At 43.9% G+C, this 126,808-nt stretch overlaps 3 protein-coding genes and 1 non-coding gene across 4 annotated transcripts in view; 3 read left to right on the top strand and 1 right to left on the bottom strand.

The window, feature by feature from the left end:
- Nucleotides 1-20,254: 20,254 nt before the first annotated feature.
- On the bottom strand, nt 20,255-49,557 carry Sar1b (secretion associated Ras related GTPase 1B). Its single transcript, XM_059270496.1, has 7 exons — nt 49,426-49,557; nt 34,729-34,803; nt 31,341-31,460; nt 28,364-28,429; nt 24,020-24,123; nt 22,960-23,091; nt 20,255-20,855 (listed from the first exon to the last, which is right to left on the bottom strand). The coding sequence occupies exons 2-7, from the start codon at nt 34,784-34,786 to the stop codon at nt 20,739-20,741; spliced, it is 597 nt and encodes a 198-aa protein (XP_059126479.1). The 5' UTR covers nt 34,787-34,803; nt 49,426-49,557; the 3' UTR covers nt 20,255-20,738.
- Nucleotides 49,558-58,866: 9,309 nt separating this feature from the next.
- Sec24a (SEC24 homolog A, COPII coat complex component) lies at nt 58,867-118,762 on the top strand. The gene is made up of 23 exons (XM_059270495.1): nt 58,867-59,253; nt 73,560-74,012; nt 80,943-81,092; nt 83,602-83,679; nt 84,203-84,363; nt 84,761-84,933; nt 86,421-86,523; nt 88,956-89,082; nt 92,085-92,194; nt 94,226-94,338; nt 96,802-96,920; nt 100,795-100,850; nt 101,917-102,123; nt 103,133-103,253; nt 104,886-105,044; nt 105,744-105,917; nt 108,928-109,038; nt 110,362-110,537; nt 112,276-112,413; nt 115,148-115,252; nt 115,504-115,596; nt 116,708-116,811; nt 118,340-118,762. The coding sequence occupies exons 1-23, from the start codon at nt 59,157-59,159 to the stop codon at nt 118,452-118,454; spliced, it is 3,243 nt and encodes a 1,080-aa protein (XP_059126478.1). The 5' UTR covers nt 58,867-59,156; the 3' UTR covers nt 118,455-118,762.
- On the top strand, nt 64,682-64,788 carry LOC131918202 (U6 spliceosomal RNA). The gene has a single exon (XR_009380927.1). It is a non-coding gene; the product is annotated as a U6 spliceosomal RNA (small nuclear RNA).
- A 5,721-nt stretch (nt 118,763-124,483) lies between the features above and the next one.
- LOC131916019 (trafficking protein particle complex subunit 2-like) overlaps nt 124,484-126,808 on the top strand; it is a 4,063-nt gene continuing 1,738 nt past the window's right edge. Inside the window, exon 1 of the mRNA XM_059269323.1 lies at nt 124,484-124,703. The gene's annotated coding sequence lies outside the window, so the exon portion shown is untranslated. The remainder of the gene's footprint in view (nt 124,704-126,808) is intronic.

The following is a 126,808-nucleotide window of genomic DNA, read 5'->3' as shown; positions in this document are numbered from 1 at the left end:
TGTGCAAGGAAAGTATTTTTGTGTATCATTAAGTGTGTTTTGAAACAAGTAAAGAAAAAAGATAGAATGCTCGTTTACTTTATTAAATGGGCTCTGTAAATGGTATGAGAGTCTTTGCCATGAAAGGGCCACAGGTTTGTTGGAGAAACCAGCCACACCCAGGTTCCTGGGCATCAGTGTTGGACTCTGTGGTGTGTGTGTGTGTGTGTGTGTGTGTGTGTGTGTGTGTGTGTGTGTGTGTGGTGTGTGTGGTGTGTGTGAACAGAGCCGCTGTGCACATATGTGTGCATGCACAGACACCCTATGGGACTTGCTAGGGTTTCTAGAGAGTCAACTGCCTGATTCTACAGGAACGTTGGCAGCAGGTTAGACTTGGGGTTTCTTCGCCAGTGCCACATATGGCCAACCTGTGCCCATGCCGGAAGCTCTGCGGAACAATATGTGATCTCTGTAGTAAGGTCCTTGAGGCTACTGTGCCGTGCCCTTGGCCTAGCTGGCCACATTGGCCGAAGAGCCAGAGGTATTGGAGTCGGGGACATTTGGTTGTTCTTTAAGGCCTTTCCAGCCGCCTTCCCTCGCGGATGCACTCTTGTGCTCCATCCGAATCATTTGGGGGTGGCGGTGGGGAGGGTGATATGAATGTCACAGGAGGAGACACCTTCTGTCTTTGTTTCAAAGAAAGTGATGTGCCATTTGTTAATATACAAGAGAAATATTGAAAATATATTGAAAAGAGCAATTTTAAATTATTTTTGGCTTATGTTGCAATATTTATTTTCTTGTATTAGAGAAGATTCCTTTGTAGAGAAAAATGTATTTTTCATTACCGCAAAGACCTATTTCTCCTTTTTGTACATTGTCCTTGTTCGCAACCCTTAACGAGCAATAGAATGTCCGGTCACTCCCGCGTGGCCAGTGCCCACTGTGCCCTGCATGATTGTGTTGCTGCTGCTGCTGCTGCTGCATAGTTTCCTGCCCTGTCCTGTCCTGCTCACTCACTGGGACTTCTGGGTTGCGGCCCCCGCCAGGGTCTACATCTAAGGAGCCCACTGCACTCCTCGTGTGTTGGCAATTCAGTTAATAAAGCGATGTTTTCTGTGCTGGCTGCTGTGCGGTTCTGTTGCCCTGGGTGGGTCGGAGACCTAGGAGTCCTGTTGCATGCCTACAACACTATGCTCAGCAAGAGTCCTGAGTTCCAGTGTCGCTTGCAGACGTTCAGCACACCATGGACAGTGCCTTAAGGGAGCGTTTTTTGATCATCAGTGTTAGCCCCTGGCATCCAGGGTCAAGGATGAAGGGATAACCCAAAATCACAACTCTGGTAAGAGGTAAAGTACCACATCAAAGGCAGGGTTCCCGTGCTCCGACACTACCTCCAGCTGCCTACTGAAAAGTGTGGGGGGATCTTTTCCAGAATCAGTGGAGAATTCTGCATAGGCTTATGTTTCATTGTTGGCCAGCCCCTACTCCTTGCCGTGTCTAGGAAATGGTTTCTGGTGCTGGCTGAGGACTCCCGGTCCAGTGGAGACAGACACAGCACAGGGAGGGTGCCTCTGAGGAAGTGGCATCATTCCTTCCCTTTGTAGTTGATATGTTGACCACATACTGCTAAGGTGCTGTGCCCACCCAGCCTCCCAGTGGAGACCCAAAGAACCAATAGAAATTAGTGTGGCACGTGCCTGTGACCCCAGCACTTAGGCGGAGGTGGGAGAATGGGAAGTTCAAGTTTATCCTAATAATAGCAAGTTTGGGAGGGATGCTGGGGAGATGTTTGTCATCTGAGATTTTAAAAAGATGGACCTGGTGTGCTTGTAGTCCTGAATACAGTTGTCCACTGACCTCCACATGCACTGTTGGACACACAACTTTTGAAAATTAAAGATCCAGCCGGGAGGTGGTGGCTGTAATCTCAGTACTCGGGAGGCAGAGGCAGGCATCTCTCTGAGTTCGAGACCACCCTGGTCTACAGAGTGAGTTCCAGGACAGCCAGAACTGTTAAACAGAGAAACTCTGTTTTGAAAAACCAAAAAGAAAAAATAAAACCTGGACAGTAAAAAAAAAAACAAAACAGCATCAATTTGATGATTCCACCTTTTTTTTTTTTTTTTTTTTTTGAGACTGGTTCTAACTATTGAACTACCTGATTGTCCTGGTGTTAGAAAAAAAAGTGGGGGGGGGGAAGAAAATTAAAAATCTAAAATTACTGTATCATAGCCATCAGTCTCCTTGAGATGATGTGAGCTGATACAATAGTGAGATGAAGTGAATTGTTTATTTCTAAGATTTCCCATCCAGTATTTTTGGATAATGTTGAACCACAGGTAACATAACAGGTAGCGGAGCTACTGTGGATTGGACCCCATAGCTCTGGGCAGAGTGCGCACAAGATCCTAGCACTGCCTTTACGTCGTGGGATATAGGGAGACAATAGATTGAAACTATGACATCATATAAGTGGTACCATGCAGCAAATGTCTGTCTGGCTCCTCATCACTTAGCGTAGTGTCCTTGAGGCTCATCGTGTGTTAGGATTCCCTTTGTAACTCTTTCTCTCCCTCTGAGGCAGGGGTCTCCTGTAGCCCAGCTGATTGGGAGCTCTATACAGCTGAAGATGACTTTGAACCCAACCCCCCTGCTTCTACCCCCTCAGTGCTGGGATTACAATGTGACCAGGACACCTAGTCCCTGCCATGCTGACTCGTTGCCATCATGTGGCCCTACTGAGAGGTGGTCGGCCTAGGGGAAGAAAATTGGAAGAGAGCATTGAGACCTCAGCTCTGTTTTTCTCTGCTTCCCTGGTCATGACCTGAGGCTTTGCTATGCACTCCCATGATGCCCTGCTTCTTCACAGGCCCAAGAGCAACAGAGCCCTCTGGCCACAGAGGCAAGTAAGTTGTCCATCTCGGGTGTGTCCTCACAGTGAGGGAAGGCTGAATGACATGTGATGCACAATCTTTTCCTCTTTTGAGACAAGGTCTAGCTTGTATCTGGGAATACAGGCACGAGCTGCTATATCCGGATCCTATGAGGGACTTAGAATAGTCAGAATTACAGAGTCAGAAGCAGGATGGGTTGCCAGGGACTGGGAGAAGAAAGCAAGGACATGTTGGGCGGGTGTAGTGGTAGGAAGTAGGTGGGGTCCGGAAGCTGATGCCCATCAACGTGTATTATTGTACTGCACTTGGAAATCCTCAAGTTTCTTTTCTATTATTTTACACATGTTGTTAGAAGACCAAGAAGTGATTGTTTTGTATTATTTGTCTCACAGTTTTGTAAAAACTAATACAATGTAAGGGGCTGGAGAGATGGCTCAGCAGTTACAGAGCACCAACTGTTCTTCCAGAGAACCCTGGCTGATGACCAGCACCCACCTGGGTTCTCACAACCTTCCATAACTTCAGTCCCAGGGGATCCTACGCCCTCTTCTGGCCTGGGTGGGTCCTGCATGCAAATGGTATACAGACCCATGCAGAGAGAACACCCATACACATAAAATAAAAGTGCAAAAATAATAGTAATAATAATGGGGCTTGAGAGATGACTCAGCAGGAGCACTGGCTGCTCTTCCAGAGGACCCGGGTTCAATTCCCAGCACCCACATGACAGTTCACAACTGTCTGTACCTCCAGTTTCACGGGATTTGACACCTTCACATAGACGGACGTACAAGCAAAATACAAACGCACATGAAAATGACATTATCCAGAAGAAGCACTCTGCTCCATACAATGCCACACAACTGCCTCGCTGCAATGACAGGTACATGTTAAACAAAGAAAAACATCCTGAAACATGAAAGGGGTTCAAGCTGGAGACCGAAGTGTAGCTAAAAGGTAGAGGAATCACCTAGCCTGAGGCCCCGGTTCCCCTCCCAGCACCTCAAAGGAATGGGGGAAGGCAATGGGAATACTCAATGGGTTAAGGCCCCTGCTTCCACCCTGACACGTGGTGCAAGTAAGCTGTCCTTTCAACTCCACACAGGTGCACACACCTTGGTGCACACACTGCATGCATGCACACACTAATAAAAAAACATAATACAAATATTTGAAAGGAAACCTGATGACTGGGCTGGAGAGATGGCTCCTCAGTTAAGTGTGTTTGCTGTGCTTGCAGAGGCCCCAAGATCAGTCCCCAGCACCCACATCAGACAGCTCACAACCATCGGTAACTTCGACTTCAAGGGATAGGGACACCCTTCCTCCTCTGGCCTTCACAGGCATGCACACACAGACACACAAATAAAAATCAATCCCTCTCTTCTCTCTCTCTCTCTCTCTCTCTCTCTCTCTCTCTCTCTCTCTCTCTCTCTGTTTGGAGACAGTCTCTCTCCATATAGCCCTAGCTATCCTAAAACTCACTACATAGACCAGGTTGGCCTCAAACTGATTGTCTCTGTCTCTCAAGTCCTGGGATTAAAGGTTTGAGCCACCATGCCCAGCCAAAAAGAAATCTTAAAATCAATCAATAAATAGGGCCTTCCCTAGCATACTGGCAACTCCCTTAAAAGTCTCCCAACACTTCAGCTCAAGGCTCCCTTTTCATTACTAACCCCTGGCTTTTCTGCACAGTGGTTTATGAAAATCCTTCTGACCCAGGAGTGAAAAACTCTCCAAATTCCAGCCCCTGAGGCAGAGCTCATGCTCAGGGAGACCAGGTGTCTTTGTTACTGTTCTATTGCTGTGAAAAGACACCATGACTATGGCAACTTATAAAAGGAAGCATTTAGTCTGTGGCTTGTTTACAGTTTCAAAGGGTCAGTCCATCCATAGTCATCACTAAGTGGACACCAAGCATCCAAATGCATGAACCTATGGGGGCCATTCTCTTTCAAACCACCATACCAGGTGAGAGCTTTCTAGGTTTTTTTTTTAGGGGTGTGTATTTATGTGTGAGTGTGTGGGTGAGTGAGTGTGTGTGTGTGTGTGTGTGTGTGTGTGTGTGTGTGTGTGAATGTTTTGCCTGCATGTAAATATGTGCACATCCCTGGTGCCCACAGAAGCCAGAAGAGGGAGTCAGAGCTCCTGGAACTGGAATTATGGAAAGTTGTGAGCCACCATGTTCTTGAGAGAACAAGTGCTCTTCTAACCTCTGAGTCAGCTCTCTGGGCCTTCTAGAAGGATTTTTAACCTGAGGCCAGCTGAGTGAGGTGGCTGGCTGACAAATGGAGCTAGATGAACCTCCAAACTAGACTTGGGCAGAAAAAAAGACGAGGAAATGTTAATCCATGCAGCCTGGGTCTCTGCCCAATCAGAACACTACATGGATCCTGACTCCATCTGTTGCTAGGTGAAAAGGCCATTGAAAGCATAGGATTAGTTGGGGGGAGTGACTATGTAGTGAAATGCTTGCCCGGTCTGGGGTCTTGCCATGTAAATAAATCAGTCTTAGAGCACTTGCCTAGCATGCATGAGACCCTAGGTTCCATCCTTAAAATCGTTGGGGGTGAGGATGGGGGGAGATGAAGGGAAGTGAAGCCATCTGAGTGGTTGGGGCTATGACTCAGCTGGTACAGTATAGAAAGACCTGGGTTCCAGCCCCAGCACTGGGGTGGGAGTCGGGGAGTGGAGGCAGGAGGATCACAAAAGTTCAAGGTCATCCTCTACTATATGTTGAATTTGAGGCCAGCCTGGACTGCATGCTATTGTTAAAATAATAATAATAATAATAATAATAATAATAATAATAATAATAATAATAATGCCATGTGTGGCTGTCTGGGGGATGAGGAAAAGCAGGGAACAGGCCCCAGGGATGCTGGAAGGCTGACATCCATGAGGCCTGGGCTGCTCAGGCAGGTTTTGAGACGTGTTCTGAGTGGCATCCATTCCAAGGTAGACTGGAGCTGGGTCCACACATTCGTATTTGGTAGTTAGCCTCACTCATGTTTCCCTCCGTCCTTAGCTCCCATCAAACCGTATGTGGCCATCTGAGCATAGAACATGTGTTTGAACGCACTGTGAAAGAAGAATGTAAATTTCTAGTGTGAATGCACTAGAAATAGATTCGTGTGGGCCCCGAGCTCCTGGAGAAACAGCCTGCATTCTGGTCCTTCTGAGCTCTTCTTCATTTGCTAAATGCCTGCCTGGGCCATTTCTGCAGGGTGGTCAAGAGGCCACCCAGATGTGGATTTAAAGACACTGAGATGGACTGCTGGGGGGTCCAAGTTTATTGGAAGAGGTAGTTAATGCCATAGACAGACAGCATGATGGGGCCTCTGAAGACAGGAACCAGGGTCTGCATAGCGGAAGTGGGGTTGAGGGTGGGGGTCTCTTCTCTCACTGTTCTGAGGGTGGGAGCGGTTCCCATTCCGGAGTCAGGGAAGGGGTGGAGAGCAGGATGTGTGGTCAACAACATCCCCTTTAGGTAAACTCACTTCACCAGGTGGGAAATCCGGGTACCTGGAAGTCCATTAGCTAGAGGCGGTATCTGGTGGGGGAGGGGGGGATGGCTGCTGCAGGAATGTGGCCTGAGCTGCGTTCTAACATCAGATTCTTTTTTAAAAATACATATATTTGTTTCATTTTTAACCATAATGTATGTATCTGTGTGGGTATGCACACATATACTCTGGGTTCCCAGGGTTTTAGACCATCTGGAGCTGGAGTTACGCGCAGTTGTAAACTGCCCAAAGTGGATGCTGGGAACCGTCTTGTTCTCCGCAAGAGCAGAGCATGTCCTTAACTGCTGAGCCATCTTTCCAGCCCCTTTCATAGTGCATTCTTACAAAGTAGACGAAAGGATGATGTTCCAAAGGTATCGAGGGAGAGATGAGTGCTGGCAGCTTGGCCACTGCCCAGAGGCGAGGTGGCCAGCTGGGTTTGTTTACTGACTTGCACTTCCTGGAATCCAAGCTGGTGACCAGCTCTGTTAGTTCACGAGTTCTCATGGGCCTCCATAAGCCCGCCGGGACAACTGTGGTCTGGGGTCGGGGCAGGTACTAACTTGGTGCAGTTCCCTGACAGGGGCTTGTTGGCAACAGCTGGTGGGGACCAGAGACGAAGTACAAGGGGTGACAGTCAGCTGCTTGAGCCAAAAAGACACAGCTGTCAGCATTCTGAGTCTCAGGCTCTCCTCAGCTGTGATCACCCAGCACACCTGAAACCTTGTAACCCGAGAGCACCGCTGGCCGGGCGAGGAATCTGGACCTCCTCCTTCTCCCGCCCCCAAGGAATGTTCCATCGCTGTGGATTGAGTGTTGTGATCAACATGAGTCTCAGAAGGTCAGCCAGAGATGCGCAGGGAAAAGCAAGAGAGAAAGCAGCTTGGCAAAAGCCTCCCTTCATCCGTAGGCATAGGCACTGCCTGATGCTATTTCCAGGATCCCAGAAGCTAGTTGGTTCTGTTATCAGTTGTTTGGGATTTTGGACTGCAAAGCTACAGCTCCTGCCTCCACCCGCTCCTAGCCAAAGAAGCATCTTCCTGTCTCCTGGAAGGTTTTGGATGCTGCTGTACAGGCATATCCAAAACGGACTGCCGTCATCTTCAGACGTGCAGATGGGTCTCCTTGCGAAAGATCAGTAAAGAAAAAAGGAAAGGAAAGGAAGGAAGGAAGGAAGGAAGGAAGGAAGGAAGGAAGGAAGGAAGAAATTAAGAAAGAAAGGAAAGAAAGAAAGAAAGAAAGAAAGAAAGAAAGAAAGAAAGAAAGAAAGAAAGAAAGGTGTATGCAAAAAAAAAAAAAATCATCCCAGCTGGGTTTGTTGACTGTTGAGTTCCCCATAGAAGGGAGTGGGGAGGGTCATGGGACCCTCACCTAGGACTATCCAGATACTCCTTTTAGCCAATCATATTGCATTATTTTCTAACTGCGTGAGGCCTCGGGGGCTTGGAAGGTCTGAAAGAAGGGGGCTCCTTCTATGCAACCACAGAAGCCATCGTCCATTCTGGGTAATCACCTTGTAGTGCCGCTGCTAGAGATCACCCACAGTCCTTTGCGACCCCTCACCCTTACTCTGTAAGTAACCTTAGTAAACCCATCAGCTCCCTAGGGTGAACTTTGGTGGAATCAAACTTTGGCTTGTCTATGGGACCGAATGAGGAGCAGGGTAGAGTATTCCTAGTCCCTGCCCCCAATCCCCTGGTGAAAATTCTCTCATAGATATGATACAGGGCACTGAGACAGAGATTGTGGAGGCCAAAAGAGTTACCTAATGCCATAGACAGACAGGGATCTGAGGAAATCGGAGCCCACGTGACCAAAGTGGAGGCTCTTATATAGCTTTCTTCCTTTTTTTTTTTTTTAAGTCAGGGTTTCTCTGTGTATCCTTGGCTGTCCTGGAACTTTCTCTGTAGACCAGCCTGGCCTTAGATCAGGCTGGCCTCGAACTCAGAGATCTGCCTGCCACCTCTAGCCTCCTGAGTGCTGGGATTAAAGGCGCGCGCTACCACACCTGGCTTTCTTTTCGTTTGTTTGTTGTTGTTGTTTTTGAGACAGGGTTTCTCTGTGTAGTTTTGGTGCCTGTCTTAGATCTCACTCTGTAGCCTAGGCTGGCCTCAAACTCAGAGATCCACCTGGCCCTGCCTCCCAAGTGCTGGTATTAATGGTGTGCGCCACCACGCCTGGCTTTCTTTTTTTTTTTTTTTTTTTTTTTTTTTTTTTTTTTTTTTTTTGGTTTTTCGAGACAGGGTTTCTCTGTGTAGCTTTGCGCCTTTCCTGGAACTCACTTGGTAGCCCAGGCTGGCCTCGAACTCACAGAGATCCGCCTGGCTCTGCCTCCCGAGTGCTGGGATTAAAGGCGTGCGCCACCACCGCCCGGCTACGCCTGGCTTTCTTACAACAATCCAGGCTCTCGAATCCTCGGGCAAGAGGAGGGGGGGAGGGGGAGGGTGTGTGGCCACCGATGCATCCTTTTGAGTTAAATTCACCTCCCCAGGTGAGAGACTGTTCGTCCTAACTGGGGACTCAGAGTGTCCTTAGCTGGACACCTGTCAGGATCCGTGAGAGGGCAAGGTATGCGTTGTGGCCTGAGCAGCAGCTGGATTTTGAAACAAGTATTATTTTTATTTTACGTGTTTTGCGTGATTTGCCTGCATGAATGTATGCGCTCCTGTACATTCTTGGTGTTAGGTTATTTAAGGCAGCTGTAGAGAGACTGAAGCGGGGAAGAAAGGCTTGGTCCGACCTTAAGTGTAACCATGTTTATGCACGGCGAGGAGGCACTTTTGTCACCCACCTGTGTGGGCGGCAAAATGCCCACAAAAGATGGAATGCGGTCCCTTATAGGGCGGGAACTAGCACATCGCAGTCCCTCCCTTCCGGAACGGCTTGATCTGGCCGCAAGGGAAGCTGGGAAGTGTAGTCTTTTAGCAGAAACTCTCACTTGGTGCTCATCCTGAGACCCGAAGAGGGTGTTGGATTTCCTGGTGTTGGAGTTACAGTTGGTTATGAGCCCGCCTGGGGTTGCTGGGAACCGAACCTAGGCCCTCCTCAAGAGCAGCAAGTGCTCTTAAGCACTGAGCCTTCTCTCCAGACCCAGCCGCTGAATCATAACATTACATTCTGAAACCCACCCTCCCTTCCGGATAAGGTCTCACTCAGGCTAGTCTTGAACTTGTGGCTGTCGACTCTACTTCCACGGCCAGGAGTGCTGGGATTGTGACTAAAGCTGTTCTGATCAAAGCCTGGCTTTGCCGGGGCTAACCACACAGACTCTGCCATTCCTCCACAATACGGCAATTACCCAGACAATAGTGAAAGCAGAGAAAGGAGATTTAGTCAGTGTGGCCACTCTGGGGAGGGGAACAGATAAAGAGCTTCAGTGACACCCCCCTCCCTGCACCCCAAACCCATCTTCAGGGTCCTGACATGAGGTTTAGGTTTAAACAAGGCAAGAGGCATGCCATCTTGGTCAAGCATGGTCCACCTGTCACTGAGCGTCACTGTCTGTCCTCTAAGCTGGGCTGACCGTTGTCAGAATTAAATCTCTCTCCAGGAGACGAGTCCCTCCTTTAGCTGGCACCAGGGCTTCAGCCTCTTCCTTCTGGGGAATTTCGGGCTTCTTGGGGACCCCTGTTTCAATAGGTCAAATGGAGGGGCAGATGCATCTCTGGACCAACCTCAGTCCTGTAAGGACTGTTACGGGTTACAAGTGTGAGCTGCCAACCTCCCAAATACATCCTGTTCATGGTCCCCTGGGGCCCTCACATCGCAGACATCTGATCTAGTTCAATTTTACTATATGGTCACTGAGCAATTTTCTAGCTGTCAAGGTTTGTTGGCACTGGACTTTCCAAATGCAGTATTTTCTAGGGTGTCCCCTCCTCTGACTCCACTATACCCTGCTCAATGGATGGACTCCACCACCTTGTTCAGGCAAAGCCAGTCCCAGGCCAGAGGTCAGATATGGCCTCAGCTGTCTCAAGGGTCCACCCCTAGGACTCAGCCAGGTGCTTTGTGGGTGAACAGTACTTACTATTTCAGTAACTTCAGCTTGTGTAGTGTTTTTAGTTTTTGTACTGCTGGACCTTATGCATGCTCTCATTCTGCAGCCCAGTGTGTGTTCTAGTTTTACTTTAGACCAGAATCTTCTACAGTGCCTCCACATGTCAGTGTGCAAGCGCTATGGCCAGTGTGCCATTTTTTTTTTTTTTTTTTTTTTTGGTTTTTTTCGAGACAGGGTTTCTCTGTGTAGTTTTGCGCCTTTCCTGGAACTCACTTGGTAGTCTAGGCTGGCCTCGAACTCACAGAGATCCACCTGGCTCTGCCTCCTGAGTGCTGGGATTAAAGGCGTGAGCCACCACTGCCCGGCCAGTGTGCCATTTTAAGAACACATCTCAGGATAATCCTGACTTCAAACAATCTTTCTTGATCCAATGGCCCATGTGCCCATGAGCCCAGGGGGCAAGAAAACAAGCTCAGCCAGGCGGTGGTGGTGTACGCCTTTAGTCCCAGCCCTCAGGAGGCAGAGGCAGGTGGATCTCTGTGAGTTCAAGGCCAGCCTGGTCTACAGAGCGAGATCCAGGACAGGCACCAAAACTACACAGAGGAAACCCTGTCTCGAAAAAGCAAAAAAAACAAAAAAACAAAAAACAAAAATAAAAAAAGAAAGAAAACAGGTCATGAGTCATACAATGTTGGTGTTGGAGTCAGCATTGGGCCTAAAGAACTTATCATAGCGGTTACAAAATGGGCTGGGGCTGGTGGCTCAGTGGGTAAAGGCACACCTGGTGGCCTGAGTTTGACCCCAAAATTCACAAGGGAAAAGAAGAAAACTAACCCCCCCAAAGCTGTCCTCTGCTGGCCACATGTATGCAGCAGCACATGTGTGTACATGCATATGCACATGCACACGCACACATATTCACACACTGTCTTAGTTAGATAGTATTCCTCAGAAGAGACACCATGACCACAGCAACTTTTATAAATGAAAACATTTAATTGAGGGGGCTCCCTTACAGTTTCAGAAGTTCAGTCTATTATCATCATGGCAAGGAGCGTGGTGGCGTGCAGGTAGATGTGGTACTGGAGCTGAGAGTCCTACATCTTGACTCAGAAGCAACAGGAAGTTGACTGACTCACACTGAAGGAAGCTTGAGCAAAAGAGACCTCAAAGCCCACCCCCACAGTGACACACTTCCTCCAACAAGGCCACACCTCCTAATAGTGCCCTCTCTTTGGGGGGCATTTTCTTTTAAACCACCACACACATGCATGAACACTTCAATAGAAAAATACTATAAATGGGTTGAAAGCTGGGAAAGGCCCACCCTAGACTCCTGTCTCCTCCTCTCAACAGGCTAACTTTAAAGGCTAACTTTAAATCCTTGATCCTCCTGCCTCCATCTCTGGGTACTGAGATTATGAGTATCCATCCATTAAGATTTATTTACTTTTTTTTTTCTTTTTCTTTTGGTTTTTCGAGACAGGGTTTCTCTGTAGTTTTGGAGCCTGTCCTGGATCTCACGCTGTAAACCAGGCTGGCCTCAAACTCACAGAGAACCACCTGCCTCTGCCTCCCAAGTGCTGGGATTAAAGGCATGCGCCACCACCACCCGGCTATTTACTTATTTTATGTATATGAGAGCTCTATCTGCATGTATGCCTTCAGCCAGATGAAGGCATCCGATCTCGTTATAGATGGTTGTGAGTCACCATATGGTTGCTGGGAATTGAACTCAGGACCGCCGGCAGAGTGGCCAGTGCTCTTCACCACTGAGCCATCTCTCCAGCCCCAACCATTTATTTTTTTTAAATGAGGATTCACTATATAGCCCAAGCTGGTCTCAAACTGATGGCAATCCTCCTACCTCAGTCTCTTGAATGTTGGGATTACAGGCTTATGCCACCACCTGGCAGGCTATAGGAAATGCCTGCTGAATGACTAACAGGGAAGGAGAAAGAAATGGAGCCCTAGAGCCTAAGCTGGACTCTGGCACTTCCACACACACTTAGTTAAATACCTGGAAACAATTACAGTTTGCCTCCATGTAAGTGTTTGAGAAAGAGAGACTCTGACTGACAGCCCTCCAGTGAGGAGATGCCCTGTCCTCATTTTGTCCAGGGCAATACTGAAGGATGATTACATAAAAGACTGCCCAGCCTCCGGTAATCAAGACTGATGGCCGGCGAATCCAAGGGGGCCTCCATGGCTACCTGACTGCCAGACGATGCATGGGGCCTGTTGATTCTCTGCCTGGCCCCAAATAGAAGCTGGGGTAGGGAGAAACTCCAAGACGGTTCTCTAAATAGCTCCGCACCCTGCCATCTGCTGCCAGGCGGTCGGGGAAGGAAAGGAGCCCCGGCTGGCTCCCCCCAGGAGCTGTTGAGCGTGGTCCCGGAGTCACAGGGTTTTGTCCGCAGGGGAGTGCACTTAGATTCTCTACAGCCAGAATGGGTTAAAGCTCTCCTGCCTTGACTTACTGAGGGTTCCCTCCCCTTCTCAGTATTGAAGGCCCTAAGCAGAGGGAAGTCAGTGTGCTTTTTTCTAGACTGCGACCAACCTTGTCTGGCTTCCTAACCAGGGAATAGAAACCAACTCAAGCTTAAGGTCTGGTTGGGGGCAGTGAAAACCCGAGATCCAGATGAGACCTGGAAGGTGGTGCCAATACTTGGTCGTGTTTACATCCTCTCAGCTTTCTGCAACGTGGCCTGTGCCAGATGAAATAGGACTGCAGTCCCACTGAATTTCATATTAAACTTTCTTTTTGTTTTTTCTTTTTTTTTTCTGTTTCTCTGTGTAGCCCTGGCTGTCTTGGAACTCACTCTGTAGACCAGGCTGGCCTGAACTCATAGAGATCCATCTGCCTCTACCTCCCCAGTCCTGGGATTAAAGGTGTGTGCCACCACTGCCCAGCACATGCAAACTTTTTAAGTCACTTTTTCTTAACATTGTATTTATTATTTTTATGTGTATGGGTGTATGTCTGTGCTTCACATGCATACAATGCCTGTGGAGGCCAGAAGAGGGCGTCAGATCACACTGGGACTGGAGACAGTTGTGAGCTGCCATGGGGGTGCTGGGAATTGAACCTGTGTCCTCTGGAAGAGCAGCCAGGTGCTCTTAACTGCGGAGCCATTTCTCCAGACCATCATGCAAATTCTTTTTTTAAAAAAAAAAAAAAAAAAAAGATTTATTTATTTATTATATATACAGTGAGTGTTTGGCCTGAAGGCCAGAAGAGGGTACCAGATCTCTTTACAGATGGTTGTGAGCCACCATGTGGTTGCTGGGAATTGAACTCAGGACCTCTGGAAGAACAGCCAATGCTCTTAACCTCTGAACCATCTCTCCAGCCCCATGCAAATTCTTTTGAGTAGAAGAAGTCTGTTCTCCATTAACCCAAACCCCAGGAGCCAGTAAGGAAGAAAATTTCATTTTATTTTTGCACAGTTATCTGCCTGTTTGTCATGCCCAGTGGTCATCACTGACACCCTTGTGACATTTGTTGTTTTTTTTTAAATCTTATTGTATGTGTCTAGGTGTTTTATTTGTATGTATGTGTATCACATGTGTGTTTGGTGCCCAGGGTGGTCAGAAGAGGGCATCAGATGATTGTGTACGGCCATGTGGGTGCTGAGAACTGAGCAGGGGACCTCTGCAAGAGCAGCCACTGCTCTTAACCACTGACCATCTCTCTAGTCCTGCCATAGCAACATTGGGGGAGGGGGAGAGGGGAGGGTAACAGAGATACAGTGATAGTTTTAAAATTTAAAATTTCCCCAGGAAATTCTGTACATGCTGGAGAACCTCTATGTAGGTAAAACCATGGGCGGCTGAGGAAATGGGTCAGTTGATAAACTGGTGAAGTGCTAGCTATTCAAGCAGGAGGACCTGAGTTTGAGCCTCAGAGCCCACTTAGAAACCTAAGTGTGGCTAGGCGGCAGTGGCGGCGGTGCAGGCCTTTAATCCCAGCACTCGGAAGGCAGAGGCAGGTGGATCTCTGTGAGTTTGAGGCCAGCCTGGTCTACAGAGTGAGATCCAGGACAGGCACCAAAACTACACAGAGAAACCCTGTCTCGAAAAAAAAAAAAAAAAAATCTAAGTGTGATGGCCTGTGCTTTTAAACCAGGTGGACACAGCTCACTAGCCAGGCATCTAGCCTAATCAGTGAACTTCAGAACGGTGAAAGACATTGATTTAAAAACAAGATGGAAGCCAGACAGTGGTGTAGCTGAAGTTTTCCTGGTCCAACCCTTCCCCCACCATCCCACAGCCACTCAGACCCAAATGAACACACAGAGGCTTGTATTAATTACGAACCGTATGGCCTAATGGCTCAGGCTTCTGGCTAGCTAGCTCTTACATCTTAATTAGCCCATTTCTATAAATCTATACTTTGCCACACGGCTTGTGGCTTACCAGTATCTTTACATCTTGTTTCTCCTGGCAGTGGCTGGAAGCGTCTCCTTGCTCTCATTTCTTCTCTCCTCTCTCTCCAGTTAGAATGTCCCGCCTAACTTTATTCTGCCTCACCATTGGCCAAACAGCTTTATTTATCAACCAATCAGAGCAACACATTTTTATAGCATACAGAATGACATCACCCATCACGGTGGTGGCGAACGCTTTAATTCAGCACTGAAGAGGCAGAGGCAGATGGATCTCTGTGCTTTCGAGGCCAGACTACAGAGTGAGTTCCAGGATAGCCAGGGCTGTTACACAGAGAAACCCTGTCTCAAAAATCAAAACAAAAAAAATAATAAAATAGTAATACGTGATCAATTTAACACAAGAACGTGTAACAGCTAGCTCTTCTTTGTAACTATACAAAGGCAAACAGAAATGTCTTGAGTCACGCTGGATGCTCTGGACACACTGTCCTTAGAATCCACACTGACTTCAGCTCTACAGCACTGGGAGTTCAAATGAGTGTAACACCGAGCCATTTCCCAGCAATTTACCAAGGTGCTCTGCATTCAGCTACACACTTGCTTCATTAAAAAGTACCCTGACTCCATTCCCCGAGTGCTGTGGACTCGGATGGCAGCCGACTGATCACTAGGCCATGAGGAGCAGGGAATGTGGAAACCTGTGTGAGGTTGGCCATTTGGACAGGAATCTTTTCTGTTTGATATTTGATAATGAATTTGGTTCTGAAATCTCAACAGGAACTATACAATTGCCATCCTCATTTACTCCTGAAACTCTTAAAATAATTCAACTAAAATGTAAAACATAACATCCCGTTTTAAAGACTCGCTGGACTGTGCCCGCACTTCCGTGTGGCTTCTCCGAAAAGTCACTGTTGGTATCGATTTCCCCCGGGGTGGGGCACACTGAAACCAAGCTTGCTCTGGAGTACATTGCTTCATCTGATATCTTTGTGTTGTGTAAGAAAGTGTCACCAAAGTCCTGAGCAATCATGGAGGGTCAATGTTTTTTATGGTTCAGAATGGTACCTTCAGCAAACTGTGGACTCCTCCTGTACTGGGGACCTTTTAAATCCCGGCTAGCCTACAATGTCAAGTGAGGACATTGACTGGACTCTGGACTGAGAAGGTCTTAACAGAATCCAAGGACTTCCTCATGGAGGAGTTATCACACATTCCATAGTTGAGCCTGAGGCAGGTAGTAGTGACACTTTCACACGGGCTTGCTGGTTTTGTTTTGTTTTGTTTTTGTTGTTGTTGTTGGTAAAATGTAAAAACCTGATCATGCTTGGAAATGCATGTCTTTAATGCCGCAATTCCTGAGGCAGAGATGTGAAGATCTCTGTGAGATCAAAGCCACCCTGGAGTACCAGGCTATCCAGGGCTGTACAGACACTGTCTGAAACAGACAAAAAGCATTAAGTTGAAATTTAGATTAACAATAACAGATGAGAAGCTTCAATGTGTAGTTTTGATAATTTAGCTCTTGATCAGAACATAACTATTTTTCTTAACTCAGTGCAGAACATTTTTTAAGAGAGGGTCCAGCTCTGTTGTCCACTCTGGCCTTGAACTTTGTGATTCTCCCACCTAATTATAGGAGAACACTACCATGTTTATTTTTGCTTTTGTAGGAGTGGGGTTTATCAACCAGACAGAGCCTTATGCTGTACCTCAGGCTGGGCTCAAATGTTTGGAACAGTTTCTGCCCCAGCTACCCAGAAGCTGGGATTACAGGTGTGAGCTATTATACCCAGTTAGATGGGTATAGAACCTTTTTTATATTAATATAAGTAACCATTTATTTTCTATTTATTTTGTATTAAGGGCTTTATATCTCTTTTGTTTGTTTTGGTTTTTTTGTTTTGTTTTGTTTTGTTTTCTGAGACAGGGTTTCTCTGTGTAACAGTCCTGGCTGTCCTGGAACTCACTTGGTAGACCAGGCTGGTCTCGAACTCACAGAGATCCACCTGCCTCTGCCTCTGCCTCCTGAGTACTGAGATTATAGGCATGTGCCACCACTGCCCAGCTCTGCTTTATATCTCTTAATCTCTATTTTTGTCATGCTTTCTTGAAGTTTTGAAATATCACCAATTTTTTATATGTTTAAACAATACAATACAAACAATACTTAATTTGTTTTTTTTTTTTTGTGTGTGTGTGTGTGTGTGTGCCAGGGATTGAACTCATAGCTTGTACATGCTAGACAAGCATTCTACCACTGAGCTCCATGCTCTATCCACACACCTCCTTTTTTTAAGGTTTACTTTTATTTTACGGATTCGAGTGTCTTGCCTCTGTGTGTGTGTGTGTGTGTGTGTGTGTGTGTGTGTGTGTGTGTGTGTGAAGTGCACCGTGTGCATGCCTCTGGCAGAAGGGTTGCTGCCAGATGCAGCAGCTCCCTTTCTAGACAGGTTAGGAGCATCCTCTATCATCGTCTTTGTTTCTTTGATCCCAGTGTCAGAGTAGGAAAGGAGGTTTAAGAGCAAGCCACATTAGAGTAGGAAGCATTTCCCCCTCTAGAGAACTCTTTGGCTGGGGCATAGAGTGGAGTCTGAGGAGCTCAGAAGTTTTTTGGAACTGCACCCCCCCCCCCCCCCCCCCCGCCCCCAAGATGAGTGGCTTGGTGAAGCTCCATTACTAGTTGGCTTTCAAGAGATATTAGAAGTACAGACCTTAGTTGGGCAGTGGTGGCGCACACCTTTAATCCCAGCATGGGGGAGGCAGAGACCGGTGGACCTCTGTGAGTTCGAGGCCAGCCTGGTCTACAGAGTGAGTTCCAGGTCAGGCTCCAAAGCTACAGAGAAACCCTCTCTAAAAAAAAAAAAAAAAAAAATACAGACCTTCTTGCTGTGGGATGTATGGCAAATGTGTTGCTGATTAATCAATAAAACACTGATTGGCCGTTGGCTAGGCAGGAAGTATAGGCGGGGCAAGGAGGAGAATAAAGCTGGGAAGTGGAAGGCTGAGTCAGAGAGACACTGCCAGCCGCCACCATGACAAGCTGCCTGTGAAGATCCCGGTAAGCCATGAGCCATGTGGCAAGGGATAGATTTATGGAAATGAATTAATTTAAACTGTAAGAACAGTTAGCAAGAAGCCTGCCACGGCCATACAGTTTGTAACCAATGTAAGTCTCTGTGTTTACTTGGTCGGGTCTGAGTGGCTGTGGGACTGGCAGGTGAGAGAGATTTGTCCTGACTGTGGGCCTGGCAGGAAAACTCAAGCTACACCTTCTTTTTGTCTGGCGACATCCAGCAGACCTTTTCATCTTGTTTGGCATCCTCTCGTCTTGTTTGGTACTTCCTTGGGTAGCCAGATGGCTTCTAAGAGTGTCAAGATCTCCTCTTTGTTCTTGATCTTCTGGATGGAGGTGAGGATCCCTCTTTCTCGGTACAGGGCCCCATGTATGTGGGCTGTGGTAAAGGCAGACTGGCTATCAGTATATATAGTGACAGACTTGTCTGTTCCCCAACAGAGTGCCTGAGTTAGTGCTAGGAGCTTAGCTCACTGAGCTGAGGACCCTTAGTTAAGTAATTGCAACCAAACAGTCCCATCCTGGGTTTCCACTGCAGCCCCATTGTACCTGATTCCATTCTGGACAAAACTGCTCCCCTCAGTATACAGTACCTCCTCCACCTTCTGCAACAGGGCATTGGTCAGGTCAGGCCTGACAGCTTGACTCGGGTCCATTACCTCAGGGCAGTCACACAGAGGTTCTGCAGGGATGTCATCTGGTAACAGGCTAGCAGCAGGGTTGAGGGCTGATGTTTTGCAGAACCTGGTATGGGGCTGGTCCAGGAGCAGTGCTTGGTACTGAGTCACCAATGTGTTTGACATCATCTTTCCAGAGTGCCCAATAGGATGGCATCAACCAGTTGTGGGGCAGCCAGGAACACTGCCTGCTTTAGTCAGCTTTCTTAGCCTCCTTCACCAGAAAAAAGCTACTGCCGGGATACACACTGGCCACCCAACCGAGATTGGGTCAAACCTCTTGGATAGATAGGCCATCAGCCGCTTCCAAAGCCCCAAGAATTGAATAAGAATTTGCTTTGCGGTTCCCGGCCCTCATCTACATAGAGGGTTTGTTGATGTCCAGGACCCAGGGCCGGGGCGGACACCAGGGTTTTCTATAGGACTTTAAAAGCCTATGTCCTCTGTCTTGATTATTGTAGACTTTTGGAACTATTTTTAACAGCTGGGACCTAGTCATACCCTAAAGTCCCCCCCCCTTTTTTTTTAATATCTGGGGCCAAATGCAGAACAAAAGCAATCTTTTTTTTTTTTTTTTTTTTTTTTTTTTTTTTTTTTTTAGCAGCCTGGAGAAAATTGTCACGTCTTCTTGGTCAGTGTCAGAAGGTAAAATCCGTCATATCTAGGCTGCACTGTCTGGCATTGATCCTTTGGCCCAGCCTGGGGACAGCTTTTCTACTCTTTTTAGAGAACAATAGGTTTTGATTTTTCCAATTATACACATCATTGGTTGAAAAGGTAACATAAACTTGTGGAAATGAAAAATGACTATACTCGATTATCATGATTGTTTCCAATCTGGGGAAATATAAATAATATGGATTTACAGACAGAAAAAAAAAAAAATAAACAAAATCAGGGAGACCTACGGCAGAGCAACTGGTCCCCATTTTTATTTCTTAGGCACCATCTAAGATGGGCATGCCAGCCTGCTCTCCGCCGCAGGAACAAAGGCTGACTCAAAAACAAAAAAATTGGCACTTTTCATTTTTGTTAATGATGGGAGTAGTTTCAGGCATTAAGAGCGTTTTGGGGAATTAAAACGCTTTCAACAACTGACCGTAGCTGTAGCCGTGAACAGAGCAGTAACATGTGAACGCTCACAGTAGTTATCACATGCAGAAGGCAGGGCTTTGTGCTATGGGAGCTGAGTGCCAGCGAGATAAAGACGGCCCCAAACAAGCTTTCGGCTTCCTCCTCTCAGGCAAGAACGCATGCCCAGTGCAGAGGAGCCACGGGATAGGAGCAGAACCCCACCTTAGAGCCGCTGCTTTCCCTGGGCAACGCAGGTCTCTAAGCTAGGCTGCTCCCTTTGGGAGCCCTGGGAGTGACTCTCAATGTGGACAGCCAGGTCATCTGTCACTAGTTGTGACAAGGAATCACTAAATTCCGAGAGTTGCTAGTGTGGGCTGAAGAGCCTGCAGGACAGGATAGGCCACAGACTGCAGTCGTGGTAGCAATGGCCGGTGGAATGACTGGTAAGGAAAATGGAGGATTTGGAACCCTGGAGTCAGGCACTGGACTCCAGCTGCTGTGTGCTAAGGGCAAGGGCTTCAGCACCACTCTGACATCTGAAGGAACCTCCGTGCCCATCAGCCACCCTCTCCTATGTGTGATAAACCCTCACATTTTCAGAGCACACTAGCCACATATGATACACCCAAATGAAACAGTTGCCCAACAAAGAGCCAAATGTTGGAGTTTGTTTTATTGCATGACGTTTGCATAAGAAAAAGTAGTCTTGAAAACGGTAAGGCATCATGCAATCACTGATAAGCGGATTTTAACTGTACATAAGATAGGCAGACAATCTAAAATTGAAAAACTATTTCCAAAAAGTACATAAAAGTTTCACATGATGAGCTTTTAAATATGGTTTATATTTGTAGTTTCACATCGTTAAAAAGTGCTTCAAATGTACTGCTGGGAAGCTGATCTTTATAAACGGTGATGGGGTTGATGTGGGGCTGTAAACTGTAAAAACTATCTGTATGGAATTAGAAAGCTAACATTGTGATATTCAAACTTGAATCAGTTTGCAATTCCCACTCAGGTAGATATATTAATAATCTAAAAAACACCTATTCTGAAACCAACAAAAGTCTATTGAATTCAAGTTATGCATGTTGGGGGATGATCTCAGAGGCCCGGATGTGAGTAGGCAGGGTGGCTGCTAATCAATGTACTGGGCCATCCAGCGGAAGCCTTCTCCATAGCCTTGCCTTTTCAGCACACTGCACATGAACACTTCCAGAGGCCTGGCGTTCAGCTCCTTCAGCGACACACTGCCCTGGAAGAGAAGAGAGCTGTTAGGTTGGGGTTTCACGGAATAAAAGTTCTTCTCGCAGCATATTGCAGATTCTCCTTCAGAACAAAGGACATCAATGATAAAGCCATGGTTGCTTAGAATCCAAGTCCCTTTACACATGAACTTCTTCTTACTCAGCTGTGACAGTGTGGCCAATGAGTGGGAAAGCCATGAGCTTGGGAGGTACATAGAAATAAACAGCCACCTGAGCATGGAGGCACGCCTGTTTTTCTAGCACTCAGGAACCTGAGGCTGGAGGATCTCAAGCTCCAGGCCAGCCCAGGCTACAAAGTAAGACCCTATCTCAAAAATCAAAAAAGAAAAAAAAAATCCAAATCTTCTTGGCTGACATTTAAGACAACATTCTGCAAGGTGGTGGCATATCCCTGTAATCCCAGCACTCAAGAAGATCTAAGTTCAAGGACAGCCTTGGCTACAGTGAGACCATTGCTTAAAACTGGTGGGGAACAGATCATTACGAAGAAGGCACAGAGGGCTAGGATGAGCGTAGAGTGCTGAATCCCGTCCTCTGCTGCAGTATTTCTTTGCCCTGAAAGAGCATGTGTGAACTGAGGAGGTTCTGTTTATAAACCATGAAGTTCACTCCATGGCTTATCTGGGAATACTTCTTTTCTTTCTTTCTCCTTTTGGTTTTGTTGAGACAGTGTCACTATGCAGCACCCAGGGTAGTCTTAAACTTGTCATCCTCCTGCCTCAGCTTCCCAAGTACTGGGATGTCAGACATGCAGCACCATGTCCTGTGGTTTTCTGGAACTTTTCAGTACTAACATGCCCCACCCCATGCCTCAACAAATCCACTATAAATAAAAATAGCTCTAGCTAGGCCATGGTGGCGCACGCCTTTGGTCCCAGCACTTGGGAGGCAGAGGCAGGAGGATATCTGTTAATTCGAGGGCAGCCTCGTCTACAGAGTGAGTTCCAGGACAGCCAGGACTGTTACACAGAGAAACCCTGTCTAGAAAAAAAAAAAAAAAGAAATAAAGAAAGGAAGGAGCTCTGGTGGAGTGATTGGTTAGTGTGGCTATTTATATTAACAAAAGAATAGTGTGTCCTGGCTGGAGCTGGAGAGACAGCCCAGTGCTTAATAGCAATTGCTGCTGCTCTTCTAGAGGACTTAGGTTGGATTCTTGGCACCCAAGTGGCAGCTCACAACAGTCTGTAACTCCAGTTCCAGGGGATGCCCTCTTGTGGCCTCCTAGTACACCAGGCATGTATGTAGTACAGAGACAGACATGCAGGCAACACACACAGTAAGTCAAAATGGTAAAAAGGAGGAGGAGGGGCTGGAGAGATGACTCAGTGGTTAAGAGCACTGACTGCCCTTCCAGAGAACCTGGGTTCAATTCCCAGCACCCACATGGCAGCTCATACCTGTCTGTAACTCAGTTCCAGGGAATCTGACACCCTCTCACCAGTGCACATAAAATTAAATAAATTATTTTAAAAAATAAAAAAGAGGGGTTGAGGATTTAGCTCAGTGGCCCTGGGTTCGATCCTCAGCTCCAAAAAATAAAAATAAAAATAAATAAAAAAAAGAAAGGGTATTGGAGAGATGCACAGTGGTTAAGAGCATGTGTTCTTGCACAGGAACTGGGTTCAATTCACAAATCAAATTCCAGGTTAGCTAGGGTTATTCTACAGAGAAACCCTGTCTTGAAAAACAAAACAAACAAACAAACAAAAATTACTATAAATCATTATAAAATGTAGGTTCAGAACCAGAACCTAAAATAAGCTAAGAATCTGGCTTAATGGTAGAATATAGGTAGGGTTCTAGGTTAATTTCTGGTAACAACACACTGGAAGTACTTAAAAGAACAAATAAAAAATCCAGGCGTGGTAGCACACACCTTTAATCTCAGCACACAGGAAGCAGAGGCAGCAGCCTGGTCTACAGAAGTGAGTTCCCAGCCAGTCAGGACTTTAAAATGGGAGCTGAGGGCTCATATGTATATAGTCCATCTGGTCTACATAGTGAGTTCCAAGACAGCTAGAGCTACATGGTGACATCCTGTCTCAAAAATAAATAAAGGAATATATGATAAAATTTAAAAAAGGTGTTTACCTTTCCTGTTGTCTGCCCATATAAGCCGAACATCTCTCGTAACCTCTCTTCACTGATGGCTTCGGGTCTGTCGATCTTATTTCCAAGAATTAGTATAGGCACATTGGCAATGGTTTCGTCTGTCATTAGTGACTGAAACAAAGCAAATCACAGGAAAGACAAGTTGATTTCAAGCTTATCTGAGAAGAGCCCAAACGGCCAAGGGCTCACTCTTCACTATATCATGACACCCTGGCCTGCTTAATCACACTTTCCTCACGTTTGAAAGTGAGCATTAAGAAACCCTGGGCTAGATTCTCCTATCTCCCTTTAGCTCTCTCTGGAGATGCACACGATGCAGATCACTAAGGGAGCGTGGACACCTGGGAGGTGGGGCAATCTGGTTTCCCTTCTGGTTCTGCGGCTAGGTTCCTACCTTGGGCAATTAGCTTGAGAGGGATCAGCAGCAACTACTTAGGGCTGACCTGAGTGCTGAGTGAAGCAACAGAGAGCCTGTAGAGGACCAAACACAAGGAAGAGTCAGCAACTAACTGACCCTGTTCCAGGACCACAGAACCTTTCTGATAAAGGAATGGCTGGGGCTAGCCTTCTGTCAGATCATGGACCTCCTTACTCTGTGGTCTCAGATTTAGTTCTGCCTTGCTGGAAACTGCTGAGCCTCTTTACCAAGTATCTGACCTAGAGGGTGCAGAGGGTGTGAACATGCCGGACAATTGGCTGACAGTTGTTGAAGGAATGGACTTCTGAGATGACACGACTCTGGATAACTGGCTTCAGGAATGAGCAGGCATGCACACACATGCAGGGCACACTCTGGAGAGGATGAACTCAGTCTTCAGAAGGGCGTTAGCACTTCTTCACTAAGAAGAGCTACTGCAGTTTACTCCCTCTTTGTTCTAAACAGAGTCATCCCCAGTGAAAACCAGGGCTGAGCCCACGAGAACTAGGAGTTTGCTCAGACCCTGCAGGAAAGCTCCTGCGACAGCTCAGTCGCACCTGTTCCTTCAGGCTGCCCAGAGGGAGTTAGTTCACTGTGTTTAGTTTGAATTGTTCAACTTACATCAAGTTCTTCTTTTGATTCTAACAGCCTTTCATGGTCTGCACAATCCACAAGAAATACGATGCCATTGATAGCAGGAAGGTAGTTTTTCCATACTCTTCGGGCTAACAAAAACAATCAGGAGTTAGGATTTATGTGTTGGTCAAGCCTATCCGACAGCTGATGGAGACGCCAGCCAGGTTTCCAGAGTTCGGAGGCGTGCCTTTGGCTGCTTCACTGTACAACCAACTGCCTGTTTTGTCAAAGATTTTGGTACCAAATATTTTCCAGAACACCAAAACAGGATCCAAAGCTACAGAGAAACCTTGTCTCAAAAAAACAAGAAGAAAAAAAAAAAGAAAGAAAAGAAACAGAAGCAGGAGGGGAAGAGATGGCTCAGTGCTTCAGAGTGTTTCCTGTTCTCCCAGACGACCCCAGTTTGGTTCCCCAAACCCATCAGGTAGCTCACAAGCACTACTAGCAACTCCAGTTATGGGGACCCCACACCTTCTGCTTCCACAGGCACCTGCACACACATGGTGTACCTTCAGACACAGCAACTCTCATTAAGTTCACTAGAGAACCACTGTGAACTCCCATCAACCAAATGTAAGCAGTAAAAACCACATACGTGTGTGTGCACTATTAATATTTGACATTTCTAGTTTTTTAGGTTTTAGCTAATGATAAATATGAAGCCAACGACAAAAGGACTTTAGTACCAGGTATAGACTTGGCTAAGTTACAAACTGTTGTATTCAAAACAGAAAAAAAGTTAACTAATGAAAAATTCCAAAATAGTGCCACCATCCAGGGCCAGAATGTTCAAAGTATAACCTTGTAAGGATATTTCATAGTCAACTATAAGAACATTTTTATGGGGGCTAGAGAGATTGCTCAGTGGGTAAGAGGGATGCTCTTCCAGAGGACCAAGGTTCAATTCCCAGCACCCACAAGGTGGTTCATAACCATCTGTAACTCCAATTCCAGGGAATCTGATGCCCTCTTTGGACCCCTAAGGGCACCAGGCATGCATGTGGTGCACAAACATGCATGCAAGACACTCAAAATAAGTAAATCTAAAGAAGAGCTTTTCTTTTGGTATTTGAAAAATATTTCTCCACTGTCTTCATGTTTACCTTGTTTCTGATGATAAGTGTGCTGTTTATCTTCTTCCATTTATTATTTGGGTTACTCATCTTTTCTCCTCTAGGATTATATTGCTTTTGAATGTCTCATTATAAAAACTGCTGGTTAAGCCGGGCGGTGGTGGCGCACGCCTTTAATCCCAGCACTCGGGAGGCAGAGCCAGGCGGATCTCTGTGAGTTCGAGGCCAGCCTGGTCTACAGAGTGAGTTCCAGGAAAGGCGCAAAGCTACACAGAGAAACCCTGTCTCGAAAAACCAAAAAAAACAAAAAAACAAAACAAAACTGCTAGTTAAGTTGCTGACTTCAGTTCCATGTAAGGAGCGGGGAATCATTAAATAACTCTAGCTTGGGATTAGGATAGAATTCCCAATAGTTTCTAAGATGGCCCTGAACATACTTTGCCATTCTACACTATGCCTTATGCAAAGCAGCACTCTTGACCCTGACGACTGTCAATCAAAGCATGAAGGCTGGAGAGAGGGCTCGGTGGTTAAGAGCACTTGTTACTCTTGCAGAGGACCTGGGTTTGATTCCCAGCACCCACAAGGTGGTTCATAACCATCTGTAACTCCAGTTCCCGGGAATCTGACCTAGGCACCAGGCACACATGTAGTACACAGACATATAGGCAGGTAAAATACTCATACACATAAAAATAAATAAATCTTATAAAGAGTTTGAAAAATGCTGAAGATTCTCTGTCTCACAGTATAAAATATTTCTATTTAGGATTCTAGATTTCTATCTAGGATTTAACTCTTTATGTAAAAATAAGCAAGTACAGTCATCTCACTAGTATTCAAATCTGCCTTCACCTTTAGTAAGTAGTAACATTATATACATATCAAAGAATTTTTACAAATAAATTTCTTTATAATTTATTATTAAAAAATTAATTAACTATGGGCTGGAGAGATGGCTCAGAGGTTAAGAGCACTGACTGCTCTTCCAGAGGTCCTGAGTTCAATTCCCAGCAACCACATGATGGCTCACAACCATCTGTAATGAGATCTGGTGCTCTCTTCTGGCCTGCAGTCATACATGCTATATACATAATAAATAAATAAATCTTAAAAAAATAAATTAATTAAAAAAATTAATTAACTAAAGTATAGGAAACCATGAGGATAATTTTTCCCATTAAAGGTTTTCAAAAGGAAAAACCAATTTTTATTTATTTATTTATATTTATTTATCTATTTAGGTGTTTTGGTTTTTCAAGACAGAGTTTCTCTGTGAATACCTGGCTATCCTGGAACTTGCTCTGTAGCCCAGGCTGGCCTCGAACTCACAGAGATATACCTGGCTCTGCCTCCCGAGTGCTGGGATTAAAGGCGTGCGGCACCACCGCCCGGCTCTTACTGTTTTTATTTTATGTGTATGAGTGTATTGTCTGCATGTATGTATGTGTACTGCGTGTGCCTGGTTCCTGTGAAGGCCAGAAGAGGGCACCAGATCCCTGGAACTGGAGTTAAGGGCCGTTGTCAGCAGCCTTGTGGGTGCCAGGAACCAAACCTCGGTCCTCTACAAGAACAGCCGTGAGAAGGCCACTTTTAGAGTGCCCACGAGAAACCATTCTCTTCTCTGACTTGAGCTTTATAGTCCATCTGGAAGACACTATAGAAATGAAATTTCAGGCAAACTCCATTTGATTCTAAGTTTTATTTTATTTATTATTATTATTATTATTATTATTATTATTATTATTTATGATGTGTCTGTGAGTACAAGTATGTGTGCAAGAGCAAGCTTGTGGAGTTTAGAGAATAACCTCTGGAGTCTGTTCTCTCCTCTCACTGTGGATTCTGGGAATTGAATTCAGGTTTTCAGACTTGCAAGGGAAGCACTGTTACCCACTGGCCATCTCCCCAGCTCTGTATTCTAATTCTCTAATCTTCATACCCCAGAGGTTAACAAATGTGTGTCTCAAATGTGCTTTCACTAGCCACAGCCACTGAAAAGCTTTTTCAAATATATGTTGCATCATTTTTTAAAAACTATTTTACTATTATTATTATTTTTTTTTTTTTTTTTTTTTTTTTTTTTTAAAGATTTATTTATTTATTATGTATACAGTGTTCTGTCTGCACATATCCCTGCAGGCCAGAAGAGGGTGCCAGATCTCATTACAGATGGTTGTGAGCCACCATGTGGTTGCTGGGAATTGAACTCAGGACCTTTGGAAGAACAAACAGTGCTCTTAACCTCTGAGCCATCTCTCCAGCCCTACTATTATTATTTTTATGGTGCTGAGAAGGAAGTGCATGGGAGGTGGTAAGCTCTACCACAGAGCATCAGCACTATAGAGCTGGCACCCCAGCCCTAACCCGAGGCTTCCAGAAGAGCACTAGCTCTAACAGCAGGCTTGGGGGGCCTCTAGGTCTGGAGCATTCACTAGCTGTGCTATACCATGTGCCCCACATGCTAAGAGCGATTGGGATACAAAAAAACGGACAGGGCCGGGCGGTGGTGGCGCACGCCTTTAATCCCAGCACTCGGGAGGCAGAGCCAGGTGGATCTCTGTGAGTTCGAGGCCAGCCTGGTCTACAGAGTGAGTTCCAGGACAGGCACCAAAACTACACACAGAAACCCTGTCTTGAAAAACAAAAACCAAAAACCAAAAAACCACCGGACAGGATGTTAGTCCACAGAAGTTCATCTTAGGGTTCAGGTCCTGCACAAATGTACACAGAGGCATTAAGTCCCACATATGTACAGCTGGAGCACTCCTCGCTAGGGTGGCTTCTCCAGGGAGGGAGTCACATCTCACAGATGGGGATTTGTGAGTAAGAGCAGAGGGGAGAACAAGAGGCCAGCTCTAGTGGGAGACACGGGAAGAGAGAAAGGACCACAGAGAACGCTGGGACAATGACAAGTCTGTGTTATAAGAAACCCGTTAGTTGCTGCGGGCTTTGGGGGCTGTATCATAGGCTCATAATAGGATTTGGACAACAGGTAAAGGGAGCCTGATGCAAAGAGAAAATAGAAGCTGAATTTGCTTCATACCTCATCAGCACAAGCAGTTCAGACAGTTCAGACTCCAGTGAGTCAGAACGATCATGAAAACCCTCCTGGCTCTTAAGGCACACACATCTGCTGATGACCCTTGACCTTACTCTGCCTTACTTGAAGAGCATGCAGTTCCAAGCTCTGGACCATAGCTGCCATATTTACTAAGTTAAGATAAAACAGAGACTAAGAGAAATAGAATCTTACCTTGGATGTGCCCACCCAGATCAAAAGTCGTAAAAGTCATGCCAGCAATAGTGAGCTCTTCTGAAGCTGAACAAAAACAAGATATTTTTACAATACAATCAGGAATCTGCCAGACACAGGGGCCATGACTGTAATCCCACACTAGGGAGGTAGAGGTAGGAAGAACACAAGTTTAAGGCTATCCTTGGCTACAGAGCAAGTTCAGAGCTAGCCTGGACTATAAAGACATGTTTATTATCTTTCATTTATCTCCTCATTGAGTACAGGTTTTCCTTTAAATCCTTGGTCACAGGATCTCTTTACATTTAAAATAAGAAAGAAAAAAGGGCCAGCGAGATGGCTCAACAGGTAAAGGTGCTTGCCACTGAGCCCAGTGACCTAAATTTGATCCCCAGAACCCCCAGGGCGGGATGAGCGAACTGACCCCACAACTGTCTGTTGGCCTCCACTGGCAGCATGGCACACCCTGCTCCCGACTAAGTAAGTGTAATAAAAGAAACAGAGAAGAGCCTTTCAAACTTAATGTCTTCAGTTGGGTCGCATGTAACCTAGCTGGCCTTGAACTTGCTATGGAGCAGATTACCTGCATGATCCACCATGCTTAATTCATGCAGATTATGCACAGCTTCACGCAGGCTAGGCAGATTCTACCAACTGAGCCCCATCCGCAGCCCACCGAGCTGTCTCTCCCTGTGTGGTAATCCTACCATTTCGTCACTTCTGGGTCCATTTCTTCGGACAGATTTTTCTCCTGGTTATGGGTCACACTTACTTACTTTGTGCATGTCTTACTAATTCTACATTATAAAATTGTAATACATGCTAAATTTTACTGTATTCTTGAACTTCACTCTAGTGGAATTGTTCTTTCTCCAGATGTGGTCCATTGGGTTCTACTCCACGACTGCACAGATAGGTATTGTCCATGCTAACTTCTGGAGTAATTTCCTCCAGTGCTGTGCCTGGCAAGTTCTGCCCTCCCAGTTCTGGTCTCTGTCTCCTCAACTGACTGGGTTATTTGGGCTTCCTCTTACACCTGGGTCTGAAAACTGGAATACAAAGAGTTCATTTTCCTTAGGAACTTCAGTCCTGCCCCGGCTATTGCCCAGGGCTTGAAAACAGCCGTGTACACATACTTCTGTCTAGTTTCCTAGTTTGTAGCGGGAAAGACTTCCAGACTCTGTTATCTTCCTTCATGGCCTAAGGAGAAGTCTTCCATAATCACAATGAAAATTTCAGCACCAGAGCATTTATTTTGTTAAGCATTTATTTTGTGAGCTGGCTGGGATAGCACACACACACCTCTAGCAATTGGGAAGGTAGGGAAGTTGAAGGATAGTGAGTTTGAAGTTAGCCTGGGCTACAAAGCAAGACACTATCTCAAAAACTAAAGGGAGGGAATTATACATAGTGTTTCAGGTAAATTAAATATTTAACTGGGTCTGTATTTACAGTTACTACCAAAAGAAAAGGGCAATGCTTGAATATGGCTGGCTACCCACTGGCACGGTTACACCCCTGTGCATACTCTACTCTAGAAAAGAAATGCCTATTTAATTAACTATAGTACAGGAAGGAGACTGTCAACATCTCAGACTGTCCCCTCTCCCTTCCCTGTCAGCCTCCACCTAGACCTCAAGTCTATCACCATGGATTATTCTGGCTAATTCTCAAATTCCATGTGATGGTGTCACACAGCAGGGAACGTCTTGTGACCAGCTTCTCTCATGGAGTCTTATTTCTCCTGGCTGGTCTGGAACTCTGTGTAGACCAAGCTCCAGTTTGTGACTTCCAGCCTCTGCCTCTCAAGCACTGGAACCACAGGTGGCACACCCAGCTTTTATTCCTCTTTCTTGGAGAATATATCCTGCTGCTTTCTTTCTCTTTTCTGTACAAGGCTTTTGGTGAATACATATTCTCACTTTTCCAGATAAACACCTAGTAGCAGAACTGCCAGATCAGAGGACACAGGGCTGTTACTTTTTCCATGGATGCTTTAAATGGGAAAATACAAGTTGGGATGAATGTGAGATGCAAGAAAAGCTGAGAGATCTCCTGCTCTGTGCCCTGCAGTTTCCTGTGTCTAGACCCAGGTGTGGCATACAGTAGGTGCTCAAGAACTATTCCTGGGGTAAGTGAGAGATCACCTGCTCTGTGCCCTGCAGTTTCCTGTGTCTAGACCCAGGTGTGGCATACAGTAGGTGCTCAAGAACTATTCTTGGGGTAAGTGAGAGATCACCTGCTTTGTGCCCTGCAGTTTCCTGTGTCTAGACCCAGGTGTGGCATACAGTAGGTGCTCAAGAACTATTCCTGGGGTACGTGAAGGGAACAGCACCAGCAGGCAAAAGAGAAGAAAAAATAGTCAGCTATTTGTTCTAACTCTGCACACACATCCTTGTCTTTAAGAATTAAGCCCTTTCAAAATGTCATTTATTTTTATTTTATGTATGTATGAGTGCAGGTATGTGTGTGCCACAGGTACATGTGCAGACCAGAAGGCAACTCTTTTCATTGTTATTTTTTGTGACAAGGTCTCACTATGGACCCTGGTTGACCTAGAATTTACTATGATGTCCAAGCTGACCTCGAACTCACAGATCCACCTGCCTCTTCTTCCGAGTGCTGAGGTTAAAGGTGTGCGCCATCACACACATCCTTCAATTAACTTGTTTTTAAACTGTATCTGCCTGGTTTATAATCTTCTCACTGTGACAGTTACAGATATAATTAGCCCACTGTTTCTTTCTGCTGCTGGCTCTGTAGGGTCTTATTCTATAACCTAGCCTGGGCCAATGGTGTAGTCAAGTACTTCTAGATCTTAATTTGTGCTCTGGGAACCAGGTCAGTTACTATTTACCCAGCTATTTCAGGAACAGGTTGAATAATCTCATACTTTATCCATCAAAAATCCCAAATCAAAAAAGCTTTTGGGCAGGGCCTGCGACTCGGCCTTACTCACACGGAAGCGAACACTTACTGGGGTGCAGTGTTGGGACGTGCTGGCCAAGCCTGTCATCTTTCAGCATGTGCAGCAACGTTGTTTTCCCCGCATTATCCAACCCAAGGAATACCAGTTTACCGGTTTTTTTATACAATCCTGCAAAATAAGAGTTCCGATCAGTCAGAGTGACATCAATCATAGATCATGAAAATGACTTTATATTTGACATGAAAGTTACTGTTATTGTTAAGACACCTGAATGCAATTCTCGAGAAGTCTAGAACTCTTGGGTGTGCGATGTCCTTCTCCTAAGTGCCTCTCTCTGTCTGTGCTTCAATTAATATTAAAACCCTAATAAACTGCAACTTCACCATACCTGCAATCCCAACAGTTGGAAAATAAAGGCAAGAGAATCTGAATTCAAGGCAATTCTTAGCTATATAGCAAGCTTGAGGTCAGACTGGACTACATGAGACCCTGTCTCAAAAAAAAAAAAAAAAAAACCAGGCCAAGTTTGGTAGCACATGATTGCCTTTAATCCCAGCACTTAGGAGGCAGAGGAAGGTGTATCATGCCTAGTTTACATAGTTCCAGGGCAGCCAGGGCTATGTAGAGAGACTGTTTTAAAAAACAAACGGCCGAGTCAGGCATGGTGGTGCACACCTTTAATCCCAGGACTTGGGAGGCAGAGGCAGATGGATCTCTGTGAGTTCAAGGCCAGTCTGGTCTACAAAGAGAGTTTCAGGACAACCAGGAATGTTACACAGAGAAACTCTGTCTTAAAAAACCAAAAGGAAAAAAAAAAAAAAAAGGCCAGGCAGTGGTGTTGCATGCCTTTAGTCCCAACATTTGGGAGGCAGAGGCAGGCAGGTCTCTGTGAGTTTGAGGCCAGTCTGGTCTACAAAGTGAGTTCCAGGACAACCAGGGCTACACAGAGAGACTCTGTCTGGAAAAAACCAACTAACCAACCAAACCAAACAAACAGTAATCAACTCTAACTCTGCCTCAGCATAAATAAATAAATACATTGAGCATAAGTAAGCTTGGCTTCCTAAGCGTATCTTCAGGCTTTCTGTTCTTGTTTCTGTTTGTGGGTGGCAGTGACCCTCAGGTCAGTCCAGGCAAGTGCTTCCTGTCACTGAGCTGTACCCTCCTCCTTTTACTTTTTAGTGTGACATAGGAGCTTACCAAATTGCCCAACTTGGCTCTGAATTCATTCTGTTGCTCAGGCTAACTTTTAATTTTTGATTCTCCTGCCTCAGTCTCCTGAGTAGCTGGGGTCAGACGTCTGTACCACCAAATAAGGCCTAGCTCTTATTTTCAGGTTTTATTATTTTATGCCTGTATGTAGTGTCTGAAGAGGCCACAAGAGGGGTCCCCTGAGACTAGAATTATGGACACTTACATGAGCTGCCATGCGGGTGCTGGGAATTGAGCCCAGGTCCTCTGGAAGGGCAGCCAGCCAGTACTCTTAACTGCTGAGCCATCTCCTCCACCCCTCATTTTCAGTTTTAAAAGAGCAATTTAAAAATCTACACATTATCCAAGCATGGCCAAACTTATCTGTAATTCCCACATTCACTGGTGAAGTGGAGGCAGGGGGATCATGCTAGTTCCAGGCCAGCTGGGCTACATAGCTATCTCTGTAATTTTTTTCCTTTCTTTTCCTTTCCTTTTTCCATTTTCCTTTCCTTTTTCCTTTTTTCTTTCCTTTTTCCATTTTCCTTTCCTTTTTTCTTTTTTCTTTCCTTTTTCCTTTTCCTTTCCTCTTTCCTTTCCTTTCCTTTTTCCCCTTTCCTTTCCTTTTTCCTCTTTTTTGTTTTTTGAGATAGTGTTTCTCTATGTAAGAGTCCTGGCTGTCCTGGAACTCACTTTGTAGACCAGGCTAGCCTTAAACTCAGAGATTGGCCTGCCTCTGCCTCCTGTGTGCTGTGGCAGCCAGCACTTAGTCCACTGAGCTCTCTAGGTGTTTTGCTGCATGTATGTTTGTATACCGTGTGTACAGCTGGTGCTGGAGGAGGGCAGGAGAGGAAGTTATATCCTGTGGAACTGGTTATAGATGGTTGTTGGCTACCATGTTGGTGCTGGGAATTGACTTAGGTCCTCTGGAAGAACAATCAGGGCTTTGTTTGTTTGTTTGTTTGTTTGTTTGTTTATTTGTTTGAGACAGGGTCTCACCGTGTAGCTCTTGTGGCCTGGAACTCACTGAGACCCACCTGCCTTTGCCTCCGAGTGCTGGGATTAAAGGTGTGCGCCATCACTGCCAGCACAGCTAAACTGTTTCTCCAGCCAGTCCTATCCTACCCCCACCAGCAGTTTTGTGTTTTTAATTAATTAACTAATTAATTAATTAATTTTTGGTTTTTTTAGAGGCAGGGTTTCTCTGTATAGCTTTCGCTATTCTGGAACTTGCTCTGTAGACCCGGCTGGCCATGACCTCATAGAGATCCACCTGCCTCTGCCTCCCCAGTGCTTGGATTAAAGGCGTGCACCACCGCTCTCAGCCTCTATTTTTATTTTTGTGGGTGCTGGGATCGAGCTCAGGTCCTCCTGCTTAAACAAGCACTTTACTGACTGAGCCGTCTCCCCCGCCCCAGACACAGACGTTTATAATGAGCCGCATACTCGACAGGACTAGGGATGTATCAACTGATACAGCAACAGCCTAACATGCAAGAGGCCTTGGGTCAGAGTCGCTACCAAAAGAAACCAAAGGCAAAAGTAACACATTGGATTCCATTCACAGTAGAGGCAATGAGATAAAGAATTAAAAGATGCAGATAAACTCACCAAGAAGCAATATATATTTCTGTTAGAACTATTACTGACAATAATTATAAGAGGTAGAAGCCAGACATGGTGACACATACCTTTAATTTCAGCACTAGGGGCTTGGGGCAGAGGCTGGCAAATCTCCTTGAGTTCCAGGCCAGCCAAAGGTTCATAGTAAGACCCTGTCTCTAAATAAATAAATAAAATTCTAGGAGTAGGCTCATTAGAGCCAAGGCTGGGGATACAGCTCAGTGCTAGAACACATGCCCAACATGTGTGAGGTTCAATCTCCAGTACATTAAAAAAAAAAAAAATAGCCATTTTATAGATAAGAAACTTGGGGTAAAGCAGAAAATAAATTATCCAAGAGTACATAATTTTTTTTAAATTCCAGCTCATTCTGAAGAGCAGGCTGGCCTGGAACCTGCTGTAATCCTCCAGTCTCAGCCTCCTGGGTGCTGGGACACAGGTGCGCTCTCCCACACCTGACCTAAGATTTCGTGGTTTCACGGGAGTGAGTCACTAAATGTATTTCATAATTTCAAAGCTCGCTTTCTTAAGCGCAGGCTTACATAAAGGAGCTCTCTCCAAACAAGTGCATTCACATAAACAGGGTCAAACAGGGTAGCTACAAAGAGCAAAGCGGAGTTACCTAGGAACTGCAGCACACTGCTGAACCCACTGTAAATCCAGTCAAATATGAAGGACATGTCCAGATCTTACCGGTCTGAAAAACAAGGTTTAGATTTAGCAGTCAGCATCGCCAACGTACACAACATACTGACAGATGTTAAACAAGCCTGAGTGACCCGCCAACATCACACAAGTGTTAGGAACTGTAATACAGAGCTGGGGGAGGCTCAGGACAGATGGGCACTGCCACCAGGCCTGATACCCTCACTTCAGTTCCTGGGACCCTCACGGCAGGGAGAGAATCAACCCCACAAGTTGCCCTCTGACCTCTACACACACATTGTGGTGCACATGAACTTGTGCATGTGTGCACACACATAAACACCAACAGGCTGTTATCCAGGCTGACATCTGTGCTGATGCATAAATCTCAAAATGCCATTAAACTATCGGGCCTCTAGAGACCATTCTTTGTCCATGGAAGGCACAAAAACGAATTATAACAACCAGGACTAGGGAAAAAATAAAAGCCAGGTATAGTGGCCAACAACTCTAATCTCAGCACTCAGGACCGAGGCAGGAGGATCACTGCAAGTTTGAGGCTAGACTGGTCTATATAGCTGTTCTAGGCCAGCCACAGGTATATGGTGAGACCTTGTCTCTTTTTTTTTTTAAGGAAATAAATTAGGTAGCAGTATAAACTGCCATAAAACCTTTCCAAAACTAAGTGAGAGCCAAGCATGGTGGCATATACTTGTAATGCTAGCCATTGGGAAGCTGAGGCAGGAGGATGGTGAACTCAAGGCCAGCTTAGTCTATCAGGTGAACTGTAAGACTCCGTCTCAAAAAAAGAAAAATTGGGGGGCTGGAGAGATGACTTAGTGGTTAAGAGCACTTCCTGCTCTTCCGAGACCCTGAGTTCAATTCCCAGCACTCATGTCTGGTGGCTCACAACTGCCTGTGACTCTAGCCAACTCCAGGATTTCCAAAGCTCTCTTCTGCCTCTGAGGGCACTGGCACACTTGTTATACACACATACACACACACACTAAAATCCTTAAAAAATTTAAAAGACAAATTTTGGAAACTATCTGTGTTCTGTGTATATCAAATATTCGTTGTGAGAGTTGGGGGTTGGGGAGAAAAAAACAGAAGAGAAAGAAGACGATGACAAGTTTCCATGCCTGACATCTGAGGAGGGAAGAAGCAGGAGGGTCAGGAGTCTAAGGACATCCTTGGCTGCATAGCCAGTTCAAGGCCAGCCTCGGCTACACTGAACTATTTCAACAACAACAATAGTAGTAATAATTAGTAAGACCAAATGTGGTGGCACAAGCCTTTAATTCCAGCATTCTATACAGACAGTGGCAGGCAGATCTCTGAGTCTGAGGCCAGCGTGGTCTATTTTCTGAGTTTTATAATAATAATAATTGGTAAGAGTTTCCAAGCTGGACTTGGTGGTTCAAGTCTTTAATTCCAGTTACTGAGGAGGTTGAGAAAGGATGATCACCAAGTTCATGTTTTGCCTGGGCTACACCATAGGCTCAAGACCAAGAGTTTGGCATCCTTAGTGAGATGATGCCTCAGAAATACATAAATAAAAAGCCTGGGGTCAGATGTGACGGCACTTAGATTGTGGAGGCAGGAGGAAACAGTTCAAGGCCAGACTCAGCTAGATAGCCTGGGCTTTCGGAGACCATCTCAAAAGAACAAAAACAAATAAACAAGCCCACCCCATTCTCTCATGCACCTCCCCACCCCTGCATAGAGTAGAAATAGAAAAGCTCAGTGTATGGGCTGGTGAGAGGCTTGACGGGTAAAGACACTTGCTGCCAAGCCTGATGGAAACCACCCTGCACACTGTCCTCTGACCTCCACAAGGACACCATGCTATGTGTGTGTGCTCCTCCCCAATACATAAAATGTATTTAAAAAAAAAAGGCTTAGTGTGGCGAGCTTGTCTAACATGTCAGGCCCTAGGTTCAGTCCCCACTAACACACAAAGAGTGAGAGAGAATCCGCTGTGAAGTAGAACCTCTCTTTCTCTCTGTTTTTTTTTTTTTTTTTTTTTTTGGTTTTTCGAGACAGGGTTTCTCTGTAGAGAAAGCACAAAGCCTTTCCTAGAACTCACTTGGTAGTCCAGGCTGGCCTCGAACTCACAGAGATCCACCTGGCTCTGCCTCCCGAGTGCTGGGATTAAAGGCGTGCGCCACCACCGCCCGGCTCTCTCTCTGGTTTTTGAGACAGGGTCTCATGTAGCTTAGGATGGCTTCTGTGTAGCCAAGGAGGGCCTTAAATTTCCAGTCGTCCAGTTTCCAGCTCCTGAGTGCTAACAGCACTGCATGTACCTCCACACCTAGCTCCTCTTCTCATGGCTATCGGTTCTAGGTGATAAACTTGTGTTTTATCTTTCTGAATTTTTCAACATTTAATTATTACCACACGTTAAACAAATCTTTTAAGTCACAGTAGAAAACAGTACAATTCAGTGTTTACTTAAGATAGCCTGGCAAACTAATGGGGTAACAGGAAAAACAAGTCAGAAAGTTTCTTGAAAGAAGATCATAGACACAGAAATGTACTTTCACAAGTCAACAAAGTTCACTTTCTAGATGTGAACAAATAACTCTGGCCTGAAACTCAGGCCAAGTCCAACCCCTGGGAAGACTATGGTATCTTTGTCATTCTTTAGACATGTCCTGCCTGCTTTTATCAACTCTGCAGTAGGCTGTCAAACTTGACAGGAATGACTCCAGAGGGTAAGCAGCTAAGTGACCCTGTACCCACACCCCTTAGAGTGGGAAAAGAGAGCAAAGCCACCTGCAGCTTGTATGAGTCCGGCACGTTTTCCCGAGATACTCTAAGTCCTGCCAATGGACTCTCCCTTTTCTTCTCATCCTTTCCTAAACTAGTTGGAGATGGGTGGCCGGTGGGTGTCAAATCAGGGTCTTAAGAGTGCTGGGCAAGCTCTCACCCACTGAGCTTCATCCCTAACCCTTTAATTTCTTTAATTTGGGTCTCACTAAATTCCTCAAGCTGGCAAACAACTCACAATCCTCCTGCCTCAGCCTCCTGAATATTAGGAATTTTTGAGATATACCTCCACACCTAACTCAAATTCTGTTTTTATAGTCCACGAATCCCAGTTTGAGATCAAATATTCAACAACTATGAGTGTGCCAGTAACACAAGAATGAGAAATATGAGCAGATGCTTACACATGAATTCTAGCACTTGGCTGGGATGGGGCAGGATTTTGAGTTCAAGGACAATCTGGGCTGCACATCCAGTTCCAGGCCAGCCCGGACTACATAGTGAGACCCTGCTCAAAAATTTCCCTTCCCCCAAGTTACATCTCCTGCTACCATTATGGTCTGGGCGACACAGAAACTGAAATGTGTAGTAGGGGCTGAAGGTGTGGGCAATGGTATGCCCAGGCTCTGGGTTCAGTCTCCAAAAGAGAATTTAGAAACACACTGGAACTTAGAGAGTGTGTGAAAAGTTTCTTTCCAAAGCAACAGAGTATTTTGTTGTTTTAATTCATAGTTTCTGAGTTTACACTAGGTCCAAGGACCTGTGCCAAACACTGCTAAGAATACAAAGAAGGATGATTCATGCGGCTCTTCCCCTCAGGAAGGCTGTGGAGTGATAAACTAGCCATACAAATCAATTTAACCCAAACTGCTGGAACTCTATAGCACACAGCAGGCTGTGGTGGCTTCCCTGTAATCCCAGCACTAAAGCTGGAGAGGGGCTGGGGAGATGGGTCAGCAGTTAAGAGCACTGTTGCTCTTGCAGAGGACCTGGGGTCAGTTCCCAACACTCACAGGGCAGCTCACAACACCCAGACAGTTCTAGGGCATGACACCTTATTCTGATCTCTGAGGGCACCAGGCACATATGTGATACACATACATACATGCAGGCAAAACACTCATACACCTAAGATGTAAGAGTGTGCTTACTAGTCTTCCAGAAGACCCAAGTTTGGTTTATAGTGCCCCTACATCAGGTGGCTCACAACCTCATGTAACTCCAGCTCTAGGGCATCTGACGCCCTCTTCTGGACTCCAAGGGCAACTGCACCTATGTTCATGAATCAATCTCAATCAATCTCAATCTCTCTCTCTCTCTCTCTCTCTCTCTCTCTCTCTCTCTCTCTCTCTCTCACACACACACACACACACACACACACACACACACACACACACATCTTAAAACGGGGTGATAGCACATGCCTTTAATCCCAGCACTCAGAAGGCAGAGGCAGGCAGATCTCTGAGTTCCAGGTCAGCCTGGGCTACACAGAGAAACCCTATCTCGAAACAAAACAACAACAAAACTCTGGGTCTGGTGTAGTAACCCTAGGACTTGGGAGGTGGAGCAGGATGAGAATGATCAGGAAGTCAAGATCACCTGCAATTCCATAGCAAGTTTTCAGAAACAAGATGAGATCCATCAATGGATGCTAACTAGTAAGTCAGATACTAGAGAGGCGTCATACTTCTTGTTCCCCACCTACAATAAAGACAAAGAGCTGTGCTTAGTCACTCATTCAGTTTTGTTTATTTTGGCTGCAAGTGGGATGGGTGTTGAGACACAGGGTCTTGTTACATGTTCTAGGCTAGCCCCAAACTTTCAAATCCTGTTTCTGCCTCCTGAATGAATGTTGGGATCATAAGCACAGGCCACCTCAACTCTCTACAGTCATTCAAGGAAAAAAACAAAAAACAAAAACAAAAAAACAGGCCGGGCGGCGGCGGCGGTGGTAGTGGTGGTGGTGGTGGTGGTGGTGGTGGTGGTGGCGGCGGCGGCGGCGGCGGCGGCGGCGGCGGCGGCGGCGCACACCTTTAATCCCAGCACTGGGAGGCAGAGCCAGGCGGATCTCTGGGAGTTTGAGGCCAGCCTGGTCTACAGAGTGAGTTCCAGGACAGGCTCCAAAGCTACACAGAGAAACCCTGTCTCGAAAAAACAAAAAAAGGAAAGCAAACAAAACAGCTACCATTCATTGAATCTCTAGGAATATTATGGTCTAGCTCAGTGGTTCTCAACCTTCCTAATGCTGTGACCCTTTAATGCAGTTCCTCATGCTGTGGTGACCCCAACCACAAGATTTTTTCATTGTTACTTCATAACTGTAATTTTGTTACTGTTATGAATTGTTATTAAACCTTTTTGGAGACAGAGGTTTGCCAAAGGGGTCTTTACCCACAGGTTGAGAACCACTGGTCTAGAGGTTAAGACCAGGAACTCTGAAGCCAGAACCTGCCCACTTCCTGTCTACCTTAGGCAACTGGCTGTACCTTCCTCACCTGTAAAATGAGGTACCAGCAGCTACCTGAGCTGGTGCTGTGAGGATGAAGTGAGTTAGTGGACCAAATGCAGCCTGGGACAAAGCCCTCAGTCACGCCCCTGGGGGTCTCATTTCTTCTACGGCACAGCCTACAGTAGTCGGCCATGATCTGTTTATGTATCTCTAGCTCACTATTAAATACCCCAAATCCTTCAGATATACCGGTGTTCCCATTTTATAGGAGAGACTGGCTGTGTTGACTAAAAACTTCAACTATCAGTGATTAGTGCAGCTAAGCTTCAAATCTGTACCTTTCTGATGTCCACACCCATACCTTACCCTCTTCTCACACTAAGGTGGCTCTAAAGCTTTATATCAAGTCTGGGTATGGTGGTGCACACCTGTCGTCCCAATACTGGGGTGGGGGGGCATGGCAGGAGGAATTTGAATTCGAGGCCAGCCTGGGCTACTTACCCAGTCCTAGGCCATCATCTGGTACATAAAGATACCCTGTCTCAAAAAAAACCACAAAACAAACAAACAAACAAAACAACAACAACAAAAAAGAGCTAGGTCGGGGTACAAGCCTGTATTCCTAGTCACTTGAGAGGCTGAGGCAGAGGATCAAGTTCAGGGTCCGACTGAGCTACTAGGTGTGTAGTTTAAGACCAGCTTGGGAAATTTAGCGGGACCAGTCTCAAAACAGCAGAAGGAGAGCTCTGGATATAGCTTAGTGGTAGAGAGCTTCACTAGCATTTAGGAGGGTCCTAAGTATAGTTCCCAGTAAAAGTAAATAAATAAAAAAATAAATACCATGTTTAAATCATTCCCCTTTATCCCTGCAATGCTCAGGATCAAACCCACAGCCTTTGACAGGCTAGGCAAGCACTCCCCCACGGAGCCATATCAGGGTTTTGTTGTTTGTTTCAGATGTTTGACTCCTCCCTCTCCTCACCTCTCACATTCAGTTGAACCACAGTCCTAGCCACAGCTTACCATATAGACTCTGGTCCCCACAGAAGCCTCCTGGTTAAGAAATTTGTGTTGCTTAGCACAGTGATAGATGCCTGTAGTCTCCAAATAAAAAGTCACATCTTAAAACTACAAACTCTCATTTCAAAATCTGTCCCCACCCACTACACGCTGCCTCCAGAGTAGCTCTGCCAAATTGCCATCTTGGAAGTGACTTGCTGCACAGCCAGGGTGACCACTGGGGACAGTCAGCTTTCACCTGTCACTTCAGTATAACAATTTAGGTGACAAATTATCTGTCCATTCTATACACCCTACATGATGAAGAGTTCCACAAGTTTTTATATTTTTGGTTGTGAGCCTAGCCTTTAACGGCTGAGCCATCTCTCCAGCCCGAGTTCCACAAGTTTTTGACTCTGATACCCACCAAAATGCTATGAATAAGTCATGCTTGACATGATCTTTTAGGGACAAACGGTGGGGGGGGCGGGGGGGCGGGGACAGGATACGTCGACTATGGAATGCAGGAAGACCAGGAGAGTCAGAAGAGTCAGCAGCAAAAGTGGAAGAAGTTAGTGACTTCAAATGCAGCTGCAGGAAGCCATAGCTGCCTTCAGTTACAGAGACAAATTTAACTGCCTGAGAGGCCTTCGGTAGAGCTGTTGAAGGAGGACCCACGGCCAGGCTTAAAGCAGAGGAGATCCTATTTCTGATTCATAAGCTATGACTTTGAATGAGTTACAAGTTTCTTCTGAAATATCTGCTGGCATGCAGTAAAGATCAGATGCACAAAAAAGCCGGGAAGAAGGCTCAACAGGTAAAAGAGGCAGCCATACAAGCCTCACAATTCAAGTGTGATCCCCCAAACCCATGTCAAAAGCTAGATGCGGTGGCACACATTTGTAATCACAGTACTCCTGTGGCAAGATGGGAGACAGAGACAGGAAAATTACTAGAAGTCTGGGGGCAGGGGGCAGCTAGCCTGGAGTGGAGTACAGAGCACAGCTGTAGAAACAAGAGAGACCCTGTTCAACAAGGTGGATAGTGAGACCTGACTCTCCAAATGTATTCTCTGACATCCATGCAAACCATGCCTGTCTGCGCGCGCGCGCGCGCGCGCGCGCGCGCGCACACACACACACACACACACACACACACACACACACATGCATGCACACACCACACAAAATGTACAAAGTTAAGCTGGCTGCTATCATTATTAAGACATGAGTGAAAAACAGAGGCTAACAATGAGGAGATCCTCTTCCTCTTTCCAAAAGTTCTAACTGTGGGCTAGAGTGGGCTCAATGGTTAAGAGCATGTACTGCTCTTGCAGGGGACCTAGGTTCAATTCCCAGCACCTACCTGGTGGCTTACAGTCATCTGTAACCCCAGTCCCAGGGGACCTGACACCCTCTTCTTACATCTATAGGCATATGGTGCACATAACATAAATGCAGGCAAACACATAAAATAATAAATCTAAAAGTTAAAAAGTAAAATAGATTTTGTTTTAAGTTTGAAATGGATGTGGTAGTACACATCTATAATCCCAGCACTGAGGAGTCTGAGGCAGGAGGTCCCAGGCCAGCCTGAGCTAGACCTCAGAAGTCTAAATATATAAATAAACTTAAAGTGGAATGAAAGAAATAAGATTTTCTTCTCCAGGAAGGGTGAGGCTTGGGTATAATGATAACTGAAAGGAAAAAACCTCTGGAAGATCTGGGCGTGGTGTTGCACACTTTTAGTCCCAGCATTAGGGAAGCAGAGGCAGTGGATCTCTGTGTTCAAGGCCAACCTGGTCTACAGAGTGAGTCCAGGACAGAAAGCTACATAATAGAGAAAAAGAGGGGAGAAATTAACCATGAGAAGGCGCACAGGCTGACATGGAGCTTAACTGAGAGCGCCCTCCTCTGTGGGTAGAAGGGAGACCCAGGAAATCTGTGGAGCTGGCAGGACTCTGACTCCAGACATGAGGAGGGAAGGGCCTGGTGGCCTAAGCTGTAATCCCAGAATTGAGGAAGCGGAGTCAGAAGACTGACTTTAGGCCAGCCTGGGCTACATGAATAGTGAAACCCTGTCTCAAAACAGTGGCAGAGGAGAGTTGAGGAAATTCTGGGACACACAACAGGTACTGCAGTGGTAGGTCAGGCTAATGATTGCTCAAAAGGGTGGGGACGTAGCTCCATGGTAGCACACTTGCCAAGAACGTGGAAGGACCACGATTGGAGCCCTAACACTGAGTTTATGTATTTATTAATTTTGTTTAGACCAGGCTGGCCTTGAACTCATAATCCACCTGCTTCTGCCTCCAGAGAGCTGGGATCAAAGGCCTGCGCCCCCACACCCAGCCAGCACTCAGTTTAAGGAAAAAAAAAAAAAAAACTGTTGGAGATCTAACAAACACTCACAGCACTGCCAATCAGCGCTGATTTTTTTTTTTTTTTTTTTTTTTTACCCTCAACACCCCCACCTTACACTCCAGCCTCAGCGATGTTGGGCTTTAAAAATTCAAACTTCCAGGATGAAAAGGGACAACGGGAGAGGGGTCCTGGGCCTGACCCCGATGCTAAGGGGAGAAAAGAAGACCACGAGGAACGGCACTTGGAGGGCACCATGGGCAGCACCGGGGTGAGCCGCCCCTCAGTCCAGGCTGAGTAGACAACAGGATAAGGGCAAGAGAAGAGAGGGGAGTGGTGACCAAAGGCAGGCTTCCACAGAACAGAACCAAGGCAGTAGAGGGAGTCTGGGGACCGAAGATAAGTGTGGCATAGCAAAGGGAGGGGGTGAAGTGGACCAGGGTGTGTGGTAACGGGGAAGAGCGAAGTTCAAAGAAGTTCAGGTCTGGGTGGTGGCAGCTCCAAGGTCCGACACCAGCATGGAAAGATAAAGAGACATTGGGGTGAAGGTACAGGAAGCCAGGCTAGAAGGTGCACTGTCCACAGTGACAGCTTGTAGAGTCACCTAAAAGAGTAGAGGGCACTGATACCCAGGGAGTGAACCAAGAGCAAAGTCTTCAAAGCTGGGATAGCACAGGACGTGGTGGAGGGTGGAACAGGGTAAGCCTGGAAGGGGAAGGATTTGTCTGCATGAGGGTGGTGCCAACCTGGTACTATAAAATTTATCCTCAGATTAGCTAATTACACAGAAAAACTCTACTTGAGAAAATAGAGACAACATTCCTATAAAACCACAGCTTATAAAACCCTCTAAACAAGCCAGGAATTACTAAAACAGAATTAGCTATTTGTTTTTGTTTTTTCAAATAGAAGTAAAAATAAAAACACCCAACTAAGAATAAAGTCACTTAGCTGCAAACAGATACCTGAGCCCCGAGAACGGGTTACACAACCCAGGGACACATCGTAGGGACATGTGAAGAGCAAAGGTCGCTGACAAGGAAGCACAGCACGTCAGCAGGTTTATTTATTACATGAAACACCAAACAGGAAAGAGCTCTGCAGATTAAAAGGCAATCTACTCAGGTAACATGAAAATCAGCGCAATGACCGGAACTCAGGTTACAAATCACTGCTTAAAACTCTGTCCCATTAAACGTCTACAGCTAACTCTGTGAAATGTCTACCACAGGCAGAGCTGGAGAGCAAGCAGATTAGTACTGTCAGGAGGGGGAGGGGAGCCAGGGCGACTGCTAATGGGGGCTGGGTTCTTTCAGAGGTGAGGAAAAATGTTCTGGAATTAGTGGTGAAGGTTGTGTAAGACTGTGACTATATTGAGAACACTCTGGACACTGCTAAAGTTAATATTACTGTATGTCAAGTCTAGTTCAACAAAGCTGTTACTCACAATAAAAGCAAATTTAAAAACTTCATATGAACATTTTATGTTTATGACTCATTTATGAGGAAACACAATCCTTATGCTTGAGTTTTTGTTTTCTTTTTCCTTAGAACAAGTTACCATGTAGCTCAGGCTGGCTCCTCCTTCATCTCCCAAGTGCTGGGGTTATAAGCATCCATGCCCAATTTAATATTATTAACTTTTTTTTTTTTTTTTGGTTTTTCGAGACAGGGTTTCTCTGTGTAGCTTTGCGCCTGTCCTGGAACTCACTTGGTAGCCCAGGCTGGCCTCGAACTCACAGAGATCCGCCTGGCTCTGCCTCCCGAGTGCTGGGATTAAAGGCGTGCGCCACCACCGCCCGGCAACTTTTAATATAAAAAAGATTGATAGCATTCTCAATTTAAAATCTATTGACTTTTTTTTTTAAGATTTATTTATTTATTATGTATACAGTGTTCTGTCTGTATGTATCCCTGTAGGCCAGAAGAGGCACCAGATCTCATTACAGATGGTTGTGAGCCACCATGTGGTTGCTGGGAATTGAACTCAGGACCTCTGGAAGAGCAGCCAGTGCTCTTAACCTCTGAGCCATCTCTCCAGACCAAAATCTATTGACTTATTAGTGTGTGTGTGTGTATGTGTATATACATGTGGGGGGGGGAGGGACAGGGGTTGTGTACCATGGCACCTATGTGGAGGTCAGGGTCAACTTTAGGGGCTCTGGGGCTTGAACTCAGGTTGCTAGACTTGTGCAGCAAGCACTTTTACCTGAGGAGCCAACTCGCCAGCCCCATTTTCACATTACATATGAATACACTGTCACTGACTGCCGTCAGAAAAAGTACTAGGATAGTGTCCTGTAAACACAAGTACAGAAATTTCACTACAAACCAACCAGTGTGGCACACACCTGCTCACAACTCTAGGCTAAGGCAGAAGGATTCCTGGTTTGAGATCAGCATGGACTACATCATGATTCTTTTTATATTTTTACTGAGACAGGGTCTTATTGAGTAGTCCTGGTTGGCCTGGAACTTACTATGTAGACCAGGCTGGCTTTGAACTCACAAAGATCTGCCTGCTTCTGCCTCCACAGTACTAGGGTTAAATGTGTGTGTCAGCACTTGGATGAGAGGAGGGGATGGTGTATTTGCCTGTAGTTTGTAACTCCAGCATTTGTGACTTGACAGGAACATCTTAGTGAGTTAAAGCCAGCTTGGACTAATGAGATTCTGTCTCCAACAGATGACACTGGTGACCAAAACCAGTACAACAAACAGGAGCAAGGTACAATGATAAACACCTATGAAAAAGTCCAAACGGGGGCTGGAGAGACAGCTCGGTGGTGAAGACCTCTTGTTCTTGATGCTCCAGGCTCAGTTCCCAGCATCTACATGGTGGCTCACAACATCTCTAACTCCAGTTCCAGGGAATCTGATGCCCTCTTCTGGTCCACAGACTTCAGGCATGCATGCAGTACATATGCATACATGCAGGCAAATCACTCATACATATAAAATAAAGCTTTTAAAAAGTCACAATAAACCCATTATTTTAGGCCAGGCAGTGGTGGCAAACACCTTTAATCCCAGCACTCAGGAGGCAGAGGCAGGTGGATCTCTGTGATTTGAGGCCAGCCTGGTCTACAGAGTGAGTTCCAGGACAGATTCCAAAGCTACACTGAAAAACTCTGTCTCGAAAAACCAAAAAGAAAAATAACAACAACTATAACATTATTTTATATGGTAACTTTAAAAAACTAATTTAAAACAAAACAGTAGAGAAAGGCCAGCAAGATGGCTGAGTGAGTAAGCAGCTGCGGACAGACACGCAGACCAGAGTTTGATCCCTAGGACCCACATAGTCAGAGGAGAGAACTAACCTCACAGGTTGTACTCTGCTCTCTATAGGCACAACACGGCACACAGAAGCCCTACCCCAACACACCAGACGGATGGAATGCTATCTGTAATCTGATTCACCACTAGAAATACAAAGGCCAGGCTGGAGCTGGAGCTCAGTAGAATGCTTGCCTCACTTGCGTGGTTCGATCCTGACAGCATATAAACCAGGCGTGGGATAGCACTCGGGAGGCAGACAGGAGACCCAAAGTTCAAGGCCATCCCCAGTTTTATATCAAGTTCAGGGCCAGCCTGTGATACCAGGTAAAACCATGCTTGACCCTGGTTTTTGATGTTGTTTGTTTTGTTTCGAGACAGGGTCTTACTATGTAGCTGGCCTGGAACTTTCTATGTAGCCCAGGCTGGCCTGCAACTCACAGAGATCAGCCTGCTTCTGCCTATGATTAAAGGAGTGCAGGACTACACCTGGCTTGACTATGTTTCGTATACTAAAAGTTTCAAAACAGTTCGGCTTCACACATTTTCATCCTAAAAACAGCTTATTGGACAATAATGTATCCCTTACCCCAATCCCTAATACAAAGCAATTATGTGAACAAAACCTTTTTTTTGGGGGGGGGGGGTTCAATCATATAGTTTTTTAAAAGTCCATAATTGCTTGCTCTGGACAAAAGAGTGACACCCAATTGAAAGAAGGTTAAAATCACAAGAAATATGGCTTTAAGGGTGAAAAACAGAGAGGAAAAAACCCTCTGTCAAAAGGTTAACAGAAAAAGGAAAGAAGGAAGGGGGAGGGGAGAGGAAAGAGAACCTTGGGAGGCTGATGGGGAGGCTCTGGAAGAGGCCAGCCTGTGAGACACCAATAAGAGTGTTGTGAAACTAGCCGGGCGGTGGTGGCGCACGCCTTTAATCCCAGCACTCGGGAGGCAGAGCCAGGCGGATCTCTGTGAGTTCGAGGCCATCCTGGACTACCAAGTGAGTCCCAGGAAAGGCGCAAAGCTACACAGAGAAACCTTGTCTCGAAAAACCAAAAAAAAAAAAAAAAAAAAAAAAAAAAAAGAGTGTTGTGAAACTGAGGACTGAACTGGGACTCGCCACAGTGGACTAAGAAAATTCAAACTGGTCTATGTGATAACACACTGCATCCTCAGAACACCAACAGAGGGCTGGCAAGGTGGCCAGGAGGTAAAGGAGCTTGTCACCAAGCCTGAGAACCTGAGTCTGACTTCAGAACCCACATGGTGGAAGGCAAGAGCCAGCTCCCACAAATTGGCCTCTGACCTCTACCCATAATTCCTGGTGTGACCTTTAACACAGATACATTCATAATAATAATTATATATAATAAAATATTTTAAAACAATCCAAGTTGCTCTAAAAACTACATACAATGGAGAAACTTTCTGACACTGATTTAACTATTATTTCCTTCATCATATTTTGCAAAAAAGCAATTTAAATGAGTTTCAGCCGACTGCGTACTTAAGAGAGGGAGTGGAGACGTGGTGAATCACTGCTATAGCACTCTAGTCTGTAAGCTTCGAATGAGGTGGCAGTGATTTCCATTTCTGATGGACTACTCCTGCGTGTCAAGTCACACTTGCATTTCTACTCCAGCACAACAGTCCAAGGCAAAGGAAGGTCAAAACATACTTCATTTTAAACTACAAATTTTCAAAATCACAATACTTTCCTAACATTTTGACAATGAGGCCACTTTCCTTTTTCTATAAACTCACAAATGCCCAGGGAGCATCTTAACACTTGGGAAAAAATTTTTACTTCTTGAGATAGGATCTTGGGTATGTTGCCCAGGCAGTCTTGGCTCAAATGATGCTCCTGCCCTCTTGAGTAGGTGGAATTATAGGGTCAGGGTGGCCTGCCTACATTCATAAAAAATTTTAAAGGTCAACATATTTTGGCCACAAACACAAATCTACTGAAAGGTGCAGTGGTAGCCACACGTTTCTCTGCTTTACTGACAGTGCTCAAGACTGGCAAATTGTAGCGCCTCCCTTATTGGCCATCTGTAAAACAGAGCCGAGGGAGCTGTCTTCCTTAGACTAGTGTTATACAGGTGGCACCTTCCTCTCTCATTTCAGTGCAACTACTTTGGCCAACATTTTAACAAGGGACACAGACCTTCAAGGTATTATACCCACCCATATATATCCAAATTCGCGACAGTAGGTTCGATTTTCTTCACCCCAACACCTTAAACTCCTGACGACTTTGATTCCTTCATCTAACAAAGCCAGACTTGGATGTTTCAAAAACAAATTTTTATCTTGTCGGGAAATCGTGATTTTTCCCCCCATTAGTATCTTTTCCCTCCACTCAACTAGGCTTGAGCTGGGGCAAAACGATAACTACTAAAAGTGAGGAGGCTCCGTTGGTCCCCACACTAATTGGGACAACATAGAGCGTCCCAGCCTCTCCTGCTGTCAATGACCCCTGCTTCCTTCTTCACCTTATCCAGTGGGGAAACTGAGGCCCAGGGGAAGGAAAGAGGCTCGCGCGCCGTCCTGCCACTCTCTCCTGAAATAATTGCGTGTGACAACCACTGCCCTACCCCGAGGGCCACCAGAGCGGTCCCCGCGGGCACCGACCGGACTTGTAGTCCATCGCACCGCAGTGGGGGGAAAACAACAACAGAAAAACCAGGCTCCCCATTCGCGAAGGGCCAGGGATCAGAGCTCTGGGCGCGTGTACAGCCTAAGCAATGCGCCTTGCGGAGGGCCACAGCTGTCGCCCCAACTTCCTCCCCGACGAGGGCACTGCCACTCACCTGCCACTCCAGAGAACGCGACTCCCCGCTCCGCGTCCGCACTACACGCTCCGAGCCGGCTCTGCAAAGCGGTATGGCTGCCGCGGCCCCAGCTCTCTTCAGCTCCTTCCGGGTCGGCGGGCGCCTTGGCAGTGACAGTCCGCGGGACTCGAGCGCCGCTCGCCCTCAGTTCCGCCTCCTGGCGGGCCCGCCACCAATCCCTGTGGGCCAGCTCCGGGCCACTGCACACCCCCACCCCAAGAGGCATGTGAGAAAATTGTCTTTGGCATTCGTTTTTTTCTCCTTTTCCCTCTCGTTACTAGGGGCTGCAGTCGACCACCAAGCAGCATCCGCCACTCTTTGATTTATTTTTATTTGCAGACAGGATCTCACCAAGTTGCTCAGGCAGGCTGTGAATTTATCATCTTCTTGCCCTCGCTTCTTGAGAAAGTGGGATTATAACCCTGCAGCACCAGGTCCAATCTGGCATCTGTTACCTAAGAATACATCCTTTGAGTGATACACTGGGGTATGTTTTACTTCCTGCAACTCTTTGAGAAACTCATACCCCTCCCTGCTCTTGGATGTGTCTTGTTTTTCCTCTGAGCACCCATCTTTCTCTTAAGCCTCATGCTTAAACCTATATTAAAATGTCTTTATTAACCTTCACCCAGATACATTTTTTAGGGGGCTGGCTAGAAATATGACTCAATGGTAGAAAGACTACCTGGCTTACAAAATGCCCTGAGTTCAGTCTCAAGTATTGTACAAAAAAAAAAAAAAAAAAAAAAAAAAAAAAAAAATGAGGGTCCTGTCTGTTTTGTTTGAGACTGGTTTCTCTACATAGCCTTGGCTATCTTGGAACTCACTATGTAGCCCAGGCTGGCCTCAGATTTACAGAGAACCGCCTGCTTCTACCTCTTGAGTGCTGGGATTAAAGGCGTGCCCACCATGCTTGTATCTATCTGTCTTTGTATGTGTCAGGTTGCACACATGTGCAGGCTCCAAGTTAACTGTCAGAAACTATCCTGGGTTGCTCTTCTACCCTACTCTTTGAAGCGCCTTTGAACTAACCTGGAGCTTGCTGATATAACTAATTTCCCTGGGGATCCTGTCTCTAATTCCTGAGACTCCACGCCCACACAACATTTATATTCTTTCTAGTGATCCAAATTCAGATTCTCTCTCTCTCTCTCTCTCTCTCTCTCTCTCTCTCTCTCTCTCTCTGTGTGTGTGTGTGTGTGTGTGTGTGTGTGTGTGTGTGTGTGTGTGTGTGTGTCTCTTGGTTTTTCAAGACAGGGTTTCCCTGTGTAGCACTGGCTGTCCTGGAACTCACTCACTCTGTAGATCAGGCTGGCCTCAAACTCACAGAGATCCACCTGCTTCTGCCTCCCTAGTGCTAGGATTAAAGACATGAGCCACCACCACCTGGCTGAGGTCCTCTTTTTAAAAGTAGTAAACACACACACACACACACACACACACACACACACACACACTGTATGCTTGAGCATATCTATGTGCACTATGTGCATATAGGAGACTGAAGAGGTCTGAAGAGGTGTTGGATCCCCTGGAATTGGAGTTACAGAAGGTTGTTCACCACCATGTGGGTGCTGAGAATTGAACTCAATCCTCTACAAAAGCAGTAAGAGCTCTTGACCTATGAGCCATACCCCCCAGGCCCCAGGTTCTGGTCCTCTTGCTTGTGCAAGCAAGCATGTTAACTGTCGAGCCATCTCCCCAGCCTCCCCACCTTATTGTTTGAGGCTGAGTCTCTCACTGTCTTAGGGTTTCTATTGCTGTGATAAAACACCGTGACCACAGGCAGCATGGGGAGGGAAGGGTTTGTTTCAACTTACACGTCCAGATCACAGCTCATCACGGAGGGAAGTCAGGGTGGGAACCTGGCCGCAGGAGCTGATGCAGGTGCCATGGAGGACGTGGAGGAGTGCTGCTTGCTGGCTTGCTCAACCTGATTTTTTTTCTATATCCTAGGACCACCTGCCCAGGAATGGTAAAACCCGCAATGGGCTGGGCCTTCCCACACCATCAATCAAGAAAATGCGCAACAGGAGCCGGGCGGTGGTGGCGCATGCCTTTAATCCCAGCACTCGGGAGGCAGAGCCAGGCGGATCTCTGTGAGTTCGAGGCCAGCCTGGGCTACCAAGTGAGTTCCAGGAAAGGCGCAAAGCTACACAGAGAAACCCGGTCTCGAAAAACCAAAAAAAAGAAAAAAGAAAAGAAAAAAAAAAAAAAAGAAAGAAAAAAAGAAAATGCACAACAGATCAGTCTGGTAGGGGGACTTTTCTCAATTGAGGTTTCCTTTTCTTTCTTCCCCCTTGGTTTTCCTTTCTTTTCTTTCTTTCTTTCTTTCTTTCTTTCTTTCTTTCTTTCTTTCTTTTTCTTTTTCTTTTTCTGACAAGGTTTCTCTGTGAAGTTGTCCTGGCTGACCTGGAACTCACTCTGTACACCAGGCTGGCCTCAAACTCACAGAGATCCACCTGCCTCTGCCTCCCGAGTGCTGGGATTAAACGTGTGTGCACCACTGCCTGCCCTTTCTTGGTTTTTCAAGACCTCTAGCTTGTGTCAGGTCGACGTGAAACTAAGCCAGCACAGTCACTGACCTGAGTTCACGGATTAACTAGACTCTGGCTGACCGGCTCCAGGGATCCTGCTGTGTCCTTTTCTCCAGCCAGGAACGAAATTACAGACATGGACTGCTGTGCTGCGAGTATGTCTACATGGGTGTTGTGGATCAATCTCAGGTCCCCATCTTTCAGAGCAAGCACTTTACTGACTGAACCATATCCCCAGCCCCAAATCCCCCAATCCTTTTCATGCTAAAGTTTGGAAGAGGGTCAGTGAAATGGCTCAGCAGGTAAAGGCATCTGCCATCAAGGTTGGACTACTATAGTTACATCCCCGGAACCCCCAGATCGAATAAGAAAATTGGTCATCTGACCCCCACAAGTGCACCGCGGCTTGCTTGCCCTTCTTCCACACAGAAAGAAGGAGGGAATTGTTATTATTTAAGGTTTGGAAGATCAGAAAAATAGAAATAAAGAGCATTCTCAAACCTCTATGTTACCAATTTGTACATCGTTGATAGTGTTGTAAAAACACAACGCTTGGTCTGTCCACGCGTGAGTTTCAAGGTTACTACTCACTTTGGCTTCCCGTTCCTGCTTCTGTAAAGTTGGGATTAATATCCAGACATGAACAGTATTATGAAGAAACAATAACAATCGCCAAGCATGCTGGTGCACCAGCTGGAAGATGGAGACAGGGGGATCCGGGGTTCAAAGATGGCCTCACTTGAATACATAGCAAGTCTGAGGCAAGCCAGGACCATAGGAGACCCTGTCTAAAACCAGACAGAAAAATATACAGAAAGGAGTAAATATGGGAACAGCATTAGGAAGCATTACTGTTTAACTAGGTAAAACCAGCCTGAGGCATAGAGGACCTTAACTCTCAAACTCTTAAAGAGGTTTTAGCCAGGCTTTGTGGCGTATGCCTTTAGTGTCTCAGCACTTGGGAGTCAGAGGCAGGTGGATCTCTGTGAGTTGGAGGCCAGCCTGGTCTACATAGCAAGTTCCAAAAACAGCCAGGACTATATAGAGAGACTCTGTCTCAAAAATCCAAAAATTATACAGAGAGACCCTGTCTCAAAAATCTAAAAACTTCTGAGAGATTTTGACCCAAACAGGAAAAGCATAGTTGGAAACTGTGTGGGGGGAGGTTTTTGTGGTAACAGTACACAGGTTATACTGAACAAGTCAAAACTGAAAGCTGAGATCATTTTGGCAACGAGGCAGCTGTAGTCAGGCAGGTGAGAGGTAACCAGAGCCTGGGCTGGGTCAATAGGAAGAGAGAAACAGGGAGTCATGTATGAGAAAAAAAATATATGTTGTAAGGTTTCATGTGATTAGCAGGGATAAAGAGATAGCAAAGTCCAAAGTTTTAACAGGGATTAACAAATACACGTCCATTTCTGTTCCACACAATGGGCTGTAAGCCACTGTCCTCGGTGGCCCCCAGTTAAAACAACTCTAGTCTTTCCCTTCCCATCAATTATTCTCACGGCAGCTGGATTTTTTTTTTAAACGATTCATCTTAGTTAAGTGGTTCTCAACCTCTGGGTCATGACACCTTTTCACAGGGGTCACCTAAGACCATCAGAAAACACAGGTATTTGCAGTAGCAAAATTACAGTTATGAAGTAGCAGTGAAAATAATTTTGTGGTTGGGGGTCACCACAACATGAGGAACTGTATTAAAGGGTCTCGGGGGTTAGGAAAGTTGAGAACCACTGACTTAGCTGGATGTGAGGGCAGAGAGGTAGCAAAGCTGGGTCATGAGGGGCTTGAAAGGCTGTGGGTAGGACTTCTGATTTTACTCAGCAGGAGGTAAGACAAACCTTTGAGAGGATTTTTAAGTTGACTGAGCAAGCCCGAGTGCCCAAAGGTAAAGCAGCATCTATAACTGGAGCTTGTAGTATGAACCAGGGAGAAAGAATCCAGAAGAAACATTCCAGTAGTTTAAGCCCAGGGTACTGTAGACTCAACATGGTGGTTGATGAGAATGCTGTGTCATAAGGGAGCCTTCCAAGAGCTAGGAAGCTCTTTGGCTTGCTGTGAGATGACTGTACTTGGGATGTGCTTCACAGCAGTTGATGTCACATACAAGCAGGTGTCTTGGTACAGGCAAATGAGGGCAAAGGAACTGTCCCTAAAATGGAGCGGCAAGCAATTTTCAGAGAATGAAACTGTTGTTCATACAAATGTCTATAACCGAGATTGTTCTGTCTGAACCAGAAACAGAATAACTTTTTTTTTCTCCTTGAGACAAGGTCTATCTACATAACTCTGGCTGTCCTGGAACTATGAAGATCAGGCTGGCCTCAAACTCAGAGATCCTCCTCTGCCTGCTGAATGCTGGGATTAAAGGTCAACATGTCTGGTAATTTGCCCTTTTAAAAAATATACCACCCCCTCAACATCTGAGGCAGGTGGGACAACTGGCCCTGAGGTCATAAGACCGGGAGAGCTGCCCCTGTCCCCCACCAACTGCAACACCTGAGGCAGGTGGGAGAGCAGGCCCTGCACCTTGCCGGGGCAGCAAAATAGAGCCAATTCTGTTGGTGGAGGTGTGGGTGAGTCAGCCCTGAAGTTGTGAGCATGGGAGAGCTGTCCCCATTACTCATCTGTCATGTGGTGGCATGGGCAGAGAGAAATCCTACCCACCATCAACGTCCTAGGCAGGTGAGAGAGCTGTCCCAGCCCCTCATCAACTGCAGCGCTCGGGAGAGTGGGCCCCACACCACACCTGGGCAACACAGTAGAGCTGGCCCTGAAGGTGTAGGTGTAGAACCAACCCTGAGGACATGGAAGCAGGAGAACTGGCCCCGCCCCCTGCTCATCCCTAGCCAAGGCAATTCAGGAGAGCTCACCCTGGTAGTAACGACAAGGGAGAGCTGGCAGGTTGACCAACCCTGCAACTACCCAGGCCCAGAATCAGAGTTATGAGTTGGCCCACCCCAACATCCACCCCATCTGTGATCTGCTGGAGCACGTGAAGGGACCGGTCCTACAGACCCAAAGCTGCAGGATCTCCACGACACAGGGCAACGACAGGAAAACCAAGAGGAGCTCCAGTGAGGGCCCAGCATTGATAGTGTAGCAGAAGCCAGAGTCCTCTAACCAGACCAACCACTCTGCAGTGAACACTTGCAAGTAAAGCTATATGGATAAAGGGGTTTATTGAGGGACTCACTGTGTCACACTACAGCTTCCACGACGACGAGACTGATTTTTCTTTTTTCTTTCTCTTAAATTTTATTTTATTTTGTGGGGAGGTTGTAAGGGCAGAGTGTGGATACAAAGAGACGGGGTAATTAATGGAATGGAGATGCATGATGTGAAAGACACAAAGAATAAATTAAAAAGAACATTAAAAATTTTTTTTTCTTGTGTGTGTGTGCACGCATGTGTGCCTGTGGGTTCTTGGAGGTCAGAGGACAACTTGTAGGGAGTTACTTCTTTTCACTATGAGAGTTCCTGGGATCGAACTTACGTCATGAGGTTTGGCAGTAAGCACCTTTTCCTACAAAGCCGTCTCTCCACTATTCCCCTTCCTGAAAGTATTGATTTTATCAGCTGATAATCTAACAATCCTGAGTACATGGGCAAAGGAGCCTATTGTGAGCGTCAGTCTACTTATGAGCATCAGCAAATTTCTTTCTTTTGTTTTTTCAAGACAGGTTTTCTTTGTGTGGCCCTGGCTGTCCTGGAACTCACTATGTAGATCAGGTTGGCCTCGAACTCAGAGAGATCCACCTGCCTCTACCTCCTGAGTGCTGGGATTATAGGCGTATGCCCCCGTGCCTGGCCTCTCCTCAGTATCTTTTTTGTTTGTTTGTTTCTTTGTTTTTCCAGACAGGGTTTCTCCGTGCAGGCTTGGCTGTCCTAAAACTCGCTCTATAGACCAGGCTGGCCTGGAACTCACAGAGATCCGCCTGCCTCTGCCTCCCAAGTGCTGGGATTAAAGGTATGTGCCACCACTGCCTGGCTCCTGGCTTCTCCTCAGTATCTTAAAGTTGGTTAGTTGAAAACATAAAAAAAACCTCAGAGATTTAACCATAGTTTGGGGTTAATAATAGCAACAGAGAAATTTAGGGGTGAAACAAAATTGTTTACTTATTAGCAAACTATTTATACCTATTTAACTGATTTAACCAGTGAGGTTATGTACTTTTTAAGATTTGAACACACAGATATTGCTTAAACAGGACAAAGTTCAAAGAAAGATTGATTTAACCAAATCAAACCACTATGCCAAAGTCAACAAACCAAGATTATTCCAAAGGAGTTGAATATAAAGAGAAGACTAAATCAACAGAAGTTAGAAACCATGGTATTTACCTCTGAAGAGAGACCATTTTTTTCTGACCTCAGGAAGCTTCAGTTTCTCCCTGAGTTCTAGTTTCTCTTTAAAGCAAGACTCTGGTCTTGTTCTGTTTCCTGTTTGCTTTACTGTTCTTAGATATAGGACTTGGGATTTTGTCATAGGTGCTCTTAGGTGAAAGTTTGATTTAAAGTATCTTCATCCTAAAGAAACCTACCTAGCTGAGTGGTGGTGGCGCAAGCCTTTAATGCCAGCACTCAGGAGGCAGAGCCAGGCAGATCTCTGAGTTCGAGGCCAGCCTTGTCTACAGAGTGAGATCCAGGACAGGCACCAAAACTACACAGAGAAATCCTTTCTCAAAACAAACAAACAATCAAAAAAGAAGCCTACCTAGATCTTGTAATAAAGGAGTGGGGGAGGGGAAGGGGGAGGGGACTCAGCAGTAAAGAGCATTGGCTGTTCTTACACAGAGGTCCAGGGTTCCTTTTCCATCACCCAGATCAGGGAGCTCACAATTGTTTGTCAACTCCAGCAACAGGGGATGCAACGCCCTCTTCTGGCCTCTGTGTGCACTGCATCCACATGATGTAAACTACTTCCCTGTGGGCACTCATACATGCAGAAAATAAACTTTAAAACCATCTTTTAAAAAAGTAGTTGAATTCCACTCACAGGAAGTATATTTTAGAATGGTTCTGAGGCAAATGATAACAAAATCAAGGTGAGGATAAATTTTTTTAAAGCTTTTGTTGATTTTGAGACAGGGTTTCTCTGTGCAGCCAAGGCTGTCCTGAAATTCATTCTGTAAGCCAGGTTGGAGGATACATCTTTATTACTTACTTACTTACTTACTTACTTACTTACTTACTTACTTACTTACTTACTTACTTACTTACTTACTTACTTACTTATTTATTTATTTATTTATTTATTTATTTATTTATTTATTTATGAGGCAGGGTTTCTCTGTATAACAGCCCTGGCTACCCTGGAACTCCCTCTGTAGATAGACAGGCTGTCCTCAGACTCATGGAGATCTGCCTGCCTCTGCCTCCCGAGTGCTGGGATTAAAGGCATGTGCTACCACTGCCTGGCGAGGATAAATTTTTATGTGTAGTTACTGCCTGCTTCTTGGGTCTGACAGTAGCTTTAGATTGTGCTCTTTTTCTATGTAATACTTCACAGAAGGCATTAGATGTTTAGTGAATTAGGTAAGGTGTACTTTCCCCTGACATTGTGAAACTCATGGCATGACATGACATTTTAATCAGCAGTACACATCTGTGAAGGACTTTGTCATCTGCTTGGAGCAGGAAAAACCAAAGTAGAATGAAGGTAGCTAAGATCACTATTGATATCATTAATTATGTTGTGTAACCAACCAGTTTCTACTTCTCGTTGGCCTTAAAAGTCAAAAAGTCTATTTGGGGCTAAAAAATAAATAAAAAAATAAAAGAAGCCCACAGACTACTTGCCCAGAAAGGAAGTTTGAATTATTCACTTTAATGTAAACACTCAGAAGAGGAATTAAAACTGCCTTTAAATCTTTGAACTCAGGTTTTTCTACAAGGTTAAGCAAACTCTCTATCAGTAACCTACATTCCTAACCCCTTTTTGGGAAACTGAGTCCTGCTAAATTGCCCAGGCTGGTCTTGGATTCAAAATCTTCCTGTCTCATTTGCCAGTATCCAGAACTACAGGAGTACACCACCACCTCTGGTTTAAAATTACTATTTCAATATGTTATTAGGCCCTGAGCCTCAGTATTAATACTTACTGTTAGAAGCTGTGTAGCTCAGTGGTAAAACGAGTGCTACCCTAGGACCTTGGATTCCATTGTCAACATTGGGAGAGGAAGAGTGGGGAGTGCTAATCCATGTGTAGGGAACGTACTTCGGAGTGACTAAGCTATGAATAAGCCAACTTCAAAATTAAAAGGACCTCTGAATCTTCCAGTTAGAAAGGAAAGGCTTCCTCCTTAACGTCGTCACACATTTTTACCTTGACCTAGGGTCTTTACTCCAGCCCTGGCAGATCTGGTTGGCAGCTTTCAAACTTAGAGCAATACTCCTGCCTCGGCCTCTCAGTTTCTACCACGTTCGGCCCACGACACTTTGACATACACACGTATTTTAGCATCTCTTTTTAAAATTCTCTTGCGCTCTACACCCGGCATAGCACCGTCTGAGTCACCAGCGGTGGCTGGGTCTCGACAGCAGACGTTGACATCTGTCTCAGGTAATCCTCAGAGAACACGGGAAGAGGAGCCCGGGTCTGTCCTACCCCCACCAGAGCGACTCTCAAAGTCCGCACCGCCCTCAGATCCCCGATCTGTCAGGGAGGTGACGTTCTCCACGCCGGGGATTTTCGTAGTGGCGACACATGCCACTTCCGGTGGGCGGCGGGAGTCAGTGACGTGGCCGGCGAGTCCGTGCACGGTCCTCCGGGCCGGGACACGGGACTGTCAGGTGGCCTGGGCCAGCTCCACCGGGATTGAGAGCCGCCAGCCGGAACCGGAAGTGCCACGTGTCCCCACTGTGCCTGCGCGGCCGGCAGCTCCGCCCAGGACCGCCCTCCTCTCCGGGTTCGGCTGGCGCCTCCGAGCCCGGCGTTCGCGGCCCCGCCGGCCTGACTTCCCCGAGCCTCTCCGCGCCCAAGCCGGATCGTGGCCGCCGGCGGGCTGAGGCCACCGAGACGCCATGCCTCGGCTTTGACGTGCCGCCTTCGCGTGTTCCGCGTCTCCGGCTTTCGGCTCCCTTCCCGCGGCTTTCCTCTTGGAGCTCTTGGCTCGGCGCTGCGGTCGACCCCGACGACTCCGTCCTACCCTGAGAACCCCGGGCGCCATGGCCCAGCCCGGGATCCCGGCCGCCCGCGGCGCCGCAGCCGGCCTCCAGGCCCAGAACGGGGCCGCCTCGGCCGCGGGGTCCCCCTACACCAACGGTGAGTGCCGCATGGGGGCGGGGAGGACGGCCCGGCCAGGGCCCCGGAGACCTCCGGGCCGGGTGTGCCGGGAGGAGTGGCAGGCAGATCGTGACCAGGGGCCGTGCACCTGCAGACCCGCGCTGGTGAGACAGTTTCACATGTATTTATACACCCAGCCAGCAAACAGTAAGCACCTGCGGTGTGCAGCTTCTGAGAGAAACAAGAGGTGAAAAAGAATCGCAGACGAAATCAGTTCCTCAGAACTGCCTTACGGAGGTCATAGTGTCTGGGTGTCATCACCCTCCGCGCCACCTCAGTCCCGTGTCCTGGAGGGCAGGGTTCATCTCGAGTCTGTGAGCTCGCAGCACGGTGGGGTCGTTGTTTATTAGTCCGAGTTTGCAGAGATGAATGAATGACTCCGCCTTTGGCAGACCCCTTTAGGACTTACTCATCCCTCCAGGTGTCTCTCTCCAAGGATCTCCCCACAGCTGTCCCTGGGCCGCCTGTGCAGTTTCTCGGTTGTGGAAGAACCAAATAGATGGAAGGCTAGGGTTCGTTTCTAGAGGCCTCTTTCTCACTTGGAACGTAGTTAGACCCAACTCTCTGAACCCGACGAGAGTGTACATCTGGCACTATAGTTTATCATTGGGCGTGAGAAAATCTTATCATTTGATACCTCTTCTAGGATTCCTGAAGTTTTCCTACAGCGTGAATTGCTAAGCCTATTTTAATTGATATGATAAAGACACATTTTCTGCCTACTTGCAAATTAGCCTACAAATCTTTGCTTTGTGGGAAGAAGACAGGGAGAATAATACTAAAGTACTTACTGTGCCCATTGAAGTTGGAGAAAATAGCCAGTGACTAAAATTGCTGGTTACAATGCATTTAAAGAAGACTACTGTTTTCTTTACAAAGAGGGCTCTTTATAAGACTTAAAAATGTCAGTGGGTAGGCAGCTATGTGGGCAGGGCAAGAGAAGCGAGAAGCATTGACAAGTTAACTTGAATTGGTTCTTAAGTTTATAGTAACAGATTATGTAAACTACATTTTCTTCTGTGACAGTAACACTTGCACAGGAGATGAAGTCATTCCCTTTAAGGTGAAAACAATTAAGCAAGATGTCTCTGGTATGGGTTTGTCTTATAACTTGCACTTAAGTGGCAAATTCTACACATGCCCCCATGAGTTACATGTAAGTGTAATTGTCAGGGTTTTGCAATGTTGCAGGAATTTAATCAGTGTGATAGGCTGTGCTGGAGATATTTCATTGATTTTAGTTAGTTTTTTGAGACAGTGTCTCACTCTGTATCTCTAGTTGGCCTGAAACTTGTGGCAATCCTCCTGTTTCAGCTGCCCTGATTACAGAGCTGGAATTTCCCGTTCATTTGGTCAAAGCTAAACATACACTTGTTGCACATCCATATTCTGACCTTGGGTGTAAGAGAGAATAAGAGAGCACTCATGTGTGGGTTGTTTAGAGCTAGTAAGTAGTAGAAACCCAGGCGATGGTGCACACCTTTAATCCCGGCACTCTGGAGGCAGAGGCAGGCAGATCTCTGTGAGTTCTAGGCCAGCCTGGTCTACAGAGTGAGATCCAGAACAGGCTCCAAAGCTACACAAATATACTCTGTCTTGGGGAAAAAAGAAAGTAAGTAGTAGACTCATGCCTGCAAATATAAAACTCATGAGCTGTCACTTCAGTCTTTTTTTTTTTTTTTTTTTTGCCCTTGGTTATAGGGAGGTTTTTGTTGTTGTTGTTGTTGTTGTTTGTGTTTTGTTTTTTTTGAGATTGGTGTATAATTACATCATTTCTCCCTCTCCTTTCCTCCTCAGTCTTTTATAATCTTTTTTTGTGGGTGGTGGGATTTGTTTGTTTGTTTGTTTGTTTTTTGTTTCTTTGAGACAGGGTTTCTCTGTGTAATCCTGGCCATCCTTGAACTCGCTCTATAGACCAGGCTAGCCTCAAACTCAGAGATTTGCCTACCTCTGCCTCCCGAGTGCCAGGATTAAAGGCATGCACTGCTACCACCTGGCTATAATAGCCATTTTAACATTTTGTTTTGAGTCAGGGTCTTACTTTGTAACCCTGGCTGGCCTGGAATTCACTCTGTAGACCAGGCTGGCCTCAAACTCACAGAGGTCCACCTGCCTCTGTCTACTGAGTGCTGGGATTAAAGGTGAAATTTCTTTTCTTTTTTTTAAAGATTTATTTATTTACTATGTATACAGTGTTCTGCCTGCTTGTTTGCCTGCATGCCAGAAGAGGGCACCAGCTCTTATTACAGATGATTGTGAGCCACCATGTGGTTGCTGGAAACTGAACTCAGGACCTCTGGAAGAGCAGTCAGTGCTCTTAACCTCTGAGCCATCTTTCCAGTCCCTAAAGGTGAAATTTCTTAAGGTGTTGGTTTAATGTGCTTGTGTAAGTTAACATGCTACAGTACAGTTAGATCTTAGGATATCATTTAGCTTGAACCAAGACTTAGCAAGAGTGGCTATTTTCATTTTCTGTAAATTGCTTTCTTGCTATATTCCTTACACCAAACTTTTTTGCTCTGTGATATGTTGTTATGTTGCATTACAACCTAAAGATTGTCTAGAAAGGTTTCCCTCAGGTTTTTTTTTTTTTTTTTTTTTTTTTTTTTCCCCCCCGAGCTGAGGACCGAACCCAGGGCCTTGTGCTTGCTAGGCAAGCGCTCTACCACTGAGCTAAATCCCCAACCCCTTCCTCAGGTTTTTAATACTGACTTGTGTACTTATTTCCATTGCAAAACTCTGATAATGAGGCTGCAGGACAACTGAGCCTGGCATCTTGTTCTGATGGTCACAGTAAGGCTAAAGGGAAGGAAGCGCTCCTGTCGTTCTGTGCCTCCTTTGCTGGCCCTTGGAACCGACTTGCCAAGGCAGTTAGGAGACTGCAGTTTTATTAACTTCATTTCCATGGGCTGTTTACATAATAGTTCCCTTTACACATAGAACGGAAGCTGAGAGGGACAGTCTCCTTTCTCTTTCCCCTGGTAGGCTGTAATTTTCTAAAAGAATATCTGACTTCCCTCAACCTGTAAGCCCTGTGACTTCAGAGCCCACATAGTGTCTAGCACATTTAAGAATTACTAGTTGGGGAGGCTGAAGAGAGGGCTCAGTGGTCAAGAGCACCTACTGCTCTTGCAGAGGACCAGGGTTCAAGTCCCAGCACCTATGAAGTACCTCACTTGTAACTTCAGTTCCAGGATAGGTATCCGTCGCCTTCTTCTGGCCTCTCTGAGCACCAGGCAGGCATGTGGTGCAGAGATACACAAAAAATACCTATACATGTTTTAAAATAAGTTCCTGCCAGGTGGTGGCACATGCCTTTAATCTCAGGAGGCAGGGGCAAGCAGATCTCTGAGTTCAAGGCCAGCCTGGTCTACAGACCGAGTTCCGGAAACCCTGTCTCTAAAAACCAAAAAAAAAAAAAAGTTCCCAATTTTGTTTTGGTCTTTTGAGACAGGGTATCTCTGTGTAACAGCTCTGGCTGGCCTTGAACTCATAGAGATCAGCCTGCCTCTGCCTCTGGAGTGATGGGTGCCCGGTTTTTATTTATTTTATTTATTTTAAATCGTGTGTGTGTGTGTGTGTGTGTGTGTGTGTGTGTGTGTGTGTGCGCGCGCGCGTGTGTGCGCGCGCGCCACATAGTGTGGTGCTGGGAACAACATAGTGTGGTGCTGGGAGCTGACCTCCAGTCATCTAAAGGAGCGGTCAATGCCTTCAGCCCCTTTTGTTTGTGTTTTTGAGACTGGGTCTCATGTAGCCCAGACTGACCTCAGGCTAACTGTGTAACAAAGATTCCCTTAAGTTTCTGATCCTCAGGTCTCCACCTCACAAACGCTGTGGTTATAGGTAAATGCCACCACAACTGGCTTTTCTTTCCTTTTCTTTTCATTGACAAATTCTTCAGGTGAAGAATGTATTTTGATTAATGACATGAGATGAGATACTAAGTTAGATCCCCTGGGTTCTCAGATTCCCTGGGAGTGGATTGACAGGTTTGAGTTGCCATGTGGTGCTGGAATTGAACCCAAATCCTCTGTAAGACTAGCCAGTGCTTTTAACCACGGAGCCAGCTCTCCAGCCCCCTGAGTTAATTTTAAATCAGTCATTCTTTTAGGTTCATGTGTAATAGTTGGCAAATATAAACTACCAACTAAATAGTGGTTCAGTGTATAATGTACTAGTGAGTGAGTGGCTGAAGAATAAAAATGTCCTCAGTCTTTATCCTACTTAGAATTTTAAGGAGAACCATTAGGGACGTATCTGTTTCCTTTACATTTTGTTTATTTTTTTATTATATGATACTGAGGATTAAACCTGGGGCTTCATGTGTACTTAGTGAGCAGTGTCCCTACCCCTTTTTGTATTTTTAAATTTTTGAGACAGTCTCAGTGAGTTGCTCAGGCTGGCCTGGAGCTCATTCTGTAGCTTGGGTAGGCTTTAAACATGTGATCCTCCCTACCTCAACCTCCCAAGTTGTAGGCCTGAACTGCCAGGACTAGCCTTTTCTTCTACATGGACTTTTTTGTGAAAGAGGTAGTTAATTCAATGTGTTCATAACTGCTTAGCAGGCTTACGAAGGAAATATAAATCATATATATATATATATATATATATATATATATATATATATATATGGGTTTTTTTGAGACAGGGTTTCTCTGTGTAGCTGTGGAGCCTGTCCTGGAACTCACTCTGTAGACCAGGCTGGCCTCGAACTCACAGAGACCCACCTGCCTCTGCCTCCCGAGTGCTGGGATTAAAGGCGTGTGCCACCACCACCTGGCTATAAATCATAATTTTTGTATTAATTGGTGTGATACTGTCAGGAAGGTTCTTTTAATTTTGTTTGATTTATGAAGAATAATAAAGACATCAATTATTTTAAAAGTTATATCAGTGAGTTTTTTGTTTGTTTTGGGGTTGCTGGGGATTGAGCACATGGTCTCTCACATAGCTAACAAGCATGCTATCATAGAACTAACATATCCAGGCATTCTTCCCCGCCCCTCCCGCTCCCCCTCCCCTATTTTTGGGGGGGCATGTTCAAGATAAGGTTTTTCTGTGTAGTTTTGGAGCCTGTCCTGAATCTCATTCTGTAGACCAGACTGGCCTCAAACTCACAGAGATCTACCTGGCTCTGCCTCCCGAGTGCTGGGATTAAATGTATGTGCGCCACCACCGCCCGGCTCCTCCCCCCTTTTTAAAACTTTATTTTGAGACAGTGTTTTGTTTTGTTAAGTTACCAAAGCTGGCCTGAACGTGTGTGTGTGTGTGTGTGTGTATGTGTTTATATATATCCCCCTCGCTGCTGCCGCAGCCATTTTTTCTCAGGACAGAATCTTACTGTGTAGCCATGGTTGGCCTACAGCACTCCCTGTAGAACAGCCTGGCCTTAAACTTGATGGGATCTGTGCTCGTTTTGGCAGCACATGTACTAAAACTGGAACGATACAGAGAAGATTAGCATGGCCCCTGCGCAGGGATGACACGTAAATTCGTGAAGTGGTCCATATTTTTGCTGCATGAACTGCACTTGATGTGTGCCCAAAGACAAGGCCGTTAAGAAGTTCGTCATTTGGAACATTGTAGAGGCCGCTGCTGTCGGGGACATATCCAAAGCAAGTGTCTTCGACGCTTGTGTGCTTCCCAAACTCTGTCACGCTGCATTATTGCGTGAGCTGTGCTGTTCATAGCAAGGTAGTTAGGAATCAATCCCGTGAAGCCCGCAAGGACCGAACACCCCCACCACGATTTAGACCTGCTGGTGCTGTACCATGACCTCCACCAAAGCCCATGTAAAGAGGTGGCTTCATAAAGACAGGAGAAAAAACACCTTGGAAAAATAAAATGGGACTTACACTTAAAAACAAAAACAAAAACTTGATGGGATCCTCCTGTCTCTGCCTCCAAATTGTTAGAATTACAGATGTATGCTCTAACATCCAGTTTAAATCAGTAGTTTCTAAAGTCCATTCCAAACTGTATGTGACTCTCAGTAGAGGCATACACTCTTCCAGCTGCTAGGGTTCTGTTATTTATTTCTGGCCAGTTGAGAGGAGGGAGACAGTGTCTTCTCCTGGAGCTCAGGCAGGCCTCCAACTCACAGTGTCTAGTATCTGCTTCCCAAGTACTGGGATTACAAATGGGAGTTACTATCTTCGTTAGGGTTTCTTTTGCTGTGAAGAAACACCGTGACCACAGCAACTCTTTTTTTTTTTTTTTTTTTTTCTGAGACAGGATTTCTTTGTGTAGCCCTAGCTGTCCTGGAACTAGCTCTGTAGACCAGGCTGGCCCCTGAACTCGCAGAGATCTGCCTGCCTCTGCCTGGACTAAAGGCATGCGCCACCACTGCCAGCTTTTTTTTTTTTTTTTTTTTTTTTTTTTAAGATTTATTTATTTTTATTTTATGTGCACTGGTGTTTTGACTGCATGTTTGTCTGTGTGAGGGTGTCAGATCTTGGAGTTACAGACAGGTATGAGCTACCATGTGGGTGCTGGGGTTTGAACCTGGGTCCTCTGGAAGAGCAGTTGGTGCTCTTAACCACTGAGCCATCTCTCCAGCCCCCTGGCCACAGCAGCTCTTATAAGAAAAGCATTTAATAGGGTGGCTTACAGTTTCAGAGGTTTAGTCTATTATCATCATGGTGGGACATGGTTATGTGCAGGCAGACATGGTGTTGGAGCTAAGAGTCCTACATCTTGATCACCAGGAAACAGGAAGTGATCTGAACCACTGGGTGTGGCTTCAGCATGTATGAGACCTCAAAGCCTGCCTCTACAGTGACACAAGGCCATATCCTCTAATAAGCCCATACCTATTCCAACAAAGCCACACCTCCTATTAGTGCCACTCCCCATGATCTTGTGGGGGCCAATTACATTCAAACTACCATAGTCACCATGCTTGACTTCCATGAGTCTCATAGAATGGAAATTTACTAAGGTTAGACCTGGGGTCTCAATTTGTATCCTTGTTGTAGGTTTCTCTTTGATTCTGAAGCTGCTATTGGCATGAATGTGAAGTACCTTTCTGTACTGAATTGACCCTCTTTTGATTTGTTACTTCTTTGTCTAATTTGGGCTCTGTGGTGCTTTGAATGAAAATGGCCTCCATAGGCTCATAGGGAGAGGCACTATTAGATGTGGCCTTGTTGGAGGAAGTGTGTCACAGGGGTGGGCTTTGAGATTTTAGATGCTCAAGCCGGGCCCATTGTGTCTTTCTCTTCCTGCTGCCTGCGGATCCAGATGTAGAACTCTTGGCTCCTTCTCCAGCCTGTGCTGCTACCATGTTTCCTGCCATAATGATAATGGACTTAACCTCTGAACCTGTAAGCCAGTTCCAATGAAATGTTTTCCTTTATAAGAGTAGCTGCAGCCAGGCAGTGGTGGTGCACACCTTTAATCCCAGCACTTGGGAGGCAGAGGCAGGCAGATCTCTGGGACTTCAAGGTCCAGCCAGCCTGGTCTACAGAATGAGATCCAGGACAGCCAAGGCTACACACAGAGAAACTCAGTCTTGAAAGAAAAAGAGTAGCTGTGGTCATGGTATCTCTTCACAGCAGTTGAAACCCTGACTAAGACAACCTCTGTTCCCACATGTTCCCCATACTGTCCTCAATAGAGCCACAGATGACTACCTGGTTAACAAAGTAAAAATGTTTGCTGCTGGGCTGGAGAGATGGCTCAGAGGTTAAGAGCACTGCTTGCTCTTCCAAAGGTCCTGAGTTCAATTCCCAGCAACCACATGGTGGCTCACAGCCATCTGTAATGAGATCTGGTGCCCTCTTCTGGCCTGCAGGGATATGTGCAGACAGAACACTGTATACATAATAAATAAATAAATCTTTAAAAAAAAAAAAAATGTTTGCTGCCTATATGACATATGCTTGTAGTCCCAGCTCTTGACAGGTAGAGGCAGAGGATCAAGAAGTTCAAGGCTAGCCTTTCCTACATAACGAATTCAAGACCAGCTAGGGCATATGAGATGCTCTCTTAAAGAGAACAAGAAGCCGGCAGCGGTGGTGCACGCTTTTAATCCCAGCAGAGCCAGATGCATCTCTGTGAGTTCAAGGCCAGCCTGGTCTACAGAGCAAGATCCAGGACAGGCACCAAAACTACACAGAGAAACCCTGTCTTGAACCCCCCCCCCCAAAAAAAAAGAACAAGAAAACCAAACAACATGGAGCCAGAGAGGTAGCTCAGTAGTTAACTTCCTGCTCTTCTAGAGGATCCAAGTTCCATTCCTAGTACCCACATCAGGTAGCTCACAACTACCGTAACTCAAGCCCTAGGGGATCCAACACCTCTTGCCTCTGTGGGCACCCACATACAGACACATACACATAATTTAAAGTAGTAAAAGAAATCTTTTTTTTTTTTTAATACAAAAACTGGAAAAAAGTATTTAGGGTATTTATTTTTTTTGATAGATTTGGTTTGGTTTTTGAGACAGTCTCACTATGTAGCTCTGGCTGTCCTTGAACTCACTATGTAGACCAGGCAGGCCTCAAACTCGAGATCCGCCTGCCTTTGCCTCCCTAGTACTGGAATAAAAGGTGTGCATCACCATCCCTAGCTACTTATTTAGGGTTTTTAATGCAATCTTACTAGGGAAATGTGAAGTAGACAAACAGTTAGGAGAAACAAATACCTTGAGAAACAGTTGTCCCTTCTTGCTTTAAGAATAATGGAGTGCAAAACACAGAGTGAGAAATAAATTGCCCAGGATTTGCTATGAAGGGAATGGTATGTGAACGGAATGTTACTGCAGGTGTTTCCAAGCACCTGTGAGGTCTATTGGGAGGGAGGGGCATGCCTCCTGGAGGACACTTAACAATGGTGCTATGAAGAGGTCAGTAGAAAAGGAACAAACGCTTCTGTGCTTGCTTCATACAACAGAGTGTCCTCCTGTGACCACGCTGGGGTGTGGGCACACGCAGTTCTTCAGTGGACACCACGTGCAACAACCAAGTGCAAAACCTGTCCTGTTCAGTTGTGACCTCATCTACCTGGAGATAGCACCAGGTTCTTTAGGTCAGAGGATTCAGCCCCACAAGTTGCTTCAGATGCCAGTACCAAGTCCAGGTTTCTGACCTGTGCTTCTGATTGGTTATACCAGTAAATCCCATGACCTTCCTGCTTGGATGCAGTAATTTGGTGGACAGTTAGCAGAACATGAGAAAACATTTGTAATGGTTCATATGAACAGCCAGATCCATAAGAGCAAGCAGGGCGTGGGGAAGAACAACCCTCTTAGACCATCTGTGTCTTCAGCAACCTCGAAGGTCATCATATCTACAGGATGGGATAGCTTTATGACAATGGCCAGGTATGTAGTATGGAAGCCCTCCCCCAACAGGATGTCTGTTGCCTAGGCTGGCCTCATACTCTGAGGTCACAGAGATCTTCCTGCCTCAACCTCTGGAATACTGAGATTATGGGCATGAGCTAGCATGAGTTACCATACCTGGCATTGGTATGCAGACTTAAAGAAAACAACACTTTATTTTACTCGTGTGTGTGTGTGTGTGTGTGTGTGTGTGTGTGTGTGTGTGTGTGATGGGGTATACACATGCCATGTTGCACACATGTGGAGGGCAGAGGACATCTTTGATGAGTGGTTCTCTTCTGCTGTTATGACTTCAAGTTGTCAGCTTACATGGCAAATGCCTTTACCCAATGAGCCATCTCGGTATCTCAGCCCACATTTCAGAATGTTACTACTGCCAAAGACAAGCAAAACCCTTAGCCATTATTCTAGTGCCCCAACCATGAATTGGCTTTTGTACCTGGGTTTTCCTATTCTGGGCATTGATATAGGTTAATTATACAATGCATGTCTAATTACATCCTCCTGTGTCTGGCTTCTTTCAATTAAAAGATTATGTGTGTGTGGTGGTGGGAAGTGAACTCAGGGCCTCATACATAACAGCAGACGCTGTTCTGCTGAGTAAGAACTACAGGCCCAACATGCTGTGATATTTTTAAGGTTTATTCATTTATAGCATGTTTAGCAATGCTTTATTTTTATGACCAAATAATATTTCACTGTATAGATATATCCCACAGGATTATCCTTCTGTTGATGGTGGTAGTTTTCTCCATTTGGGGGATATTATCTTAGTCATTGTTATAGTGCTGTGAAGAGACACCATGACAAGGAAACTCTTAAAAAAGGAAACATTTAATTGGGGCAGCTGGCTTACAGTTTCAGAGACGTAGTCCATTATTATCATGGCAGGAAACATGGTGGCAATCACGGCACAGAAGCAGTAACTGAGAGCTGTATCCTCCTCTGCCGGCCACAGGAAGAGAGGGAACTGGGCTTGGCCTGGGCTTTTGAAACCTCAGGGCCCACTCCCAGTGACATACTTCTTCCAACAAGGCCGCACCTCCTAGTTCTTCTCAAATAGTGCCATTCCCTGATGACTAAGCATTCAAATATATGAGCCTATGGGGCCATTCTTATTCAAACCACCACATTCTACTCCCTGGCTTCCATAAACTTGTACCATATCTTAATGCAAAGTGCATTAAGTCCAACTTCAGAAGTCCCCATATTCTTTCAGTCTCAACACTGCTTAAAAGTCCAAAATTCGGCCGGGGGTGTTTTTTTTTTTTATTTTTTTAAAATAATTTATTTATTTTTATTTTATGTGCATTGGTGTTCTGCCTGTATGCATGTCTGTGTGAGGGTGGTCAGATCTTGTAGTTACAGATAGTTGGTAGCTGCCATGTGGGTGCTGGGAATTGAACTCATGACCTGTGGAAGAGAGTCAGTGTTCTTAACCACTGAACCATCCTGGGTATTGGTTTTAATGCCTTTAATCCCAACACTCGGGAGGCAGAGACAGGCAGATCTCTGAGTTCAAGGCCAGCCTGACCTATAGAGTGAATTCCAGGACAGCCACAGCTACACAAAGAAACTCTGTCTCAAAAAACAAAATAAAACAAAAAATTCAAGTCTCTTCTGAGACTCATAGGATTCTCTTAACAGTAAGCCCTTGTGATATCAAAATAAAAAAGCAGATCACATACTTCCAACTTGCAATGGCACAGAATATACATTACCATTTCAAAGGGGAGAAAGGGAGCATAGTGAGGAAATATTGGGCCAAAGCTAGACCTAAAACCAGCAGGGCAAACTCCAGATTCTGCATCTCCATGTCTGATGTCAAAGCGCTTTTCAGATCTCCAACTCCTTTCAGCTTTGTTGATGCTGGTTCCACCCCTGATCTGCAGCTATCTTTGGCAGGTATCCTACAAATCTGGCATCTCCATCATCTTGAAGTCTTCCGTAAAATCCAGGTTTCACCTTCACAGCTTCACACAGTCGTCTCTCTAGGCCTCCATGCAGGGATGAAGGGATCACACACACACACACACACACACACACACACACACACACACACACACACACGGCCTCAGCGTCTTTCCTTAGCCTTGGAGGGAGATTCTATAACCCTTTTCTTGTATTCTTGACTCTAAAGCCAGAATCACATGGCCAAAGCTGCCAAGTTCTGCTGCTTGATGGGGCTGGAACTTGACTTCCTTGTTCAATTAAACTTTTTCTCTCCTGAAGCCTGGACTTGCTCCATTACATTTCCTGGTGCTCCTTTATCCTCAAACTGTAAATTTTTGTATTCCTTCTTGCCTCACTTGCTCCTTTTCACTGTAGATCAGACAGATGTTTAGGAGAAGGACAAGAAGCAGCCACATTCTTTGCCAGAATGTCACAAGAATGCTCTCCAGGCCACTTCTGTTCTTCCTCTCTGAAATTTCTTGAGCCGGCCCCACAGTTCAAATTGCCCTCAGCACTGTCTTCCATGCTCCTACTGGGATGGCCCATTAAGTCCGGCTTAAAGTGTCCAACTGCTTTTCTAGTCTGAATCCCCAAATCTTCCAGATTCTTCCAACAAACAGCACAGTCAGGCCTGTCACACAATACCCCAGTCTCTGGTACCAACTTCTGTCTTAGTCACTGTTCTACTGCTATGAAGAGACACCATGACCAAAGTAACTTTTTTAGAAAATTACTTATTTATGAGTACTCTGTCTGCATGTCAGAAGAGGGCATCAGATCTCATCATAGATGGTTGTGAGCCACCATCTAGTTGCTGGGAATTGAACTCAGGACCTCTGGAAGAGTAGCCAGTGCTCTTAACCGCCGAGCCATCTCACAACCCCCCAAAGTAGCTCTTAAAAAGGGAAGCATTTAATTGGAGGCTTGCTAACAGTTTCAGAGGCTCAGTCCAATATCATCATGTGGGGAGAATGACAGCACCCAGATGCTGTAAGTAATGCTGCTCTTAACATTTGTGTAGTTACTGTGCTGCCTAAGGGATTGCACGACCATGCAGTAACTGTTTACAGTGTTGAGAGCAGGGATGGGAGCTGCATGAGTTTATATCCCACTAGCATACTGACTTGTTTCTTCTTTTTATAACCACCTGGTTTGTCTGAATGGTTCTCTTATTTCGTTTTCATTTGCCGTTCTCCAACTATTATGTTGAACAAATGTCTGGTTTTAGATTTATTTTATTTATTTATGTGTATGTATGTGTTTGTGTGAGTCTGTGCATGTGTGTGTAGGACCAGAAGAAGGCCTAAGATCCCTCGGAGCTGGAGTCAGGAACAAGGATACCTGGCTTGTTCTCTGAGTGCTGGACACTAATCTTCATGACAACACATCAAGTTCTCTTACCTCCTGAGCCATCTCTGCAGCCCCAACTTAATGTCTTTGCACATAATTATTAAACATGCGTGTTTTGTTTCCTTTTCTCCACCCATCCCCACGCCCTCACAGAGCTCACTCTGTAGACCAGGCTAGCCTCGAATTTACAGAGATTCACCTGTCTCTGCCTCTGCCTCCCAAGTGGTGTAATTAAAGTAGTGATTCTCAGCCTTCCTAATGCTGTCACCCTTGAATACAGTTACCCATGTTGTGATGACCTCCAACTATAAGATTATTTTTGTTGCTACTTTATAACTATAATTTTGCTACTGTTATGAATCATAATGTAAATAGCTGTGTTTTCTGATGGTCTTAGGCTACCACTGTGAAGGATCATGAAACTCCCAAAGGGGTTGAGACCCACAGGTGGAGAATTGCTGTATGTTTTCTTAATCTGCTGGCTGGGCGGTGGTGGCTCACGCCTTTAATCCCAGCACTCGGGTGGCAGAGACAAGTGGATCTCTGTAAATTCGAGGCCAGCCTGGGCTACAGAGTGAGCTCCAAGACAGCTAAGGCTGCACAGAGAGACCCTGTTTTGAAAACAAGCAAACAAGCAGAAAAAAAATCTGCTCATTTTTAAATTGAGTTGTTTCTACTATTGAACATAACATTTTAAGGAGAAATTTAATAAGACCTCTCTAATTTTAAATTATTTATCTTTATGTGTATGGGCATTTTGCTTGCATGTATATCATATCTGGTGCCCTTAGAGGCCAGGAGAAGGCATTGGATTCTCTGAGACTGAGTTAAAGATGGTTTTGAGCTATCATGTGGGTGCTGGGAATTGAACCCTGCTCCTCAGCAAAAGCAGCCAGTGCTCTTAACCATTGAGTCATTTCTCTAGCCCCTGAGTGTAATATATGTACTATTTTGTTGGTTTTGTGTGTAAGTGTATGTTATGTTTTAAGACAGGTTCTCACTGTCCTTGGCTGGCTTGGAACTCCCTATGTAAATCAGGCTAGCCTTGAACTTCCAGAGATCTACCTACCTTTGCCTACCAAAGCCGGTGCATGCCTTTAATTCTAGCACTTGGGAGGCAGAGGCAGGAGGATCTTTGAGTTTCATGCCTCTCTGGTCTACAGAGTGAGATCTAGGACAACCAAGGCTACAGAGTGAAACTTTGTCTCAAAAAAACAACAGGGAAAAAAAAAAGCATATACCACCATTCCCAGTTTAGTCCTGGTTGGCTTGGAACTCACCATGTAGACCAGACTGGCCTCAAACTCACAGACCTACCTGCCTCTGCCTCCCAAGTGCTGGGATTAAAGGCATGCATCACCATGCTCAACATATAGTAAATGTTCCTCACTGCTGAGCCAATGCTCCTTAGGCCCTTGTTTTGATTTTTTGATACAGAATCTCACTGTAACCCAGGCTATCTTGGTATTTACAATCCTCCTGCATCAGTCTTCTGAGTGCTATACTTATTGTTCCCTGCTCCTGGGTATTGAAATCAGGAACTTTTGTGTGAGCCACACTCTTAGCCCCTATTGTATTTTTTAAAGCACTGCTACATTTGTTTGCAAGACTAATTTTTCTTCTGTCTTATTTGAAGGTCCTGTCCAGAATACACTGATGTCATCAAGCCAAGGATATGATTCCCAACTTCCAGGATCCTACCCTCGTCCAATGCCAGCAAAGACTTTGAATCCATTCTCTGCACAGTCGAACTATGGTGGTTCTCAGGGATCTGGGCAGACTCTTAATAGACCACTTGTGGCTTCCAGTCCAGTACCACCTTCACTTCACAGTGGTCCTGTTCCCCGAATGCCACTACCCACTTCTCAGAACCCAGCTGCTACAACAATGCCTTCTGGTAGCTTTCTTCCTAGAGCCAACCCACCGCCACCTTTGAATTGGCAATATAACTATCCATCTACAGGACCACAGACTAATCATTTTCCTCATGGAGCTCAACCAACTCTATCTGGGAATACAAATTTGACAGCAGATCGTCAGTATGTTTCTTCTGGAGACCCTGCACTTCAAACCAGCCTTAGAAAGCCAGGTACTCATGAGGAGTGTTTGAAATGGAGAGAAACTTGCTCTATTAGATTTGCACTGAATACTTGAAGCCTTAAGCCTTAGAGAAAGATGGTTTTTAAAATCAGTCAATTTTTAAATAAGTTTGTTTCTTCTCACATCTTTAAGTTAGCTTAATAGATTGCTTACATTCCTGAACTCTTACTGCTTTTGCTTTGTAGGTATTTTTTCTTTTCTTTTTTTTTTTTTTTGTTTGTTTGTTTGTTTGTTTTTCGAGACAGGGTTTCTCTGTGTAGCTTTGGTGCCTGTCCTGGATCTCGCTCTGTAGACAGGCTGGCCTCGAACTCACAGGGATCTGCCTGGCTCTGCCTCCTGAGTGCCACCACCGCCCGGCTTTTTCTTCTTCTTCTTCTTCTTCTTCTTCTTCTTCTTCTTCTTCTTCTTCTTCTTCTTCTTCTTCTTCTCCTCCACCTCCTCCTCCTCCTCCTCCTCCTCCTCCTCCTCCTCCTCCTCCTCCTCCTTTTCCTCCTCTTCCTCCTCCTCCTTCTTTTCTTTTTTTTTCTCTTTAAGGAGACAAGGTCTTATTATGCTGTCTATGCTGAATTGCAACTCCTACACTCAAGCCTCCCAAACATCTGGTTCTCAAAGCTATTTTTCAGTCTCTCCAAAGAGTTCCAGGGACTTACGTTTTTGTGCCGTCACTTCCAGAGGACAGGTGTGGTGGCATATGCCTTTCTAAACCCTAGCATTGGGGATAGACACATGCAAAAAGGGTTTGGAGGTGTCCTAGAAAATAATATTTCATGGAAGTTACTACTCCTACTATTAGTGGAAATGAATTTCAAATAACTGCTCTGGCAAGACAGTAGTCACTGTGAGAGCGAACCAAAGGCCTGGGCTCCCAGCCTTGGGTTCAGACTTGCTTTTCTCTTTCTTCTTTCAGCCTTTTCTTCTGGGAAACAGGATGTTCTTTAGTTTGGGCCAGCTTTGTCCTTGAGTTTACTGTGCAGCTAAAGATGACCTTGAACAGCTCTCCTGCCTGTGTGTCCCTAGTGCAGGGACTGCAGGCATACACTGCTAAGCCCAGGGACATGGGTATGTGGTTAAATTGCAGATGTGTGCTTAGCAAGTGCTGGGACCTGCAACCAGTCTTGAGTCCTGCCTGTTCCACCCCATAAGATCACTTCCAGCAGCTAACAAGCTATATGCTTGATGGAAAGTATTTGTATATAGTTAAGGGAATATAAATAAAAGAAGATAGCTATTGATGTTAGCCATTTCATTTGGAAGTTTTTGCTGGTTCATTTCCTCAGAGTATGTGCTAGGAATAAACCTGAAGCTCTCAGGTTGATAAGATGGCTCAGTGGGTCAGAGTGCTTATGCAAGCTTAATGCTCTGAGTTCAGTTACTAGACCATGCAATGGTGGAAAGAGAGCTACTCCAGAAAGTTGTCTCTGACCTCCACGCAGTTATGGCATTTATGCCTCGTGCCCCCTCACGTTATTCACACACATGCACACAATAATAATAAAATGTGCTGGGTATGGTAGCACATGGCTGTAATCCCAGCACATGGGAAACCAAGGCTTGTCTGGGCTATACAGTGATTGAGAGTGCATATTGAGGCTATGCGTGGTGGTGCACACCTTTTAATGCCAGCACTCTGGCAGAGGCAGGTGGATCTCTGTGAGTCTGAGGCCAGCCTGATCCACAGAGTAAGTTCTGGGACAGCCAGTACTGTTACACAGAGAAACCCTGTCTCAAAAAACAAAAAAGAAAGTGCATATTGCTCTTAGAGGACCTGAGTTCAGTTCCCAGCACCATGTAGGGCTGCTTCAGAGGATCTGACGCCCTCTTCTGGACTCCACAAGCATCATACCTGCACAAACCCACACACAGATGCACACATGCATTTAAAAAAAAAAAAACCTTCAAAAACTACACAAAAAACAAAAAGGCCACATTAGCCAGGCCCCCCCCCCAATGTGACACCAGTTTCCTACCAAACTAATCTATACATTGTCTTATTGAGTCCTCACCTAAGAGCAGAGTTGGATATGATGGTACATACCTATAGGTTCTCTTTTGGGGAGCTGAGACAGGAGAATCATGAATTCCAGCCAGAGTGACCTCTATAGATCGTGTCTCAAAAAAAAAAAAAAAGTTTTTATAGTAATCTCTTTGACAGCTAAGAAATGTGAAGCTTGAATAATTTACTCAGTGCACGATAAAATAGTTTGGGGAAACATATTATGTAAAGACTATTCTAGAGACTGGAAAGACGGCTCAGCTGTTAGAGTTCTTGCTGTGCCATCGTGAGGACAGGCGTAGATCTCAGTACTTATGTAATAAGCCAAGCAACCTGGAACCACCTGTAACGACAGCTCTGGGGATCCAACGCCCTCTTTAGGCACTGGGCACCTGCACACATGTATACATACACAAACACAAACACAGATAATAAAAATAGGTCTAAAAGAAAATGAGAAACTATTTCATCTATCTTTCCAGTTGCTCAAAAGGCTTAGGCAGGAAGATTACTTAAGTCTAGAATTTTGGGAGCCTTCCTGGGCAACATCTCAAAAAACCAATCAACCACAGCACTCAGGAGGCAAAGGCAGTTGGATCTCTATGAGTTGTTGAAGCCTAGCCTGATCTATATAATGAGTTCCAGGCCAGTCAGGGCTACAAAGTGAGACCCTGTCTCTAAAATAAATGAATGAATGAATGAATGAGGGAGGGAGGGAGTGTAAGTACAACCTTGGTGAAAAGGGTACTTGATCAATAACCTCTAATTTCCTTGGCCTTAACCAAGGCCCTAAAGGTAGAACACTTTGACTCTAGCATTGATGTGGCTAGAAAACCATAAATAAGTACTTAAACTTTGAACATTCCCGCATAAAAAGCAAGGGGCTGGGAGTACAGTAGCATAGGCCTATAATCCCAGCACTTGGTAGGCTGAGGCAGGAAAATCACAGTTCAAGGCCCGCCTGCTAAGGTTGTATCTTTAAAGAGATAGAGAGAATGAGAATGTGGGAAGACTGTATAAACTATTGAAATGAAAGTAAAATAAATGTATGGCTTTCTAAACAATCTTAGTTTCAATATCTGTTTTCTCAGCTTGTGCTTGATAGTCTGAAACCAAAAACTCCAGTATCAAGCTGGGCTTGGCAGTTCAAGCCTGTAATACTGGTAACTTGGAAGTAAGCCAGGAGATCACCATGAGTTTAAAGCCAACCTAGGGTACAGAATAAGATCTTGTCTCAAAAAACAAAAACAACAAAAATGATATATGTGGATGTATGTATGTATGTATGTACGTACACACACGCACACACGCTGCAGGGATGAGATGACTCAGTAGGTTAAGAAGCACCATCTACCAACGTTGGTGATTTAAGCTTCTTCTGTTCCCAGTGCACTGCTCACTTGAGAGAAAGATAGGACTGACTTCCACAAGTTGTCCTCTGACCACCACGTGTGACATACACAGGAAATAACTCATTACAAATTAAAAATGGGCTGGAAAGATGGATGATCTTCCTGAGGACCCAGGTTCAATTCCCAGCAACCAAATGGTGGCTCACAACCATTTATGAGATTTGGTGCCCTGTTCTGGCATGTAAGCATACATGCCAGAACACTGTATACATAATAAATAAAAAAATCTTTAAAAAAAAATTTTTTTAAAATAAGAAAGAAAGAAAGAAGAAACTAAGTTATACCTGTTTCTAGTTCTTACATTCTGCTTTCTGTTTTTTTCCTACCTTTTTTATGGCCTGGCATGGAGGCACACACCTTTAATCCCAACACTTGGGAGGTCTGAGTTCAAGACCACTGTGGTCTATAGAATGAATTCCAAGACATCCAAGGCTGCATAGAGAAACCTTATCTTGAAATACTTTAAAAAAAAAACTTTTATGAAATATAGCATATTCTCAATTCAAAAATGTTCTAAAAGACATGAAAAACACGTGTAAGCTAACTTATGTTTTGTTAAACATTAAGTCATTGCAGCTTTGTGGTTAGACATCTTTTGGTGTTGTAGATTCTTATTAATGCTGAGTTGGGAGTGCACCTTGCCCTTTGTTCTTTTAAATTGTGCATATGGTCATAGATGAGTGGGTGCTTTCTTGATAAGGGAGTCGCATAACAGCAATCTTTATCTTTCCTTTCCCAGTGAACACTGATTAATTCTTGCTAAGATCAATAAGGTTTATTAATAACAAAAGTTTTTCTATTTGGTCCTGGAGAATTTACAGTATAAGATGGCTTTTTAAAATTTTTCATATTTGGCTACCTTTGTTCCTTTTGTTTTATAAAATGCATGTTTACTATAGGTAAAATGTATTAACTGCGTCACTAACAAGTATAAAAACAGTGAGTTTCTTCTTTTGTTTTGTTTTCTTTTTTTAAGTCTTGGAATCAGGTGTAGGGGATACATGCCTATAATCCCAGCACACGAAGAGCTAGAGAGATGGCTCAGTGGTTAAGAGCACTGACTGCTTTTGCAGAGGAACTAGGTTTGACTCCCAGTATCTACTATAGTTGCTCACAAGAATCATTCTAGCTTCAGGAGATTTGATGTCCTTTTCTGATCTCTGTGGATATGTGTTCACAGACACACATACAGGCAAAACACCCATACACATAAAATAAAAGTCAATAAATCTTAAAAAAAAAAAAATCCAGCACTGATCCAGGCTGAGGTGGGAGCATCATGAGTTCAAGGCTATAGAATGTGGCTCTGTCTCACACACTGGAGAAGGGCTGAGAGCAGAGCCCTGTTGGTAGTGTTTGCCCAGCTGAAGCTCTGAGTTTGTAGCTCCAGTTCCCCAGAACCTCATAATCAGGCATGGCAGCATGTACTCAGGAGGTAGAGGCAGGAGGATCAGAGTTCAAGGTCATCTTCAGCCACATGACTTGGAGGCTCATCTGTGCTATCTATATGAGGCCCCGTCTCAAATAGGTAGGTAGGTAGGTAGCTAGAAGATAGGTAGATAGATAGATAGACAGAGTAGGTAGATCGAGATAGATAGATAGATAGATAGATAGATAGATAGATAGATAGACAGGCAGTAGATGGATGGATGGATGGATGGATGGACGGATGGACAGACAGACAGACCCAACAGACCAACCAAAGGGCTGGAGAGGGGACTCTGATTAAGAGTGTGTACTAATCTTACAAAGGACTTAGTTCAAGTCCCAGCTCCCACGTAGCACTGCATACTGCCTGTAACTAGCTTCAGGAGACCTAATGTTCTCTTCTGGCCTCCAGCAGCACTTCATGCATATGGTGAACATACATACACTCAAGCCCACACACAGTCACATAAATTAAATAATCTTCTTTCAAAATTTACATTTTTGTGTAAGAGTGTTTTGCCTGCATCTGTGTTTGTTTGTGTTTTGTTTTTCGAGAAAAAGTTCCTCTGTGTTAACAGCCTGGATCTTGCTCTGTAGCCCAGGCTGGACTCAAACTCACAAGAGATCCACCTTCCTCTGCCTCCCGAATGCTAGGGTTAAAGATGTGCACCACTGCACCCAGCTGCCTGCATCTGTGTAAGTGCGCTACATGCATGCCTCATGCCATGCCAGAGGTCAGAAGAGAGCATCGGCTTCCCTGGAACAGGAGTTATAGACAGTTGTAAACCCAATGTAGGTTCTGGGAATCAAAACCGGATCATCTGCAAGAGCCTCTTTATGTGGTTAGTGTGAGTGTATGTATGAATGCCAGGGTGCAGAAGAGGTTAGAAGACAACTTGTAGTAACAGCCCTGGCTGTCCTGGAACTTGCTCTGTAGACCAGGCTGGCCTCAAACTCACAGAGATCCACTGCTTTGCCTCTCAAATGCTGGGATTAAAGGTGTGCGCCACCACTTTCTGGCATAATATCTCCTTTTTGTTTGTTTGTTTGTTTGTTTTTTGAGACAGGGTTTCTTTGTGTAGGTCTGGCTGTTGTGGAACTCACTCTGCAGACCAGGCTGACCTCGAACTCAAAGGTATCAGCCTGCTTCTGCCTGCCTACTGGGATTAAAGGCGTGTGCCACTATGCCTGGCTATAATCTCATTTTTAAGCAGAATGAATGTGGATTTATTAAGGAAAATGAGAAGGAACTCCCCATAATGACATTTGGGAGCCACCAAGGCAGGAATGCTCTATAATTTTATGTTTAACAAGTTATACCATAATAAAAACAAACAAAACGAAATAAAAATTGGAGAATTAGTTCAATGCTCTACTTTTAGCAAGCAAACAAAAGGAATAAAATGTGCCAGACATGGTCACACACCCTGGTAATCCCAGTATATGAGAAGCTAAGGCAAGAGGATTACATGGTGTTTGAGGCCACCCTGTATTATATAGTGAGACCCTGTATTAAAAAAAATGCTGCTGGGCATGGAGGCAGAGATTCCAGGACAGACAAGACTATGCAGAGAAACCCTGCCTCGAACCACTACCCCCACAAAAAAAAAATTTCTCAAATTTTATTCATTTTAATTTATTCTTGGGATATTTCATATGGCTTCTTAAGGTTTTTATGATCAGTTAGTGAAAAAGATAATCAGAATATTTTATTTACCCTGGGAGTGATTTGTACTAATGTATGTATGTACTTTCTGTGGGGACGAGGTCTTCCTTGCAGCCCAGCTTGGACTGCCTTCCAGCTTGCTCACCTGTTGTCTCAGCTTTCTGAGTGCTGAGATTATGGGCTGCTGGTTTATTTATATTGCATTAAGAACTGACAGATAAGAAGCATGGTAAGACAGAGTTAGAAAATATAGACTACACATAGAGTTACAAATTCGGGAAATTAGTGTATTTCTATTAATGGATTTTTTATTAATTTTTATTAAAATTTCAGTTTAGATGTCTATTTGGTTTTAGTAAAGATTGTTTGAGACCTTTGTCTTAAGTTCGTACATGACGTGAAAAACCCATGTTTCCATAGGTTCTGCACTTCCCTTACAGAATCCACCTCTGCCTACCACTTTTCAGCCAGGAGCTCCTCCTGGGCCCCCTCCAGCTGGAGGCCCACCTCCCCAGAAAACACCTCCGAGGGCTGCAGTCCCACCATTTAATTCAACTGTCACCCAAGAAGGTAAGTAAATGGAAGGCAGAGCCACTGCCCAGAATCTCAGCTCAGGACTGAAAGGAGAATGTGGATACATCCTGTCCTTCAGAAGCCTGTTTCTGGAATACATTAGAATAGATATTGTAGGATTCTTTCTCAATCTCCAGGAAAACAAAAGATTCCAAGACTGATGTTTCTTTTCCAAAAAGCTGCATCTAAGTTACTTGAAACATTTGTGTATTTGGTGGCACACACCTGTAATCCTAGCACCTAGGAGTCTAATTTGGAGGCTTATGTGTGCTATGCAGTCATTCAGCCACTAAGATATATTCCTGTCCTTTCTCCTGCCAGTACCTAAATTTTTATTTTCACATTTGAGCTTTTTAAAAATTACTACTTAAGGTACATATTTAGAGGGTGGATGGTTTGATAAATGTATAATATATGATGATCCATCTAGTCAGAATAATTAGGATATCTGCTGTCTCAAGTATTTGTCATTCCTTAATTGGTGAACACTTATACATCTCTTCTAAGCCAAACATGGTAGAGTGTGCCTGTCAGCATTGGTAGCTGAAGCAGGAGGATCTTGAATTTGAAGCCAGCTTGAGTTGTATAGTGAGATCTTGTCTCAAACAAAAGCCCTCTAGATATTTTTGAAACATAGTAAATTATTTTTAACTTAGTCACCATTGTGTTCTATAGAACTCTAGAAATTGGCTGGGCAGTGGTGGTGTACACCTTTAGTCCCAGCACTTAGGAGGCAGAGGCAGGTGGATCTCTGTGCGTTGGAGGCCAGCCTGGGCTACAGAATGAGTTCCAGGACAGCCAGGGCTACACAGAGAAACCCTTCTTGAAAAAGCAAACAAACAAACAACAACAAAAAGAACTCTAGGAATTGTCCTGACATTATTCTGTACCCGTTAACCAACTTCTTCTTTCCTCCTATCATGTGGTTACAGTTCTCCTCATTCTTTGAGATCAACTCTTTTAATCTCTCTATATGAATGAGAATGGACAGTAGTTGTTGTTCTGTGCCTGGCCTATTTCATTTAACATGGTATTCTTTCTTCCTTTTTATGACTAATATTTCATTGTGTAGATCCACCTCAGTTTCTTCATCCATTTGGTCACTTCTGGACAATTAAGTTCATTCCATATCTTGGCTGTTGTATGGAGTGTTCAATAAATGGGAATGCAGGCATCTCTTTGATATACTAATTTTAGTGTTTTGAAGCACTTGGATACTTTTCTGCAATGGCTACACTGTTTTACATTCCCAATAGTGGTATGGAAGAGTTCTGCTTTCCCACATCCTTGTCAGCATTTGCTTGTTTGGGAGTTTTGTTTGCTTATGTCTGTCAGTCTCTCTGTCTCCCTGTCTCTCTCTCTCTCTCTTTTTTTTTTTTTTTTTTTTTGGCTTTTTGAGACAAGATTTCTCTGTTTAACAGCTCTGGCTGTCCTGGAACTCATTTTGTAAATAGGCTGGCCTTGAACTCACAGAGATCTACCTGCCTCTGCCTCCCAAGTGCTGGGATCAAAGGTGTGCCCCACCACCCCTCGGCAACCTTAAACACTTGATCCTCCTGCCTCCACCTCCTAAAGGTTAGGATTAGATGTGTTCAACTTTATTCATTCATTAATTCATTCATTTATTCATTCATTCATTTATTTTTCAAGACAGGGTTTCTCTGTATAACAGTGCCCTGACTATCCTAGAACTCACTTTATAACCAGGCTGACCTCAAACTCATAGAGATCTACCTGCCTATGTCTTTTGAGTGCTGGGATTAAGGGCGTGCACCACTATGCCTGGCTATTTTTTTAATATTAAAATATATTTTTGTTGTGTGTGTGTGTGTGTGTGTATGTGCACACATGCAAGCGTCAGAGTACAATTTATAGACATGTTGGTTTACTCCTTCCAGCATATGGATCCATTCCTTGACACCTTCCTGACGATCAACTCCGTTCATCCGCAGGCTTGATGGCAGACGCCTTTAAAGATTTATTGTTATAAATCTTTTGAAACCCTGTCTTGAAAAACAAACAAACAAAAAAGATTATTATTTCTCAGTATGTGACTGTGTATGGGTGTGTGCACATGTGTGCGGTACCCTCAGACACAAGAACCAGATCCGTGTGGAGTTGGAGTTACAGATGTTTGTGAGCTACCTGAGTAGGTTCTGGGAACCTACCTTAGGTCCTCTAGAAGAGCAGTGAGTGCTCTGAACCATCTGTCTAACCAGATTTTTGTGGTGGGTTTGTTGTTGAGATAGGAGTTTGTGATGTAGCTTGGCATGGAATTCACCATGTAAACCAAGCTGGCCTCAAACTCAAAGAGGTCTGCCTGCTTCTGCCTTCCCAGTTCTAGGATTAAAGGCATGTGCCACAATGCCTGGCAATATTTGACATTTTTGATAGGCTGTGACTTATTTTTTTAAGGGTTTTCTAAATTTTTAGATATTAGTTCATTTCTTGAAGAAACTATAACAGTTATTCTTATTTAAGTCTTGTTGATGAATTTGCTTTTTAGGTATTCCATCACATGCCAATAATGGATCTATGGTGGCTCATAGTACTTACGATGAAATTGAAGGAGGTGGCTTCTTGGGTGAGATGCTTATGAATGTTTTCTTTTTTCTCTGATTATAGAAGTAATATGTGTTCATTGTAGGGAACTAAGAGAAAACGTTTGTTGGGTACATGTACCTACCCACTGTTGATTTTTTTTTTACTTCCGGGCTTACAAGTGTCTTCATCCTGTTAGAATTGGAGCTTTGGGCTTAATCAATTATACATGTTTATATTCATGTACCTAAGTCCCTAAATTGCATTTAGGATGTATTCATTAGAGTTTTTTTAATGAAATTTAGTCTGAATATGAAATTTATTATATGATATGGATGTAAATTAACTATGCTAAACTTATTTCTGTGTGTTTATGGCTGTAGTCTATATTAACTAGATTTTTGATCTTGCCATTACTTGTTACTTATGATTGGTTCTCTTTAAGCCAATAAATGAAACTATAATTCAAAAAATTGATGTTATAATTTTCATAATTTAATGGATCATTTAGGTGTTTTAAGTATTCTGGAACATAAAATAGAACTTAAAAGTTACCTTGTTTCTAGCAACACCACAGCTTATTAATCAGAACCCCAAAACGAGCCGAAGTGTGGGACATGCATACCCCTCCCTACCACCTGGCTACCAGAACACAGCGCCACCTAGTGCGGCTGGAATGCCACCCTCCTCCCTGAATTACCCAAGTGGCCCCCAGGCCTTTGCTCAGGTAAACTTTTTTTTAATATATTTTTTTAACCTTTAAAAAGGTACATTGAACATTTTATAGCCATTTAGACTAAAAATGAATATTTCATAAGACTTTTTTTAAAGGTTTTATTTATTATGTATACAGTGTTCTGCCTGCATGATAGAAGAGGGCACCAGATCTCATTACAGATGGTTGTGAGCCACCATGTGGGTGCTGGGGATTGAATTTAGGACCTCTGGAAGAAGAGCAGCCAGTGCTCCCAACCTCTGAGCCATCTTTCTAGCCCCCTTCATAAGGCTCTTGTACTTGCTTATTTCTCTAGACCCTCAACATGGCCAGGAGTTTAGATGATGCTCTTCTAAGCAATCCCTGTCTATCCACCTACAAAGGTTATTCACTGTGAAACTGTCTGTAGACTCCTTTAGGTGCTAATCATTTAACTGCGAGCATGAGTGGATTAAGTCTACATCCAGAGGGTCTAAGAGTTGTCAATCTTCTTCAAGAAAGGAACATGCTTCCCTCGACACCTTTGCAGCCTCCGGTTCCAAATTTGCATGAAGATATCCAGAAACTCAACTGTAACCCAGAGTAAGGCTTCAATAGCATTTCTTACGACAGTGTCCATGTTCTCAAGTTTTCTGGTGTGCTTTTTAGGTGTTGTGAATAAGCTGTACAGGTAGACTGTATATCTTAAGATAGGACTGTTATAGCTTACCTGAGATTTGCATGTTCTAAATAAAGAAATGTAGTTGGCAGTCTCCTACAGATTGCGGCCATCCTGCTTCCTAAGTCTGCTCATTTTCTAAATTACCCTGAATAGTATGGTGACTGCTACTCTGTCACCCCTGTTCTTAGCATGCTTTCCCTAATACTTTGGGCTTCCTTACTGTTTCTCTGAAGCCTCCTCCCAGCCATGGGATTCATTGTCCACCATGAGTCTGACCTCTAAGCCAGCTTAAACAGCATGGCAGCTTATAAGAGTTGCAGCTTGCCTGGCCTGGTGTTTCCTTTAAAACTCTAGTAAAATTGTCCTGGAACTTAAAAAAAGGGTGTGTGTGTGTGTGGTGGTGGTGGTGGTGGTGGTGGCGGTGGCGGCTAGGAAAAGGATTTATGTCCCTTGAATTGATTGTTCCTTTTATTAGCTCTAATAAGAATATTAGATTCATGATCATTAGTGTAGCTATATTTCAAAGTACAGGGATTATTTTTTTGTTTGTTTGATTTGAGACAGTATCTCTGTACATAGCCATTTGCTGTCCTGAAACTCACTATATAGACCAAGCTGATCTCAAACTTAAGGGATCTGCCTGCTTCTGCCTCAGAGTGCTGGGATTAAAGGCGTCCACCACCACACCCAGCCTGGCCTCAAACTTTATTCTCCTTGACTTAATCTTCCAGATTCAAAGACATTGTGCTCAACTCTTTAGTCCCTAAATCATTTTAATGTACGTAGTAAAGACTGGTAAATTGCACAATTTGTTATTTTGACCTAATGTTTTTAAAAACTTTAGTGAAACCACTCTTCAATGAACTTTGACCTGGTATGCTAGTGTGTACATGTAGTCCTAGCTATTTGGTCATGTGACATAGGAGGATCACTTGAGCCTAGGAGTTAAGACCAGCTTAAGTGGCATACCAAAACCCGTCTAAAAAATAATAAATAAATACATTAAGTAATGAATTATTTAAAAAAATAAAGTTTTTGTTTGAGGATTTGAGTCACTACCTACTAATTCCGAAGTAATATTTTTTAGTCCAGACTGTTTTACACAGAAGCCAGATGAGACTATTCTTTATGAGTAGTAGGTCTTTGACTTAATTTTTTGTTTTAGTTTCTTGAGACATGGTCTCACTTTGACCCAGGCTGGCTTCAAAAACATAATCCTAGTGCCTCAGCTTCCTGGGTGCTGAATTCACAGTTTCGTGTGGCACACATGGCAATTTAAATATTTTAACAGTATAAAATTTAAGATCTATGGTTCATTTGTAATCTGATCTAAGATTAAGATATGCACTTTTTTTTGTCCTAAAATAATGAGAGCAGCAATTGACATGTGCATTTTCTTCCCCAACAGGTTATTTCGATGCACGCTGACTAGCATCCCTCAGACTCAGGCCTTACTGAATAAAGCCAAGCTTCCTTTGGGTCTGCTGCTCCACCCTTTCAAAGACCTAGTGGTATGCTTCTTTAGAGAAAGTAAATGTCTTGGGGAAATTGCCTAAGTGGTGAAGTATTTCTGCGGCAGTGTAAGAACGAATATAAAGTCTGTTATGTGACAGGGTTATTTTCTTTTTTAATTTCTAATTCAACCAACAATTTTATTACAATTTAAGAACAAGGTAAGAGGGCTGGAGAGATGGCTCAGAGGTTAAAAGCACTGGCTGCTCTTCCAGAGGTCCTGAGTTCAATTCCCAGCAACCACATGGTGGCTCACAACCATCTGTAATGAGATCTGGTGCCCTCTTCTGTCGTGCAGGTATACATGAAGGCAGAATACTGTACACTTAATAAATAAATAATTTAAAAAAAAAAAAAAAAAAAAAAAAGAACAAGGTAAGAGAAGTATTATTGAAAAAGCCATGGGATGCTATATAGATGGGCATAACAACAACCAAAAAACGGGCCCAGGCTCGGTAGTATGCACTTGCAATTCCAACACTCAGGGAACTAAGTCAGGAGGATTTTGAGTTTAAGGCAAGACTGGGCTACATATTGAGACATTTTTTTTTTAATAAATATGCATTGATGTTTCGCCTGCATGTATGTGTATGTGAGGGTGTCAGATCTTGGAGTAACAGACAACTGTGAGCTGCCATGTGGGTGCTAAGAATTGAACCCGAGTCCTCTGGAAGCAGTCAGTGCTCTTAACTGCTGAGCCATCTCTCCAGCCCCTGGGACACTTCTTTAAAAACAAACAAAACCCCTGAACTTTTCTATTTAACTAAGTTATAAATTACCATTAAAGTAGTTTACCCTAGCTTCCCCTCTGCTGCTCTTGGAGTGAAGTCAATTGCGCTAAGAAGTTGCTGCCTGTGCATAAATAAAATAAAATAGAAGTTGTTCAAAATCTAAAAACCTTCAGCTCACTTTTGTCCTAATTCTCTGGAGCCAAACGTATTCACAAGCTCTTGAGAACCAGCATGTGGTTGTTAGGATTTTGTTGTTTGATTGGGTGATTGATTTTGGTTGTACTGGGGATGATAATGAAGGCCTCAGTGAACGCTAGACAGATACTGCACAGAGTTAGAGGATGCAACCCTTCATTGGTTTTTGTTTGTTTGTTTAAAGACAGTTTTGCTAAGTAATAGCCCTGGCTGGCCTTGTGCTTATTACGTAGCTCACACTGGCCTTGAACTGATAAGAATCCTCCTGTCTTAGCCTCTGAATGCTAGAATTACAGATATGAGCCACAAGGCTCAGCTTCCCTTACTGAGTTGAGGTCTTTAGTTGTTTTGTTTTCTATGAAGACTAGGAAGTTTTATTTTTTGTTATTATTGTGTATGTATGATGTAGATATGTGAGTTTGAATGCTTGCAGGTGGAGATCAGAAAACCATTTTTGAGAGTCAGTTCTCACCTCCCAACCTTATTGAGACAATCTATCTTGTTTCTGCTGTGCTGTGAACTCTCTGGGCTAGCTGGCCTAAGGATTTCTGGGTGGTTCTCCTGTCTCCACCTCCCACCCCACCATAGACTTGTTGGGATTACAGATGCTTGCCACACCATCCACTTTTTGACGTGGGCTCTGGGGATCAAACTCAGGCTGACAGCCTGCACTGCAAAGTGCTTTTACCCGCTCAGCCGGCCACTTGTGTCATAACTCATAAACTTTGAATACTGTTTAACTTCTAATAGTTGTGGAAAATTAAGGCCTTTTTTTTTTGTTTTTTTTGTTTTTTTTTTGTTTTTTTTTTTTTTTTGGTTTTTCGAGACAGGGTTTCTCTGTGTAGCTTTGCGCCTTTCCTGGAACTCACTTGGTAGCCCAGGCTGGCCTCAAACTCACAGAGATCCGCCTGGCTCTGCCTCCCGAGTGCTGGGATTAAAGGCGTGCGCCACCACCGCCCGGCAAATTAAGGCCTCTTAATATAAAGTCAAGACTATATAGCAGTTTCCTTCCTCTTTATTTTAGAATGTGCTTTCTCCTCTGAGAGCTGAGACAGAAGGATTTCTTGAGACCGGGAGTTTGAAACTAGTCTGGGCAACATGGTGAGACCTGTCTAATCAACAGGGAATGTTGTTCCTATGTCTTTTGTCGTTTGTCCCTGAAAACACATTGTATAGGACACTGCCTTGGTCTGCAGTGTGAATGCTTAGTGAAAAGATGAGCACTTTTCTAAGTGATACATTTTATTATGGATGCCACCCCCATGTGGTGTTTTGAGATTAGCTCTTGCTCTGCTGCCCAGGCTGGCCTCAGACTTGCTGCTGCCCATTTCCTCTTCCCTACACCCAGGCCCCAGGTGTGAGCCTGTGCCCATACTTTTTGTCCTAGGTTTCCCTCCAAAGTTAAAATGTCTTGCTAGTTATTTGGAAGGGATAGATTAATGTCTGCTTGTTCAACTTAACAATCATTGCCTTTAACAACTTTGCTCTGATTTTTTTTTTCCTAGCAATTGCCTGTGGTCACCTCCAGTACAATTGTGAGATGCCGTTCATGCAGGACTTACATCAACCCTTTTGTCAACTTTCTTGATCAAAGAAGGTGGAAATGTAACTTATGTTATCGAGTTAATGATGGTATGCATTTTTGAAACATCGTCTTAAGAAGCATATTTATGCCAGGTGGTTATGGTGTTCACCTCTTTAATCTCAGCACTCATAAGGTAGAAGCAAGTAGATCTTGAGTGAAAGACCAGCCTGGTGTACATAGAGAAAGAGACCCTGTCTTGAGAGACCAGCCTGTGTACATAGAGAAAGAGACCCTGTCTTGAGAGACCAGCCTGTGTACATAGAGAAAGAGACCCCGTCTTGAGAGACCAGCCTGTGTACATATAGAGACATGGAGACAACACAGGGCTCTAATTCTAACCACTGGGGAGTCTGAGCAGGATGGTAGTGATGGTGAAAGCCTATCTCAAAAGAAAAACAGCCTTTTACTTACTTGATATACAGACAGTCTTTTAGTTCAGAGAGCTGCTGTTGACTTTTTTATGCCTTTAGACTTAAAAATAAGTCAATACTTTTAGGCAGATGTGAGATGATCATTTTGAGACAATATTTTACAAGTATATTGAGCATATAAGTGGAATGGCTCACAGTATTGTTTAGGGTTTGTTTGTAACCCCCAGTGCCCGGATGATAGGTATATGCTACCATACCCGGTTTATGTAGTGCTGGAGATTGAACCCAGGGATTCTTTCATGTTAGGCAAGCACTCTGCCAGCCAAAAATAATTTAGTTTGAAATTAATTTGTGTAAATTTCCCCCTAGGGTAAAAGAAAATAAGTCCATAGAATACCAGCTGTCTCCTTCCCTCACTGCTTTTGAACAGGATGGGGCGGTACTAGGTTAGTTGAGTGCAGTGTGATCAGTAACTGAAGAAGTGTGCTCTCTCAGTAACTACTTTATAATTTATATTTGAAGAATATCATATAACCAACAGCATTGTGTTGGAATTCTTAGCATTTGGGAGGCAGAGGCAGGAGGTCATCCCTGGACTATACTGAAGAGTCCAGAGCCACCCTGGGCAGACTACGTGAGCCCTTGACTCAAAGAGAAGGGAAAAAAAAATAGCTTTTTGGAAGATTTTTAATCAAGAGTTGAGACTACAGCTGAGTGATGTCAAATATCTGTAATCTGAGCCCTTGAAGAGGCTAAGGCTGGCCTGGCTACAGAACAAAACCAAGTATATATTCTCTACTTTATAAAAATTCAGGGAAGAAGATAGTGTTTAGTTCACCTAATCTTTTTATTGTTGTTGTTTTGAGATAGAATTTCTCTTGTGTGTCCCTGGCTATCCTGGAACTCACTCTGTAGACCAGGCTGCCCTCAAACTCACAGAGATCCACCTGCCTCTGCCTTCCAAGTGCTGGGATTAAAGGCCTGTGCCACCACCACTGGGCTTCACCTTTAAAACCTTGAGTGTATGTTCAGTAATACACAAATGATGTTGTGATAAAAGTTGTAACCTCCTTCATATGCCATTGAGCTATTTAATAAACTGTAGTTTATCCTTTGAGTACATAAAGATTTTAGGTTGGTGGTGGTGGTTGTGATTTATTTCCTTTTTTTTTTTTTTTTTTTTTTCATCACATTTATTTACTTTGTGTTGGAGGTTGGGGAGTGGGGGCCACAAGCCACAATACGCACATGGAGATAAGAGGACAGCTTGGCTGGAATCAGTTCTCTCCATCCACAATGCAGGTTTCAGGGATCAAACTCAGGTTGTTGACTTGGCTGCAAGTACCCTGACCAGCTGAGCCATCTTGATGGCCCTTTGTTTGATTTTTGAAGCAGGGACTCACATTATACCCCGTGTTGGCTTGGTATTTATTTGCTATATAGCCTAGGCTGACACCTAACTTGGTGATGATCCCCTTGGCCTCAGTTTCTCACATGCTGGGATTATAGACATGCGGCACCTCACCCAAGCTAAGGATTTTAATCTTTTTGTTTGTTTTGTTTTGTTTTTTTTGTTTTTGTTTCTTTTGAGACAGAGTTTCTCTGTGTGGCCTTGGCTGTCCTAGAATTTACTCTGTAGACCAGGCTGTCCTCGAATTCACAGAGATCCGCCTGCCTCTGCCTCCCCAGTGCTGGGATTAAAGGCGTGCAACACCACCGCCCGACCAAAGATTTTAATCTTTAAACAATTACTGGGGGGCTAATTTTAATGACAGCTAGTTCCTAAAGTTGAGGAGGCACTTGGTGTTGTATAAAGGCAGTTGTATAGAGTTCATGAAACTTGCTGACTCCTCCCGGCTTCCACCCTGAAACACTTGCAGTTTCATTTTCTGGGAACAGCCAGTCTGTATATCTTCTGTGTCAAAGGTGTACAAATGTGTACAAATGTCTTTGTACAATTGTGAGATATAGGAAAACAACTAGCATTTAATGTGAGTACGAGGCTAACCTGCTCTACAAATCTAGTTCCAGGACAGCCAGTGCTAATTCACAGAGAAACCCTGTCTCCAAAAAACAACAAAGAGAATTTAGACAGGATGTCAGGTGCTGGGGAAAAGTCACAGTGATTACAGTTGTCAGCAAAGCCTCTTCTTGCCATCTATTTTGAAGGAGTTTAAATGGAGCCATTTGTTTGTGTGTTTGTTTGTTGTTTTTCGAGACAGGGTTTCTCTGTGTAGTTTTGGTGCCTGTCCTGGACCTCGCTCTGTAGAGCAGGCTGACCTCGAACTCACAGAGATCCGCCTGGCTCTGCCTCCCGAGGATTGGGATTAAAAGCATCTGTCACCACCACCCAGTGAAAGGAGCCCTTTTTAAAAGCCAATTTGTGGCCGGGCGGTGGTGGCGCACGCCTTTAGTCCCAGCACTCGGGAGGCAGAGGCAGGCGGATCTTTGTGAGTTCGAGGCCAGCCTGGTCTCCAAAGCGAGTTCCAGGAAAGGCGCAAAGCTACACAGAGAAACCCTGTCTCGAAAAGAAAAAAAAAAAAAAAAAAAAAAAGCCAATTTGTTACATTATTTTTTTAGCTTGGAACAAGTTAATTACAACACCCTAAATTAAGAAAATATCCAAATACAAGGTATTGAATTAATTCTTTTATCAATATATTATTTGTGTTGCATAGTTCCTGAAGAATTCATGTACAACCCTTTAACCAGAGTTTATGGAGAACCTCACAGAAGACCTGAGGTTCAGAACGCTACTATTGAGTTCATGGCTCCTTCAGAGTACATGGTAAGACTTCTTTTTCTTTTCTTTTGTTGAGGAGGAGGGTAGGGTTTGTTGTTGTTGTTTTGTTTTGAAACAGGATCTTGCTATGTAGCCATCGTTGGCCTGGAATTTGCTAGTTACTGAGGCTAGCTTCCAAGTTCCCGAAATTCTCCTACTTTAGACTTCCAAGTGTGTGACTATGGTTGTGAGCCATCCCCCCAGCCAAAATCCTGAATTTGAATTCCAACAATGTGATAGCCGTTACCAGAGTTCTGTTCTTAGCTGAAAAAGTATTTGTTCAACAAGGCCAAGGGCTTGCTGTGCGAACCTGGTGATCTGAGGCCCTCCCCAGAACCCACATATGTGCATGCATGCTCACACACACGTAGTTAGATTCAGATATTCGGAGAGTAAAGGTGTGTGACGTTCCACTTCAGTGTCTTGTCTGTGTCAAGCAAATTGCAATATAATATTGGGATCATATTTATATTTCATATATTTCAGTCTACAAATAATGCTGTGTAATCCAAGCACTTAAGAAATAGAGGCAGGAGGATTAGGAGCTCAAGCCTGCATTATATGTGAGTTAGGCCACTAGGGTCTATATAAAATCATCTCAAAACAAACAAACCAAAACCCCAGGGGCTGGAGATACGGTTTAGGGGTAAGAACTCTGACTGCTCTTACACAGGACCCAAGTTGTAACTCTGGTTTCAGGGGATTTGAAGCCCTCTTCTGGTCTCTGTGTGCACTGCATGTAAGCAGCACACACATGTACATGCTGGCATTCACACATGGACATAAAATAAAGTAAATGAATAAAACAAAAGGCCCAGGCCTCTTAGTTTAGGTCCTCTTTCACTAAGCCTTGATTTCATCTAAGAAAGAGGACTGTGAAAATGACACTAGCATGTAACACCAGCCTTGACTACTAACTTATTAGAGTGCACGCATGCTGTGCACGCATGCGTGTGAGATCCTGTAAGCCAGACAGCAGCAACCTCTAATGTCACTCCTCAGGTGCCATTCATAATGATTTTTGCTCTTTTTTGTTTGAACCAGGGTCTCATTATGTAGCCCTGACTGTCCTGTAACACTTGAGACCAGACTGGCCTTGAACTCATAGAGATCCACCTGCCTCTGCATTTTCTCTGTCAAAGAGCCCAAGCATCTGCTCTTCCAGCCAGGTGTGGTGGTGCACTTCTTTAATCCCAGCACTTAGGCAGTAGAGGCAGGCAGATCTCTGTGAGTTCGAGGCCAGCCTGGTCTACAGAGTGAGATCCAGGACAGGCTCCAAAACTACAGAGAAATCCTTTCAAAAACAAAAACAAAAAAAGAGAATGATAAAGAAATATGTTCAATAGACAAGTCAATCAAACATAAATGTATAAGTTATCAAATAATTGTGAAGTAAACCACCTTTGTTAGCACTGTCTCAATCAATATCCTACCATTAGGTGTTGCAAAGATGTCTCAGGAGTTAAAAGCACTGGTAAACTTCCAGAGGACTCAGATTTGATTCTCAGAGCCTACATGAGAACTGATACCCATCTGTAACTCCAGTTCCCAGGAATCCAACATTCCCTTCTGACTTCCAGGGTGTATGCACATGGTGCACATACATGCAGACAAAACACCTTACACACACACACACACACACACACACACACACACACACACACAAACACACACAATGATCAGAGCATTGCCAATGTTGCCAGAGCCTTGTGATGGTGTGTGTTCTTTCCTGCCTGAAGAGATCTCTTCTGAACTATGAAGACACACTTCTCCCTTACATTTGAAATGGGTAGTGTCTTCAAAATGAACAATCAGTTTTTTTCAAAGGTACATAATTATGTTCTAAGGGACCACTTGAATGTGTTAGCTTAGGCCTTGCCTAGAGTAAATGGAAAGAGGAATCCATAAATAAGGAAGAGGTTCAGTGCTGCCTCCACTTTATAGTGTTTGTGTTGTAGTTTTGCTGTATGTGAGCCCAACACATAAGTTCAAATGTAATGCTGTTGGATATATTTAATTGAATTCTTTTTCCTCTAGTTACGACCACCACAACCTCCAGTGTACCTTTTTGTGTTTGACGTATCTCACAACGCAATAGAAACTGGATACTTGAATTCTGTTTGCCAGAGTTTGTTAGACAATCTGGATCTGTAAGTGTCTTAATTCAGCCTAATTTGAAATGGATAATGTCTTCAAAATGAACAGTTAGGGTTTTGTTGTTGTTGTTGTTGTTGGGTTTTTTGTTTTGTTTTGTTTTTCCGAGACAGGGTTTCTCTGTGTGGCTTTGCACCTTTCCTTGAACTCACTCTGTAGCCCAGGCTGGCCTCGAACTCACAGAGATCCGCCTGGCTCAGTTGGTTTGTTTTAAAGATACATAATTATGTTCTAAAGGACCGATTAAAGGGGTTAGCTTAGGCCTTGCTTAGAGTAAATGGGAAGAGGAATCTGAGGAACTCCCCCCCTGTCACCTTCAACATGCTGCTGTTTCTGCTTCATGTAATCCTCTTTCACACACCTTTTCTATCATTTTACCTTCAAATACCTCAAGGCTCTTTAAGGAGAAGATCTTACTCTGTAGTCAAGGCAGGCCTCAAACTCACTGTGTAGCTCAGGCTGGCCTCACATTTTCACCAGTCTTTCTGCCTCAGCCTCTTGAGTGCTGGCATTACAGACATGAGCCACTGTGCCTAGTCATGATATGATTTTTAATTAATTTATTTGTTTATATATGTTTTTTGTTTGTTTGTTTTTATATCTAGACCCCACAGTTTCCCCTCCCTCCTCCTAGTCTCCCCCGCCCTCCCATCCATTCCTCCTCCATTTCTCTTCAGAAAAGGGCAACCCCCCCAACCCCCATGGATATGAACCAGCCATGACATATCAAGTTGCAGTGAGACTAGGCACCTCCTCTTCTATTAAACCTAAACGAGGCAACCGGTTAGAAGGGAAGGGTCCCAAAGACACTCAACAAAGTCAGAGACAGTCCTGCTCCCAGTGTTAGGAGTCCCAGAAAAAGACCAAGGTACACAACTGTAACATATATGCAGAGGGCCTAGGTCAGTCCCATGCAGACTTCCTGGTTGTCAGTTCAGGCTCTGGGAGCCCCTGTGAGTCCAGTTTAGTTGATTGTGTGGGTTTTCTTATGGTGTTCTTGACCCCTCTGGCTCCTACAATCCTTCCTCCTCCTCTTCAGCAGGATTTCCCTGAGCTCTGCCTAATGTTTGGCTGTGGGTCTCTCCATCTGTTTCCATCAATGGAAACAAAACTTGCTGAGTGAAGTCTCTCTGATGACAGTTGGGCAGGCACCCATCTATGAGTATAGCCAAAGTATCATTAGGAATCATTTCATTGACTTTCAGTGTGGAGAGGGGCTTTAAGACAGAGTTTCTCTGTTTAACAGTCCTGGCTGTCCTGGAACTCACTCTGTAGACTAGACTGGCCTTCACCTCACAGAGATCTGCCTGCCTCTGCCTCCCAACTGCTAGAATTAAAGGCATGCACAACCATGCCTGGCTAAAAGAGCTATGTTTTTAATGTTATATACACATGATAGAACTTATAAAAATTAGTGTGAACTTTTAATATAAGAAATGCATAGGTCAGATTTCATCACAGACTGAGTAACTCCTTCACATTGGCCAAAAAGGCATTCTTGTTCTTGTCTGTATTTGTATCTCATGTTCTAGGCTGTATATGGGGATTGTGTGTGGCTGAGAGGGTCCATTAAGTCACCCAAGCATGGAAAAGGCTGGAAGCTAGTTCCTTTGCCACTAAGAAATTTTGTTCCATATATTGGGTCCTTTAAAACAGATACTTTTGCTCCTCTTTGTTCTTAAAGGCATTAAATAATATAAAAGTTTTATGTAATTGATTTAAATAGATGCAGTAGCTAAATTTACATTGCATTTTAGTTTCTTTTTTTTAAGATTTGTTTTTTTATGTGTGGATGAGTGTTTTGCCTGCATGTATTTATATGCATCATATGTGTGCCTGGTGCCAGAGGAGGTCAGAAGAGAACATTCAATCCTCCAGTACTGGAGTTACAGACAGCTGTGAGCTGCCATGTGGGTGCTGGGAATTAAACTGGGTCCTCTGCAAGAGTAGTTGGTGCTCTTAACCACTGAGCCATCTCTCCAGCTCCTACAATGCATTTTAAAATGCTATATCACAACTTTTTAAAGCATTCTTTTTCCTGTGGTGCTGGAGACTGAACCAAGGACCTTACACCTATCTGCCACATTCTCCACCACTGAGCTAAATCCCCAGCCCCTGAAGTATTTATTCTTTTGAAAATAACTTGAAATCGGGCCCAGTTTTGTACATATTTTTCAGGTTTTTAAAAAGCTCACATATGCCAAGAAATTATTTATAACTTTATATAGAAGCAGTTGATTGTAAACTGCTGAGAATGTTTTCATGGCAGGTAAACATTGGCTGTTTATGCTGGGCCACTTTCAATACTATTACATTGGATGCTTACATATGACACTTAGCAGAGAGAGAGAGAAAAAGAGTGTGTGTGTGTGTGTGTGTGTGTGTGTGTGTGTGTGTGTGTGTGTCTGTCTGTCTGTCTGTGAACACTGATTAAAACTTCCTTGTGAATTTATTTCTAGGCTTCCTGGCAACACTAGGACAAAAATCGGCTTCATAACATTTGATAGCACTATCCATTTCTACAGTCTTCAGGAAGGTCTCTCCCAGCCTCAGATGCTAATAGTTTCAGATATTGACGGTATGTGTTGTTATACACTTAAACTCACTGAGCTGCCTAGAGAATTTTCCTGAGTGTTTGGTGACTCAGGAATGTGTGGTATGACTCTAGTATAATGGAGGAAAAACTTGGTTTTTCAGAGCTCAAACCCACTGAATAACTCAGGCTGGCCTTAAACTTGTGTGCCACCATGCCAGGCTGAGGGGACCACTTAAGTAGAAAAATACTAGATTGATGGAGTTTTCAGAATCTTTAAGTCCAATCTCTTATTTTATCAGAGAGCAAAAGGGTTATGAGGGAGAAATGATTTCTGAGCAAGACAAGTTGGTGTTAGAACCTGAGAGATGGAGCCGTGAAAAAAGTACCTGAGGGCATGGGTGGAGCTGTGCAGGAGAGCTCCTCCCTGTGCCACACAGACAACAAATCAAAGGAACTTGAATATAGACTGGGAAGAAAACTAGATATTGAAGCTCAAAAATAGACCCTAGGGAAACAGTTAATTTATGATTCCAAGGCTATTCAGTGAGGGAAAGCTAGACACACAAAAGAGACTATGCTGTTTAGAAGATTAAAGTAAGCCAAATGTGGTAGCACATGCTTGTAGTCCCAGCACTTGGAAGAAGGAGACAAGAGAATTACTACAGTCTAGGGTCAACCTAGTCTACATTCTGAGTGCCAGGGCAACCAAGGATAAATAGTGAGACCCTGTCTCAAAAACAACAACAACCAACCAAAAAAAAAAAAAAAACTGGAAAGAAGTAAACTTGAGGGCTGGAAAAGGTCCTGAGTTCAATTCCCAGCAACTACATGGTGGCTCACAACCATCTGTAATGAGATCTGGTGCCCTCTTCTGGCTTGCAGGGATATGTGCAGACAAAACACTGTATACATAATAAATAAACCTTAAAAAAAAAGAAGTAAACTTGAGTTAAAAATATATTTTTTTAAAAAGGCTGTGTGTGGTGGAGTACACCTTTAATTCCAGCACCCAGAGGCAGAGGCAGGTGGACCACTGAGTTCCATGCTAGCCTGGTCTACATAGTGAGTTTCAGGACATCCAGGGCTATGTAGAGAAGCATTATCTTTAAAAAAAAAAAAAAAAAAAAAAAGGATAAGAATTAAAAATATAAAACCTGGTGAAAATCTTCTCAAGATTGAATTGACAATGGCTTCCTATAAATAACACCCAAACACAGGCAGTAAGAGGGAAAAACAAAATACATAATTAATCCCAGCACTTACCACTCAGAGGCAACCCAGCATTTGGAAGGCAGAGACAGCTGGATCACTGTGAGTTCAAGGCCAGTTCAGTCTGGTCTACATACCAAGTTCCAGGCCAGCTGGGGCTACACAGTGAAGCCCTGTCTCCAAAAAAAAAAAAAAAAAAAAAAGGCAGGAGTCCAAGTTCAAATTCATCCTCAGCTACATAGTGAATTCAACAGCAGCCTGGAATATGTGAGACCTTGTCTCAAAAACAAAAACAAATTTTTGGTGTGTATGGAAGCATATGCCTGTAATACCAGCCTTTGGGAGGTATTACAGAAACTTGAGACCAGCTTGAAGTATTATATAGTAAAGCCCTGTCTTCATGGATATTTGTGGCTGGGGATGTAACTGAGTAGTAAGAGTGCTCACTTCACATGTACAAGGCACAGTTCATCAGAGAATACTCTGTGGTGTACAGAAAACAGCCCACGGTGGAGAGAAAATATTGGTAATTATATACCTGATAATGAATTTTTAAAAATGTATTTATTGGCCGGGCGGTGGGGGCGCACGCCTTTAATCCCAGCACTCGGGAGGCAGAGCCAGGTGGATCTCCGTGAGTTCGAGGCCAGCCTGGGCTACCAAGTGAGTTCCAGGAAAGGCGCAAAGCTACACAGAGAAACCCTGTCTCGAAAAACCAAAAAAAAAAAAAAAAAAAAAAAAAATGTATTTATTGCCGGGGCGGTGGTGGCACACAACTTTAATTCCAGCACTGGGAGGCAGAGGCAGTAATTTCGAGGCCAACCTGATCTACAGAGCGAGTTCCAGGAAAGGCGCAAAGCTGCACAGAGGAACCCTGTCTCGAAAAAAAAAAAAAAAAAAAAAAAAGTATTTATTTTATCTATGTGTATGTGTCCCTGTGTCTGCTGATGTCTGCAGGGGCTAGAAGAGGGCATTGAATCCCCTGAAGCTGGAGTTACAGACAGTTGTGAGCTCCTGACATGGGTGCTGGGATTTGAACTAGTTTCCTCTGGAAGAGCAACAACCACTGAGCCTTATATCCAACCCTAAATAATAATGAATTCAAAGTGGAGAGTACATTCAAAATTTATTTTTCTTAGGAATTAAATTCCTTCTCTTAGATGGAATCAAACTGGGAAGAAAACATAGGTGCATGGAAAATTATAAAAAAAAAAAAACAGTTTCTATATTTACTTATCAAAAAGTAAGGATTTTAATGAAGGTTCTAAAAGTAATAATGGAGTAAAAGACTTTTGTTTTCAGACAAGGTCTCTTGCGCTCTAGGCTGGCCTTGAGCAGGAGTTTTTCTTTTAACAGCGTTTCATAAGCTGGACATGGTAGTGCGCACCTGTGATCTTAGCTTTAGAGAGACAGAAGCAGAAAGGTGATCCAAGTCAGTTTGCGCTACATAGTCAGACCCTGTCTCCAAACCCAATGAGGGCCTAAGGAGAGCTCTCCCAGTAAAGTGCTAGCCTTGAAAGCCCATGGACCTGAGTTCCACCTCCAGAGCCAACTTAAAAATGTCAGACGTGTGGTGTGCTTGAAAGACACTCAGACCAGATCTCTGGGCCTCGCTGACCCCCAAGTCTAGCCTACCTGGTGAGCTCCAGACCAATGAAAGATCTTGTCTCAAAGGAAGTGGATGCTATTTCTGAAGATGCTACTCAAGGTTGTCTTCTGGCTCCCCTATGCCCTGGCGTATACAGCATATGCACATTAAAAATGAAAAACAAAACAACAGCCAGCCCAGCAAATGAGTAAATGAAAGAACAAATATTCCAAGGCTCACCTAGAGTGATGAGAGCACCTTCTGGTTCACCTGCGTTTGTAGTCCCATTAGTAGGGCACTGGTTTGGAATTACTTTATGAAGAAGCGTCAGCCTTGCAAGTGAATATATTAGTAAACTATTATTTCAGATAAAAACAAAGCATTCTTGCTGGGTGCACGCCTTTAATCCCAGCACTCAGGAAGCAGAGGCAGGTGGGTCACTGAGTTTAAGGCCAGCCTGGTCTACAGAGTGAGTTCCAGGATAGCCAGAGCTACATAGTGAGACCTTGTCTAGAGAAAAAAACAAAAAACAAAAAAACAAAGCATACTTGTATGTTCTGTTAACTAGTGTCTGCAGAGGTCAGAAGGTAGTATTGGATCCTCTGGAACTGGAATTACAGATGATTGTGAGCCATATGGGTGCTGGGAACTAAACCTGGGTCCTCTAGAAGAGTGGCTAGTGGTCTTAACCACTGAGCCATCTCTCCAATCCCATAGCTGTCTTTCTAATATTAAAAAAGTGTCTTTAACAAGTATAGTAACCACACATTGTTAATCCTAGCACTTGGGAGGCAGAGGCAGGTAGATCTCTTGTGAGTTCCTGGTCAAACCGGTCTACATTAAAAGTTTCAGAGCAGCCGGGCGGTGGTGGCTCACGCCTTTAATCCCAGCACTCGGGAGGCAGAGCCAGGTGGATCTCTGTGAGTTCGAGGCCAGCCTGGACTACCAAGTGAGTTCCAGGAAAGGCGCATAACTACACAGAGAAACCCTGTCTCGAAAAACCAAAAAAAAAAAGGTTCAGAGCAGCCAGGCCCACACAGTGTAATCCTATCTCAAAAAACAATAACAATAAAAAAAAGATAAATAAATAATAAAATGAATGCTTCTTTATTCTTTCAGATGTTTTTATACCCATGCCAGAGAACTTGCTAGTAAATTTAAATGAAAGTAAAGAGGTAAGGCCTTCCCTTCCTGCCATATTGAATTGAACACTGAATGCATATTTCTGAAATGAACTTTAAATTTAGCTTTTCTTTGATGTCTTTAGGCTATGTAGCATTTTGTATCTACTCTTAGTTTAAGTTCATTAGATGGACAGTTCTTGAGATCAGTCTTGTACTGATCGTTTCTTAGTCTAAGGCAGCTGATTCTCCGTAGTGGAGCGGAAGACAAGCCTCTTCCAGAAGGAAGAGCACCGAGGAGGCCTGGCCTACAGGCCGGATGGGCAGAGGGAGGGATGCTGAACGAAGACTGCTGGGCACTGCACGGAAGCACATAGCCAGGCTGCTCTCAGTGCTTTTGCTTTTCTGATTCACAGAGTGTCATTGGGTCAGTTCAGAAGAATCTCTTATTACCTGCCTGGAAATTGCCATGACATAATACAGTGAGAGGTGAACAGAATGTGTCTGAACGGGGGATGTTGTCTACCCTGTACCTGCATATATGGCGTAGGATAACATTCACCTAGCAAGTCTGTGCTCCCCACTCTTGTCAGTGGGGGCGGTGCTGTAGCACAAAGTATTTTTCCCCATTAATTCTCTTTTATCTGTACAACCTAACTTAACTAGGCAGTTGGTTTTGACTTTGTTTTTCTTTTTTAGTAATACTACTAGTTGGCATTGTTACTGGATATCTTAGATTTTGCAACAGGGAAGAGTTAAACTCACTTAAGAGAATAAAGTATGTAAAGGTGATGGACAAAGCCATGTTTCATGGCATTAAAATAGATAAATTTCTAAATTGTGATGGTTCTTTTGCATATATTCTGGACTTACAGTCTTGCTGGACTGTTGCATGTGCAAGAACTGTAAGGCCCCAGTTTGGATGTCTTGCTTGCCAATTTATAATGTTTACTTAAAATGGCTTTCTTGTCATTGACCGACTTCATTGTTTCTTGTAGTGTCCATAGATTCTCTGACCATCATCATGATTCAGTGTCCTGTCTGTTGTATTAGATAATGATTTATTGTGAAAAAAAATTTAATTGTAACATTTTTTAGTTTTCTTGCTTTATTTCACAAGCTTGTCCAAGATTTACTGAAAAGTTTGCCACAGATGTTTACTAAAACGCTGGAGACCCAGAGTGCCTTGGGTCCTGCACTTCAGGCTGCATTTAAGCTGATGTCACCAACTGGCGGTCGAATGTCTGTTTTCCAAACACAGCTCCCAACTCTTGGCGTGGGAGCCCTGAAACCACGAGAGGAACCCAACCAAAGGTCATCTGCTAAGGTTAGATCACCAGGGGTATAGCCTGGTCAGTGCTGGTGCTGTTTCTTTGACCTAAGAGCTTGTTTTCCATTGGTTTGTTTTATTAATTGTTTGACTGTGATGAGGAGGGACTGTAAGTAATGAATAAAGAGTTTCACTGTTTCGTCCATATAACTATTTTATTATTTTCTCTACCTGCCTTATGCATCTGTGCTTTATTATCTTTAACATCTTAGGCTTTTAGAAATCTAACCTGGTTTTGATGAGAAAGTCTGGAAGACTAAGAGAATACATTTGCTAGGGACAAAGTGGAACCAAAATGACCATTAGAAGTGGTCATAATAGCTCGGAGATGGTGGCGCACACCTTTAGTCCCAGCACTCAGGAGGCAGAGGCAGGTAGATCTCTGTGAGTTTGAGGCCAGCCTGGTCTACAGAGTGAGTTCCAGGACAGCCAGAGCTCTACAGTGAAACCCTGTCATGAAAAACCAAAAAAGAAAGAAAGAAATGGTCATAATCTGGTAGACTAAGAGCCAGGGATTGCTTTTGAGCTCTGTGTGTGTGTTAGGAATTTGCATTTCCCAAAAGATAAGAGAAAAGCAAGTCTACCACATAGTTCCCATGTCATTCCTGGCCAGACAGCCTACATTCTGCTGCCTGTTAGAGGTTAGACCTCAGTAACTGATTCATTACATCCTTCTGTTTCTTTGTGTATGAAGAGAAGATGCTAATGCTCACCTCATAGGGTAGCGGAAAGGACTAAATACATGCCATGTATGAATTGTTAGCATGTCCCCAGCATATGGAACATTTAGTAGGCTAAAGTTAAAATAGTAATTACCTTTGTCTTTTAGAAAATTAATGTACTAGAGGTTTTTCTTTTCTTTCTTTTTTTTTTTAAAATATTTTTAATAGTAAACAGAATAAATATAAGCCCTCAGAACGTGCTTTAACACTGTGGTATACCTAAGTATATATTTACATTTTTTTGTTGAATTTAAAATTTTCTCTTTCTATTCTACAATTAATAGGAAATACATCTGACACCATCCACTGACTTCTATAAGAAATTAGCCTTGGACTGTTCTGGCCAGCAGGCAGCTGTTGACTTATTCCTTCTCAGTGGACAGTATTCTGATTTGGCTTCTCTAGGTATGTTCTTGCGTTTCTTTTTTTTTTTTTTTTGAAACCAGGTCTCAGGTAGCCCAGGGTGACCTTGAACTTCTCTGGGTCTGAGGATGACCTTGAGCTCTGGATTGTCCTGCCATCTCCCAAGCACTGGAATGACAGACTTGTTCTGTCACACCCAGCAGCAAGTTCTTTTTTAATGATTTTTCTAAAAGAACGTAAAAATGATGTTGTTATAATGTTCTGTTTTTGAAATGGGGTCTTGCTGTGTTACTCCAAATTTTTTGTTTTTGTTTTTCTGAGACAGCATTTCTCAGTGTAGCCTTGGCTGTCCTGGAACCCACTCTGTATACAGATCAGGCTGGTCTGGAACTCAGATCCACCTGCCTCTGTCTCCTGAGATTAAGGGTGTGTGCTACTATGCCTGGCAAGTAGTCTCAGCTCTTCCGGCTCCTACCCTTACACACTCCAACCAACCCCTTGGGTAGCTGGAACCATAGACATGTGCCACCATGCCTGGCCACCCTGGTTATCAGTCAGTTTAATCTGTTAAAACTTGATGCTCTTTTTTTTTTTTTTTTTTTTTTTTTTTGGAAGACAGGGTCTCTCTACAGAGCCCTAACTGTCCTGGAGCTCACTATGTGTAGACCCGGCCAGCCCCAAACTCACAAAGATCTACTTGCCTCTGCCTCCCAAGTACTGGGAGTAAAATCATACACCATTACCACTGGCATTCTACTCTTAGCTTAGTGTAAGGAAAATAGAGAAATTGCTTGCTATAACACTATTATAAAGGAGTAAAATATTCTTTTTGACGGTACCTTGAGAAGTCAGAGAAAAATGTGTGCAGTTACTTTGATATGAAGTGTTAGCTACTATTTTTTTGTTGTTTTGTTTTGTTTTGTTTTGTTTTTCGAGACAGGGTTTCTCTGTGTAGCTTTGCGCCTTTCCTGGAACTCACTTGGTAGCCCAGGCTGGCCTCGAACTCACAGAGATCCGCCTGGCTCTGCCTCCCGAGTGCTGGGATTAAAGGCGTGCGCCACCACCGCCCGGCAGTAGTTACTATTTTAAGGAGTGTATTGAGAGGCTAAGGTGTGTGTGTGTGTGTGTGTGTGTGTGTGTGTGGAGAGAGAGAGAGAGAGAGAGAGAGAGAGAGAGAGAGAGAGAGAGAGAGATCTATAACATAACTCAAGTTATGTTACCAGCACCACGTTGTGGCTCACAACTACCTATAACTCCAGCTCCCGAGAATTTGATGTCTCTGGCCTCTGTAGGTACCTGTACCCACATGTACAAATCCAACACATACTTGCACATAGTTTAATAATAACAATAAGTCTTTAAAAATTTGTAATAAGGGCTAGAGAGATGGCTCAGAGGTTAAGAGCACTTACTGCTCTTCCAGAGGTCCTGAGTTCAATTCCCAGTACCCACATGGTGGCTCACAACCATCTGTAATGAAATTTGGTGCCCTCTTCTGACATGCAGGCAGAACACTGTATACATAATAAATAAATAAATAAAATAAGAAACTTGTAATATATGTATATAGATATCTATAATATATCACACACACACACACACACACACACACACACACACACACACACACACACGATGACAGGGTGAGTAAAAAGAGCTTGTGTTCTCTTCCAGGCTGTATTTCTCGGTACTCAGCAGGCAGTGTTTATTACTATCCCTCTTACCATCATCAACACAATCCAGTCCAAGTGCAGAAATTCCAGAAGGAGCTACAGAGATACCTCACTCGGAAGATTGGATTTGAGGCAGTCATGAGGATCCGGTGCACCAAAGGTGGGAACACTTTTATTTCCCTCAGGGGACTTCATGTTGTTTTTAATACAGTAAAAATAGGTATCATGGGCTGGAGAGATGGCTCAGGAGTTAGGAACACTGGCTGTTCCTCCAGAGGACCTGAGTTCAATTCCCAGCATTCACATGGCAGCTCACAACTGTCTGTAACTCCAGTTCCAAGAGATCTGACACCTTCACACCAGTGTACATAAAATAAAGTTAAATAAATTATTTTAAAAAAAAAAGTAACCTGAACTCAGCATCAGTTTAAAATAAAGTTTAAAAAAAAATATGTATCACACTGGATTTACTCTGCACAGATACATTGCTGAGTTTTAGGATGTGAAATTGTACAATATGCAATTAACAGGAAAAAACTATCATAAACAGGGAATATTGGGGCTAGAGAAATGGCTCAGCAGTCATGGGTACAAACCCACACATAGACACACACGTGCACATAGTTTAAAATGATAACAATGAATCTTTAAAACATAGAGAATATTGTGAATGTATTTAAAACTACTGAACTGTGTGCATTAAAATGGTGAATTTTATGCCATGTGTGTTATTTCAGCTTTGTTTTGTTTTGTTTTAAAGAGGCCACATCTCCAAAGAAAATTCATGAAGTAAAAGTAAAAGAATGCGTAAAGAAAAAGTAAACACGTAGCAGTCATGGTGATCATTTCTCATTTCTAGGTCTTTCCATTCACACTTTCCATGGGAACTTCTTCGTCCGCTCTACAGACTTACTGTCTCTTCCCAATGTCAACCCAGATGCTGGGTATGCTGTGCAGATGTCAGTGGAAGAGAACCTCGCTGACACTCAGCTAGTCTCTTTCCAGTCAGCACTCTTATATACGTCAAGTAAAGGTACGCTTTTGTTTGCATTTATCCTCACAGAAATATGACTGCCCTGGTTTTTAAGACAAGGTCTCACTCTACAGCCCCCCTGGGTTCAGTCTTCAGCTCCGAGAAAAAAAAAAAATTCTCTCTAGGCTGGAGAGATAGTTCAGTGGTTAACAATGCTTCCTGCTCTTCCAGAGGCCCCAAATTTCAGTTCCCAGTCCCTATGGCAGTTTACAACTGCCTATCGCTCCAGGGGATCTTACACCTTCTGGCTTCTGTGGGCACCCACAGACATGTAACATACACACACACACACACACACACACACACACACACACACACACACACAAATAAAAATAACAGTAAATCTTTAAAAATCCCAGAGACAGGCAGATGTGGGGCCTTCTTGACCAGCCACTCTAAATTGTGAGATCCTGGACTAAATACTCAGTACCAAAAATAATAACACCGATCTGACATTGGTGGTGTGGGTAATTACTAAAGGAAAGGTGCTAAGGTGCTGTAGTCTTAAAATGAGAGAGTATCTTTTTTTTTTTTTTTTTTTTTTTTTTTGGTTTTTCGAGACAGGGTTTCTCTATGTAGTTTTGGTGCCTGTCCTGGATCTCGCTCTGTAGCCCAGGCTGACCTCAATCTCACAGAGATCACCTGCCTCTGCCTCCCGAGTGCTGGGATTAAAGGCATGTGCCACCACCGCCCAGTGAGAGAGTATCTTAATACATAAGGTGAAGAGTGATTGAGGAAGGGCATCTGATGTCAATCTCTGGCCTACACATGTGCATGCATGGTACACCTGGATATACCAATACACACACACATTCATGGGCACACAAAAAACCTGGTGGTACATGCCTTTAATCCCAGCACATGGGAGGCGGAAGGTAGGCAGATCCCTGTGTGTTCAAGGCTACCCAGGGCTATACAGACCCTGTCTAAAAGAAAAAAAAAAAATTCCCTTTATTATGCTGGGGATGTAGCCCTGTTTGCTCAAGCGTACACAAAGTCCAGATCTATCCCCAGTGCAGCATAAAGCAGACATGATGATGCACACTGTGATCCCAGCACTTGGGAGTGGAGGCAGGACGATCAGAGTCATCCTTGGCTATGTATGAGACTGTGCCTAAAATACATAATTGATTAATGAGGCTAGAGTTATAACTTGTGGTGGAACATGTACTTAGCATGTGAGAGGCTATGGTCACAATGCTCAGCACTAAAAATAACCACAGATCTGGCATTTGGTATTTCCCAGAGGTTTTCCTAGTGGTCTTTTTATTAATTGATTGCTGTTGTGATTACCAAAGAAAAGGTACTGTGATATTCATTTTTAAATTTTTTTCCCCCCGTGATTGAAAAATTATACTGGTCATGGTGGCACACACCTTTAATCCCACCACTTGGGAGGCAGAGGCAGGTGGATCTCTGAGTTTGAGGCCAGCCTGGTCTAATTTTTGTTTTGTTTTGTTTTGTTTTTCAAGACAGGGTTTCTCTGTGTCATTTTAGTTCCCTTCCTGGATCTCACTGTGTAGACCAGGCTGGCCTCAAACTCACAGAGATCCACCTGGCTCTGCCTCCGAGTGCTGGGATTAATGGCATAGGCCACCACCGCCCAGCTCAGCCTAATCTAAGTAGTGAATTCCAGAACAGCCAGAGCTCCATAGTGAGACCCTGTCTCAAAAAACAAACCAAACGAATATATATAAACCTGGGGCTGGAGAGATGGCTCAGCAGTTTAGAGAGCTTGTTGCTCTTGCAGAGGCCCTGGGTTTGATGCCCAGCACCCACATGGTGGCTCACAACCACCCAAAACTCCATTTCCAGAAGATCTAATACCCTCTCTGATCTGAGGGCACGAGGTTTGTACTTGGTATACATATATACATGCAGGTAAAATATTTATACACAAAAAAATAAATAACTCTAAAAAATAGTTTTTAATATTTATAAATTGCTGCTGGAGAGGTGGCTCATTGACTGCGCCAGCGGTGGTGGCGCACGCCTTTAGTACCAGCACTCAGGAGGCGGAGGCGGGAGGATCTCTGAGAGTCTACAGAGTGAGGTCCAGGACAACCAGGCTACACAGTGAAGCCCTGTCTCTGAAACAAAAAACAAAACAAAAAACAAACAAAAAGCATTGATTGTTCTTCCAGAGGACCCAGGTTCAGTTTCCAGTACCCACATGACAGCTCATAAGTATCTGTAACTCTAGTTCCAAGGGGTCCCATGTCCTTTCCTGGAACCAAACAGATATGGTACCCTGACATACATGCAGGCGAAACACTCATAAAATACAAATAAATAAAACTAAGCCGGGCAGTGGTGGCACACGCCTTTAATCTTGGGAGGCAGAACCAGGTGGATCTCTGTGAGTTCAAGGCCAGCCTGGTCTACAAAGTGAGATCCAGGACAGGCTCCAGAACCACACAGAGAAACCCTGTCTCGAAAAACCAAAAAAAAAAAAAAAAAAAGAAAAAGAAAGAAAAGAAAAGAAAAGAAAGAAAAAGAAACATGAGGAAAAATAAAACTTTTAGAAGGCAGGGAATTGGTTAGGCATAGTTGTGTGCCTCTCTAATCTTAGCAGTCAGGAAGCTGACAGAGTAGGATTGTGAGTTGGAGCCCTGCCTGGCCTGTGTCTTGATCCTATTCAGGAGAGAACAAGAGAAAAGGCTTAGCATATTATCAGCGTTCAACTACAATTTCTGCTGTCTATTTAGTAATAACTTAGAGGAGTTTTTATCATTACCGTATATCTTCTGATATTTTGTGGTGCTATCCCTGCTTTCTATGTGACCTTCTTGGTCATAAGTGCAAAAAGAAATGATTTTAGGGGCTGGCAAGGTGGCTCAGCAGGTAAAGGTTTCTGTCACCAAACCTGATGACATAAATTTGATCCCTGATGCCCATGAGGAGAGAGCCAACTCGCAGATGTTATTCTCAGACTTAATCGATAAATATTTTTTAATGGAAAAAAATATTCTTTAAAAAAGAAAATAGCTATTGTATTTTTCCCCTAAAGGTGAAAGAAGAATTCGTGTCCATACTTTGTGTTTGCCAGTAGTTTCCACCCTGAATGAAGTCTTTCTTGGAGCTGATGTTCAAGCAATTTCAGGATTATTGGCCAATATGGGTAAGAATTGTTATCTGTTTAAATATTTTACATCATACCATTAAACACATACATGTGTTCTAGTTTTACCTAAAGTTGTTACCTTAGACGTTTCGATGTTTGAGTGTGTGTCTTTTTCAATGAAAAGGTCCTCTGGGTGGCAGTGGTGCACGCCTTTAATCCCAGCACTCGGGAGGCAGAACCAGGTAGATCTCTGTGAGTTCGAGGCCAACCTGGGCTACAGAGTGAGTTCCAGGAAAGGTGCAAAGCTATACAGAGAAACTCTGTCTCGAGGGGAAAAAAAAGATTAACTCATTTAACAACGTTTTATGAAACACAACTCAGCAACTCAAACAACAGTTTTTAAAAATGAAACATTCTAATATAATACAATCCAAAGCTACTTATATGTTGAAGCAGGACAGAAAAGTATTGAATGTGCATTCTTCCTAATTAAACCGTTGTGTCTTAGAAGAGCAAAAAACCGTGTTTGTACAACACTGCCATCCATTACACACAGGACCTGGATCTGAGCCCAGAGGTCTCAGGTCTCAGTAGTTCAGCTGTGTGTTCAGAGTAGAGGCTACAGCAGCAAAGTTCACACAGTGCAACACGGCTGAACGTTCCCAGAAACACCTTGAGTTTGTTGTGTGTGTGTTTGTATTAACTTCTGTTTGCTCCAACTTCAAAAACCTTTTGCTAGTGCCAGATTTTTTTTTAATCCCCAACATTCAGTTACATGACCCCATCTGGGGTTTCAAGGCATTTGGCTATAAAGAGTTGGAATCAAATTTGACATTAAAAAAACTAAACATATGTTATTTTCAAACATATTATGTTCATGACCTTGCTTAAATCTGCTATGAAAAAAATTCATTGGGCCATTATGCATGGTGGTGCATACATTTAATCCCAACACCTGGGAGAGAGAGGCAGGCAGATCTCTGAGTTCAAGGCCTGCCTGATCTACAAATGGAGTTCCAGGACAACCAGGACTGTTGCACAGAGAAACCCTGACTTGGGGGGCGGGGGGTGGAATTCTTTGGGCCAGCATGATGTCTTGACAGGTAAAGGTATTTGCCAACCAGCCTGACTACCTGAGTTCAGTCCCTGAACTCACATGATGGAAAGAGAACTGACTCCTGCAAACCAGTGTGTGTGTGTGTGTGTGTGTGTGTGTGTGTGTGTGTGTGTGTGTGAGAGAGAGAGACAGAGAGAGACAGAGAGAGACAGAGAGAGAGAGAGAGAGAGAGAGAGAGAGATCTGTTTTGTTACTTTGTCCTTTCCAGTAGACTCACCAACTTCCTGTCCCGTGTCTTTCTTGTCCCTCCTCTCCCTCACTAGCCGTTGACAGGTCAGTGACTGCCAGCCTGAGTGATGCCCGGGATGCTTTGGTGAACGCTGTCATCGACTCTCTCTCAGCTTACCGCTCTTCAGTCCTGAGTGGCCAGCAGCCAGGCCTCATGGTTCCTTTCTCTTTGAGGCTCTTCCCTCTTTTTGTGTTGGCTCTCCTTAAACAGGTGAGAAGACAGACTAGCACAGTAAGAATGTTAAAAAGCTGTTTATTCCTTGAAATCCTAAATGTTGTGTAAGTAGCTTTAAACCAGTTAAATTTTCTGAGGATGGGAACCCTATCATTTATTGGAGCATTGAAGGGATTTATAGCCAGAGAAATTTATGGATAATTTAATGCAAGTGCCTCACATGTAAGAGATAACTCACTTGTCAAGGATTCGATGTTGTGACCACAAATTCAAATGATAACTAGCTTTCTAAAGAAAGACTTGGAAATTGTGCTGTTGGTATAAGAAACCACATGTGTACTGCTTGTTCTCACTCATACCAGAAGCTTAGAAATGAGCACACGGACTCAAAGAGCAGAATGACAGTTGGTAGAGACCGAGGAGTGGAAAGAATGAAGATACTGGTGGGGGGGTGGGGGCAGTGTTAGTGAGACAGGAGAGTCCTGGGTGTGCACAGTATGAGTGAAGTGCCTGGGCATGCCCAGCTTGCATGCAGTTCTGGAAGTCCTAGAAGTCTTTACAACCCAGGCTCTTGTCTAGAAAGCCTTTTTCTGTACTGTCACTTGATTCAACGCCAGCTCACCTGTGTGACTGCAGCACTGTCAGCCCCGCCCATCTCACAGCACGTGACTCCCCTCATTCCTCACCCCTCTGTGGTTTTTTTATGCCCGTATCACTGACCGCATAGTTTGCTTATTCATTAGTTTTCCCTTTTTTGTTGTTGAGACAGGGTGTCACTATGTAGCCCTCAATGTCCTAGAGCTCGCTTTGTAGACCAGGCTGGTCTTGAACTCACAGAGGTCCACCTGCCTCTGCATCCCAAGATGTTACACCGATTTTATTTCTCCTTTTATAGGAAGTAAACCATGAACACAAAGATCTTTGTATTTTTTTATTCACTATTTAGTCCCAGCACCTAGTATGTAATAGACACTAAATAAATGAAAAAGATTTTAGTGAATCATTTCACCTGTAACTATATATGCAGTGATTATTTATTTTATACTTTGTTTTAAATTTGTTTTATTTTATATGCCTGGGTGTTTTGCTTGCATGTGTACCTGGTGCCTATGGAGGTCAGAAAAAGATAACATCTTTTAGGACCGGTTATGGATAGTTGTGAGCTGTCATATGTGTGCTGGGAACCTAATCTGGGTCTTTTGCAAGACCAGCCAGTGCTCTTAACCACTGAGCTATCTCTTAAGTTCCTATTACTTTATATTTACAGATGAAGTAACTCACTAAACTCTTTCTCACGCTGTACCAGCAAAGCCTCTATCACAGTCACCTAGGCCACCAGCTTTCAACACGTGCTGATTAATGGCAGCCCCACAAGTGCAGTTGTCCTGGGCATAAAAAGCTGGCCTGGGTTCTTTGGGATGGTGAGCACAGACGAACACCAAGCACACACTCCTCAATGAGTGACGTGTGACAGTCTGAGTTAGGTGCGGTGAGGGGAAGCCGCGGCTGTCAGTGTTTCTCCTGAGTGTGCCAGCAGATGCCTGCTCACCTGAGCTGCCTTGAGAGGCTTTCTGCTCACACTTGGCTCATTGTTCCCTGCCTGTACTCCTTTCCACCAATTGGAACACTTTAGTACATGACTTCTTAAAAGATATTTTCAAGGGATAATTTATGATAAATTTGCTAATTCTGTCTGAAGATCTTTGAGCAACTGACATTTACAAAATCCTGTCTTTTTTTAATATTGGGGGGTATGGTTTTTGCTTTGTTACAGAAGTCTTTCCAGACTGGGACGAATGCACGTCTAGATGAACGAATTTTTGCCATGTGTCAAGTGAAAAACCAGCCCTTAGTTCACCTTATGCTCACAACACACCCCAGTTTGTATAGAGTTGACAACCTCTCAGATGAGGTAAGATCAACTCCTCGTTCTGTGGCTTCTTCTGAAAATTGTTAAGCCTAATTATATTCAGTATGGAAGTGAGAGTTTGTTACTTAAATCTTTGGTTTTTTTTATAGGTAAATATACAGAAACTTTGATTTTTAGGGAAGTTCCAGAAAATGGTGACTTTAAGTTTTCTAAGACAATTCTCTCTTTCTCTAGTTTTGGATTTAAAGATAAGTTACAGATATGCTATAGAAGGTGTCTCAGTTTCTGTTGCTGTGCTAAAACACAATGACCAAAGGCAACTTGACAAGGAAAAGGTTTATTTCAGCTAGTAGTTGGTAGTTCATCATGCAGAGAAGTTAGAGCAGGAACTCAAGGCAGGTCTGATGGGAAGGCCAGGGAGGGGTGCTGCTTACTGGCTTGCTCCTGATGTTTGCTCAGCCTGCTTTCTTACACACCCCAAGACCACTGCCCACAACTGGGCTACTCTCATATCACTCACTAATTGAGAAAAGTGTCCCACAAGCCAATCTGGTGGGGGCATTTTCTCAGTTAAGTAGGTTCCCTCTTCTCGAATGACTAGGCTGTGCCAAGTTGACATAAGATAGCCAGCACAGAAGATTCTTATAATATACCCTAGCCAATCTCCCCTAATGTTTAATTTTCTAGTTAGCTGGGTGGTAGCCATATATATTTTATATATGTGTGTGTGTGTGTGTGTGTGTGTGTGTGTGTGTGTGTGTGTGTGTGTCTTATGTCTCTAGTTCAATGACTTTGGGAGACTGAAGCAGGAGGACCACTTGAGCATATGAGTTTGAAACAGCCTGGAAACAGACCCTATCTCAAAACAAAATCCAAAACATTTTAAAGTAAATACAAAACTATATTACATTTGTAAAATTCAAGAAAACAAAATTGTTGGGAGTAGTAGTGCATACTTTTAATCCCAACACTCAAGAGGCAGAAGCAGGCAGTCTCTATGATTTCAAAGCCAGTCTGGTCTACGTGACATGGTCCAGGACAGACCAGGCTTCATAGAGAGAACTTCTCTCAAAAAGAAAGAACAGAGAAAATTAATTAGTATATTATTAGTAACTAAATTCTAGATTTGGTTTGTATTCATTACTGTCACTTATCTGTTCACTATGCATTATATTCATTGAATTTATTTCTTTTAATAATAGTTAAAAAGCCAGGCTTGGTGGTACATATCTAATCCTAGCACTTGCATGGTGGATCAGGAGTTGAAGACTAACCCGAACTATAAAGGGAGTTCCAGGCCTGCCTGGCTCTCTCAAAACCAAAAACTTGGAGCTGAGGATGTACTCAGTTGGTAGAATGCTTGCCCAGCATGCATGAAGCCTGGGTTCCCTAGTGAGCCCTGCATAAACCCATCGTGATGGCTCATACCTGCTGTCCCAGTACTTGGGATATTGAGGCAGGAGGATCAGAAAAGAAGTCCAAGGTTACCTTTAGCTACATAGAAAGCTGGCAGCCAGCTTGGACCTAACGATCTGGTCAAGAAACAAAAAGGGGGGGCTGGAGAGATGGCTCAGCAACTTAAGAGTTGCTCTTCTGGCTGCTCTTCCAGAGGACCCAGGTTCAATTCCCAGCTCCCACATGGCAGCTCACAACTGTCTGTAACTCCAGTTCTAGTGCTTCTGACACCCGCACACAGACATGCATGCAGGCAAAACACCAATGCACATAAAAAATAATAATAATAAACTATAAAAACAGCAACAAAAGGTGGGACTAGACTGGAGAGATGATTGCTGGGAAGGTGCTTGCTGCACAAAGGTGAGGACCTGAGGTAGTACCCAGCACTGGTATGAAAGCAGAGGAGGACAGCATGGGTCTGTAACCCCAGCACTGGGAAACAAAGGCAGGAGGATCCCTGGAAAGTGCTGGCCAGCCAGCTAACTGAGTCAACATTGGGTTGACTCTGGGTTCATTGAGAGCTGGTCTCAAAGAATAAGATGGAGAGTAATGGAAAAGACATGTGCCAGTAACTTCTGGCTACACACACAAGAAATAAATAGGATCAGATATTTGATTTCAGTTATTAGAGTCACAGTGGCTTTGTTTAATATACATATTACTCCATCTTTGCCATGGATAATTGATTCATCTAATTAAAGTCTAAGCTCTGAGAAGTCAAATTCATTTAATTATATTTGTCATTTAACTATAGCTCTAAAGAGCTGGGCATGGTATCACATGCCAGTAATTTCAAAATTTAAGAAGAGGAGGCAGGACAATCAGAAGTTCAAGATCATCTTCAGCTATATAAGAAGTTTGAGGCCAGCCTGGGCTATATCAGACCCTTTCTCCAAAAAGCACTGAGGCTGAGGGTTTGGCTCAAAGGATAAAATGCTTATTGTGGAAGCATGAGGACCAGATTTCAGAACCCACATGAAAAGCAGGGCATGCATAAAAAACAAGAAGCAGACATGGCAGCCAGCTGTAATTCCATCACTCTGAAGACAGGCAGCAGATCCTTGGAACAAGGATTCCAGATAACTTACAGCTAGCTAGTTATCTGGAATTGGTGAGCTCCAGGTTAAGCAAAAGACTGCCTTAATAAAGTAAAAGGCATCCAACACCAATTGTGAGCTTGTACACAGGCGCACACGTATATGCCCATGTACCTAGGCACATGTGAACACATGCCATATACATGTACATATGCAAATATATATATTGTGTCTGTGTGTTACCTGTATCTATAAACCTCACTCTTTGCTTCCTTCTTCAGGGAGCTCTCAATATCAATGACAGAACCATACCTCAGCCCCCCATTCTTCAGCTCTCGGTGGAGAAGTTGAGCAGAGATGGAGCTTTCCTCATGGATGCAGGCTCGGTGAGTGGATTTACTCAGCCTGATGAGCTCAATGTGCTACTGAGCCTCCTTAGCACTTGGCTTCAGCTGCCTTTAATCTGTATGTTAGCGTTGGCCATTCTCCCTGCAGCCTCCAGTTTCTCGATGTATAGTAGTTCTCTGTACGTCTCGCTAAGCATGCTTATCCTTTAGACTTTTTAAACATAACCAGTGGTAAAGGTGCCAGACTCACTATTAGGCTGCCTCTCAAAACAGCATATTCTTGTTTGCAGGTACTGATGCTTTGGGTTGGAAAAAATTGTGCACAGAATTTTCTCAGCCAAGTTCTGGGAGTTCAAAACTATGCATCAATTCCACAGATGATGGTAAGCTTTTTATGTTGGTAATCATAGGAAATTTAAAGCACATTTTAAATATGGCAAAAACATGAACCCCGTTTTCAAGTCAGAAATTAATACTCCAAGTTGCTTCCAGAGTTACTATCCTCACAGATGGTATCTCTCAACTGTAAGTGCTCATTTTATGGTTCGGTTTGGGTGCGTTTCTAGGCAGGAGGATCTTGCTGTATTGCTCAGGGTTATCTGTGGTCCTAGGACTCAGAGGGATCCTTGTGCCTCAGCCTCTCTTGTCTTTTTTTTTTTTTTTTTTTTTTGTTTTTTGTTTTTTGTTTTTCGAGACAGGGTTTCTCTGTGTAGCTTTGCGCCTTTTCCTGGAACTCACTTGGTAGCCCGGGCTGGCCTCGAACTCACAGAGATCCACCTGGCTCTGCCTCCCGAGTGCTGGGATTAAAGGCGTGCGCCACCACCGCCCGGCTTTTTTTTTTTTTTTTTTTTTTAAGATTTATTTATTTATTATGTATACAGTGTTCTGCCTGCACACATCCCTGCAGGCCAGAAGAGGGCACCAGATCTCATTTCAGATGGTTGTGAGCCACCATGTGGTTGCTGGGAATTGAACTCAGGACCTCTGGAAGAGCAGCCAGTGCCCTTAACTGTTGAGCCATCTCTCCAGCCCCAATAAATAATCTTTTAAAAGAAGATTATAGCTAGGATTTTAGCTTTTAGTTCTTGAGCAAAACTACTGGACTGAATGAATAGGCATTTTAAGTAATAAAGTAAGGAAACGGTCATATTAGTAATAACTACCCAGATGAGTCAGTTGATTCTAAATTTTATTATGAAGTGAAGAGCTGGGAGGTTTTCCTAGATCAAGACTGTACAAATTGGGTCCAAGAGCCTGCCACTTGTTCTGTAATTAGGACTTTATTGCAACACAACACAACACAACACAACATATCCATTCACTTCAGTATGGCAATGGCAAAGCGGAGTATTTGCAACAGAGACAAAATTACTTCAAAGCCCAAAATAGTCACTTGGTTATTCAACAAAATCAGCTGATTATTAAATTTAAAATCTGAAGAATGCTTCAGACTACACAGTCGATAATAACACTAATTGGAGTTTTGTTTAACAGACCGACCTTCCAGAACTTGATACACCAGAATCTGCCAGAACAATAGCTTTCATCTCGTGGCTTAGAGAACAGAGGCCATTTTTCCCAATACTCTATGTAATCAGGTAAGTCAGATTTTTAATCTGTCAATTAATGTCTGGCCTTACGAGGACATGTTTAGTATGTGTATGACCTAATTTGTAAGTAAACCTTTTAAAAGAACATAGGAGGGTCGGGGATGTAGCTTAGTTGGTAGAATCTTATGTAGCATCTCAGGGTTCAGTCCCCAGCACAATATAAAACAGTGCATGGTGACACATGCTTGTGAGGCCAGCACTCGAAAGGTGGAGACAGGAGCATCAGTTTAAGTTCATCCTCAGTTAGAATGAGTCCAAAGTCAGCCTGGACTACATGAGACCAGGTATCTGTGTAACAGCCCTGGCTGTCCTGGAACTTGCTCTGTAAACCAGGCTGATCTCAAACTCACAGAGATCTACCTGCCTCTGCCTCCGGAATGCTGGTCTACAGAGCGAGTTCCAGGCCAGCCTCGGCTACACAGAGAAACCCTATCTTAATAAATAAATAATAAAATGAACCAAAATAAATAATAAAATGAAATAAAAATAATATGGAAGAATAAAATTTAATTCTTTTCAATAAATAGTCATCAACTATTCATGATAACCAATTATTAGAATTACTAAACTTTCACTGGGCATGGTGGTACATGCCTTTAATCTTAGCACTCAGGAGGCAGAGACAGGCCAATATTTGAGTTTGAGGCCAGCCTAGTCTAAAAAACAAGTTCCAGGATAGGTGTGTACCAGACTTTTTCTTTGGGTCTGCCACCCAGCCAGCTTCCAAATCATGACATGGAGACTTATTATTAGTTTTGAATGCTCCGCCTACCTTATGCTTGTTTCCGGCTATCTCTTTTAACTTAAATTAACCTTTTTCTCTTTATCTACCTTTTGCCTCAGGGCTTTTTACCTTTTCTTATTTTCTTGCTATCTCTGTGTCTGGCTTACTGACAGTTGCCTGCCTGGCTTCTTGCCCCGGGGCATGTCTCTCTCTTTCTCTCTCTGTTTATTCTCTCTGCCTGGCAGCCCTGCCTATCCTCTCCTGCCTAGCTATTGGCCGTTCCGCTTTTTATTAGACCAATCAGGTACCTTAGGCAGGCAAGATGAAACAGATGCAACACATCTTTACATAATTAAACAAATGCAGCATAAACAAAAGTAGCACACCTTTACACAGTTCAAGTAATAGTCTGAGCATAAACAAATGTAACACATCTTTGCCTAGTCAAAATAACATTTCACGGCATAGGTGTTTTGCCTATATGTATGTATGTGTACCGTGTGCATACCTGGTGCCCTTGGAAGTCAGAAGAGGGCACTGGCTTCTCTAGAACTGGACGTAGAGGCAGTTGTGATCCACCATGTAGGTGCTAGAAACCAAATGAGCCCAGCTCTTCTGTAAGAACAGCAAGTGCTCTAAACCACTGAACCTTCTCTCCAGCCCCTAGGCACAGCTATTTATGTGGTCAAAACTATTTTAATTACCACAGTAAATCAATAGCCTATGAAAAAAATTCCACGGTTTATCTTCTGTATCTAACGTACATGAACACTCTTGCCTTTTATTTCTAAGGGAGGAGAGTCCGATGAAAGGAGCCTTCCTTCAGAACCTGGTAGAAGACAGAACGGAATCCGCACTGTCTTATTATGAATTCCTCCTGCACATACAGCAGCAAGTGAACAAGTGAAGAGACCCGGGGCTGCTGAGGAATCAGTGCAGAGTTCCTGAGAACGCAGTACCTTCTCTCCTCCTTTAGATTGTGAACAAATGTGATGATTAAGATGTTTCACTGTGATTTCAACAACTATAGCAAATAAAGGACCACAGCAGAGAGTCAGATGTGCAACTCCAAAATACTGTACTTTCAAATCAAAATAGATTGGAAGCCTTTTTTTTCCTTTGCTGTCAACTATGTTTGAGTTGTTACAGATTGAGATGAGTCAGTACTGCAGAGGCAAAGTACATTTTATAAAATAAAGACTTCCGTGTTCTGCATTTCTAGTTCTCATTTTTTTTATTTTTCTGAGTTTTTGGCTGCTACATTTAAAAACCTCACAAAACTAAGTGTTGCAGGGAAGTTTCAAATCTATCAATAATGATCTTTTTTAAATTGGAAAATCTGAAAGTCAACAGACAGTAGAAAAGCTAGAATCCATTCTCTTTATGTTTCTTGCCCCGCCCCCACCCTTCTTTTTAAGGAAGGAAAGGGATCATGTTAACAAAGACTGGAGTAAACCAGCTCTGGCCTTGCTTGGGAAGAGTGTAAAGGAACTGTCAAGCTTTAAAGTCATCAGTATTCTCTCTACTTGAACAAAGTCACTTTAATTTGAGGTGAAAACTGTAATTAGGTGATTTTCTGCTGTTTTATTCTGCCATGATAGAATTAGAGCTGTCTTCATAAGTATATCGGGACTGGCAATGATAACAGCGGGGAAATTTGGGTTATCTGGATTCCGAGTGGGTTTTTGTTTGGGACATTTCTGCTGTGGCTGATAAAAAGTTAAAGTATTTTGGAAAAATGAGAGTGAAAGCAGTTAAAGGTTCTATAAATGCTATCTCAGAGTGCATCAATGTTTCTCTAAGGAGTTTAATAATCACATTGGAAGCCACTCATATTCTGGGATGTTAAAACCTGCTAAAGTATGAATGCTGCTGTTTGAGTTGGTGGATATTAAGATTGTACAAATTCATCATATTAAAGTTATAAAAGAAACTTGATTTCTGAACATGCTCTAAAGACTGCTTGTTTTGATTCAGTTAGAGGATTATTACAGTCAGACTATCAGATGGCTTCTGTTTACAAATAGGTAAATTATCCATGTGTATTTAAAGTGCTGTGATGTGTTTTTAAGAGTTTGGCTTAGTTTTCACAGGTTCACCTTGTCTTGTAAGAACTTCAATGATGTTTGTGTGTAATACTTAATGAAGAGATTTTTTTCTGTTTTTTGTTTTCATAGGTTAGAAATGTGTTTACAATCCTGGTCTCACGTGATCACCAATGAAATAGTAACTTTCAGGTTTACACCTACATGGGCTGACTTGAACTCCTGGGAAGGGAAGCAGCAGGTCCCTGGAGTATACAACTACTGTTTGCCAGCTGCTTCCGAATAACTGTGCTTCATGAGAATGACAGTGTTAAGGTTCTTTTTAAATTACAAGCCAGACATGATGGTACATGCCCCTAACCTGGTACTAGAGAGGCCAAGGCCAGAGAATTGTTAGCCTGGGCTACATATAGCAAGTGCCAGACCAGCCAGACTTTGTCTCAAAAGGGATGATTAAAAATATTAGTACACTGAACCAAATTTCTCTTGAAAGCTGCTTCATTATTGAGAAGCACTTTTCAAACTATAACCAATTAAATTTATATAATTTCCCCCTCTTTTTAAGAAACAGCCATTATGTACTGATGTTCCTTTAAATGAACTGAAGTTCTCTTTTTAATGTGATTTTTAAATGTTGGTATTTGTAGGGTCTTTCTTTGTAGTAAGGAATCTTCCAGAGGGAAACGTTGCACTCCTAGGGAAACCTTCCTTGTGCCTCAGTCCTTCCCTGAGTGAGTGAGTCTGACCCTTATTAGCTAGCACCTGCTTGGTTAGTTATTTCACAAATTTACTTTAAATTTTATTTTAGATATCATGTAATGTGCAATCCAGAGTAATTTTATAACAGTTATAAAAACATAACTATTTAGGGTTCATGATTTTCATTCTCTAGATAAGAGAATGAACCTTTGTGGAATATTGATATAATTATTTTTTGCGATATTGAATGTGTTTTTTAGTTTGTTTTGTTTTGGCAGTAAGACACTACCCATCCTATCATCCTGTATTACTTTCTGATGTAAAGCAACTAATATTTACACTATGCCATATTTTTTTTATTGTAGTTGTAAATTATGAAAGATCCTTGAATTTTCTACAGATCTACAACTACTAAAGTAACAGACAAGGGTAATCTTGATATATAAATCTGAGCATGGCAGTTCGACCATAAAAAGTCTCTATTTTTCTAATTTCTAGAATTTTTAAATAATGTTTCTCTAAGTCTGACATACTAATATTCACTCAAGCAGTACCATTTATTTTAGCTTGCATATATTTTAATTTAATGTAATGTATTGAGTCTAATAGACTGTTTTGCAATAATTAGAATAAAAGATTTAAACTTCTAATCAGAGATGCATAACAGCTGTTATCTAGGGGACCACCAAATGTGATTTCACAGTTTTAACTATTAGAAATACAATCCTTACATAGAAAATTTAATTTTGTAAAGTAGTGTATAATATTGTAACATTAAGTCCTTTGTCTCGAATCAAAAATAAGTATTGATCTTCAATGTGTTGTGTTCAGTCTCGCTTCTCTGAAATGTTAAGAAACAAGATTTTTCTTCCTTTTTACAGATTGTAATTTTCACTGTTTTATTCCTGTTTTTAAAAAAAGTCATTTGTAACCCATGCAAACAATCGTTTGATCTGTGCTAACTTATGAATTTGGCTATTCAATAAAGTTAATTAAAAGAGCTTATAAACAGTGGCTGGTTATTTATAGTCCAGATTGGTGGCCTTGCCTCCACAAGGTTTTATTTTGGGGGATAGGCTCTTATAAAGCCTAGGCTCGCCTCTAACTCACTATGTAGCCAAGTATAAAACCTTTAACTTCTGATCCTCTTGCCTCTACCTCCTAAGTACTAGAATTATAATAAGAGTATGCCACCGTGCCTGGGTTTATGTTGTACTGAGGAGTCAGGGGGTCTTCATTTGAACTGGGCAAACACCACCAACTAAGCCATATCCCCAGCCTTAAATTGAGTTGATGCTCTGCAAGGGTAGCTAGGTTTGAAATTCTAACTGTTGGGATTAAAAGTATAAGCAATCATAACCAGCACTGTTTTCCTTAATTCTTGTCTTTGCCTAAACTGGAGTTTATTGTTGATTTTATATTTGTATGGCTATATTTTTTATTTCCAAGATTGACTCTAATGGCCTTGTGTTTTTAATTCACTTTTTATTTTACTCAACAGGTTTTTGTTGTTGAAGTTTTTAGAGACAGGATTTTTCTCTGTGTAGCCCTAGATGTACTTTAACTCACTCTGTAGACCAGGCTGGCCTTGAACTTACAGAGATCTGCCTGCCTGAGTGCTGGGATCAAAGGACCACTGCCCAGCTCAATAATGTGGGTTTTTTGTTTTGTTTTGTTTTGTTTTTTTAACAGTTCCATTCATTTATTTAATACATGTCAGGCACAAATTATAAGCTACCTTAAGACATTTAAAAATTTTAGTGAACACACAAATGACTCATCTTCTTTACCTGCACATGGCACTGGAATGTGACAGCAGATAGAGAGAACAATCCAGAAGTTAACATGTCACATGTGTTTGCGTTTGGAAACTACATGCTTCTTCATGTGCAGATGAGACACTGAGGCTGTAGCCCTGCTAACTTCTGGAGAGGAAGTACACAGTCATCTGATTTGTGACAATTTCTCAGATGACAGTGGTATGTGGATGACTGGGGGAAGCTATGGTTACAAACTGAGCAGGTATAGGGCTTCTCTCATGTGAATCCTCATGAGCCTGAAGATTGGCTTTATTGCTGAAAGACCTTCCACATGTACTACATTGGAAAGGCTTATTTCACTTGTGTATGGCCTCATGACTCTCAGGTCTGAGTGCCTATAGAAGCCTTTATGACACCTGGTACAGAAAAAATAATCTCTCCTTCTTGTATATTCTCAGGTTGGCTCAAAGTCTACAGGGATATATGATGATTCAATAATGTGTTTTTAATGCATATAATCCACTTATTTCTGAGCATCTCAACAACTTATTGTAAAACTTTTGGTAAGATTCTCAAGTTAAGCATGATGATAAGTTTAAAGACAGTCAGGGCTACATAGGGAGATTGTCTCAAAAACCAAAGTGAACAGTGACAAAGGGTGACACCTGACTTCAACTTCTGGCCTCCATACCAAAAGTGCTCTGACAAATGAACACAGACACATAAGTATGCACATACAGAGATAAGAAAGTTTTCTGAATCGGAGGTAAAAACAGTAGTCAGGTTCACTAATACAAGCTTGTGAGCAGCTTGCTCAAAGCTGAAATATTCATCCTTATATGGCTCAAATGATACCTGAAGCCAACTGGTGATAGGCACACGCCTTTATTCTGAGTACTCCGGGGACAGACAGAGGCAGGCAGACCTCTTGAGTTTGAAGCCAGCCTGCTCTACATAGGCCGTTATGAGAGAGCCAGGGCTACAAAGAGAAACCTTGTTTCCAAAAACCAAAAACAAGCAAAAAACAAGTGATACTTGAAGCCTTGTAGAAGGCACTTTAACTCACATTTTCCTAACTTCCATCCCCATCAAGGTGACCACATGACTTTTTTGTGCCTTCAAGTTTGAAGGGGTTTGAAATAGGTATATAAGCATTCTGCTTACACAGAAGTGCGCAAGTATCTGAAAGAAAGTAAAGGAGACATGAAGTTTTGTTGATGTTGTTTTTCTAATAAAGGCAACAACCAATATTCCATATATCTCCCCCACTTGGTAAACTTTTTTTTAAAAAAACAAACCACACACATCTTTTCCCCTCCAAAGTTTCCTGCTGCCTGGAGCACAGACAGACCCCTTTACCTTTTTCCATTGGTTAGTCTTTCAAAACTAACCAATCTCGAACGTCAGACCCCAGCCAATGGGGAAAAGACATAGTCATCCCCTGTTAAAATAAAAACCAGTGAACCTCCTGCCTTAGTTTGGATCCTGACACACCTTCTTTAAAACCCGAAAGCCCAGTTCTGGCGTGGTGGTGGCGGCGGCGGTGGCGCATGCCTTTAATCCCAGCACTCGGGAGGCAGAGGCAGTCGGATCTCTGAGTCCGAAGCCAGCCTGGTCTATAAGGTGAGTTCCAGAACAAAGCAGAGAAACCTTGTCTTGAAAGAACAAAAAGCAAACAAACAAACAAACAAAAACCACGAAAGCCCCCGAGAGCTACTTTGTTCTTTTGTAGGGCACCAAGATTACTGTTTTCAGCAGACACAAAAATAAAAGCAGAAACGCCAAACTTCATCTTTGTCACCCTAGGGCCCCAGAGAGAAGTCAATGCTTTTTAGCAAAAGCAGCTTCTGAGTGTCTGTTTAGGGGATAAAGGGATACAGAATGCCGTCACCAGGAAAGTCTCATTTGTAGTAAGTACATAAGGAAAAACTGAAGAAACCAGGCGTACACTTGAAAAAGCAGAGTGCGTGATAAAAATCAACACCAAACAAACCCCAGCTGAATTGCTCCCTAAACCATCCTCCTCCTATTACGCATTTCCGCCCACGAATAAGGCCCGCAGACTGGACACAGGCGCCTGGCGCTACAACCTCCATTTTGCTTTCTGGCACCGACGTCGTCTCAAACTACGCCTCACTTGGCATGTTTCTTCCACCTCTCACGCCACGTGCCGGTTCTCTAGACCTCCGAGTGAACATCAGTGACAACAGCGGCAAGTATTCATGCGGTGAAGGCAAGGCAGAGCTGTAAGAGCCCGACAAGGTCCGCCAACACCCGACGTCCTACCATGCCCAGACCCAAAATGGCGGCCAAATCCCAGCGCGCGGCACATGGGCGCATGCCCAGTCGTCCGAGTCGCCTTGATCCAAGATGGCGGCCAGAGCCAGGCCGGGGGAAACCGTGCACTTGGCGCTTTCGCGAGCATGCGCAGTCTCCCGTCACTCTCTGAGTCAAGATGGCAGCCGGGGCGGGCCGTCCAGGCGCTCCTTGATAGGCGCGAACGTGTACGCATGCTCAGTCGGCCGCCTCACCGCTTCGATGGGCGGAGCTAGCCTGTGAGGTGACGTTAAGGTTGGGTCATGGGCGCTGGACCCCTGCCCCACCGGCGCCGGCACCACCACTCCTGAACTAGAGGAAGTCGGCTTATGTGAGGTATTTGTAGTCGCCGGAGCCCCACACTGGGCGGAGCGGCGCTCGCCTGTAATCCCAGCGCGTAGGCGCCCGAGAGGGTCGCCCCGAGTCCTACGCCAGTCTGTGGGACAGCAAGACCCTGTAGCAAAACGCCAAGTCCAGAGCTGGAGAGGGGAAGAGGGAGGGTGTGCAGGGGGAGGCCGGGAAGACACAGTTTGACCACTTCAGTGGGTGTGTGCTTCGTTTTCCTTAGGATGGGGTGTGGCTCAGTGGTGGAGCTCTTGCCGAGCGAGCACCGAGGCTTTGGATTTGGTCCCCAGCCCCGGAAATAAAGTTAAAAAAAAAAAAAAATTAAGAGGGGCATAGTGGATAATCCCAGCACTGGAAAGGGGGAGGCAGAAGGGTGAGAAATTCAAAGCCCTCTTCTGACAGTTAGAGGCCAGTCTGGACTACGTAACACCTTTAAAAATTTTTAAAAAGATAGATAATAAAATCAAATGGCAAGCCGGGCGGTGGTGGCGCACGCCTTTAATCCCAGCACTCGGGAGGCAGAGCCAGGCGGATCTCTGTGAGTTCGAGGCCAGCCTGGGCTACCAAGTGAGTTCCAGGAGAGGCGCAAAGCTACACAGAGAAACCCTGTCTCGAAAAACCAAAAAAAAAAAAAAAAAAAAAAATCAAATGGCAAATGTACGTGTTTATTTAATGGATAAGAATCCCATTGGTCATTTTGATATGCCGTAACTTAGGCCAGTACCACTCTGTCATTACTTTCGCAATTGTGTGGTTAAGTTCAGAAATTAGTTAGATGGCTATTTGAAAGAAGCCACATCGAGTCTGTAGATCTGTAGGAGTATTGCCATCTTTAATCCATAAACACTGATGATATTCCACTCTATTTTTTTTAAAAATTATCATCCCTTGACAAGTTCCTTGGACGTGTGTATAAGGTACTTTTCACACCCTCTCACCCCACTCCCATTGAACCCTTCTTCCCGATAAGTTCACCTTTTTATTTTCATGTCTTACATTTTTTAAATTACTATTATTGTGTTTGTATACGATACATTAGTGTGAGTGCCTGTAGACGTGTGGAGGTCAGAGGACAACTTTATGGAGTCAGTTCTCTCCTTGAGCCTCTATTTCTCTTTTCTTTTTGGAGACAAGTTCTTCTCTATGTAGCCTTAGCGGTCCTGGAACTTGTTTTGTGGACAAACAAGGCTCAAACTCAAGAGATCCTCTTGCCTCTGCCTCCTGAGCTCAGGGATTAAGAACATGTGCTACCAAGCCAAACCTGGCTTCTCCACCTTTATGTGAGTTCTGGAATTGAACTTGGGTCACCGAGCATACATGGCAAGTACCTTTACACACTGGCCTCGTGTGTGTGTGTGTGTGTGTGTGTGTGTGTGTGTGTGTGTGTGTGTCACACAGAAAGAGACCCACAGAGTTTAATTAGGGTTATTTGCATACACATAGGTAGGAGGTTATTTACTGGAACATAGACAAATTAACAGTGGCTACACCATTGAAGAAAAGGACTCCCCTGCCGTGATTTACTTACAACTTTTTTTTATTTTTTGGAGCTGAGGATCGAACCCAGGGCCTTGTGCTTGCTAGGCGAGCGCTCTACCACTGAGCTAAATCCCCAACCCTGCTTATACCTTTTCAAGAATGGTCAGATTCTTTAATTCCTCAGGGATTTTCTTTGGAAACCTAGGCCCTCTGCAAAAGCAGCCAGTGTTCTTGGCCAGAAAATATTTTCTTAAGTGATTGTCCCTTGTTCTCTTCCTCGGTCACTCCTGGATTAGTTGCTAGTCTAGAGAAATCCAGCTGTTGTTTCTGTCTTGATCTTGTTTCCTGTAACCTTACTGAACCTTCCAGTAAGTGGTTCCATAGGGCATTTTATGTATATGATATCAACTTCAGACAGTTTTGACTTTATAGTGTGAATGCTTTTTATTTCTTTCCATTAGCTTTATTTCCCTGGCTGACATCTCCAGTACAGTGCTGAACAGAAGTGGCAGAGAGAGGCACTCTCCCCGAGTTCCTAAACTTTATCTTAGCCCGAAAGGCAGAGGCCTGATCTTGCCTTGTTTCTGATTTTAAGAAGAAAGCTTCGAGGCCAGCCT

Source organism: Peromyscus eremicus, chromosome 8a, assembly GCF_949786415.1.
Source record: "Peromyscus eremicus chromosome 8a, PerEre_H2_v1, whole genome shotgun sequence".
NCBI classification, from domain to species: Eukaryota; Metazoa; Chordata; class Mammalia; order Rodentia; family Cricetidae; genus Peromyscus; species Peromyscus eremicus.
This window is presented reverse-complemented; position numbering and strand designations above follow the sequence as displayed.

Bases quoted from the DNA above. Each gene is read 5' to 3' on its own strand.
- Sec24a (XM_059270495.1), top strand. From the start codon at position 59,157: ATGGCCCAGCCCGGGATCCCGGCCGCCCGCGGCGCCGCAGCCGGCCTC. The intron at 59,254-73,559 runs GTGAGTGCCGCA...TCTTATTTGAAG, and splicing joins GGGGTCCCCCTACACCAACG to GTCCTGTCCAGAATACACTG. The intron at 116,812-118,339 runs GTAAGTCAGATT...TTTATTTCTAAG, and splicing joins CCAATACTCTATGTAATCAG to GGAGGAGAGTCCGATGAAAG.
- Sar1b (XM_059270496.1), bottom strand. From the start codon at position 34,786: ATGTCCTTCATATTTGACTGGATTTACAGTGGGTTCAGCAGTGTGCTG. The intron at 28,430-31,340 runs GTAAGTGTTCGC...GTTTTTGTTCAG, and splicing joins CGTCCCAACACTGCACCCCA to CTTCAGAAGAGCTCACTATT. The intron at 24,124-28,363 runs GTAAGATTCTAT...TGTTTTTGTTAG, and splicing joins TCTGGGTGGGCACATCCAAG to CCCGAAGAGTATGGAAAAAC.